We start from the raw sequence: 121,896 nt of genomic DNA, 5'->3' as shown, positions 1-121,896 counted from the left end.
TCACACGAGGTGGCCAAAGTACTGGAGTTTCAGCTTTAGCATCATTCCTTCCAAAGAAATCCCAGGGCTGATCTCCTTCAGAATGGACTGGTTGGATCTCCTTGCAGTCCAAGGGACTCTCAAGAGTCTTCTCCAACACCACAGTTCAAAAGCATCAATTCTTCGCTGCTCAGCCTTCTTCACAGTCCAACTCTCACATCCATACATGACCACAGGAAAAACCATAGCCTTGACTAGACGAACCTTTGTTGGCAAAGTAATGTCTCTGCTTTTGAACATGCTATCTAGGTTGGTCATAACTTTCCTTCCAAGGAGTAAGCGTCTTTTGATTTCATGGCTGCAGTCACCATCTGCAGCGATTTTGGAGCCCAGAAAGATAAAGTCTGACACTGTTTCCACTGTTTCCCCATCTATTTCCCACGAAGTGATGGGACCGGATGCCATGATCTTCATTTTCTGAATGTTGAGCTTTAAGCCAACTTTTTCACTCTCCACTTTCACCTTCATCAAGAGGCTTTTGAGTTCCTCTTCACTTTCTGCCATAAGGGTGGTGTCATCTGCATATCTGAGGTTATTGATATTTCTCCCGCCAATCTTGATTCCAGCTTGTGTTTCTTCCAGTCCAGCGTTTCTCATGATGTACTCTGTGTAAAAGTTAAATAAGCAGGTGACAATATACAGCCTTGATGAACTCCTTTTCCTATTTGGAACCAGTCTGTTGTTCCATGTCCAGTTCTAACTGTTGCTTCCTGACCTGCATACAAATTTCTCAAGAGGCAGATCAGGTGTTCTGGTATTCCAATCTCTTTCAGAATTTCCCACAGTTTATTGTGATCCACACAGTCAAAGGCTTTGGCATGGGCAATAAGGCAGAAATAGATGTTTTTCTGGAACTCTCTTGCTTTTTCCATGATCCAGCAGATGTTGGCAATTTGATCTCTGGTTCCTCTGCCTTTTCTAAAACCAGCTTGAACATCTGGAAGTTCACGGTTCACATATTGCTGTAGCCTGGCTTGGAGAATTTTGAGCATTCCTTTACTAGCGTGTGAGATGAGTGCAATTGTGCGGTAGTTTGAGCATTCTTTGGCATTGCCCTTCTTTGGGATTGGAATGCAAACTGACCTTTTCCAGTCCTGTGGCCACTGCTGAGTTTTCCAAATTTGCTGGCATATTGAACTAGAAGTTTGACTCCGAAAACAACTGGAAGCCTATCAATCCTTTTACCACTCCCCATACCTTCCCTGTTTATCTTAAAAGGCCTTTAAGTATTGAGAAAGGTCAATAGGGTCATCAGCATTAAGTGTAATACTTGTTGTTATTTTGTTGTTTTGTAGTTGCTAAGCTGTGTCTGACTCTTTGCAACCCTACAGACTGTAGCCCACCAGGCTCCTCTGTGGGATTCGTCAGGCAAGAATACTGGAGTGGGTTGCCGTGCCCTCCTCCTGGGGATCTTCCTGACCCAGGGATCAAACCTGTATCTCTTACATCTCCTGCAATGACAGGCAGGTTTTCTACCACTAGCATCAACTTTGGGTTTTGTCTGCAATATTACTGGTTTTAATCTGTGTTTTACAGGTATAAGGAAGCCTTTCTTCTCAAGCTAACTATGACTGACAGCAGTTTGGTAAATTATAACTTTGTAAGTAAAATCGAAACTCTTTTCTCTCTATTGGATCCCTCCAGAAATTGGAAACTCTTAGGTTTCCAGCAGTCTCATCAGGAAGATGAATAAGAAAGGCTGCCTCCTAACAGATGGAACTCAGTGAGACCTTAAGAAGAGAGGAATCCACCGAAATCTAAAAGATACTGCAAGCGACTCTGATGGCAAGTCCTTGTTGTGGCTTTCCTGGCTTGAGAGGCATTTTACAAGTTCAGTTTGAGATTCTTTATAAAAAGTTCTAGCACAGCCAACTTCAAAGAGCCTGTATGATCAATTACACTTATGTAAATGATCAGGCTAAGTTTATTGAAACCAGACTTATTTTGCAAATAAATTAGTCCTAACTTGGCTATAGTTGGTAGAAATTAGCTTTATTCTAGAGGGGGAAATTATATTCAGTGGGCATTAAGTAGCAGTGTTATTGTTTTTTGAGAGTTTTTTTTTTTTGGTATGTGTGTTTACTGCCGAAGATTCATTTCTCAGACTGCTCCTTGTCGCTCTGTTACCTTATGAAGTTTGTTTCTGAAGCTTAACACAATAATCGTATCTTTGGGGGACGATCAGATGCCCCGTGACCAGCAACCAGAAGATTATGCATGGTCACAGCTATGCCACTCTTCCTCCTTAACTGCAGGACACAGTTCACTTTTGAAGGGGTTAAGTTGACCGCCTCCAAAGGGTCTGAAGATACAGGGAAAGGGCTTGATGGCAAACACACGCATTTAATTTCCATTTAGAAAATATTCCTTGTGTGAAATTTTAAAGTGAGGAAGTAAGGCAAGGCTGAGGGGAGAAATGTAAAGGGAAGTTTTCTGGAACAGCAGCCCTCGCCTAGGAGAGATAACAACCGAGGATGTGTTTCTCACAGTTGGCCCTGACCAGTTGAAGTTGATCAAGGACCATGAACTCGGGGAGACCCTGGCCCACCAGACTCTCACTGGTCCTAACTGAAGAGTCTTCCTTAGCAGCAAGGAATGAGGTTTGTTTTAGCCAACTGAGTTTATTTTTGTTTCCTTTTTTATTGCAGTATAATTGATTTACAATGTTGTATTAATCACTTCTGTTCAGCAAAGTGATTCAGTTATACGTACATGTGGTGATTTAGCTCACTAAGTCGTGTCTGACTCTTTGCGACCCCACGGACTGTAGCCAGCCAGGCTGCTCAGTCCATGGGATTCTCCAGGCAGGAATACTGGAATGGGTTGCCATTTCCTTCCCAGGGGATCTTCCTGACCCAGGAATCAAACCCAGGTCTCTTGAATCGCAGGCAGATTCTTTACCAACTGAGCTCCCGGGGAAGCCCCTATACATACATATTACATTCTTCTTATAATGTATTCTTCTATATTATGATTTACCATAGGATATTGAATGTAGTCCTCTGTGTTTACAGTAGGACTTTATTGTTGATCCATTCTGTTTATAATGGTTTACATCTGCTAACCCCAACCTCCCCCTCCAGCCCTCCCCCACTTCCCTCCCCCTTGGCAACTACAGTCTGTTCTCTTTGTCTCATTCTGTTTGTTTCATAGATACATTTATGCCATGTTTTAGATTCCACAGATATGGGATATCATATGATATTTATCTTTCTCCGTCTGACTTACCTCACTTAGTATAATCTCTAGTTGCATCCATGTTGCTGCAAATGGCATTATTTCTTTTTTGTGGCTGAGCAGTATTCCATTCGGAGAAGGCAATGGCACCCCACTCCAGTACTCTTGCCTGGAAAATCCCATGGACGGAGGAGCCTGGTAGGCTGCAGTCCATGGGGTCTCGAAGAGTCGGACATGACTGAGCGACTTCGCTTTCACTTTTGACTTTTCACTTTCATGCATCAGAGAAGGAAATGGCAACCCGCTCCAGTGTTCTTGCCTGGAGAATCCCAGGGACAGTGGAGCCTGATGGGCTGCTGTCTATGGGGTCGCACAGAGTCGGACACGACTGAAGTGACTTAGCAACAGCAGCAGTATTCCATTGTATATATGCACCGTATCTTCTTTATGCATTCCTCTGTCGATGGGCATTGAGGCTGTTTCTGTGTCTTTAGCCAACTGTGTTTAGGCCTGTGGATTCATTCTGTCCTTTCCAGAGAGACCCAGAGTACTGGGTCTCTATCCTTAGTTACCAGTAACCGCAAGAAATCTGCTCCTGGCCAGCACTTTTTCCCTCTCAGTGAATTTCTACTTCCTCACCAGCTTGTGTTCCTTTGTTTGAGAAGTCAGTAGACTTAGCTTTTTATTTCGTCTATTCATCTATCCACTCCTTCATCCATTTGCCATCCATCTCTTTGCTTAATATTTCTTTTTTAGCTCTGGTGGTCTTCATTTTATTTGTTGACAGGCATAAATAAATTAGCATATGTAAAGCACTGATAAGCGATAGCTATTATTGCCTTTTTCACTCACTAGTATCTGGTGTATATAAGAACAGCATGTCACTGAAACATTTTAGTTCTGTGTCTTTGGAAGAATACATGAATGAGAATCCTTGACTTCAGCTGACAGGAGGTTTCTAACCCAAGTTTGTAAGTGACCATGTGGTGTTCAGGAGTGCCTCATCTGGTGTCTAGAAAGAAGCCTGGGAGTATTCTGAGGCTTGTCAGTGGGAGAGAGGCTGATAGATTCAGATCTAAGTTCCAGGTCAAACACTGATGTTTGAAAGACTACTCATTGTGATGCTAACTTAATGGACTTTTGAAAATCATTACTCTGAACTCTTTAAGAAAACAGGTTAAAAAGTAGCTTGTTGGTGTACGCTTATGTGGAAGGCCTGTTTCTACAGCTCAGCCTGTGTCCGCACCTGCCCGTGTGCACACAGCCTTGATCTCACACTGTAGGCTCCAGCACAGCATGCAAGGGTGGGCCCTTGGTACGAAGGGAGTGACTCCGTCTCAGAGCAAAGAGAGACTGAGGACACGTCTCAGTAAGTTGCACAGAATAAGGCCTGTTTTTTCTTGGACCTGCCGTTCTGTGTCCCCAGAAGCTCTTTGTCCTGCCTCTGACGGCCTGGTCAGTCACTGCTGCAGCGGTAGTGGGCAGTCCAGGCCCTCCTGGTGAAGGCCAGCCCATGCCCCATCTTCCATCCTGCTGGCCCGGGCTGTCGTGGCCCACGTTTGAACCAGCCAGTGAAGGAAGGTCACGGGCAATTTTGAACCAGCTGCCAAGCGCTACAGAAACTTTAACCACAGAAAAAAGGCGGGGCGGGGGGACTCTGAGCTCAGGACCCTAGATGCCACTTCCCTGCTTCTGCAGGTGGGGGCCGGGGGAAAGACCACTGGGGACTGCCTGACAAAGATGATGGCAGGAGCACGTGGACAGAGGCCGCAGCCAAGCATCACAAGCTGGGAGCCAGCTCCACTTCACGTGCGGGCTCTTCCTCTTCTGGCCGTCCTTTTAGCTGGAATGAATTATTCACTTGCAATCTCTGCTTGCGCCAGTTGTCCAGCTGGCGTGGCCGTAGCTCCTTTCCCCAGACCAACACTGAAGAGCCTACAGAAGCAGGAAAGAAGCGTGGGTTCCAGACCACTCCCCCGATGTGCTGCTTCCTGAGACCAGTGCCTTGAGCTCTCATGTTACTGTCAAGAGGATGCTCGAGTGTCCTTTCCTTCCCGCCTATGATGCGTCCAAGGGACCCAAAGGCCACCTGGTCCAGTTGCTTTCCGGTGAGCCCCATCCGTGCTGCTCTGGGGCCTTGTGGGTCATGCCAGGAGGTGCACGCAGGCCCTGCCCTGTGTTGTGGTGGTGGAGGCATGGGGTGCAAACTCTCCTGAGAGTGGCTCGTGACTGGTCCACCAGTAGCTGCTAGTGTTATATGAGTGGGAGAAAGGGCCCTTCACCCCAGCCTCTTCCTGGTGTCACAGCTTTTTGTTAACATCTCTTTGGTGCATACACACACACACACATACACACACACAGCCATTGCCCCCAAGACATCCCCCTAGTTCAGGAGAGACTGGCTCTTCCTGGTTCCAGGTTGTAACAAACTTCTCTAATACTCTCAGATGTCGGAAGTCATTTATGGCCTAGTTTGCCAAGAATTAGGAACTCAGCTAAAGAGTTTTCCTGGCATAACTGTCTCCAATTCTCAAACCAACTCTACTGCTACAACCTCTGCACGGTGGAGTCAGTGCTTCTTACTTAATTACACAGCATCCTGGGATCTTGCTTTATATCATCACCCATCCCTCTCTGCTCATTGAAGGTATTTAATAGATGCTTCTCAAGATACCCACACAGGCTACTTAAGAGATTTTCAGTTTACAGTCACCCACCCAGTTATTCCTTGAAGGCTTGGATTCCTTTCTCTCATAGTTATTGTTTTAATCTACCGCCTTCCACTGAACCATGAGACAGCAGATTTTCAGCCAACAAGGCTTCTGAAAGCATTAAAAGCATTATCTAAAGGTGCAAAATGGATTAAGTTCCTACTGGGAAGAGAGAGCTACACAACAGACTGTTTTGTGCAAATACAGTTTCTGCCTCAGAGAACAGTCACTCAGGCAAGATTTTTAAACTGTACCTTTGTTTCACCTGATGGATAAAATGACACATAAATTCAGACAAAATGAGAATGTGGGGAATTTGAAAAGTAAGAACACAAAAGCAGTTAGACACAATCTCATCACCCAAAGATAGTACTGCTGCTTAGTCACCTCAGTCGTGTCCGACTCTGTGTGACCCCATAGACGGCAGCCCACCAGGCTGCCCCGTCCCTGGGATTCTCCAGGCAAGAGCACTGGAGTGGGTTGCCATTTCCTTCTCCAGTGCATGAAAGTGAAAGTGAAGTCGCTCAGTCGTGTCCGAGTCTTAGCGGCCATGGACTGTAGCCTACCAGGCTCCTCCGTCCATGGGATTTTCCAGGCCAGAGTACTGGAGTGGGGTGCCATTGCCTTCTCCAAGATAGTACTAGTAACATTTTATTTTCTTCTGAGTATTTATTTTCACTTAACAAAAGCAACAGGTTTCATTTCTTAAAGGATAGTTTTAGGTTTACAGCAAAATCCAGCAGGGACTTCCCTGCTGGTCCAGTGGTGAAGACATCACCTTCCAATGCAGGGGGTGCAGGTTCGATCCCTGGTGGGGAATCCAAGATCCCACATGCCTCTTGCCCAACCGCCCCCCCAAAAAAACCACACCCAAAACATTAAAAAAAAAAAAAGGAATATTGTAACAAATTCAATAAAGACTTTAAAAATGGGCCACATCCAAAAAAATCTTAAAAAATAAATTGAGCTGATAGTAAAAATATTTCCCATGTGTCCTCCTTTCCTGCCCTCAACTTCCCCTGTTACGAACGTCTGCATTAGTTGGCAGAGTTGTTGCCACTGATGAAACAATATTATTATTAAGTACAGTCCAGCAGGTTCACTGAGTTTCACTCTCAGTGTGGTGCGGTTCCTGGTTTTGACACGTGCCTGGATCATGCATCTGCCCAGACAGCCTACACCCATCAGGTCCCCCACTTCCTTTCTATCTTGTCAGATCCAAGCAAGCAGCTACTGCTCTCTGCTTTTAATGTCAGAGCCTAACAAGACTCTTTTACCTCATTTGCCCTCTGCCTCTCCTTGTCGATAAACTCAGACACCACAGGACGCATCAGCCTATACTTAGCCAGTCCCCTGAGTTCATATTGTGGATGGTTTTCCCCCTTATATGGATTATTTAAAAATCAGTTCATGGAAACAGCTTTCCGTGATCTCGATAACATTCAGGAACAGTTGAGGAAGACGCAGTGCCGTGTGGTGTCCCCCAGCATGTCCCAGAAAAAGGTGGGTTTTTTTTTTTTTTGGTCTGAGGGCTTGAGGCCTGTGCTGAGTGCCAGTTTTCACCTGGCTACCTGCGCCGCGGCGGGGGATGGGCCTCCCTGGAGTCCGGGGGGAGGTGGGGGGATCGCCCCCGCCCCTCCCGAGTCCCAGCTTCCTTGCTCCTGCAGGGAGGACTGCGCTTCAGCATCCTGCCCTCTCATTCCCATCCATCCGCGCCCTTCGGAGCCTTTAGATGGAAACCCGGCACAGTTTTCTTTTGCTTTTGGGACTGGTTGGCCTCCTGGGGCAGTGAGCACTGGCTGTGGTAGAAGTGGACTAGGGCCGTGTGGGTGGCTTTAAGGCACGTGTCACCTGGCCAGGACAGACTGCCTTCTGGAAATGGCAAACTACGGAATGCTTTTGAACTGTGGTATTGGAGAAGACTCTTGAGAGTCCCTTGGACTGCAAGGAGATCCAACCAGTCCATCCTCAAGGAAATCAGTCCTGAATATTCATTGGAAGGACTGATGCTGAAGCTGAAACTCCAATACTTTGGCCACCTGATGTGAAGAGCTGACTCATTGGAAAAGACCCTGATGCTGGGAAAGATTGAAGGTGGAGGAGAAGGGGACGACAGAGGGTGAGATGGTTGGGTGGCATCACCGACTCAATGGACATGAGTGTGAGTAAACTCTGGGAGTTGGTGATGGACAAGGAGGCCTGGCGTGCTGCAGTCCATGGGGTTGCAAAGAGTCGGATGCAACTGAGCAGCTGAACTAAACTGAACTGATGGAACGCTGTCCAGAAAGTTTTCACCCGAGGGTGAAAGACTGGCAACATCTCTTTGCCAGTTTGCATGTACATGCACGTTAGAATTAATGGAAAGAAGAGCACTTTGTTGTGGTGGTGGTGGTGGAGCTGTTAGAACCATAAAACTCTGTATCTGCAGAGCCTGGCCTCCTGCATGGGTCGTGTTAGCCTGGAGCTCAGCGCGGCTAGGATGCTGTGGCCACAACGCAGGGCCAAGGGGGAATCTCTGAAGTCTTCAGAACTGGTGCTGCCAGAGGTGGTTCCTTGCTTCTGTTCCAGGTGCCACAGCTGGTTTGTGGCAGAAGTGGACGCTGTGTCCAGGACAGCAGTGTCCACATCCCCCATGCAGGCATGCTAAAGCCTCTTTAAGAACAGGCCAGGCAGCCCTTCAGCCCGGGTAGACCCCTTTCAGAGATGCCTCTACAAGCCTGACCCCCTGTGTGGGGGTCACCTCATGGGACCAAGAGCCCAACTGAGAGGCCTTGTTTGATTTTCTGTCCAGAGTCCAGTCTGTCCCCTGACCTCTGGCCCAGAACTATTTATTCCAACCATTCCTAGCCTGTTGCCCTGGCTCAAAGCAAAGTAAACGAAAGGTTACCTCCAGCCCTCGAGCCCTGCTCAGAGGGGTCAGAGAAAATGAGTGCTGTGGTCATGTGGTTGGTGAGTCATTTTTGCCCCTGAAACAAACACTAAAATAGACTCCAGGGCAGGGCCTAGGAGGCCTTTGAGAGCTGAGAGGCAGCAAACGTTAGAAATGTAGTCTTTGGGCCGGAGACACCTAGGTTTGAATCTGGTTTTGACTCCTCTGAGCTGTCACCTTAGGCAGACCTCTTAACCTCTTCGGGCCTTAGTTTGCTGTTGTTTAGTCACTGAGTCGTGTCTGACTCTTTTGTGACCCCATGGACTGTAGCCTGCCAGGCTCCTCTGTCCATGGGATTTTTCAGGCAAGGATACTGGAGTGGGTTGCCATTTCCTCCTCCAGAGGATCTTCCTGACCCAAGGATCAAACCCACGTCTCCTGCACTGCAGGCGGGTTCTTTACCACGGAGCCACCTGGGAAGTCCCAAACAGGGCTGATGATAGTGCATATCTTATATGGCAGTTGTGAGGATTACATGAAGATAAACAAACAACAACAAACCCCACAAAGGTAAAGTACTTAGCCTGCTGCCTGGCCTAAGTAAGCTCTTGCATGCATGCTAAGTCATCTCAGACATAGCCAGTTCTTTGCAACCCTATGGACTATACTGCCGGCCAGGATCCTCTGTCCATGGGATTCTCCAGGCAAGAATACTGGAGTGGATTGCTTTGCCCTGCTCCAGGGCATCTTCCCAACGCAGGGATTGAACCCGCATCTCTTTGCATCTTCTGCATTGGCAGGCAGGTTCTTTACCACTAGCACCACCTGGGAAGCCCAAGTAAGCTCTTCAATTCAGTTCAGTTCAGTCGCTCAGTCGTGTCTGACTCTTTGCGACCACATGGACTGCAGCACACCAGGCCTCACCTCACTGTCCATCACCAACTCCCGGAATTTACTCAAACTCATGCCCATTGAGTCGGTGATGCCATCCAACTATCTCATCCTCTGTCGTCCCCTTCTCCTCTTGTCCTCAATCTTCCCCAGAATCAGGGTCTTTTCAAATGAGTCAGCTCTCTGCATCAGGTGGCCAAAGAATTGGCATTTCAGCTTCAACATCAGTTCTTCCAATAAACACCCAGGACTGATCTCCTTTAGGATGGACTGGCTGGATCTCTTTGCAGTCCAAGGGACTCTCAAGAGTCTTTTCCAACCCCACAGTTCAAAAGCATCTATTCTTCGGTGCTCAGCTTTCTTTATAGTCCAATTTTCACATCCATACATGACTACTGGAAAAACCATAGCCTTGACTAGATGGATCTTTGTTGGCAAAATAATGTCTCTGCTTTTGAATATGCTCTCTAGGTTGGTCATAACTTTTCTTCCAAGGAGTAAACGTCTTTTCATTTCATGGCTGCAGTCACCATCTGCAGTGACTTTGGAGCCCCCAAAAATAAAGTCTGTCACTGTTTCCACTGTTTCCCCATCTATTTGCCATGAAGTGATGGGACTGGATGCCATAATCTTAGTTTTCTGAACGTTGAGCTTTAAGCCAACTTTTTCCACTCTCCTCTTTCACTTTCATCAAGAGGCTCTTTAGTTCTTCTTCACTTTCTGCCATAAGGGTGGTGTCATCTGCATATCTGAGGTTATTGATGTTTCTCCCAGCAATCTTGATTCCAGCTTGTGCTTCATCCAGCCCAGCATTTCTCATGATGTACTCTGCATATAAGTTAAATAAGCAGGGTGACAATATACAGTCTTGACGTACTCCTTTCCCTATTTGGAACCAGTCTGTTGTTCCATGTCCAGTTTAACTGTTGCTTCCTGACTTGTATATAGGTTTCTCAAGACGTAGGTCAGGTGGTCTGCTATTCCCATCTCTTTCAAGAATTTTCCACAGTTTATTGTGATCCACACAGTCAAAGGCTTTGGCATAGGCAATAAAGCAGAAATAGACATTTTTCTGGAAGTTTCTTGCTTTTTTGATGATCCAGCAGATGTTGGCAATTTGATCTCTGGTTCCTCTGCCTTTTCTAAAACCAGCTTGAACATCTGGAAGTTCACGGTTCACGTATTTTTGAAGCCTGGCTTGGAGAATTTTGAGTATTACTTTACTAGTGTGCGAGATGAGTGCAATTGTGCAGTAGTGTGGGCATTCTTTGGCATTGCTTCTCTTGGGGATTGGAATGAAAACTGACCTTTTCCAGTCCCATGGCCACTGCTGAGTTTTCCAAATTTGCTGGCATATTGAGTGCAGCACTTTCACAGCATCATCTTATAGAATTTGAAATAGCGCAGCTGGAATTCCATCACCTCTACTAGCTTTGTTATATTGATGCTTCCTAAGGCCCTCTTGACTTCAGACTCCAGGATATCTGGCTCTAGGTGAGTGATCACACCATCGTGATTATCTGGATCATGAAGATTTTTTTTGTACAGTTTTCTGTGTATTCTTGCCACCTCTTCTTAATGTCTTATGCTTCTGTTAGGTCCGTACCATTTCTGTCCTTTATTGAGCCCATCTTTGCATGGAATGTTCTCTTGGTATCTCTAATTTTCTTGAAGAGATCTCGTCTTTCCCATTCTATTGTTCTAAAGTAAGCTCGTAAGATACTGTAATTTTTATTATTCAATCATGAGGAATATCCCGAAGCATCAGTATGTTGGGTCACGGGTGTCCCTCACACAGTCTGTGAACACTGTTGCCAAAGCAGCAGCACCCTTCATCTGACATCTTTGCCTTGTTTTTCAGGCTTCCTGCTTTCACAAACCCTCCTGGATTTAGGTCCGTAACCTCTTAGGCAAGAAAAGTTTCCTATGAGTGTGACATATATGAGCACAACCCTCAAGAGCCAGGGAGGTTCTGGCAAAACCGCTCACAGTCTGTAAGTTTCCTGTGAGTTTTCCAGTACCCGCCACCTAGAAGCCGCTGAGCTGTGCCTGCAGACTGCTCCCTCCGGCAGCCAGCGGCGGTTGACTTCATCTCACAGTCAGCCCTTGATCTGCTCCATGCTGATAGCCCGTCCTGACCGGCTAGGGGATTGTGACAAGCTTTTGTTTCCATGTGGGCGAAATCTTTGGAAAAGGGGAAAGCTCCTCAGGGAGCCATCATCCTCAGACGTGGTTAGGTTATGATCCTCAGACGTGGTTAGGTTATGAGTAATTCTACTAGCAGAGCCAGGGAGCTGGCAGTCCTTAGGTTGAGACAGTGTTACCAACTGTACAGAGCAGTGGGAGAGGAACGGGGATACTTGATGCAAAAGCCTCTCTCAGCTGGGGAGCTGCTTACCAACCCAGAAAGGCATATGATGATGTCCACTCTGGGAGGTCAGTGCAGACACTCCTGAATATGCAGCCTCGCTGTGTTCCTGCACACACGTGCGCGCGCGCGCACACACACACCAGCCGCATGCTATGGTGAGGAAAGGAGGGTGTGTGGCCTCGAGGATTGGTTTGGATAAAGGGTGCATATTCCTGCTAGTGTTTTTGTTCTCTTTCCAGAATGGACTGTAGCCCGTCAGGCTCTTCTGTCCCTGGAACTCTCCAGGCAAGAATAACGGGTTGGTGAGGAAAGGGGGTCGTGTGGCCTTGAGGATTGGTTTGGATAAAGGGCGCATATTACTGCTAGTGTTTTTTTTTTTTTTTTTTCTTTTCTCTTTGCAGAATAGACCGTAGCCCGCCAGCCTCCTCCGTCCCTGGGACTCTCCAGGCAAGAACACTGGAGCCGGCTGCTGGGCCACCTCGGCGGTCCCCGGCAGGAGGCTCTGGGGTCCTCGATCAACTCGAGCCCGCCGCGCCGTCGCCGGTGTCCAGCAGGGGGCGCTGCACCCCGGCTCGCCGGCCCTCTTTCCCCCGCCGAGGCCGCCGAGACGCCGGCCAGTCGGGGAGCGGGTCCGCGCGCGCACGTCCTCGGGCGGCCGCCGTGGCCAACGCGCACGGTGACACGCTGGCTGGACGAGGGCCTTTGTCAGAAGCCACGGGGACCTGGCGTTTCCGCACGACGGGAAAAACAAAGGCCTTCTGCCTGCCTGGCCGGGGTTGACATTGGCTCACCGCTGATCCCCGGGCTTTTGCAGGCAGAATGAGTTCGTGCGAGATCGCAGGACCTTGCCATGAGTCACACTCACTTTCTGTAAATCCGAGTCAACAGCACACTTCCCCTTACTTTAGGCCATTGCTTGAAGTTTTAGGTCACCCGGTGCTGTTTGCGTTAACAAGAGACTCGAATATTTCACAAGTCCTTTTTTTTTTTTTTTAAAGGCAAAACCAACTTGGGGGGCAGATTTGCAGTTGGAGAGTTTTGGTTGCTCCTAGCTCCCAAAATAGGTTGGCCTTATATATTATTTACATGTTTCAGAAGTATGCCATGTAAAAATTCAAGGGAAACTTGAGAAATATTTTCTGGCAGGAGGCCCAGGAGGGGTTATTCAGGGAGATAACGATGACTGGACCAGGCGTGGGAGCAAGACACGTAGGTGAGGAAACTAGCCCAGAGCTTCTTTTTTTTTTTTTACACCTAGAAAAAAAAAGTAGACACCTGCAGTTGATCTGTACTGAGGATTATGGGCAAATTTTGATATTCTGGGAAACAGACAAGATGGGATTAAAAGTAAAGAGGCAAACAAGAGACCTGGGAGGGTTTGGAAGGGTTTGAGCCAGTGAACAAGGAGCCTGAATAATACCTTGGAGCCTGAATAATACCATCAGGTGGAGCACCTGAAGAGAAGTAACTTGGAAGGCGTTGGAGGCTCGGGGAAAGCTTTTCATTGGCCACTGGCCTGGAATCTACTGTACATCGGGTAGCGTCCCTGGGCCTTGCAAAAGTGTTTCCCTTGCCAGCCTTTCCAGCAGGCTTCTCTGGATCCTTCTTCACCACATTTAGAGGGAAATACATCCCCCAAAGAGTATGAGGTGGCACTAGCTAAGAATCCTCTTGTCAGTGCAGGAGACGCAGGTTCGATCCTTGGGTCCGGAAGATCCCCTGGAGGAGAAAATGGCAACCCACTCTGGTATTCTTGCCTGGTGAATTCCACGGACAAGGAGCCTGGCGGGCTACAGTCCATAGGGCTGCAGAGAGCTGGACGTGACTAAGTACACACACATCCCCCTAAAGTTCCCTGCACCCTCATTCCTAACTTTTAGCTAATTGTCCCCTGCCAGGACTTTTTTCTATTGATATCCAATCCCCTTTCTCATCTCGTGAAATCTCAAATCTGATTGTCTCCTGAAAGTTCTCCTACAGAAATTTCTAGGCCTGGTGAAATTTTTGTGCTTTTTTTTTTTTTTTGTATGTACTGTTATTATTATATTTTTAAATCCTTTTATGGTTTTATTGTGGAGAAGGCAATGGCTCCCCACTCCAGTACTCTTGCTTGGAAAATCCCATGGATGGAGGAACCTGGTAGGCTGCAGTCCATGGGGTCACTAAGAGTCGGACACGACTTTGCGACTTCACTTTCACTTCTCACTTTCATGCACTGGAGAAGGAAATGGCAACCCACTCCAGTGTTCTTGCCTGGAGAATCCCAGGTACGGGGGAGCCTGGTGGCTGCCGTCTATGGGGTCACACAGAGTCGGACACGACTGAAGTGACTTAGCGTAGCATAGCATAGCATGGTTTTATTGAGAAAAAGGATCTTTGGGGACCAGAGAAGGTAGGAAACAGTTTGTGGTCTCTCTTAAGCTCCCTTTTCCTTCCAGGTCTCACGAGGGTGGGGTCTCCAGCTGCCCTGCTGACCTCTTGCTTTGGTGGGATTAGGGTCGGGGGATGATAGGAGGGACGTAAGGACACACACGGAGCACCTTTAGACACAAAGATCTGGACGTGTCAGGTAAGTGAGCAAACAAATAACCCCAGATAGTTAGAAAACCAAGTCCAGCAGAGTTTAGCCTCACCCAACTAAACTCACCCCCAAACCTATGCCTCAATGCACACGGGAAGCATGATGCTCCTGTGTGTAATAACTTCTCATGAATGTATGCAACCTTATGAGCAATTCTTGGCTTGTAATATGAATTCTACCCTTTCCTTCTTCGCTCAGAAGAACATACTGGGGTTGAAGAAAATGAAAGGATTCACATTCTTTCTAAGTGTGTGTGTGTGAATTTTATATATGTATTTTATGTGGGGGGGGGGGAAATGCCCACTGACACTTGGCTAAGTAATAGGTTATAATTGATCCCAGTACATCAGGGCAGTAGACAGCAGTAAGGCCACACACACAGACATACATGCACACACAGGTTGTCTATTCTGTGTAATTTTGGAAACGGGGAAACGGAAATTCCTAGAGAACTTAAGTGAATCTCTCGAGACTGTAGTATGTCAGAGTTGCAACCGAGTCTTCCAGTTCATGCCTTTAAACTTGTGTCTTTTGTCCTTTGTGAGGTGCTTGGGGATGACCAGGTGCCTGTCTGATACGTGCCACATTCCGTTTTCAGAGGAGCTGAGATCAGGTACCCCCTACCAGTCCATCCTAAAGGAAATCAGTCATGAATATTCATTGAAAGGACTGATGCTGAAGCTGAAGCTCCAATACTTTGTCCACCTGATGCGAAGAACTGACTCATTTGAAAAGACCCTGATTGGGAATGATTGGAGATGGGAGGAGAAGGGGACAACAGGAGCTGAGATGGTTGGATGGCATCACCGACTCAGTGGACATGAATTTGGGTAAACTCCAGGAGTTGGTGAAGGACAGGGAGGCCTGGCGTGCTGCAGTCCACGGGGTCGCAAAGAGTCGGACACGACTGAGCAACTGAACTGAACTTAACTGACAATTCGAGAAGGCTTGCGAGGACCCCCATTCCCTAGCACGCTAGTGAGTATCCTTCTCAGGAAAATGGGGCCTGAGGAGGAGCCTGGTGTTCGTGAAGTGTGTGGGCTGGTGTATTGCTCAGTCTTCTCCGGTTGACAGCATTGGTTTTCTGTAATTTGAGAGGAGTGTGGGATGTCAGCTTAGCTTTTATCATGCACCCCTCTTCTCTTCCTGAGGGCTGTTGGCCTTGTGGAGAGTTCCTGGCGGTGTTTTTAGTGTCTGAGCCTCTGTGTTTGCTCAGGTATCTGAGGCCATGGTTCAGCGACTTGCACAGATGCCCCTGATAGAACTGGTGACTGGTGGCTGGAAAGCCCAGGAATTGTCCGACAGCTTTCAGCTGAGTTACCACAAGTTTCCTGACAACTGACCTTCCAGAATTACAGGGTTTCATTAGCTACCCATCTTCATGCTAAATCAGGAAAAAAAAAAAAAGGATATATTTTGGGGTAAAGCAAAGGAGATGGATTCAGTGAACGTTCACGTACCACTTTTTGCCGTGGTCCCCTCTCCCTGTCTCTTTTTTTTTTTCATGCCGGCTGGCCTTCCCCAAGCCTTGTGTCTGTGGGCAAGGCTGCCTGGGGAAACAGCTGAGTCACAGCTTTGCTGCTTCTCTATAATTACAAATTTTATCACCTCATCTGACATAGAAAGGGTGTTGGTTGGAAATGAAATACACATTAGGAATAAGCTCTTTAGAAACAGCAAAAAAAAAAAAAAAAGCCTTTCATAACATGAAAGGCTATTTTTTTAAGAGTCTGGAGCTAAGGTTATGACGAGACAGAGGAGTCATCTCCCCTTCCTACCCCTACAATCATGGAGCCCAGAACATTCAAATCAACAACACTGTACTTTTTCCATTCTATCAACTCATCTCCTGGTTATTTTGCTTCATGTCCATAGCACACAGGTCCAGCTAACACACCATACCAGCCACCGCCCCACCCCCCATCTCTTCTCCCATCTTCTTTGCTGTTGAAGACTCTTCAAGATCACCTTCATTTTGAAATCTTCTTGTCCCCCGCAGTAGATACTCCTTCCCGCTGTATTATTTTGCTCTAGGAACTTAAAAAGCAATGTTCTTGGGTCATTCTCGGTGTCTGTCACATCTCCAAAAGGGTTGTTGTTGTTGTTCAGTTGCTCAGTCATGTCTGACTCTTTGTGACCCCATGGACTGTAGCCCCCAGGCCCCTCTGTCCATGGGGATTGTCTAGGCAAGAATACTGGAGTGGGTTGCTATGCCCTCCTCCAGGGACCTTCCCAATCCAGGGATTGAACCTGTGTCTCTTGTATCTCCTGCACTGGCAGGCAGATTCTTTACCACTAGCGGCACCAGCGAAGTACCTTTTTATTCTCCTTGTGGTTCTTCCTTCCACGGGGCAGTCTTCAGTATGATCTGATCTCAGATCTCCCTTGTTTCCAACTTAGATCAACCAGGTGCCCTCCCAGCCAAGCTAAGAACAAGGCCCCCCTTCCCACATGTACATGTGAACCATCCCCCAGTATAGCCAGGGACTGCCAACGAGTGACGTTCCCTCTTCCTCCTCTGCCCAAATGTGACCTTGGCGATACCATCTCCTGTTAGATGACCGACCCGGATGTTTCTGTTGACTGGTTGCTATTTTGCCACATGCTTCCTGGACAGGTTTCCAGGTAACCTTAATGGCTGTGCTTCTGGGGAAGGAGGAGTAGAAAATAACTCACCTCTCCAGCAAGTGGCTTTCAAAATATAATAGCATTTAAAAGCTTTTAAAGAGCAGCTGTCTCCTTCCGGCCACCCGGGCCCTGTTTGCTTTGTGATAGGAGCCCCCATAAGGCTCTGTGCTTGGCAACCTCCGACTCGGACAGAAGGCAGGTTTAAAGGCCAGGGGATTGATTTTTCTCTGGAGGGCTTTTCCATGATGGGTGTGGGAGGGCAGTCTTTAGGGAAGCGGTGATCAGTGAGATTTGCCTCTCCCATCTGCTGTGTGAGGCTCAACACACTCTTTGTCTCCACAAGCCAACCCCAAACCACAGAGCGGGGCAGTTTGTCCTGGAGAGGCTGAGACGATCAAGACCCAGAGGGTAAGAGGTTGGGGCCGTCACAGCCTCTCCTCCCACTTGCATTTCCATCCGAAACTTGCAGGGGAGACGTCCCTGAAATTGCTTGGTGTTTTGCTTTGATGTGGCCACAGTGTGGCCATCCAGGCTTACTGTGGTGCGGCTGGGTCCCGGGGCTCAAACATGGCCTGACTGTCCACTTTTGGAAACTGGGAGGCGTTTTGGCCTCTGCCAGGGCTTGAGTTTCCCGTCCCTAGAGCCTTGAGCAAGACTCTCATGTTTACCAAATCCTAGCCTCATGGTTTCTCCTGTCAGGGCCAGAGGAGGAGAAGCAGGCACATCATATCAACTCGACTTGCACCTTCCGTCCCTTCATCTTTGCCCAGCATGGAGTAGCCAGGGGGAGACTAGCTACAGGTGGGGTGTCGGGGATGAGGGGAGGGATTGGTCGTGTGAGCTCTGAAAATACCATCTGGAAATTCTCACTGCGAATCACATCATTAGATCTTCTGTATATAGTTTTTATATTTTTTTCAAAAGTGAAAGAAAGGGAGAAGTGAAAGTGAAGTTGCTCAGTCGTGTCCGACTCTTTGCGACTCCATGGACTGTAGCCCACCAGGCTCCTCCGTCCATGGAATTTTCCAGGCAAGAGTACTGGAGTGGGTTGCCATTTCCTTCTCCAGGGGATCTTCCTGACCCAGGGATGGAACCCGGGTCTCCCGCATTGCGAGGCAGATGCTTTACTGTCCGAGCCACAGGGAAGCCCAAACTATTTTTTAATTCAAATTAAAAACCTACACTAGCTTTTAAATGCTCTGGACAATGTAGTGGATTTTTTGTTGTTGTTTAAGAAATGCTGTTTTGAGTCTTCTGAAAGAGGTGCAGTCTCCACCTGGTTTTTATTTTCTGTGCAAATTTATGTATCGACATACCATATCCAAGCGTTCTAAAATCAAATGCTCACAAGTATTTGACAATATCTAATAGCTACTAAATCAAGCCCAAATCTCCAGATTTATTTCATCCTTTGGTGTTGCCTTGAGCAGAGAACTACTTAAGAACAGCAGCTGCTGCCCATCCAAGTTCACACTCATGGACACAGAGATGGTGGGCTTTTCCACCATCTCTGTGCAAACTGCTTTTCAAGGTTTAGGGAGAGCTGGGTTACATAGCACCTCCTAGGTCTTAACCTTAAAAAAAAAATTAATGTCCATTTTATGTATTGGGTCTTGGGGGATCTAATTAAAATATGCACATAAGTCTTTCAGGAGACAGGAGAGAGGAGTCATGCACCATTTTACATGTGTGAAGAGATAACCTGGTTTCTTTTGATGTTCATCAACTCCTTGAAAATAGATTGTAGACTGCCATTGCTAAAAGTATCATTTGGCTTTAAAAACTGAATGTACTGCAGTTTTCTTGGGTTGTTAGCGTGGAATGGTGGAACCAGAGGAGCTAAATAGTTCATCTTAAGGCAAATTGAGGTTCAACAAGTCCCTGTTTCTGGCAGGATTAACTCCCTGAGTCACATCAGCTTTGGATGGAAGATTCACTGGGCGGGTAGAAAACCAGTCTGTCAGACATTAGAGAGCAGGGCATGATGATGACTGGAGTTCCCACAAATCAAAAATATTAAGATTCATTCTCCCTTAGCATATATAATTCAAAACAAAACCTGTGCAAAGCTACAACATAAATATAAAAGATTTTCTTATGGTAACTTCCCGATTGGTGAAAATACTTTGAATTCTTTCTTGCTCTTTGGAGCGCTGCTGTCCCAAGCACATGCTCAGTCTTCCTGTAAAGCTACCTTGGCATACCTGGCAAGGTGGGAAGGGGCAGCTATGGAGATGGTCATCTGAGAGAGCATAGGTGCGTGGAGAGAACAGGGTCCCAGTCCAGTCACAGGGCAAACAGAGGAAAGCGAAGACCCGGCGTGGGTCTGGAGTGGGTGGGTTTCAAAATGTATAGAACAGGTCCTTGTAGGTCCCGAGCCCCAGGGACTCAGTGTATGATCTGCACACATTCATTTTCTGGCTGGGAGGCTGGAGGCAAACAGATAGCTCATTAGGAAAATGACCGAAGAGCTAAATATAATGGAGGAAGTAGGCAACGGGCCCCAGGCAGATGAGCGTGGCTCACCGTCCTTCATGGGAGAGCAGAGACCAACGTGTCCGCCCTTCCAAGGTCAGTCGCCCAGGGCTTTGTCAGACCGGGAAGGGAGAGGAGTTTTTTCAAAGGGCCTTTTGTGGAACACACACAGCTCTGGCCCCTGAGAATCAAATCAAGATCTGGAAACCTGTGTAGCAACAGCTTGTATGCATGATGCTTAGAAACCAGCCTGGGGCCTGCCATCCTTTTTCATTTTTTTCCCACCTCTTCTTTTTCTGAGAGCTAAGATCTCCCTGTGGTTGGGAAAGAGAGCATGAAAAAAAAAAAAAAAAAAAAACAGATTAAAAATCACCCAAAGCTGAAGTTATTCCCTTAGTTCCGAATAAAATCAAAGACTGTCACAATATTTTTGTTAGAAGAGATTATTCAGAAAACTCTATAGGAAGTATATTTTACAAATTCGAGTATTATTATTTGTATCATAGAACAGACTGTTTAGTGGGTAATGCGATATAATGTTTCAGCCTATATATTGAAATAAACCAAACCTAGGAGAAGGCAATGGCACCCCACTCCAGTACTTTGCCTGGAAAATCCCATGGATGGAGGAGCCTGGTGGGCTGCAGTCCATGGGGTCGCTAAGAGTTGGACACGGCTAAGCGACTTCGCTTTCACTTTTTACTTTTATGCATTGGAGAAGGAAATGGCAACCCACTCCAGTGTTCTTGCCTGGAGAATCCCAGGGATAGGGCAGCCTGTTGGGCTGCCATCTATGGGGTCGCACAGAGTCGGACACGACTGAAGTGACTTAGCAGCAGCAGCAGGAATAGATCAGCAATAAACTCGTCAAAAAATTGAAATATGACTTAAAGTAGAGCCTCGACTGTTTTTGACCTCTAGTTTATTTTGTTAGATCCTATCTTCCATGTATATTACTGTTTCTTTCTTTTGCTTAGCTTGGTCAAGAATTCTTCTCTGTCCTTTTCTGTCTTCAAGGAGTGTTATAAACATGAGGAAGCGTCTCTCTCAAGAAAATGTGATATTTGTGCCTGTATTTACAGGTTTCCCCTCCTCCCCCACAGTATCGTTTAGTTTTCAACCAGCACACAGTTCTTGTTTTGTTTGCTTAGTTTTCCTAGATCTGCACCCTCGAGGGCTCTGGGCTCTTCAGATTTTGTGTTGCGAGAAGAAGCCCACGCCCCAAGGGCAGAAAGCTTAGGTCCCTGCACCAGCTGGGGTGCTGCTTTCTAGTCTAGGGCAGATGGCTGATCCTTCAGATTTTCTGAGATTCAGCTTTTGTAACTGTTTACAGAGTTGTTTTGGACATCGAACAAAATAATGACTACTCAGATGCAAATTATGCATTGCTATTAGTAAAGTTTCTATTTTATTCCGAGACAGAGGAGCGGTGGTAGTCATCCATTTGGTATTTCTTTTCTTCCTGCCCCTCGTTTTACACGTTTTCCTCCTCTATTCCTGTTCCTGGTTCTCTTCAAATTTCATGAGCTGAAAATGATGTCATCATTATTAAGTCATGACGCTGAGTCAGGCGTTGAGAATATGAATCAGCTGAAATTAAGGGAAGAGTCATCTCAAGGCCAGAAGGACCTAACACTACGGAGTCAACTTCTGTTGAAGACAGAGAACTGTCTTTCATTGTAAAGTTCTAAGTGAAACCATAAGTCAGAGTAATAAGCCAGAACTTCTAGGGCAAAGAACTGGGAACTCAATAGGCAATGAATCAAGAGTCAGAGGAATTGACAAATAGCTGCAGAGGGCAGTTTTGAACCTGTAGGCCTAGTAACCTATAATCATCCTTGAAGACAGGAATATCATAATCTCAGCAAGCTGAATAAAGGCGTCCAACCAGTGAATCAAGGCAGTAGTTATGCAATGGCTTGCCTTGCAGTTCCAAAGCTTGCTGACAAGAGATTCTCTTTCTCTCCACCCTTTCATTGAAGTTTCTTGACCCAAGAGGGCTGAACACCTGGTAGGAGCCCATGCCTAAATCAGATTCCTTAAGCACTGGTTATTATCATCCACCATGTTTCAGTTGTGATTGATGTATTTATAAGTCAGCAATTCAAACTTGTCTGCGAAACTCTAGTGCACAGAGTCTCAATCTTTGATTTTAAGCCACAGCCCCTTTGGAAGTCTGGTAGGGCCTCTGGATCACTTCTCAGAATGATTCTGAAAAGTATAAAACAGAATACATAGGATGCTAAGGAAACCAATTGTATTGAAGAAGTGATAAAGCAACATAGATGCTTCTTAGTACATTAAGTGAGATGTATTGGTGGGTTTAGTAAGTGTTGTACTTTCAAAGTAGTGATGAATGTTAATGATATTTCAAGATATTGACAACAATGGTTGGTGACTGTAACTCTTATGGTTTGTTCCCTATTTCATAATTGAAAGAAATACTAAATTTCAGTAACAGATTAGTGAAAATAAATCTTTCCCCGATCCAAATATATAGATCCCTGGAATACCATATAGACGCCCCATTGGATGTCTGTGGACCTAAGGTAAACACTCCTACTGGAGTGGCCTCTTTACCTCTGGCCCAGAGGACAGGCCCACGGACTGAGATGAATAGCATTACTTGTATCTTCTTAATGTATCTGCGTATAAACCCAACTTTCACAGCTCCTCTCCAAACGGCATTCATCTGTTTAATGGCAAGAAGGAAACGTAAAATGCATTTGGGAACTAGAGGCAACATGTGCCTGCTTTGTGCTTTTGCTCAGGTGAGCAGGTATTCTTACAACAGGTAGTCAGGGTTTTAGCGTACTTGTCGAAATAAACTTCTGGAATCATCTTGACTTTAGGTAAGGGTTTCCAGGGCCTTCAGGGAATCCAAGAAGGCTCGTACAAACGTGGGCTAACATCAGGATCAAGAAAAGCTAAGGCCCACACTAGCGTGATGTGAAGAGGCAAGGAGTGTTTGGGCTCGGACATTTGAATAAGCCCAGGCTGGGCAGAGTTTAGTACAGCTTCAGGCCTGGGAGCTGGGGTAGCTGCAGAGTGTGGACCAAACAAGCTGTTTTTTTTACCGGTTTCACAGTGAACACATTTTTCAGTCACTCCCCAATGTCAGTAGAAACAGAAACAATACCCACTATTTTAGTTTGGGGGAGCTAGTTTTGTTTTAGAGGCTTAAAGAAGCAAAGAATGTACTAATGTCCACAGTTAGGCAATCTTGATATAGAATGTGTGCTCCAGGAAGCAAGAGGATTAACAGAGCTTAGAAGTAATATGCTTTAACCTTTCAGTGACATAGATTTTTATTTTGGCATCTTTTTTTTTTTTTAAGGGGAGGATGTTGCTACAGTGTTTTTCTTTTAACATGTACAACTTTTGCCGTAAGTTGTATGGGCATGAGCCAGATTTTATACACTTACATGTGTTAGATGTCTATGTGTGTTTGTATGTAGAAACTCTAATACTTTGGCCACTTCATGTGAAGAGTTGACTCATTGGAAAAGACCCTGATGCTGGGAGGGATTGGGGACAGGAGGAGAAGGGGATGACAGACGATGAGGTGGCTGGATGGCATCACCGACTCAATGGACATGGGTTTGGGTAGACTCCGGGAGTTGGTGATGGACAGGGAGGCCTGGTGTGCTGTGATTCATGGGGTTGCAAAGAGTTGGACACGACTGAGCAACTGAACTGAACTGAAGTCTAGTTTTATTTTTGTACATATTGTTGTCTGTTACCTGGATAAAGAAGCATTTGGAAAATAGAGGGAGAGTAAATCAAAGGGCTGATACCTGCATGCTCATTTACGTACTTCTTTGTTCCTGAGTCACAAGGACAGTATTTCCAAACAAATGTCAGAGGGAGTGATGCCTGCCCTGATAAAGGTTGTGTCAAAACTGGATGAGGGAACTGCTATGAATAGAAAAATGGACTTCAGGTAGTGTGGTCGGTTAAGAAATGAAGACGTGAGGCCATACTCAGAGAACGACAGATTTACTTATGACAATACCTGTGTTTCTGAAGTGCGTGCCGTCTGACTGGTGGACGGTCCTCAGGCTGATGGAGGAACTGCCAATGTGTCTGGAAGATGGACCAGGTTGGCTGAAGATGGAGATCTGGGGGCAGCTGCTGCTCCTTGTAAGCAGTGGGAACGCCAAGGGGGCAAGGGGCAGCTCTCCAGCTTAGCCTTGCGGGTATCCGTGCCCTTTGCTCTGGGGCGCATCCTTCACAGCAGCCTGAAGCTGTCCCGGCGCATCTGCAGACTTCCTTTTGGTTTCTGTGTTTTCTGAGCAGCAGTGTTGTCTCCCGTCGGCCCCAGCTCAGAAACTCTCAGGCCACGCTACTGCCGTTCTCTGTGCTTGTGTGTGGTGACCCTGGCCCATGGAGTCCTCTCCATTTTCCATCCCCTTTCTCAGAACTATGATGGTGAAAGTCCCAGCCAAGGTTCTATCCAGGGATGTGGTCTCAGAATTTAACTATAGGAAAAATACCATCTTGAATTTTCCCCAGAACTCAGCTTTGCAGGGTTTTAAATGGAATTGTGAACCACTTGGGGGTCCTTTGCACTCAAGAGGAAAAAATGTGTTCCCTGGTTTTCTTTAAGGAAGCCATTTCCTTTCTGGAATATTAAAACAAAACAAAACATTGCACACTGCGTTCTGGGAGCTGCAGGAGGATTAAGAGTGACCTTTAGCTGAGGAGCCAGGCAGCACAACTACAGAAGATTCTGACCTATTTTCTTTTTATGTGTATAATATTGCGCCTCTGTGGAAAACAGTGGCAAGGTTCTAAGCCAGCCTCAAGCAGATGCTAAATATTCTCAGAGAGATGACCTTGAATCAGTAGAGAAATTGTCTAAGTATGTACCAGGGTAAACCCAGTTCAAATCTGTTACAGGCATCTCCCTCTCAAAGAAGGGGTTAGAATTTCTGTTTAAAAGACAAGATATAAGATAAAGTGTACATCATGGTAATACCATTTCCTTATACCAGCTTTATATTGGTTGACAGCTGGTGGCTCAGACCAGGTAAAGAATCTGCCTGAAATGCAGGAAATCTGGGTTGTATCCCTGGAGCGGGAAGATCCCCTGGAAAAGGGAATGGCTACCCACTCCAATATTCTTGCCTGGAGAATTCCATAGACAGAGGAGCCTGGTGGGCTATAGTCCATTGGGTTGCAAAGAGTCAGACTAATACTTTTAGAGATAAGGTTCGTAGAGCAGTGATATCGTTGAGTTATACAATTACATAACAGCTGTAATAAACAGGTTGATAAGAACATTCATCTTTAAAACAAAATCTTCCTTTGTATTAAATAGTTAATATGGCAGCATAAATATGGCAATCAAAGGATGAAGCATAATAAACAAGTGGAGTTAATTCAGAAAGAAAATAAACATTTATGAAATAGCTACTATGAGCTGGGCACTGTGTAGGGACTTTGGCCTGCATTATTCCACTTGATTCTGACAACAGACTGGAAATATTGAGTATTTGAACGAACAGAAAACAGACGGTCAGAGAAGAGTGATTTCATTGAGGGCATAAAGTAATTGTACCACCCGAGAGGTGAGCCCATATCTGTATTGAAAAGCCCGCTGTCTTGTCATCCTAACCCCCTACCTCAGGTTACTTAGGATAAATGTGGTTCATCATTTCTTCTCTTTCCTTTTAACTTTTATCATGCCTTCAAAGGGCATGGTCACACTCTCCATAGTGCCTTTAAAAAAAAAAACTCACTTATTTGGCTGTGCAGGGTCTTAATTGTAGCATGCAGGATCTTTTTAGTTGTGGGGTGTGACCTCTTAGTTGCGGCATGTGGGACCTGGTTCCGTGACCAGGGATCAAACCCAGGCCCCCTGCATTGGGAGTGTGGAGTCTTAACCACTGGACCATCGGGGAAGTCCCTCCATAGTGGCTTTCATCATCATTATCACCGTCATAATAATGGTGACCATCCACCGACCCCATTTAATGCCTTTAATTAATACTGTTGTTGCTTAGAGATATCTCATCTTACCCGTGTTTTATATTCTTTACCCTCTTCCATGAAACCTACAAAAGGGATGAAATGTAAAAGGATGAAATTTTGATAGAAAAAGTCCATTTGCAACGAAACTTGGAAATAGCCAAAATCTCAAACTCACATTATCTGCCAAGATTAGTGAATCAGGACTGAGTCAAGGGAGGCTGTAGAGAGCTGAGACGCACCTTCTGGGTTGCAGTTAGGATTCAGATTCCTCTCAAAGCTGGAAGTGGCCCAGGTGATGCTCCTTTCCTCAGACCAAGGACTGAAGGTGGGGTTGGGACACGAGACAAATGCACTTCGTGTGGGGGTTGTTCTTCATAGTAGAGAAGAGAGGATGGTGAGGCAGATGGAAGGACACTGTTGGGCAAGACATATTTATTTCCCCCTCAATAGAATTCCTATTGAGGAGGCGAAGCAGAGAGGATGACTCAGTGGTAATGGCAGCCAGTTTTACAGTGGCTGATGAGAGTCAAACAAGGAACTACAAATAGATGTAAACAACTAAACAAAAGCTTCAAGGGCCACAGTCTCTCACCATCCTTCCTGACGTCGGGCTTAGGGGACTCCCTTATGAGGGAGGTCACAGAATACGATGACTGTGGCTAAACTACTCTTGAGTCTGTTGAATCAGACCCAGTGTGAACCCTGCAGCTGCCCTAGCTTACCCACGGCTCCTCTCCATATTCACCCTCCTCTCCAGCCCTGACAGGACAGCATTCCCTTCAGAGCAAAGTCCGTGTTTCCATGCAGACTGAGGCATACTAGTAAGACCAAGAGCAAATTTAAAAAGAAGTGAAAAGGAGGAAAGAAACGCAATGATCAGAATGCAGATGAAGGCTGCTGTTCAAAAGAATTATCCCAGTGAACCACAGAATCTCAGATGCACATTTACCTCTTCTCCCAAAGAAATAAAAGAAAAATACGTCTTTCAAAAATGATTCGAGAATAAAAAAGAGATCAAAGAAGAATAAGGAAAAGTAAGTTCAGAAAACTAAGATCATGGCATCTGGTCCCATCACTTCATGGCAAATAGATGGGGAAACAGTGACGGACTTTATTTTTTTGGGCTGCAAAGTTACTGCAGATAGTGACTGCAACCATGAAATTGCTCCTGTTTTGGGCTCCAAAGTTACTGCAGATAGTGACTGCAACCATGAAATTGCTTGCTCCTTGGAAGAAAAGCTATGACCAACCCAGACAGCATATTAAAAAGCAGAGACATTACTTTGCCGACAAAGGTCTGTCTAGTCAAAGCTATGGTTTTTCCAGTGGTCATGTATGGATGTGAGAGTTGGACTGTAAAGAAAGCTGAGTGCCGAAGAATTGATGCTTTTGAGCTGTGGTGTTGGAGAAGACTCTTGAGAGTCCCTTGGACTGCAAGGAGATCCAACCAGTCCATCCTAAAGAAAATCAGTCCTGAATCTTCACTGGAAGGACTGATGTTGAAGCTGAAACTCCAATACTTTGGCCACCTGATGAGAAGAACTGACTCATTGGAAAAGACCCCAATGCTGGGAAAGATTGAAGGCGGGAGGAGAAGGGGCTGACAGAGGATGAGATGGTTGGATGGCATCACCGACTCAATGGACATGAGTTTGAGGAAACTCCGGGAGTTGGTGGTGGACAGGGAGGCCTGGCGTGCTGCAGTCCATGGGGTTGCAAAGAGTCGGACATGACTGAGCTACTGAACTGAATTTAAAGTGAGTTAAGAGTTATGAAAGAAATTTAAGATAATAAAAACATCCTAGAAATGAGAACCACATTAGAACAGATGTTGAAAACATATTCAGCAGTGCAGAGGTCAGATTAGAGAGAATAAAATAGCATTTACAGGATTAAAAAAAAAAACAAATAAATGAAATTAAATAGAAGGAAGATAGCAGTTATTAAAGACAGTCAACAGCCAGTCAGTATCTGGGGGTAGTGGTATCCCTGAAGTAGAGACCAGAACAAATGCAGCAGGAAATACAAATGTCAAAAATAAAACTCCACTGATACAAAGTATGATCTGATTTTGCCGATGAAGAGATTTCAGAGGAAAAAAGCTGACAACAGAGTAATCAACACAATGACAGAGTGAGTCAAGCTACTGAAATCTAAGGACAATGTAAGAATTCCTAGGCATCTAGGCAGAAAAATAAAATTTCCTATAAGGAGGGAAAGAGTAGGCTGACCTCAGATTTCTCAACAGAGATACTCAATTATAGAGAAAAGTGGACAACGCAATCTGGTTAGCCACAGGATGAATCAAAATTAAGTCTCAGGAAGGTGTAGTGTCAGAGGACTGAGAGGGAGTCTTAAATCCATTTAGTAGAGCTAAACCAGATGCATGCAAAATTATGGTTCAAGAACAGAATTTAATAACTATTTTAAATGCTAAACATATAAAATAAACATACAATGCAGCATATTATATGATGTAATAGCCCAGAATTGTCAGTAGGGAAATTTGCATTTTTCTTCTCTCCTTATTCACAGCATCCAAGGTTGCTGAAATCGAGAAACAAAATATCCTTGATCATTTTTAGAAATTGATGCACAATATTTAAAAGTTGTACATTTGTAAATTATTTCTGAACATCCTGTAAACAGTCTTTGTATTTTATGGCTTTCTCATGCTTTAAGAGGATTTAGCGAGTGGGGGCAAGGTCGAGTTTTGTCAGGAGGGATACTGACCAGTTGAAAAGAGAATTTATCTGGCTATTGTTGGTAATGATTTTAGTTTTTCACTACCAGGAATAATCTGAATCTCAACCAGGAGTGATTAAACTATAAAATTATGATAAAACAGTGGAATACCATGCAACTCTTAAAAAGAATGAAAGACTTCAACAGGGACTAAAATGGAATGATGTGCAAGTCATGTTGTTAAGTAAAAAAAATTAAGCTGCAGGCCTACAGTTCGATATCCTATTTGAACAGAAGGAAAAACTGTGTATGAATATGTACCCTTTGCAGCGCCTTTTGGGGCTTAGAGCAGGGGAGTGAGAACAGGGGTCTTCTACTTTGTACATTATTTACTAGGTGCTGTTTGAAATTTTTGTAAAGGTATAAATGACTCTTTTTTTTTTCCCTCAACAAAAGAAAAGATAAAGGACAAAGTGATTTTTTGTTGAATGACCAGTTATGGTCAGTGAGTTAGAAAGCTATCTGGTGAAACTGATTTGCTTGGAAGTGTCCCTTAAGATTCTGTTTCCACTTAGGTGGGCACTTGGTCTGACTGTGATGGAGCGCACCCCACCTCTGGGCAGAATACAGGTGGAGGGGATGGTTGAGATAGTGGAGGATGCCAGGGGGCACCATCAGTGATCTGTGGAATGGCCCGAACTCAAGGATGGGGTTAACAGAGCAGAAGGCTGGGTTTCAGAGAGCGGACTGAGGTGTTTGCCTGGTTGAAGGGGCCCAGGCAATGGAAAATAGCTGGCCCAGAGCTCAGCTAGGGAAATGGATATCTTACATCCTGTAAAAAGAGGTTTACTCCAGGACTCTTAGAGGAAAAACAGTTCCAAGGAGACCTGGGGCACCCATGTCACCAGGTAAATTTGGGGGATCAGCACCAAGTCTGGGAGGCAAGGAGCACTGGCAGGATGTGGGGGGCACTCAGGGTGTCAGCTGGGAAAGGCAAGAGTTCCGTTCTTGTCCTAGACATGATGCCACCTGACCCTCTGGCCTGTTCTTGCAGGGATGTCCCACTTCATGCTTTAAAGTGTTTAAGGGGAGGACTCATTGAGGACACCTGCGGAAAAGCCTGGACAAGGCACAAAGCGTTGTCCATTGTAAAGTGGGCTTTAAGCAAATAGCCCCCTCGCCTCCCTGCTTTACCTCATTTTATTGTCTGAAGCGCCTTTTTCAGCTTCCCCGACCTTTTGGGATCTCTCTCTCTCTCCACTCTTGTTTCGTATCCTGCTTGCCCACCAATTGCTTTGTTAGAGTCACACCACAGATGATTTCCCTGACTGCTGACAACAGAGAGAATGGGCTGGCAGTTTCAGTAGTACGGATGTTATTTCTTTTTTTCCACAGAGAAACTGCCTCTGGCTGATAGGGCTCTGTCATCATGGCCAAGACTTCTTGCCGTCACCCCAGATGCCTCCCCTCGGCGGCAGGTACCTCCTGGCCTTGGCTCCCTGTATGCTTGTTCTGCACCAGCCTCCAGCCTCAGGGGAGACTGTGGGCTCCCCAATTCCTGGGAAAGGCGGTCACTGTTTCTCCCCAGCCCACACCTATCCCTGTGAAAGCTAATGGACCGGTTGGGGAGCCACTGGCCACTTAATCGGTGTCTCTCAATTTTGGAAACTTTCCTCAGAACTTATTAGCAGCAGGAGGAGGCCCCAAGGAAGGAACGTCAAGTACTCAGATGCCTCTGAGAGGCAGTAACCTCCAGTGACTACACCTCAGGAGGGAACCATGTCTGGCCTTTCTGGGTGTTATCTCCCCAGAATCGCTTAGCATGGGCAAAGCTGCCATGGAGAGAACCAAGTTCAGCAACAGAAAGTTCAGTTCAGTTCAGTCACTCAGTCATGTCCAACTCTTTGCGACCCCATGGACTGCAGCACGCCAGGCCTCCCTGTCCATCACCAACTCCCAGAGCTTGCTCAAAGTCATGTCCATTGAGTCGGCGATGCCATCCAACCATCTTATCCTCTGTCATCCCCTTCTCCTCCCGCTTTCAATCTTTCCCAGCATCAGGGTCTTTTCCAATGAGTCAGCTCTTTGCATCTGGTGGCCGAAATATTGGAGTTCCAGCTTCAACATCAGTCCTTCCAATGAAGATTCAGGACTTATTTCCTTTAGGATGGACTGGTTGGATCTCCTTGCAGTCCAAGGGACTCTCAAGAGTCTTCTCCAACACCACAGTTCAAAAGCATCTGTTCTTTGGTGCTCAGTTTTCTTTATAGTCCAACTCTCACATCCATACATGACCACTGGAAAAACCATTGCTTTGACTAGACAGACCTTTGTTGGCAAAATAATGTCTCTGCTTTTTAATATGCTGTCTAGGTTGGTCATACCTTTCCTTCCAAGGAGCAAGCATCTTTTAATTTCATGGCTGCAGTCACCATCTGCAGTGACTTTGGAGCCCCCCAAAATAAAGTCTCTCACTGTTTCCATTATTTCCCCATCTATTTGCTATGAAGTGACGGGACCTGATGCGATGATCTTAGTTTTCTGAATGTTGAGCTTTAAGCCAACATTCAGAATATCATGGCTTAAAACAATAACTTTCAAAAGTTATTGAAATATCAATAACCTCAGATATGCAGATGACACCACCCTTACAGCAGAAAGTGAAGAATTAAAGAGCCTCTTGATGAAAGTGAAAGAGGAGAGTGAAAAAGTTGGCTTAAAGCTCAACATTCAGCAGCAGAAAAGCAAGACCCTAAATGGTGGCGCTTGTTAATGAGAAGCGATTTGCATGAATGTGCAATCAGTGAGTGATGCTGAAGGCCTTCCTCTCAGGGCCTTTCAAACGTGTTCTCTCTTCCTGGTACCTACCTTCTCTTCCTCATCCTTAATGCCAGTTCTCCAGAAGGCCTTGCCCCCTTCCCTCACTGCCCCATGTCCCCGTATTCCTCACTCTCAGAGATACCCTTTTATTTTGCAGCCTTTACCACATTGGAATGAAATAATTTGTGTAGTTCGCATTTGTCCTGTTCAGTGGTACCTTCCCACCACCTAGCCCAGTGCCCAGGTGCACATAACTTTGTTGGATGAAAGCGTGAGTTCTGTGGTGGAGGAGCTCCTATGTGTATATGACAGGGTTCTGACAGCGTGGGATGAAGTCACAAGATGATAGATGGCACCTACCCCTATGGCATAAAGCAAGATGCTGGGCTTGTAGAGGAGGTTATCAGAAAACCCAGTCTTATTCCCTATAGCTCCTGGCCCCTCACTGGCAGAAGGGGTTGATGCTGAGAAGTCAGCCGACATGGGAAATCAGAGGCCTTCTGTGAAGAGTTGTGTGCCTCCCCTCACCACGGACTGAGAGTGGCTTCGTGGAGATCACTTAGATGTTGGCAAAGATACAGAGAAAAGGGAACCTGGTACACTGTTGGTGGGAATGCAAATTAGTGTCGCCACTATGGAAAACAGTATGGAAGTTCCTTAAAAAATTATAAATAGAACTACCATATGACCCAGCAATCCCACTTCTGGATGTTTGCCCAAAGGGATGGAAATTATTAAAAAGTTCACAGAGATACCTGCACACCCATGTTCATTGCAACACATTTGTGATAGCTGAGATAGGGAAACGACCGGGATGCTCACAGATGAATGAATGGGCAAAGAAAATGCGGTGTGTACACGCAGGGGAGGATTCGTCAGCCTTGAACAAGAAGTCTTTCCATTTGTGAGAACATGAATGGACCTGGAGGACATTATGCAAAATGAAATCAGTCAGACAGAGCAAGACAGATTCTTTGTTTTCTCACTTGTATGTGGAATCTACGATAGTCAGACTCATAGAGGCAGAGTAGAGTGGCGGTTACCAGGGCCTGGGATGGGGGTGGAGGTGGAGAGGTGATGGCCAGAGGCAACATGGCTTCGGCAATGCAAGAGAAGTTCTGAGATCCACTACACAGCAGAGTGCCTACAGCTAACGGTACCGTATTACATAAAATTTGCTAAGAGGGCAGATACCATATTAGGTATTCTTATTCCATGCATGTACACACACAAATGACTATAATAAAGGGGGCAAGAGGAGACTTTGGGAGGTGATGGACGTGTTTGTGGCCTTGATGGCTTCAGCAGTGTACACACTTATCCTCAAACTCACTGAGTTGTACGCATTAAATATATACAGCTTTTTACATGTAATCGCACTCCAGGAAAGTTAAAAAGAAAACTTGATTTGTGACTCTGCAAGCCAAGGGGACACAGAGGGGGTTGGAAACTGATTTATGTCTGAAAACTCCCCCGGACCTACAGCAGAGGGGAGCTATGCGTTTGGAAGTCTCTGCGCTTGTGAAGGCTGCAGGGCCCAAAGTGCTGATCTGTGTGTGTGGCTGGGCTGTGAGGGTGATGAGAGACCAAACACAGCACCTCTAGCTGGCATGTCAGTGTGGGTCTTCCGAAAGGGCTCTAAGCTGCTGGCTTCCTGCCTGAAGGAGTGGGCAGGGGCTGTGCTCCTAGAGGGCCGGCGTAGGAGATGCTCTGAGAGCTCTGGAGGAGAGGCTGGAGGGCCCGGCGGGGCGCTGTCCCAGGCCCCTGGGCCTGGCTCTGACAGTGCCTAGAGCAAGCCAAGGACAAATAGGTTCCCCCTTACACCTCCTCCCTGCCCTCTGCTTCTTCAACCCTGGGGATGCGGTGGAGGGGGGGAACCGAGAGGTGGGAGGAGGGGGACAGGTGGCGAGAAGCATTTGGCTTCCCCCCTAAAGCAGGCATAAGCTAGCAGAGCAGAGAAGCGTTCATGTTAAACGCATTGTAGAATTTTGGCTGCGATAGCAGACTGGACCTCCTGGTTACCAACATGAAACCTATGCTGAAGGTGACCCCAGGGCTTCTCCTCTAAGATGCACTGTCCTAGAGGAATTAGACCTGCCAGAGCTTTCATCTCTGGGGACAAACAGCCATGAAAGTAGGTACGTGGGACCGGCCCACCAGTCCCTCTAGTTGGAGGCAACAATCTCTTATGTCATCCTGAATACACCATGGTACATAACCTTATATAACCATCCTTATGTAACCATTTCAGCCTTACATAACCGGGGTATCTAACCAAGTTAGATACTGTCCTAACTCACCGGGGATGATGGAAGGAAGATTCAGGACTGTAGGCGAGTTGCCCTGGGCGAGATGGGTAAATGTCAGAACCAGGGCTCGGCCCTGGCAGGTAGGGACTCCATGTGCTATGCTGCTGTCTATACTGCAAGGAACTTTAACTTCCAGAGTCTGCGTGTCTTGCTTGTCAGTTTGGAACTTCTATCGGTAAGCGGAGAGGTCTTTCATCAAAGAGATAGGACGCGCAAGTTAGCAGAAGGGAGGAGCCATGACAGATCACTGGGATGAGAACAGTGAGTTAAAGGAAGAGCAGGTGGGTGGTGATAATTGGCTATGGCGGCATAAAGCCTCGTCAACAGGGGCAGGAGGGGAAGGGAAAATGGGGAGAGACGGGAGGCGCTTTGCCAGCCGTCCCCAGTGCCCCCTTACAGCTGTTCTCAGCTGCAGAGTTTGTAGCTCAGGTGGCAGCGAGAGCCCTGGAGACCCTCTTGGCAACCCCTTTGACAAGGCTGCCTTAAATTGAACTCTGTTCCTTGAGAGGGGAAGGGCAAGTCTGCAGGCCTGAGAGAGTCATTTTCTCAAGAGCCTTTTCCCCAAAGCCTCGTAACCGAAATGAACCGTGTCAACCCCCTCTGGTAACTAGCTGATGAGAAGCATTTAGACTTGTATACGAGGCTCTTTTTAAAAACTCTCCCCGATGAAAACATGTGGAAAAGAAAATTAATAGAGAGGATGTTAAAAGCGAAGCTTTAGTTTGGAATACACGCATCCGCACCGCATCTGAGAGACTGGTAATCGGGATGTGAAGAGTCGCTAACGCGGTGCTTGAAAAGGTCCACCAAGAAACCCTGTTTGCAGGGCGCTCAGGAGCAGAGACTTTGAAATGCTCTAGGTTGTGGTTCTCTACCACAGGGGCTCAGTTACTGTTATGCAAAAATCTCAGAGGGTTTTCAGTTCTGGCTGGCTGCTGCTTTGTCAGGTACGTTGCCGTAAGACCCGCCCCCCACCCCCACCCCCGCCACAGGTCGAAATAAAAGATGGAAAGAAATAATTAGAAAATAAGAGTTAGTTGCTTCAGTCATGTCCGACTCTTTGAGACCGCGTGGACTGTAGCCCACCAGGCTCCTCTGCCCATGTCATTTTCCCAGCAAGAATACTGGAGTGGGTTGCCATTCCCTTCTCCAGGGGATCTTCCTGACCCAGGGCTCGAACCCGCATCTCTTGTGTCTCCTGCATTGCCAGACAGGTTCTTTACCGGCTGAGTCACTGGGGAGGCAATTAGAAAATAAACAGCAAAAAAAAAATAACAAAAAAAAACAACAGAAAACTTACTAGCTGCTGAGCACAGCTCTAGATATATATTATCACAACCCTCTGAGGCAGGTACTGTTCCACTCAGTGGGAAGCTGAGGCTGGATGGCTTTGCAGACTGGCCCGTGCTCTGCAGCTGGACTCCGTGCTCTGCACCGCTGGTTCTGTGGCTTCTTGTTCAGCACTTTCCTCTCCTCCTTGTCTTCCTGTCACTTCCCAGCAGTGGATGCTGGGCTGTTCTCGGCCTCCCCAGGAAGAATGTGAGCTCCCAGGGTCTCCTGCTCTGGTGGCTACCAGTTAATATTTTCATCATCTACAAAATGAAGATGGTTGTTCTAGGTGCCCTAGACAGGCCCGGCTAGCTCTGTCCTTACAGGAATCCCAAAGTCCTTTGATAATCCTCAAAATGTCTACTGCTTGGAAAGTTACGTTAGTGCCAGGCACTAAAAAGGCCAATAAAAAGCACATGTCAAATTTCAAGAAACATCAGTCTAGAGATGCTCAGACTGCCGCCCTCTCCCTGAGAATTGGGAGAAAAGCTATTGAAATTTGGAAGTGAAGCCAGAACCTGCCAGTTATGATACACAATTAAGGTTAACTTTCTAAACCATCTCATTTTATGTTCCAAGCCAATATAGGCCATTGAGATGTTCAAATTCCAGAGGTGACTAGAGGTATGAATGCCAGTGTTGGAAAGAGCTGTACCCGTTGAAGGTGTCCCGTTCGTTAATCATGGCAAAGGGATTCCCAAAGTAAAATCAGTCTGCTATCAGCAACTCATTCCTAAACGATGACTTTGGGATGATATAGTGGCAACGCACACAAACCTGAATGATACAGCAGGCTTTTGCAGTAACCCAAGTCCTCTGGCCACATGAATTTTAAGTGACATATCTGAATAGCCTGCCTCGTTCATTCTTTCAGGTAATTTCTATTGAGCACCTTCTATATGCCAGGCACCAGGCTGGGAGCTGGAGACCCAGCTGGAGACCCTTGTTCACACCCGTGAACAAGGTAGTCTCTACTCTCATGGAACTTGTTTAATTAATAACATAGTTCAGTTCAGTTGCTCAGTCTGACTCTTTGCAACTCCATGGACTGCAGCACACCAGTGTCCATCACCAACTCCTGGAGCTTACTCAAACTCATGTCCATCGGGTTGGTGATGCCATCCAACCATCTCATCCTCTGTCGTCCCCTTCTCCTCCTGCCTTCAATCTTTCCCAGCATCAGAGTCTTTTCCAGTGAGTCAGTTCTTCGCATCAGGTGGCCAAAGTATTGGAGTTTCAACTTTAGCATCAGTCCTTTCAATGAATATTCAGGACCGATCTCCTTTAGGATGGACTGGTTGGATCTCCTTGCAGTCCAAGGGACTCTCAAGAGTCTTCTCCAACACCACAGCTCAAAAGCATCAATTCTTTGGTGCTCAGCTTTCTTTATAGTCCAACTCTCACATCCATATATGACTACTGGAAAAATCATAGCTTTGACTAGACGGACCTTTGTTGGTAAAGTAATGTCTCTGCTTTTTAATATACTGTCTAGGTTGATCATAGCTTTTCTTCCAAGGAGCAAGCATCTTTTAATTACTGCAGTCACCATCTGCAGTGATTTTGGAGCCCCCCAAAATCAAGTCTCTCACTGTTTCATAATTGTGATAAATGCCACAAAGAATAAGATGAAAGAGAACATACACCAGGATGACGCAAGTTAGTCTGAGAAGTCAGAGAATGCATCCTGGAGGAAGTGATGTTTAAGGGGAGACCCATGGACAGAGAAGCCTGGCGGGCTGCAGTCCATGGGGTCTCGAAGAGTCGGACACGATGCAGTAACTGCGCACATGCACACATATGCACTTTAAAGGTGAGGAGGATGTAGCTAAGTGAGGGAGCGGGGGTGGAGGTGGGAGTACAGAATGGACTCCAAGTACTAAGTAAAGGCTTGGATGGGAGGGGCAGGGGCTCCTGGAGAACTGAAGGCAGGCCAGTGTGCCTAGCATGGAGCAGATGAGACTGCTAGATCACGTGGCCTATTTACACCACAGTGGATTCTGTCAGCCCCCTGGAGTCCATGAAGTATAGTAAAGTGGTCAGCCTTTTTTTTTAGAAGCCCCAACTTTCGAGTTCAAACCTGGTGACCAATTATATGGGCTCAATCTTTAGCAAGAACTCTCTTTCACAGAACAGATAAGGAATTCCTACCACTCATCTCCAGATGCCCAAATCATCCCAAGTATCTAATTACAGTAAGGCAAACCAGCCCGGCCCCCACAGAATAAACCAGGCATCAATAATAACATCTCCCCCATCGCACGGCAGATTCATCTGACCCCAACTTGAGGATTTGGCAATCACAAAATATCAGAACCACCTACTGCCACGGCCCGCCTCCTGCCCCAGTCTCAGGAAGGTAAAACCAGTGGGGCAGGTCCATGTAGGTCGTCATTTAATAAAACCTCAAACGCTCCACCTTGAAACCTTAAGCTTCTCTCAACTTTTGTCCCCTTTGCAATCAGAACAGACTCACCCTGGTCTAGGAAAATACTCAAACTCTCCCCTGTTGCATTCAGCAGATTGCTGGTTTTCAGAATTCCCAAGTGCTTTGCAAACAACTGAGCCTCTTCCATACCCTGGTAAGAAGGCATATTTTCACTCTGCTGCTGAGTCACTTCAGTCTATAGCTGAGGAAAAAAGTTGAACTCAAAAGACAAGTACAATGTCCAGTGTCCAGTGGGGGAGGGAGGGCTGTTGAAATAATTATACCATTGGGAGCCTCATTCCTCCCCGAGGCGCCTCGTAAACCAACCAGAATCATGGCTGGCAGGGACCATTCTGGGTGTTTAATACTAGTGCTCAATGGACGCTTGCTTCCCTTCCTCCTCAGAAAACCTGGAGAAACTGCATGTTAAGGCTCCAACTAGAAGGGTCTTATGTCTGATTCACACTGGATTCCCCTTAGAGCTGGAGCCTGTTATGTCTCTGAGACAGCCTTTTAATATGAAGAAAAGATGATGTGATTCTAAGACGGTAGCCCTGTTCTTCCTTCTGCCTGTCCCCAGTCTCTTTCCAATAGCCCACTGTGAAGATGGTACACATCCACAAATAAAGAAAACACGTTTCCTCAACAAGTATCTTGGCCTTCTTTCAAATTTATCATTTCTGACAGAATTGACTCCCTGAGAATCACCAGTGAGGTATCAACCCAACACACACATTCTAGTCTCCTTTGAATTAAGAGTCTAGCCTGCGGGGTGTTGCTGGAATTGTCACTTTGTGACAGTGACCCTACCCTAAACAGGTATTGACATACAGCGTGGGGGTGGGGCAGTATGGAAATATGGTTAAGAACACAGAGTCTGGAGTCAGGCGCCATCGTTTACTAGCTGCTTGTCTTACAGGCAAGTGTCTTACCTTCTCTAGGCCTCAGTTTGTTGTTGCTTAGTTGCTAAGTCCTGTCTGACTCTTTTGCCACCGCATGGACTGTAGCCCGCCAGGCTCCTCTGTCCATGGGATTTCCCAAACAAGAATACTGGAGCCAGCTGCCATTTCCTCCTCTAGGGGATCTTCCCCGCCCAGGATCGAAGCCGTTGTCTCCTGCCTTGCAGGCGGATTCTTTTACCGCTGAGCCACCTGGGAAACCCAAAGCCTCAGTTTCCTTGCCTATAAAATAGGGATAGCAGGGTTGTGGTGAGGAGAAATGGGACAGTACATACAAAGTGGGTAACCAATGGAAGATCCTCCATAAAAGGTACCTGTTAGTATCGTTCCCCTAGTAGATGCTGCCTTTGGAGGGCATGTCCTCCACTCGTAAAACAAGCAGCAGGGGCTCCTGAACCAAATACTCTGTGTTCCCACTTCCTAGAGTCATCAGCAAGTAACGTCTCTGTCCCAGGAAGATCAGTTACCTTAGGGCATCAGAGAGAACTGTTGTGGGATTTCTTTTTTTAAAAAAAAAAAAAAAAAACAAAACAGAATTAAGAGCTTTGAAATGAGACAACGGAAAAATGAGCATCAGAATTGCAAAGTTAACATTTTTATTGAACTGAAATTGGTGTAGAACAACAGGGGCCACCACAGCTGCTGAGCTCAGTTAACAACTGAAGAGTCCCTGCGACATCTTACCTTCCTAAAACGGTTTGGGTGGAACAACCGAAAACAGCGTAGATATATATGTATAGGTTTTTTAACACTTCAAAATATTTTGAAATGAGCCTCATAGCCTTGTTCAGTTTTCAGGTTACAGAGGACACTGATAACATCTTCTGTTGCCTTCATTTAGTTGTGTCAGTTAATAACTGTTCCCAAGAGGTTCCTCTCAAAGCTGGCTGTTGATTTTTCCCCATCGGGTACACAAGAGAAGGATTTAGAACACTTAGGCAAGTGATACACTGTAAGAACCTTAAAAGTATTAAAGGCAAAACCACACATACGTGACTCAGTACTCATGGGGCCAGCAAGACAAGGCAACTGGCTGGAGAGTTTCAGTCAAGTTCCAGAAGCAAAGAACACACTAGTGGAAGGGCAAGGCAACCAAGCGGAGGGTCGGAACTGATGCACCATTTGTGTCTAAACCTCATTTCAACACCTTACTTCAAACATGAAAATATGCATTTGTTTGACAGAATAAGGTGAAATATTTTAAGGGGAAAGAAAACTCCTATAAAGGTTAAAAGATCAGTCAGAGATGAAGGAAGGTTAATACTGGATTTTTATAATTAATGCACGCAGCAATGATATCAACTGACGACACCAATTACTTCTGTGAGAGCAAGTTCTGAACATTCATCTCTACGAGGGTATTAACCCCTCTCAAGTATTCCAAGGGAGATACATAAGCAACAAGGCAGGAAGTGAAACCTCACATAAAACAAAAAAACCACATCTACTTGATGCTATTTTTGGTTTGTATTAAATCAGCTGCTCATTCATTCTGGAGTTAATTTATGGGTGTTGGTAAAAATCTTCAAGAGTGCTTCAAATTATTTTAGGTGAAATGTGATGAACAAATAATAAGTCATTGTCTCATCTTGACAATGCTATTTTACACTTAACTATTTCTCTCAAAAAACAAAACAAAACTGAACTAAAACAAAACCTAAATAAATTCTACCAGAGTAGTAACTACGTGGCCACCCATTCCTGCAGCAATTATTTGAGAGAATCTAAAAATCTTGCAGTAGGAGATGAAAGATGATTATAAATATAAATATTTTAATAGGCCTATGCCTATCTTTAAAAGAGATGCAGTCTCAGGTAACAGCAGATTCAGAGATTTACACCTCTCAAATTTGCAAGACAGACAGATACACGTTTTGCAAGGATCTGCCCAATGTACACAACAAACATCTAAATTAAGGCTTTTATAGGTAGGTGGTCAAGTCTGTGGGCGTGCAATCCTGGATTTTCAGAAAGCATCTCCAGCTTCCATTGTTACCCAATTTGTAAACCAGAAGACATGCTGATGGAGGTGGGTAGGAGCTCCAAGGGCCAACAATCAACCAACTGGAAGGCTTGCCTTATTTGTAAACAAGTTTTAAAGTAAGAGCTGGCAGTGAAACAATTGAGGGTGCCTCAAATGATGTTGAGAGGAAAAGTGATTTGCGCCTGCTGAGAGATGGGCTTAAAAAAAAACAAAAACAACCAGCTGAATTTCAGTTCAAGACCTTGAGATTTAGAGACCTAAATGTTTAGAGTCACTTCCAAGCCAAAGGTTCTTACACTTTAGCTTGCAGAAGTCACTTGGAGGATACTTATGAAAATGTGGCTATGTGGGCCCCATCTCCAGAGATTCTAATTTGGGGGATGCAAGTGGCCCGAGCACCTTGCTTTTGAGAAACACCACTCACAGCAAGTAGCAGCACACGGTCTTTGATTAAAAGGCCACGATGTCTAAGAAATGACCTCTATGAGGTCATCACCTATGGAAGAATCCCTCAGGAGACTCCACCATAATGAAGTGAGGACCAACTTTATCCCCAGTTTCTTTTCCTATTTTTTTTTCCCAACTGAAAGTTTGATATCAATGAACACAATGATTGTACCAATTCTGAGGTAAAAGGAAGAGCACCAGGGATCTCAATGCTTAAAAAAAAAAAATCAAATTCCCTAAGAGGTCCATGCTATGTAGAAATCAAATTTCTGTGGTAATGTATTAGAGTTAGAGTGCACAGGGCCTTGTTGTAGTCTTTGTATAGTGTACTTTTACCATATTATTTACTCTTTCATGTTAATGTTTTGGAACTCCAAAGACAAAATTCCATCTACATGTTCTCTCAGGTTTTTTTTGGATACCAGCATTTTCTGGTTTACAACGATACACAACGAAGTTATATATTTTTTTGGATGCTGGAGACAAACATCTTTATTAAAGATACCACCAAAATTTTGGCAAACATTTCAAAACATATTTGTAAACATAATGCTTCCCTTTTAAACTGGCAGCACTTTGAAAAACAATACGATAAGACAACACAACTTGTATCAACATTAGTTCAAAACCCTTATATTTTTGACCACATAACTTATGTTCCCACACGATAAAACAAATGATAGTTTAAATCAACGTCAACAGATAAACTCCATGAAATGAAAGTTTGTGCTGTTTGATGAATCACAGTATGTTATGGTTAAATATATCCGCTCTGTTTTATATTCCTGGCACCCAGGATGAAAAAAAAAATTCTTTAAATATACATTTCATGTAGGTAATAGCTTCTTTGCATATCTCTCTTCAAAAAATACTTTATAGCAGTATATAAATAGGTTACCTACACATTTCATGTTATAATTTTGCCCCAAAACTATAGATCTGTTTCATTTTCATAACATCTCAATTTTGCCCAACATTAATAAAGCTGACAAACGGTTGAAATGGAAATGCTTTTTGTCTTCCATGATAGAAGTAGCAATTTGACAGGAAAAAAAAAAACACCTACAGTAACACTCGTCAGTTGTTTCACCTGAGCGTTTGGCCTACTGAGAGTAGCAGCTTTTCTCCTCCATGCACGCTCACATCCATACCACCTCTGCACACACACACAGGTCGAGCACACGCGTTCAGACGCTGGTAGGCCACAGTGTACTTCCCACTGCTCTAATCAAATGGGAAGCAGTGTAGCTAATGAGTAACCACACTAGGTACACAACTAGCAAACACCTTAAGGCAACCATTGCAATGGGGGGTTAACTTGCAGGGCGATTACTGTTCTAGATCAAGTCAGCCTATATATACACGTGTGTATACAGATCTATACACGTACTCACACACCTTTCTATTTCTTAACCCTCCAAAACAATGTTTTAACTTTTTTTTTTGTATTTTGTGCAAATTTCTAAATGTTCTACCATTTAAGGCAAAGAGTTCGCATTAAGAAAGGTCAGAAAATAGGCTTATGTTTATCCAAAAGCATTTCACCTTGCATGTTACTGCCTTTTTTTTTTTTTTTTTAAAACATACATAACTTTGAAGTGTGGACACTGGATCCCTAATATCTAAAAAAAAAAAAAAAAAAAAGAAAGAAAATCATTTCTAATGACAAACACAGTTTTTAAGGAAAAAAGTTGATTTGAAGTACAGACACTGGATCCCCAATATCTAAAAAAAAAATTATTTCTATTGAAAAACACAAGTCTTAAAGGTGAAGAAAGGACCAGAAAAAGCAGCTTCAAAAATGCAAGGAAGCAAAGTAAAATGGGAAAGCAAGGAAAAAAAGAAAAGGTAACTCAAGTTTACTAATACTGAAACTTTCAACAGGCAAAGTTTCATTTTTTAGAATTTTGAGAGCAATTCATTTGGAATTTTAAATAAATAAGCTTAAGTTTATTCACATCTTCTGGTCCAAGCAGAGCTCTAGTGCCATGACTCTGCTTGCTGTTGGTCAAATTCACCTATTAGTCTTTTGATGTGAGCTAGCTTGTTATGAAGATACTCGCATCGGTATTTTTCTTCGTGGTAATTGGGACTAGACTGTGGATGAAAAAAACAAAACAGGGGTAAGACTATGGAATTCGTAATACTTTCTCAATGAGGTCAGAAAACTAATAGTGATGATACCTACCTGCTTTATCTTCTGATATTCTTGTAAGACTTCTTCATGAACATTCTAGAAAAGTAATAATTAGAAATCAAAAGAGAACTTTTTTTCTTTGTGGTATAAACAGATAACTCACAACTGGCAAGCAAACATCCACTAATCCATACAAAGGAATCCTATGCTATGCTAAGTCACTTCAGTCGTGTCCGACTCTGTGTGACCCCATAGACGGCAGCCACCAGGCTCCCCCGTCCCTGGGATTCTCCAGGCAAGAACACCGGAGTGGGTTGCCATTTCCTTCTCCAATGCATGAAGTGAAAAGTGAAAGCGAAGTCGCTTAGCCGTGTCCAACTCTTAGCGACCCCATGGACTGCAGCCTACCAGGCTCCTCCATCCATGGGATTTTCCAGGCAAGAGCACTTGAGTGGGGTGCCACTGCCTTCTCCGAAGGAATCCTAAGAGGCCATTAAAGATGAGGGGAGTGCTGCATGTGCTTACGTAAAAAAGTTCTCTAAGATACATGTTGTTCAATGAAAAAAGCAAAGTACAAACAGTTTTATATAGTTTGGTATCATTTGTTTATAAGGGAGAAACAAAATATTATGTTCTGAGAATTTTTAATGAAATCAGATAATGTAATAAAGTATCTCAACTTACTGGAACATAAGACAACAGTGCATCTTATTGATGATGACATCTTAGGTTCAATTAAATATGGTATATTTGTGAATTTACTTGTGTATATCTTATAATCACACAGCCTTCTGAAAGAATACACTGGGAACTGGTAATACTGATTTCCTCTAGGGAGGAGAATTGAGTTGCAAGGGAAGAGCTAACCTTTATGTACCATATGACCTGATATACTATGCATCTAAGCAGTTTCCAAATGCTTACATTTGTTCTGCACAGCTATAATCATCTCACTCTATGGATGGGATTTTGAGTATTTTCAGGCAAGTAAGTAACCTTCCCAAGGTCACACAAGTAGAGCAGAGGTAGGAACCAAAGGCAAGCCTCCTGGCTTCAGAGCTTGCTCCTAACCACTAAGCAATTCTTAGAATTACATTTTAGTTTAAATATAATTGTGGTACCCTAGTAAATAACTATATAGAAGGAAAAAAAAAAAACCTCCTAACCACTGTATCACTAACTTCTTGCACTCCCAACCACCCACTCCTCTACAAAGTCTTCTATAACTTTAGGCAGCTTGTTTAAAAGATGGCCCACTAATAGAAGATATAGTGAATCTCTAGGGCTTCCTTGATGGCTCAGCTGGTAAAGAATCTGCCTGCAATGTGGGAAACCTGGGTTCGATTCCTGGGTTGGGAAGATCCCCTGGAGAAGGGAAAGGCTACCAACTCCAGTATTCTGGCCTGGAGAATTTCATGAACTGAAGAGTCCATGGGGTTGCAAAGAGTTGGACACAACTGAGTGACTTTCACTTTCAGGGCATAGGTGCTTTTTCTTGGGTAGGTTCCTGCTGGAACAACAGTGGACTATGATGGAGACACCATTTGTGGCTGTGAAGTGCGACAAACTTATCTGTCCTACACAAGGAGGGGAACTCCCATTTATACCAGTCCTTTGGCTGAGGGCTCTAAGAACACTGTGGAGGCGGGTGAGGCTTCTCCTGCTCGGTGTCAGCTGTAGTAATATTACCACTTAAGGTAGTTAAGTGAGAACGGATTAATACCTGCTAACAAATGTCAGTAGCTGGACTAGCTGGAAGCACCCAGCTTTTCATCACTTAAACCCCAAACCTGAGTGGTCTTAGGCTCCCTTTAATATTCTATGCCAGACTGAGGTTTAAAATAAATAAATTTACTCAAAATAGTAATTTTGGGGAATAGTATCAGATATAAGAACTATAGTCTGAGTTGAGTAGGTAACGCAATCAAATATTTTGATGAATCCCAAATCCAGCTTTTTTTCCCCCTATTTAGTCATCTGTGTTTTTCTTAGTACACTACATGTTATGTCACGGGAAGTATATTAGTATACATTATATATTTTATACATATTATATAAAAATAGTGATTTTTTTTTTTTTACATTGGAGGAAATAGAGGCTCATTGTGTTACTTATTTTTAAGAACTGTTTCAAATATTTATTTTCCTAGCTAATTCTAAGTCAAGGCCAAAAGCTGCAGAGAGGCTGGTCTGTGAAAGGACCTGCTCTGAAGGCTAGCAGGACGTCTGGGGATGGGCAGGGCAGAGAAAGGAAGAAGGCAAAATATGAAGTCAGTCCACTGAGGAACACATGTGTTTACCTGGTACTCTTTTGAGCCTGGAGAAAGGCGTTTTCGCTGTGCATCCAGTTTGATAAATCTTCTAGCCACAGTCTCCATCCTGGCATGCAAGGCCCTATATTCATCATACTCAGCGTTGAAGTCATCCTTGTAATTTTGGCGTTGCTCATAGGAGACGATGGCAATGTATTTTCTAATAAGACAAAAGGTAAATGGAGAGGAGCTGTAGAACAAACATGACGCACAATATTTAAGCCAAATATTTGGAAACCACATCTGTGCGTTGTTTCCCTAGGTTGAGTCCCACTCTACCACTGCTTGAAGCCTGCCACTCCTTCAAAGACCTTTCAAGTGAAACTATCCTACAGCAGAGTTTAAAAACCTCAGTGAAGGAGAGTAAATGTGGGAAAATAAAACAAAACCATGGTGGCAATGGAATTACAGTGCAACTAGAAGACAGCACTTACACAGGTAGCTTCCTAAGGCTTTCTGTGCTCGAAATAACTGACTACCACGTTAGCGGCAGCGGCCAGCCCGTCCATTAGAGTCACGTGGAGAGCAGAGGGCTGGTGGGGGACCGAGAGGCCAGAGAATGCCACACAGTCACCAAGGGCTGAAGGCAGAGCGCTCTCTAGACCCGCTGCTTTATGAGAGGCAGTCTCTGTCTTTGGCCTTGCACACCTGCTGCCAGCAAGGTGCCTCAGGCCGTTCCCTCTGCCTTTCCTCCCATTTCTGGCAAGGCAAACATAAAATACAAAAGGGGGATTGTTCTACCATTAAAAAAAAAAATAAGAGAGCAGGAAAAATAAAAAGGGGGATAAAAGGAATAATTCTCTAGTTCTTTTCAAACTTTTACTGCCATACTATGTGTAACAGAAAGCCAGTTTTATACTATCAGTTTATTTTCTTAATAGAAAGGCTACAAATATTTTACTTCAGGGTGTGAGTATCTCTAGGGACCTAGAGAATGAAGGTCATCTTCCCAGTGTCAGTCTGTTCAGTGGTGGTAAGTAAATCAATAATATTAAAGTTTATATCATTTGTGGATCTGGGTCTTTGCAGTCTGTGCTCCTGTCATGGGATGCAAAATTCCCTTGATTTTTTGAGATAAAAACTGAGATTTTGAAGCAATTTCAGGCAGGAGCTTCAGGGTGCCCTGGGGGTATACATCTATTCTTTACTAAAGAAGATTTTGGGAGTTCAGTCCTCTCAAGAATGGTTTTAGACAATCTTACCAGTTTTGTTTAAAATGCAAAATAGCACAGATGTCTATTTGCAAATGTGAGAAAAGTGATGCAGTGAGCAACCTTAATGTCCTCATTAATATTTTTATTCCTGCTGAGTTAGACCGTGTGGAGGTTTAATTTTCTAAGTGTAATTGAGACAGTGGTAGTATGCTGATTTAAAGCCGCCCTGCTAGTATACGTGCTATAAAAGGAACCTCACCAGCCAAGCAGGGAAGCTGTCCTCTCTAGAAAGGTTCCTGGGGATAAGCATTCATAAGCAAAATGGCTTAGCTGAAACTCAGGTTCCATTTGTTATATAAAACATTTATCCCACTTTCTTCAAAATCACACCTGAGGCCACACCTTCCTTATTTAATTTAATTACCCCCTTAGGGAAAAAAGTACCAAAGTGGCCAGCAGTTGTGTTGCTATTATAGAAGATTATTTGGTTATACTGACATTTTAATGAAAAGCATTTCATTATTTTTAATAAAAATTGTTATGGTTCTGCAGTTGGCTCTTAATGTAGTGATGGAATAAAATGTTAAATACTTTGGATAAGTCACAACCACAGTCTTATTAAGAAGTGTTCATATTATAAAAAAATTAGGACTGTTGTGGTTCAGTATGAATTATTCAGAGGCTGGTCATTAAGGGTTTTATAGGATGTCCTTTTGGTTTTCTTAAGAAACAGGTTTAAGTTCTATATTTTTAGTGATTTTTCTGAAATTTCATGCTTTATCACCATTTTAAGAAAATCTGCAGTATTTATAAAAGATAGCTTTGGTTAAAATAAACTGCTTAAGTAAATTAAGCAATCATGGAGGTTATATATTTTCATGATTTTTAAAAGAGCTAGAAATGATAAACATATAGAAATGCAGAGGCAGATATCTGCAGCAACCATCTGTAGATCAGTAAATTAGAAACAACTTATTAAGTATAGAATTAATTGCTTAAGTTGACAAAACACAGCGAACACTCTGAATACATGAGGGAATGGTTAGAATTAGTTTTGAGTCTCCCCACAAGATTTTGTTCTATGTAACAAATATACAGCAGTATTACTATTGTATAAGAGGAATTCAAAATCCGTCGAAAGAGAATGAGAGCACAGCACTGCAGCTGTTATTTGAGGGGGCCACCTTTCACAAGACTTGAAAGGGAACGCATTTGGAGAGGTGACCCCCCACATCAGTGGAGCCAGTCACTGTCCCCCATCCATCCCTGACCAGGCCAACTCAGTGGCAGTAGCTTTTCCAACTCACCGCTCTCCCACCACACCCCGGCCCCAAACACAGACTTTTAAGATGAGAGAGTATTCAGCATGGTTTCCTGGATTCCTTTTAGTTAAGAGATGATAACCGGCATTATCATTCCATGCTGTATCATTCCCAAATAAGTATAGCTTTCACCACTACTGTTAAGCAAAGTAACACATTTTTAGTGTAAAATGTTTTCTACTCTGGAAATGAACGTTTCATTAGACACGGAGCACTAAACCGCATAGTTTAACTTTGCACACCATGAGATGCTACTGATAAACAAAAAATGTTCATACAGCCCAGGTTCCATTTTCTAGTCTACATGTAAGCTATCTGTTAATTTTCTAAGCTACTGGTGAGTAAATCTGTGTGTTCTTTCACTCTCCATTTTTCTAGACTCTTGCAACTTAATTATTTTCTTCTTACAAAAGCCTTTGAGTCTGTAAAAAAAAAAAAGCTAGAATTATGTGTCCAAGTTATAATTTCTGTGATGACCAGTTATAAGAAAGTCCCCAGCTTAGCATTTAGCAACTTGTTGTCACAACAAGAAAAACATTATAACTAGTATTAGAGCGAAATGAGCAAATTTTACTGCTCTCTCCTCTTAATTTTATGGCACAGCTTTATTTAAATCAAAAGCCACCTATCTCTGCTGCTGCTGCTAAGTCACTTCAGTCGTGTCCAACTCTGTGCGACCCCATAGACGGCAGCCCATCAGGCTCCCCCGTCCCTGGGATTCTCCAGGCAAAAAGACTGGAGTTGGCTGCCATTTCCTTCTCCAATGCATGAAAGTGAAAAGTGAAAGTGAAGTCGCTCAGTTGTGTCTGACTCTTAGCGACCCCATGGACTGCAGCCCACCAGGCTCCTCCGTCCATGGGATTTTCCAGGCAAGAGTACTGGAGTGGGGCGCCATTGCCTTCTCCTTTGTATTAACTGCAGAGGCTGAAGCACTTTAACAGTAATAAACTGTCCCTTTGGGGGCCCAAATGAATGACTGTGCACTGACAGACTGTCAGCTTTGAAGCGTAAGATCCCTGAAATCTTCCATAATCAAATGCTTGGCCTGGCCTCAGAACAAAGGACAGGCTTCTCTATACTTAAAGGCCACTGAGCAGAGCTCAGGGCAGGGGCAGGCACAACCTGTTGAAGCCGACAAGAGTGGACTGGGGATGAGCAGGCTTAATGGCAGCCTTTCAATTGCAGGGGTGGCTCCAGGACTCTATTTATTTCTGAACTTCTTACTGTTCTGATTTGCAAATTATGGGAAAAGAGTTGGCAAAGTTTCTAAAATTGAACAGTTCTCCCCCACTGGCAGACATTTGAACTTACATCAAATAATCTGGGAGTTCAATTGTTGAAGAAGGCTCCGTGGAGGCAGTGCAATCCTCTTTAACTCCTGCAAAAAAGAAAAAAAATTTTTTTTCAAGCGTTCACCAAACAGTATGGTTACAAAATGCCTATAATTCTAAAATAGATCAGAAACATCTGGAACACTTTTCCTCAAATTCTATTCTTCCATCTCAATAAGCAACAGTGAGCAAGGAATACAATTGAGCACGAACAATAGAGGCCCTATCACCAGCGCCAGCAGAACCGACGCCAGGCATTGAAAGCACCCTGGCTACTGCAGTGTCTGCACAATAAAGGAATTCCATCTTAACCCAAGGTCAATCTTCTATTCTTTCCACAACAGTTGTGGCATCTGCCCAGCAATTCAAAGACTGTGGTGGCAGATGCAGCCAGACAATGGGAGATACAAACTTTATATCAACATCTACTTTTTGTAGGATTCAAATAAGGCAGATGAGATAATGAAGTCAGGTAGCAGACTGCTTCCATCACTGTATTTTTGCTGCTATTCTTTTTGTATGCAGACAGTGCAATTGGGCAGGAAGTCTTCCCATCAATTTAAAGTAATTTAAAATGTTATTAGTGAACAATTTACACTCCTCTAATCTCTAACCCTCATAGTACTACATGGTTTTTTTCTTACGAGGCCAAAATAAATAGATAAATCAAGTCAGTCACTCAGAATTACTCTCTGAATCCCTCAGTATTCCATTTGTTTGAATGTACCATTTCCAGAGGGTATGTTTAGATTTTTTATTAGGGTAATTTTTTTTATCATTCAAAGTAGAATTAAACTAGTAACTCAAACCCAAGCCCTGCCTGCTGGCAAAACATACATGTTCAATATAAAACAAGAGTGAGTATTTAATAATTTCTTGGTTTAATATTTTAAAGGACAAACCACACCAAACAAATTATGCAGACCTTGTGGACTTACTGTGTGTGCGTATCTGATTCAGGCTTAGGTAAAAGCTTGTTTTTACAACAGCCCGAGTCTTAAAGGAAAAGGCATTGAGTGCTTGTCACCTGGCTTTTCCTTTGCCGCAGACATCAGATAAATTTCAATGGGTGCACAGCATGTGGGTCTGCTGGTCCATCCTTAGTGAAGGATTTAGAGACTAGGTCTGCTTCTCTCGGCTTCCAAGTGGGAAAATAGTCAAACTCTGCTGTAGGACTCAACGTTCTGGGATCCAGTCCTCCCAGCAGATGCCTTTGACTCAGGATTACCTTCTGATGGTGGGAAGTGTGGAGTGGAGCATACCCAGGAATCTGGCTCACTGAGCACAAAGTTTCATTATTCTCTTTTCTTTTCTTGATCTGGCAACTTCAAGTATGATAGTGTTTGAGGGAAAAAGCTTACAACTGACTCTTGGGCTACTATATACTACCACGCTGATCTAAATATTTCAACAGCTATGCTTTGATGGGCAATATACTCAATCCACGTCAGTAAAGGCACTGAATCATACTATCCCCATAATCCAAACTTCTCTTCTATGGTTAAAACGGTCAGTTAAATCTAAGTACCACAGGCTTTCAGTATTATGGGTGAATCACATAAAGATAAAACTCCTTAAAGTCTAGTCACTGAAGTACATTTTCTAAAGTTGAATTTTTCTGGGGAATTTTACCTTAGTTATGCTGGGTTTAAAACTGGTAGCAGTCCTAAATGATGAGCATGGATCTTCTCTATGCTGGTGTGTAAGACATTACGTTTTAAATATATGGACTAAGAGAAATCTAATTATGTCATTAGGTTTTAAAGACTGCTACACCTTAGGTAAGCAGTGTTTCTACCGACTAACTGTTCTTCAGAAGTAAAGCATGATTTTAGGCTTCTTTGGGTCTCTAGATATTTGACTTTTAAAGCTTCCAGAAATTTGAAATGGTTAAATTTATTAATAACAACTGATGTTAGTTTACTCAAACAATGTTCTCAAAATTGGGTGGGGGGGTGGAGAAAAAACACTCAAATCAATCAAGCTAGTCACAAATAGCCTTGCACAAGACAAATTGCTTTCACTCTGAATGAAGATGATGCTACGGATCTCCACATGTAATTTTACCTCGCCTGTTTTATAAAGAATTTGACATTTCCCCTGTGCTATTATTAATTAAAGCAGGGTTGACCCTGTTTCTTTGGCAAAGAAGGAAATGAGTATTTTTATTGCTAATTGTGTGTCTGGTTAAATCAGTTCAAGAATGGCATATAATAGGTCACGCTGAGGTTGCGCAGTACTGTGGCAGCTCTGGAGAAGAGCAACAAAGTCCACCTTCTCAAAGGGGGTCCCTGGAGGACCAAAGGTCATTTTCAGATGTCACCATCTTATTAATAAATACAGAAAACCATGGTTAACAGTTGGCTAAGAAGAGACAGAAAATGACTACTGTAAAACGGAAGACAAAGAAACTTGCTCCAAAGGACAATACTAAAATTAATAACTAAACAGCAGGTCATTTGATAAAAAAGCATTACTAATTCTAAACAGCACACTCTCACACTCAGCACAGTCCCCTCTTCCTGTTCATTTAACCCACAGAGTTGGGTTTTTACAAATGCAAAATACCTTCATTGGAATCCGGATTGGAGTCGTTCAGCTTGGCAATTTCCTCTTCTCTTTTAAGGTCCTCTTCCTTTTCCTCAATCATCTCAACGTCTTGCTTTTTTATTTGGTCCTTTTCCTTGTGTTTTTTAGACTTCTTCTTGGACTTTTTGTGAGACGAATGGTTTTCTTCCATAGGCTCTGGACACTTTAGTAGAACTGAACCAGGGGGTAAGGTTTCCAGAGAAGTCCTAGAGGTATATTTGTCTTGCTGGTCCTCATAGATACTACCATCTTGACTAAAACTGTCAACAGGTAGGTCTTGAGTCCCCCGGCCTTCTGGAGTGCTAGGGGAATTGGAGTTAGAATTTACAGTCTGAGGCGGGTTGGAGACAGGCAGGTGGGTTGAAGGCAGCGGTGGAGGCGAGGGGATGGCAGCAGCTGCAGGGGGCGGGGGGAGGCCTGCAGCGGATTTTTCACTGGTGGGATTCAAATGGCCATTTAATGTTGGCGGCACTCTATTTGTCAGGTGAGATATTCGAGCCTTTTTATTCATTAAAGGATCAATGAAATCTGAGTCCAAAAGCCGTTTCTAGGGATGGTGGTGAGGGGGAAACAGAGAAGAAAAAAAAAATAAATGAGCCGGTTTGCACTAAAATGTAATACATGTGTCACTCGTTACCATATGAACTGAGTAATTTTATTCATACTTAAATTTATAACCAATTTAAATTCATCACCAGCATCGTGTTAACTATTCTCTGAGCTTAAGGCACAACCTACAATAAGTTTTCATGTCTAGTGCAAAAAAAAACAGAATCTGGAAAATATGGTTTGTTTCTTTTTTTTTTTTTTTTTAATTTATTTATTTTTTTGACTGCACTGGGTCTTACTTAGGGTATGTGGGATCTAGTTACCTGACCAGGGATCAAACCTGGACCCCCTGCATTGGGAGCATGGAGACTTAGCCACTGGAACACCAGGGAAGGCCCCCCTACCATGTTTCTTGAAGAGATATATCAGATTATACTTTCTGATCATGTAACCCCACCCTCAATTCCTTGAGAGACTGCTGCTGCTGCTGCTAAGTCGCTCCCATCGTGTCCGACTCTGTGTGACCCCATAGACGGCAGCCCACTAGGCTCCTCTGTCCCTGGGATTCTCCAGGCAAGAACACTGGAGTGGGTTGCCATTTCCTTCTCTAATGCATGAGAATGAAAAGTGAAAGTGAAGTCGCTCAGTTGTGTCTGACTCTTTTTGACCCCATGGATTGTAGCCTACCAGGCTCCTCCATCCATGGGATTTTCCAGGCAAAAGTACTGGAGTGGGTTGCCATTTCCTTCTCCACTTGAGAGACTAGGCCAATTTATGTGGATTATATCACTCAGGAAGTGTATTAAATAGAGGTGGCCTCCTCCTTCTGCTGGCCACAGCTGACCTACTTATATTCAGTGAGAACCTCCTCTGAATATAACCAACCATTATTGGTTGTCAGAATCAACAGGGGAAGGAACAGGGCAACAAGCCTACATTTATTTGATCTCTTTGAATGTGCTAAGATGCTGCAGTTAGAAGTATTTTGGCTGTTACTTATTATTTCCCCTGTCCTAAGATGGGAACAACCAGCACCTTCAAAATAGTTTCTCGATAAATCTCTATCATTGCTGAAATACTATCCACTTCCTCCCTGGCCCCCCTTAAATATATCTCTTCACTGGATTAAAAGATAAGTCTTAACAACTGGTACATAAAAATAATATGGAATTTCTGTTTCAAAAAAGTAAAGAAAAAAAATCATGCTAATATCATCCTAATCCAGCAACAACAATAACAGTATTTAAAATAAAAAGGCAAGTCAGAGAGTTGATCCCCACTTCTGTCCCGTCTCCCTAAGCCTCAGGAGGGGGGTTCAGGGACAGGAGCACTCTGTCTACAGCACTGGGGGAGACAGGTCGGTCTCACCACTAGTCCCAGAGACCTGAGAGCGTTCGAGGTGGTCTGAGAACCAGGTGGGCTTGAACTCTTACGCTGCTCACGATCTCCACACCTTCTTCCAACTGAAGGGGGAAACTCTAAGCTGGAATGGAGTCTAACTGGAATAGTCTGATTGGGATCTAGTCAAAAAATGCTTTGAGAAAACATATATGGAAATGGCAGAACTTTTTATTTGCTTATATATTCAATTTTCTCTATAATCTAAGACTTGATATGAGGCTGAATAAATATTGTCTTCTAGTTAGTGATTAAATGGAAAAGTAGATAATCTCAACAAAATGAAAACTTAAAGAACCGAATAGCAAGGTAGACATTAAGTACCTTAATGACAAATAGTGCTATGTAGTGGCAAAGAGTTCTGGGTTGGGAGCTGGGATCTGAATTCTAGAGTGAGAGCTCTGTCTGAGCTAGTCACAACTTGCTATGTGACTTTGGGTAGGGAGGCTATATAGCTTTTTCTGGGTCTAATTTCTCTTACGTGTAAATCAGAAAACCTGAAAAAAAATGGTACCTAAAGTCCATTTCAGGGCTATGATTATATAAGTTTATGCAATACCTGAGGAGAAGATGCAGTGTCTCTACTAGAACATACAGGAGATTCTGAACGGCTGGTGCTGGCAGCATTCTGAGATGGGTTTAATTTTCTGTAAAGCATACACATGTCCCAGTTAGGGAGACAGTTTTCAAATGTTCATGATAGAAAGCCTACCCTTACTTCTTTTTTTCCATCTCAACCCTAAACTAACAATGACTAAAATAATTACTTATTTGCATCATTTTTAAAGGCAGGGGGGAAAAAAAAAGAACTTACCTTGAGAGCACTGACTCTAATGACCGTCTGTCTATTTCATTGTATCCAGGCCAGTCTCTTTGAAGCTCTTTAAAAACATAATCCTTTAAGGTGTATGAGAGGTCTTTAGGATTCAGATTGGCTACCTGGAACATGGTGTGAAAACAGAACATTAGATCTTTTTGCGATTTCCTAGCCTAAAACAGGCAATCTTTTGGATTTATACTGAAAATAACTATACCAAATGGCTCCAAAGAGACTGCTAGCTTTGCATATGCCAGATCTCAATAAATACTATTTGACTTCACTTGGGGAATTAAATAAAACTTTATATGCATATTTATTTTTTTTTCCTGGATGGCTGCTGTATGTTAAATAGTAATTATACCATTATGCAAAAAGTGGACGAAGGTTTTTTTAAATAATTTTTTTTCCCTAGTCAAAGGAATCTAAGACAGTTTTCTTAACAACTTTGTTATTTATTTCTGGCTATAACTCCATTGGGGCTTTCCAGGTGGCTCAGTGGTAAAGAATCCACCTGCCAATGCAGGAGATGCTGTTCCATCCCTAGGTTGGAAAAATTCCCTGGAGAAGGAAATGGCAACCCACTCCAGAATTCTTGCCTGGAAATCCCCTAGTCAGAGGAGCCTGGCAGGCTAGTCTGTGGGGTTGCAAAAGATTTAGGACTTAGCAACTATACAACATTAACTCCATTACTTTTGAGTCACCATACAAGTCCCTGACCACTTGTGTTAAGTAGAAATCAAACAGTGCCTATATGCTGGTTTACAAAACTTTCCCTTCAGTAATCAACAGAAATTATCTTCATAAATAGTATCAGTTCTGATGATCTTTTTTTAAAATTTAAATTTATTTATTTTAATTGGAGGCTAATTACTTTACAATATTGTATTGGTTTTGCCATACATCAACATGAATCCTCCACGGGTGTACATGTGTTCCCCATCCTGAACCAGTTCTGATGATCTTGTGTGTCATCTTCTTGGCTTGCTAAGCTTGCTCCTTATAGCTGCCAGTTCTCCTGAAGAACCACTTTTTCAAAATCCTTGAAATTCCCCCAAACCAATAAATGGAAACAGAAACCAAAACAACCCCCAAATTACTGTTTTTAGTCAGCCAGTTTATTTGCAAGTGTAATCTTTTCCTACAATTCCTTGTGCGCCCAGGCCCAGGCTCCATTAACAACATAAATGTATGGATTCAGGGGCTGAACCAAGAGTCATTTCCAAGGCTGGCAGAGAGGTATTCTTTTATTTTCCTACTGGAATGGTCTTTTTAAATAACTTTACTTCTTTCCAAGTCTTTTAAAAGTACTATAAATTATAATAGATATTTTATGCTTTTCTCACAGCTCAGCTGAATACTAACAATGTTGATATACAGTAGAAAATAATAGGCTTCTCTTAAAATTTAAAAATAAATTAAAATGAGATACAACCAGATTTCTCAAAGTGAAATAAATACCATGATTTTACAGTCTACATTCTGCTAGCTCCTAATTTATAACTCCAGCTTCAGTTGCCCTCTGGCCCAGACCCTTACATGTAACTACCTACTGAATATCCGTCTCCATTTGGGTATGTCTAACAGACATCTTCCAAAGAGAGGGCGTGTAGACAGGACTCCTGACCCCCCTGCACACGGGCATTCCTTTTCCTTCACTCCCTATTTCAGTCAGTGGCTCAGGATCCATTCAGTTGCTCCATTTTGTTGTTCTGGGGCAAAGTCCAAGAACTGGCATTTTTAAAAAAGCTCCCTAAGGGATTCTAATCTGCAGCTAGGACTATGCTGCAGATCTAGACTATGCTCAAGCTTCTATCAGATAGTCAGCAGTAATGGCACTCATGCCTCACTTGCTCAGGAAGTAAGTACACCTACATTTAAAAATTATATACACATACACGATCACATGACCACTGACGCACATCAGTAGCAGCCTCTGTGTGAACTGCCTCTGCCATCATTTTGTTCTCTCATCCTCTAACCCAGGAGGTAATTTACAACCTTTCTGAAAGTTCAGCCACAAATTATTTGGTGACTTATAACCTGAACCTCCCTCCTTCTCTAAACAAAAAACTGAACACACATAACTATACCTTCATCCTCATTCATTCTTTCATCCTGTCTCTTGAGCTCTTAAAACTGCTATGTGACAGATGGATTTAAATTAAGTGTTTTCAAAAAGTACTCAAATGACTTAATAAGATCATTGAGATTGCTCAAGATATCTTGGGGACTGGTTAACCCGGAACTGAAGATTATGATTTTACTCTTTCATGACATTTAGTATCATGATATGAATATAAGAGAAAACAGATAAAAAACAGACTTAAAAAATGTTATTCCTTGAATAATAGATGGAAACCTGAAGGTGTATTTTATTTTTTAAAGATGAAATTTAAGAACTTTGAAAATGTTACTGCTTTAGAAAAAAAGAAAGCAGACTGTGATTTATAGTGGATTTGAATGCTAACCAACATTTATGACCCAAAGTCATTCTGAGAAATACAGGAAGTTACAGCCTGAAGAACTGTTGACTTTAACAAAAGTAATGACCTACATTTATATGTAAGCTTGTTATTTTATGGTAACTGATCAGAGCTAATACTTAACACATTCATATCCTTTAATGAAGACAGGTGACTGATTTCAGCATATCCAATGGTAGAAAAAGGCCGAGTATTACAGACAGAAAGAGCATGCAGGGTAAGACATTCACAATTATTTAGTAAGTAAAAATATTCTAGTTTATACCAACCAAAGACCAATAAAATACACTGTATAACTTCATCTACATAAACCAGTAAAAAGTATGGCAACAGTTTAGTACATTCAGTACTAAAAGCAGACAGCAAAAACTTATTTTTTTTTTTAATGGACTTTCAAGCAAAATTTGTTTAATCCAAATGAAGATAAGGACTTGAAACTTTTTTCCAATCGTTCAGAAGCCTCTAACTTATAAAACCTAGTGTAACTGTTCAGTTAGTTTTTCATTAAATGTTTAAACCAAGATGAATTTAAGCTAATGTTCACATACCATTGATCAAAACGATCCTGAAATTTCTCTAACTCGATAATAATAACAAGCCTTCTTAAATGAACTCCCCAACAAGATGGTGGGCAGACGGAACTCTCTCCAGCTCTCCTCACCTGCTGCAGAACTGCTCCAAGGGAGTTCTTGTCTTTCTGATTGACACCGTCTTTCTGCAGTCGGGCCAGCAGCTCAGGTTTCTTATAGGCCTTCAGTGCCAGCAAGTGAATCACCCTGTCCCGATACGGCCGCTGAGAGACACTGTTGCTGCCGTGTGTCTTGCGAATTGTATTTGCAGGGTTCATGGGGGTTGATCTTTTCCTTTCAGGCACTGCATCTGAAACAGCTTGAGGAGCTTTCCGAATTTGCACTCTTTTCCCTAAAGTCCAGCAGAAATGACACTGTTAACACACTTGCGGGCAGTAACATCATGAGCATCTCAACTTCCATGACTGATTTAGGCATCTTTTCATTTCTGGAAGGAATAAAGACCTCATAATTCAGCTTTTGTTTTATAGAAAGATATGCAAACTGAAAGCATTCTGAATAAATGGCCTAAAATACAGATTTGGAATTTTATGATAGAATCATTTATTGGAATAAATAAAACTTATAGAAGCATTTTGGCCACTTAGCTACACATGGATAATAACTAGTGACATACACCATAGCAACACACTGGACATTTTAAGGCTGTAGGCATTTGATGTTAGGTGGAAATAATTTCCATATTCACCTGTGCTACTTACAGAATTTAAACCTACACATTGTATGTCATTTCTTTCAGACATGAATACAACGAACATGCTAAATGTGGAAAATATCTGTTTGTCTCACTAACGACATACTCTCAGCTGAACTCAGTCATTAGCTTAATTTCAGATTCAGAAGCCACGAAGAGAAGAGGCAGTCATAATTTGGGGTCAACCTTCAGCAGGGTATTCACGAGCGTACTGCTTTTCAACAGAGCACAACAAACTCTGAGTCAAAAAACAAACAAAACCAACCAACCAACAACACAGTCTCAGCAGGCCAGACAATCAGATCCCTTCTCTGTGGTGCTGAGACTACCCAGGTGAGTTAGAGGAGTGGAGCAGTAAGAGGAGGCCCTCACCCCAGTTCTGCACAGGCCAGTGCCATGCACACAATCAACTCACTGTTTGCTTAAACTTGACAGTGACAAGTGTTTGGCAAGTGGCTGCTTCTAGAAAATACTGTGGGCTATGTGGATTCTACATGTGGGTGAAGCCATCAGGACATGGCTGGTCACTGACAACAACTGGTGACCATTCCTTGCAGAAGAAACAGAAATGAGAATGAAACTGGACTGACCCTAACTTTATGATTTCTGAGGTGAAATCTCAGAGTTCATTACAAAAGCCTCCAACTCTATGCCCTTGGGTTAAAGAGAAGGAAGAACCGGTAATGACAGCCAACGTGGAGCAACTGCACTAGGGATAATACTAGCAATTAGAAACAATGGAGAAGCAAGAGCAGTCTCTCCTGTGCTGTGACCTTGGGTGAAAGCCGCGTGGGGCAGGAACTTTACTGAAGAGCAGTCCTGTCCATGCTGGGTCCTCATGGCCTGGCCAGAGGGGCTGTTTATTTGCTGTAATCCTACCTAAAGGAAAAAGAATGATCTCACTGGCTCTTACATTTCTTTACAATCTGGACATCACCAATTGTAAATATCAGATCAAAATACTGACCAACAAAGGAACCAACATTAAAGGGTCACTGCCCAGGGATAAGAGAAGCTATTAAATTAAGGTACAATTAGAGTTTTGGAGGTGGATTTAGATCTGGTTTCTGTATTTTTCTTCAGAGATAGTTAGATCAGTGTCAGATGTGCAGGGAACTAATATTTATCTTGCACCAATTACGGGATGAGGGTGGGGCATTGTGCTAAGAACTTCACACATATAATATAGTCTCACAGTTAACCTGATGAGGTAGGCCTTGGTCCCATTTCACAGATGAGAAAAGTAGAGTTTCAATGGGATAAGCTCAAAGAGTAAAGTGCTCATTTAGTATTTGGAAGTTTCTGTGATTAATACCCAAGGTTTCCTACTTGTACTTCTTTTATTGGAAAGGTTTTACGAACGAATGCCCAATGTCTGTTCTTGATTCATGTTGGGCTGCCAGCTTCCTGTAGACGAAGCTCTGGCTGCTTTGTCAATCAGATTTTGATGGCTCACAAAGTCAAAGTATCAAAGTGAATGACAGCAAGAGAACAAGCAGATGGCAGAGGAGGCTGCCCGAGTTTGAAGGCACGTTGAAATTTCTAATATGGCAACTGCAAACCTTCCAACCCACCACTTCTCAGTTGCAACAGTGTTAGCAAATAGCACTATTCCTTGAAATTTTAATAGGAATTTGTGGAAAGAAAGAATAAAGGTCAGGAAAGTTTAGGAAATGATATAAATTCCACACTCCCCTCCCCCTTGAAACCTGCTTAACTTCCACTTCCCCAAACCAAGCTGACTGTGGATCCCTTTCCCACACTCTCTGGGGAGGGGGAGGGGTGGAGGATGGTTTTTAGCTAACTCACACTACCATGACTGGTGATTTAGAATGAATTCAGGCCAGCAAGGAAGGTAAATAGAAATGAAAACAAAAACAGGACTATCACTGTGTTGCAGGCTGCCCGACCTCTTCTGTAGGTCTGACCAACCTCTGGTCCCTGGTCTCAGGAGAGCCCCCAAGGTCTCCTGAGTTTACCCCACCCTCCCTGACATGGACAGAGGGCAGCCAAATAAGGCAGGCTCACTGTGACCTTAAGAGGGGTCTAAGTATGATGTCTGGCAAGAAATTAGGATCTGGTTAGGGATATGACTGCCTTGGAGTCTCAGCTGGGATAGAATGCTAGACTATCATCAGTCCATGAGTCTCCTACCTGCAGAACACTCACTTCACCTTTACCTCATTTTAAATAGCCAGTCACAGGGTAACCCATTTCTTTCAAATGATTAAAGAAGAATGGAGCCACACTGGGCCACAGGGTTTTACACAAAAGTCACTGGCTCCCCGCCTCCCCATCAGTTTGTGCCAATTTAACCAGGAAGGAGTCCTCTGATTTAAGGGAAGACAGGCTACAGACGAAGAAAACATCAGTATTGTCTGTAAGCAGTTAGAGAATTGAGATGCTAAAGTTAAAAAAGAAAAAAATAAATAAATAAAATAGAGCAGGAAAATGTCAGGTTCAAAGTGGGCAGAAGAAAGGCTTTATTTTTATTTTCTTACATTTGCCTCAGAAAAGTCCTTTTAATAAAGCCCGTGGGAGAACCTAATTCTCTTCCCAGACCCAACTGCTAATCAATTCCCTGGGCTCCTTATATAAACAGCAGCAGCAGGTCCGACAGAGTTGGGTAATCTGGGACTAAATCTGAACCGTTTTGTTTCCTAACAAGGAGTCCACTTCCAGCTTCTCCATTTAACACGCTGGTGATAGGACTTATCCCTTTAATGACTCTGAGTAAACAATCTGAAAGGAAGGTGTTAAAGCAGGCCATCCGAAGGAGAGCAGGGACAGCAGCTGTCTTCTGCAGTTGTTTTTCTTTTCTGTGGAACCTAACCAGAAACCCCGGCAACACCGACCTGAGGCTTTAATAAAAACACTGGCAGGACCTTGACAGTGGTGTGACACTGTCATGGTTAAATACATGATCTACTGCAGGGGAAACCATTTCCACTACTTAGCATTTGGGATCACTTCTTCAAAAGGTTTACTATTAAAACATATGTAAACCTCAGTCACAGAATGCTGGAACGACAAAGGACCTTAGATGCTAACCTAAGTTCAAAACCCTTTATTTAGTATTTGAGAAAATTAAGGTCTCCATGTTAAATAATTTTGTCCAAAGTCACTCAAATAGGTACTAACATCAAAAACAAGGAGGATGGGAGCAGAAGTTAGAAAGACTGGAAAAAGGATCTTAGAAATTACATTGTTTGGGTTATTTAATATACCTAAATAACTAGCATACTTACAAATTTATGATTCAATAAATTTCCAGAATTTAGATAGGAGTCAGTGAGCAGACATAAGATCCTGGTAAACTAGAGGTGGTAAGTGTTTTGTTTTAAACAAAGGGGAAGGATCATAACAATACAACAGTGCTCATCACTGATATAAATGGCATGACTACAACTGGACATAGTACTGACAAAAGGATAACCATATTTTCTAGGTTAACGCTTCTCCTGTTCCTTTCCAGGCATACAGGCTTTGCTTTTTTCTCTGCAGCCCACTGGAGGGTCATAGAAGCTCACGTTCCTGGTTGCCTAGGCCAGCTGAGCCCTAGGAGCTCCGCCTTCCTTCCCTGAAGCTGGGCTTGTGCCCTAATTCAACTGTCAGAGGCCTGGCACAATGCCATCACAACCCACAGTGACGCCAGCGTTATTTCTATTTGTCTTCTACCCAGCTGACACTATTAAAAGAAACCTTGTTCTACAGGGGCTTCTAAGCTGGCAGAGGTCAATTTCTGTTATCATCTCATAAGATAAATTCAATTATGAACTAAAGAGGTACCTCCTATTGTCTTATGAAAAAAGCCGCAACTTGTTAATGAGGCCAAACTCCTGTTTTTTTCTATTTGCTGATACCAACAGCTTCATATGTGAAATGGAGAGGCAATGATTACCCACCTCATGGGGTGATTGTGAGCTTTAGATGACTGACTACGTGTACAGTGCTAACCAGTCGCTTGTGCATTAGAAGCACTCGTTAAGTGCTGAGTAATGTTAGTACTGAAGGGTGACGGACAAGCATTTTAAAGAGTGGAGTGAGTCAGTTTTGAGATACTGGAAAAAGCAGGAGGATACAAACTGAGCTGCCTGGAAGGAAAGACACATGGTAAGGGCCTGGTCCTGACAGAATTAAAAGAAAAAGACGAAAACATGCCACAATAAAGAAGAGTAAAAAAATAAAAAGCAAATACAGTAGAACCAAGCTGGAGTATTTTGCTCTACTGTACACAGAACTGATCAGTCCTTTTTTTTTTTTTAATCAGTCTTTTCTTAAGGGTAGCGTATGCAGTTTTGAGTTCTGAGGTGAAGAACTGGAGGCAGTCCAGAGGAGAGCAATAAGAATAATTAAAGGGTTGGGATGTGGGCCATATTAAGAAAAGTTAAAAGGAGCTGGGGTTATTTGACTTAGAGAATAAAGGGCTGAGGAGGTTAATGACAAGACTGAAGACCAGAGAACACTGTGCTGTGACGGTGTAGCCCAGGGCGCTGAGGAGAAGGCTAACAGAGCGCTGGGCTGGCAGAGATCGCCGCCGGGGGGAACGTATATGTCCTCGTCTCCACAGGGCAGAGATGTAACCTGGTTTAGAAGTTTAGATAACCTCAAATTCTATGTGGTCACTCTAAAAAATGTATATAAATTATTGGAAGTGCCAATAAGAAACCCTGCAAGTTTCAAAAGTCCCACACCATTAGGGCAACTAGGTCTGTGTGACTCTGGGTGTTGAAAAGTCTGTTGTGTAAGCTGTGAATGAACTGTACCAACCCTACAAAACAAACAAAAACACATGGACACAGGGTACACCCAAGATCTTTCCCTGGAAAAGTACAGTGATCACTGCCAATTTTCAAAAGTAAATCAAGGTGGAGGTTTTCAACTGGTTATACTGGGAAGAAAAAATAACCATTTTGATGGCTTGAGTCTGCTATTCCTTTGTCAAACATACCAGTTTACCTCATGTTTTATAAATTGGTAGTGTTGGACAGAGTTAAAAAACACTCTCAAAGCAACAGGGACAGTAAATTCATACCTTGCACTTAAATTTAAGTGCAGATCTTGTACATTTTAGAAACAATTTGAGATTTAGCTTACTAAAGTTAATTAGGTTACTTGTAAGAAGAAAGAAAGGAGGTTGGAAGTTGTTACCTTATCAGGTAGGAAAGAGAGGATGAAAAATCTCATTGCTTGTAACTTACTGGGCAGGGAACTGGGCCCCGTGGGTACAGATACCTGGGGAAGCCATGAATTGTTGTTAAACCAAACTAAATGTATCTAAGCTAAGCACCAAGTCCCAGGAGCACTGGCTCTGTTCCAAAGAAATACTTATTAAGGATACTGGTGGAGCTTCTCAAAGCTGAATGCATTGTAACTGGGGCAGCAATGGGCAAATAGAGAAGTAGAATTATACAAAACTGTAGAAAGATGTTGATTAAGGGATTTGGTTATTCAAGAGACTTTTTGCGAGCATTTATGTTTTCAAACTAATATCCTTTCATCATTTACTATCCAGTGACTTGTGTTATTAAACTAGCCATGGCCTTGTAGAGCTTATCCTCACTCTGGGTAATTCTATTACTACTGTTAATAGGCTCGTAAAGGAGAGACTCATCTGGCTGGTCTGGTCTTCCCTTTGATTTGAGGGATACTTGAGTGAGCTGATGATAAAAATGAAGGGAGTGGGGCAGTCTCTTAATTAATGAAGAGATGAGGATTCATAATTGAGATGATATCACAATAGAAGCATTATACTAACTAATGCTTAGCTATAAACACATTTTATACTTTTGTAATAAAAATTCCTTGTGCAAAGATCCTTTGACTCTAATAGAAAACTCTTAAGTTCTACTAATAGAATTTACTATAAAAAAATAAACTCCACACAAGTGCAAAATAAGAACCATACTGTCCAGCACTGAAATTACATCAGCCAGTGACAAACACAGCAGCACCACCATCACAGTCTTACATAATAAGGTAACTTGACCAGGTCCCCAGCACTGTAAAGTAATAATAAATAGCCAATAGAAGATTTGGGATTTATAAAAGAAGTAAAATTTCCATCTACTCCATCAGCAGTATGAAGAGGACAAATGACTTTTGACCATGTTTTTAAAAATATTCTCAGTACTAATTTCTGTGTTTTCATTAAGTTAATATTACCAATATTTACCTATAGTGACCTTGAATTATTCCAATCAATCAGCAAGAAGGAGAAATATATCTGTACCAACCTACATATGGTCCACCGGGTTTGATAACTTTTGTGCTTCGGTTGCGGGATTCCTCCTCTGCCTGGGTCATTCTTTCTCGTGTCATCTGATATGAGTCATTTGTTGCACACACTGTAATTTTATCTTGTATAAATCCCAGGCAATTGAGCTGGGAGGCTCCAGAGCTGTCAGGTAAGATGGTGGCTTGTTAGAGATGTCCCACATTTTGCACAATAAAGGCAAGCAGGAATTGTATAAGGCAAGCAGGAATTGTATAATTCTACAATCAGCAGCTTTAATAATAACTTTAAAATTCAAAATAACTAATATTAATCATTTTAAAATGTAAAGCTTATTTTAAAACTTTTAAGTTTCTTTTCTTCATTTCATATCACATATTTTTTTTTCCCCCTCTGGATAGAATGGGTGAAATGAACTCTCAGAGACTAAATCTATGAAATTTTGGGGAAAAAAAATGAAACAAAACAGTATTTGGAGTGAAGACGAGGGTCCTGATGGGCACTGAAGTTCTACTTTCATTTTTAAAAGAATTATCTACTACTGATGTGAGAAATGTTAAAAGCTTACTTTTTTTTTTTAATTTAACTTTTAAACTTTACATAACTGTATTAGTTTTGCCAAATATCAAAATGAATCTGCCACAGGTATACATGTGTTCCCCATCCTGAACCCTCCTCCCTCCTCCCTCCCCATTCCATCCCTCTGGGTCGTCCCAGTGCACCAGCCCCAAGCATCCAGTATCGTGCATCGAACCTGGACTGGCAACTCGTTTCATACATGATATTTTACATGTTTCAATGCCATTCTCCCAAATCTTCCCACCCTCTCCCTCTCTCACAGAGTCCATAAGACTGTTCTATACATCAGTGTCTCTTTTGCTGTCTCGTGCACAGGGTTATTGTTACCATCTTTCTAAATTCCATATATATGCGTTAGTATACTGTATTGGTGTTTTTCTTTCTGGCTTACTTCACTCTGTATAATAGGCTCCAGTTTCATCCACCTCATTAGAACTGATTCAAATGTATTCTTTTTAATTGCTGAGTAATACTCCATTGTGTATATGTACCACTGCTTTCTTATCCATTCATCTGCTGATGGACATCTAGGTTGCTTCCATGTCCTGGCTATTATAAACAGTGCTGCGATAAACATTGGATTAAAAAAAGCTTACTTTTAATGGAACCATAATGTGTATGCTTTAGCACTGACTAGCTGAAACAGAGCCACCATAATAATTCCTTTTATTTTTCATAAGATTAGATTAATTTTGAGGCAAAAATACTGCCAAATATCATAGTTTGTTACTATTTATCAAAATACCCTAAACATTTGTAACTTTATATTTACATTTATTTTTTTACATTGTTAAATGTCTATAAGATAATCTGTTGATATAGCATATATGAAAAAAATACTAGACAAGAGATTTTTGCAGAAATATTTTAAAAAAAGAAACCTTTTGGTTAAACAATCACAAATACTAATGCTGGCCAGGAAGACAGTTCTGTATTTAAAGTATCATGCTGTATTAGGGGATCATGGTAACAGTTATGCTAGTATTTTACGAAGAAATTACTATTGTCTTAGACTAGAAATAGAAGTAATGAAAATGTCACTATAGCCCTGATATTCTATTTCTAAACTTAAGTGGAAGTAGCTTTGTTATGATGCTACAAAGTAAGGGTTGACAAAATTTTTGTAAATTGCTAACAACTGTATAAATTCTATTTTTAAAAAGGCAGTTCATTCATCTCATGAATATTTATTGGGCAGAGACTGCAGGCTAGGCAGTGTGAGGTGCACAGGCTGTGACAAAGACTGACAGAAGTGGTCCCTCCTTCGAGGAGCTCTCTAATGAGTGACAAAGATGAACACGCTGGAAATTGTGATGCAGAGTGACAGATGACAGGGGGCAGGGACCCGCAGGAAGGTACTTCACATGGACTAGTGCACAAGGCAAAGGCTTCTAGAGGAAGCGGTGCCCAAGGTGATCTAGAGGGGTGACTAGAGAGAGGTGGAGGACAGAAGCGTTCTAGCGGGATAACCAACGTGTGCCACCTCTCCTAGGGGGAGCTAGGAGCAGGTTTTCAGTTTGACCAGAGAGAGGTGGCAAGGATAATTAATGAGACGAGACTGAAAAAGGTGCAAGAAGTACATGACACAGGGCTTTGGAGGTCACAGTATGGATTTTGGACTTTATCCCAAGAATAACAGAGACTGAAAACAAGAGAGAGAAAACATCTCTTTTATACTGTTGATCAGGATGAAGAACAGATTGAAAGGAAGGGGGCACTCTTGTGAAAGCTGGAGACCAGTCAGGAGGCTATTGAAGGATTACAGACAAGAAGTGATGGCTTGAGCCAGGGTAAGGGCAGTGTGAATGCAGAACAGTAAATAGATTTCAGACACTGGGAGAAGGTAGCATTGACAGGATTTGGTCAGTGATTAGCCATGGGGGGTGGGGTGGAGTGGGGTGTTCAAGAGTGTGCCCGGGCTACTGGGGATTACTGGAATACTACGGCCGGTAGAGAGAAAATGAGTTCAGTGCTGGACATGGTGACTTTGAAGAAGGAGCAGTCTCAGGAGGGACTGGACTGTGAATAACGCTAATATTTAAAATAACCAATAGGAAGATGAAAATAAGACCACGAGAGACTGCAAAGGTACAGCCAGAGAGGTGGAGGGACATCAGAAGAACAATGTGTCAAGTCATGGGAATAAAATGCTTCAAGAATCAGGGTGGTCCACAGGGTGAATAAAATGCAGGCAACAAGTCCAGAATAGTCAGTAAGCAGCTACTGGGTTTACGGGCAAGGAGGTAAAGGCTCGCTTTGGGGAGCATAATCCAGTGGAATGGTGGGGACTGAACTAGACTTTGGGCCCAGAGGTGAGTGCAAGGAAGGTGGGTTTTTGTTTTTATTTTCTTTTTTAATGAGGCCGACTTGAGCTGAAAAATCAGTGAAAGGAAGGGAAGGAAGTGGGGAGAAGGGGAAGGAAGAAAAGACTGCAGTATGACGCGCTGGTGGCAGGAAGCTTGAATTTCAGCATCTCCCCTTATTAATTACTAAGTAATTTCCATAGTGAGAATAAGCTCAACCTATTGCCAGTCATGATGAAACAACAGTTTACACCATCCAAGGTCAAGAAACAGATGTTTACATGAAACCAGAATAGGCTGTCAACACTGTGGGCGAGAAGACATTCCCCACATTCTCTACTCATCCCTTTTGAACTCAGTTGCCTTAAAAGTTGAAATACTGTGTCACATGTGTATAAATGTTCCTATAGTCTTTCTCTAGCTGTTTTCTACACTTGAATATGCATTACTTATAGAGCTGTATTATATATTTTCACTAGGACTCTGAATGGGCAGAGTTAAGAAATTTTTAAAAGGTAATTTTTGACTGTGAGAGTTCTTGCATCTTACGTATAAGAAAAGTGAAGCCCAAGGAGATTTTAAACCAAAGATAAGAAAGAGACTAGTTAATATGTATTCTTGGAACATCTATTTGTGGAGTCAGCCAACCCTTTCAAGACTGGGAAATGGGTGTAAGAGAACCCTTGCCCTTGAAGAACTTGCACAGCTGTAGTAGAGACAAGATCCACGGAAAACCAAAATCAAATTGAATAGAAAGGATGCAGCCAGATTATACAAAGGTATTCTTGCCAGGTTGTGAACTGAGAGTTTGAGCGCTTCTGTTTTTATAAGGGCAAATTTCAATGTATATTCTTACCACACTTGGATCATACTAATGGAGTTGTGACAATTTTCTCACGGTAATGGTTTCTTTTCTGTTTGGCCCATCATGGATACTTTTGTAAAGTGACCTTAAATCCTTCTCCAAACAAGCAAGGTAGAAATAAACACACAGGGTATTTATGAGGTTAGGGAGAAACCATATTACCTATGATGACAGACCTGGTTTTGAAGAGGGAATTAAATTCCTTAGTAAAATTCTAATTTTGGAGAGAGTTCAATTTGATGTTGAAATGTTCTCTAGAAAAAAATAATTTGCTGAAGACAAGTATTATAGGTGATGGCACAATTAGAAATTGGTATGCCCTGTGGTCTGTAAAGAACGCCGGGGTGGGAGTTAGAACTCAGTTCTCATTCAGTCCAGCCACTAACTAACCAGCTATGTAACATGGATAAATCACCTGTGAAGTGGCAGGGTGCAAGTACACAGTCACCAAGGACTCTTTTACTTGGGGATGCTATAATCTAACACAGTGCTGTCCCGCAGACCTTTCTGCAATTTCAAATGTTCTGTATATGTGCTGTCCACAAGAGAGCCATTAGCCATGTGGTTATTTAGCCTGTAATATGTGGTTAGTATGAGTGAAGGACTAACTTTTATTTCACTTTTGTCATCTGAAATGTAAATAGCCACATGTAGCCGGTGGCTACCACAGTAAACAGTATAGAAAAGTCTATATAACCTGGAACACATGCAACTTATACCAAAAAGCGTAAGTTTGGGGGAAAGCAATTTTTAGAAAGCAAAATTAACACATACTCAGGGAAAACGGCAGGTTAAGATAGAGCAAAATTTATTTAGTCGCCTTAAATGGGAGGAGAAACTCAGAGTGCTTTCAGTGTGGTGTCTTTTGTATCTCTGCCTCCTGAGCTCACTGGGAATACAGCTCTCTCTCTCCCCCACATGGGAAGCGCTCATGGCTTCAAGTGCTACAGGGGAGATACAGGGATGGACAGCCCTGGGGAACTTTGGGCCAATGTTAGTGTTTCTCGGGGGGCTGGGGGCTCTAAGGCCTTGTCTTTATCCACTCAAGGGGCCCATTCTTTAATAAGAAACAACCACAGCAAAGAAGAGTGAAACAAGCAGCTTATTGTTTACAGAGGACCTAAGCGGATAAGAGTTCCACGGGCACCCTGGGCTATGGGTGTGTGTTCTTGTCTTCCTCCCTCCATTTTCCCCTTAAAATCAGAAGGGACTGCTCTCCTGGGGTTAATTTCTAGTTTCCATTCTGCTGCAGAATAAAGATTTCTAAAAATCTATCTTACAACATGCCTTGCACAGGGAAAGAGGAAGGGCATATATAAGACACATGTATTTTCCTCCTTTATCCATGAGTGTGAGTCTTGAGGTTACTACCACAGTGGTCTCTAACCTTTTTGGCACCAGGGACCAGTTCCGTGAAAGACAGTTTTCCCACAGATGGCAGTGGGGGTTGGGAGTAGGGGTGGGGATGGCTCTGTGACGATTCAAGCACATTACATTTATTGTCATTTTATTTCTAATCTAATGCCGCTGGCTGATCTGACCAGAGGTACCCGGTCGTGGCCTGGAGGTTGGGGACCCCTGTAACTTACTTATATTCAGTGATTAAGAACTTAAAAACCCCTGAAACTTGTCTTTAATTAAAATAAAATAAACCATGTTCTATAGGTAAAAAATCTATACTTTAAAAATTCCTCGAGGGCAAGAATCTTAAATTTTTTGTGATTGCATTCCACAGTGACAAATATAATTTCTGGCACATAGTATGTGCTTACGATTTCTCAATTAAATAAGTGAGGTCTGCAATTCAAGTCAATAAATATTTAAGGAATGACTACTATGTGTTTTATTCTTTAATTTAAGCAAAAAAACCCTCAAAGAAAAATTACTTTCCCTTCAGCATACCTTGAAACACACTTACCTGGAGAAAGTTTGCTGGATGCAGTCAAAGCTGCCCTGAGGGTTGTCTTTACCCACATTTGACAAATAGAAGTTGAAGGTATGCACTTCGTTGAGGGGATCATTTTTAGGGATTTTGACAAGCTAAAAGGGGGACAAAGAGAGAAACACCTCAAATTATAAATATGCTATAGAATGATCTGATGACTGACTTTACTGTTTTTCAAATGACATTCATTTTTTACCCAAACCCTCTTGAGCACTTACATTTATACCGTTTAAATTACTGAATCATTCAAGGAATCTGACAAGCATGCCTATAACTTACCACACTCTGATTTCAATTTTCTGCTCTAAAGTGTCAGTAATTATGTCAGCTCAGTAATTAGTCTATAAGAGGAACTCTCTTCTTTTCAAAGTAGAAATTGCTTACATCTCACATGGAAGAGTTATCAGTGAACTTGCTGAAAAGCTCTTCCTCTTCTGAGACACACAGGTTCTGCCTGTGGCTTCATGACCCCCTGCTAAATAGCTTCTAGATATTTAGATGGTCTCTGAGACAGTCTATATCCCAATCCTTTCCTGTCTTATTACATACACATTTCATTTTAATTCTTACTTCTTGGAGTACTACTTTTGAAGAGTAAGTAACTAGCAGCATAAGGTGAATACCGTAAGTACATTCACAGCACAACACAGGTAGGTGTTTCTCCCTCCTCCTCCTCCTCCTGTTTTACAGAACAAGATCAGCAGCCCACAGAGGTGATTCTGCAGGCCCCCAAGGCCGAGCCCTAGGCAAAACTATGGAACAGGCGGATGTCTTCTATGCTCTTGGCTCAAGGCCTGGCTCCTTTCCTAGATGAGTGGCCCCAGAAGCAAAGGGACAGGATTGCTCTCAATTACTGAGGCCCTGTACCAGGCATGTTTTCCTGGCACATAGTGGGGGATTAATAAATACCTGTGAATACATGGACTGGAGATTTCTGTCTTTCAACTGTACCACTCTTCCCAGCTCCCAAGACCTTTCTTCCCTTGGGTATATAGGGGCCACCATGGTGTTAGGTGGTGATAATGAATGGGTTTTATTGGAAAGAATGTAAAATCCTGCTCTCCAGCCTCCAAATATGTACTCTAGGCAATTTAGTAGACAAGCGAGGAGGGAGAAAGTGTTTTCTAATTCTCTTTCTTCTCCCCCAAATCTTCCCTTTCCATCAAGGGAAGAGTAAGGCTCAGAGCTAAGTGGCTGCTAGGTGTATGTCCTCCTTAAGGTCTAGGACAGCAGCAGGTGGACAGGGAATGAAGGTATGAATGCTTGAATGACTTCCCTTCCTCAGCCATGACTCACTTAACCTCCACTCACCTTCCCCCTCAACCCTCCCTGCAGATCTGGAGAACCTGCTTGGGGAGATTTTCCACAGCAGTGGTAAACTGATTTCCAGGCCAGGTTCTGGCTTCCGTTTAGGCCTGAGGTCTTCTTTCTTACAGGGTTCAGGTCTGGGACTGCGTAAGTACTTTACCCATCAGAGTATGGAAGACTGTTCCTTTTGGGAGGTTCTAAACTACATTTTTAAAAAGTAGAATCATACAGTTTTTTTCTATTTTTCAGGAGTGATTAGAGTTTGTACTCAAATTCTATAAATGTTCAGTATTCTTTCACTGAAAACTTTTAATTACTGGAGTCCTTAAGTTCAGACATCTACTAAACACAACATGGCTTTTCCTTTCTTATCATCTTAACTGTGATTCTTCTTAAGTAACATTTATACTTCTAAAGGTGAAAAATTCTCTTCCTATACATTTTTTTTTTCATTTTTAAGCACATACATACACAGAAAGTCTTTGTGTAAACTTGTAGGGTTTAATAACAGAAATATAGCTTGCATGAATTAATTGCTGTGCACACCACTCAAAGCATTAAGGTCTGGCCTGATGGTGGGCATAGAAAGCTTTCTTATTCTTTAAAAGAATATCAGATAGAAAAAAAAATGCTATAGTCATTTAAGAAATATGACAATGAACAGAATAGGAAAGAATCAGGTTAAAAAGAAACAAAGTTAAAAAAATATACAACCTACGCTATGAACCCATTAAAGTGTTTGGAAGCTTGTCCGCCACAGGGATCAGGAGAGCAGTTTTCGCCAAGGGGCAGTTTCGCGCCCCACCCCCCCCCAGGGGACACTGGGTGTGACAGGTTGCTCCTGTCATCTCTTGGATGCCAGGGATGTCGCCCAACACATTACAGTGTGCAGGACAGCCCCCCAACAATGAATCACGCAGTCTCTAACACGTTAGTAAGGCTGACACTGAGAAGTTATGGATCAGAGACAGAGGTAGGTTAGTCTCTTAGAAAAGAAGAGAATTCTGACTTCATTGACTTTTGATAATTAATGAAGAATTAGAGGGGAAAATGGTATCTTTAAAGAAATCAAAGTACCCATTAAAGAAAAAAAAAGGAGGTATGGAGAATGGAGAATGACAGCAGGGCTTCTCAAAGCTCCCTCCGGCCTGCTGCCCCACCCTCTGGCGTGTACGGGAGCAGTGTGCACACAGGAGCAGGGGCAGGTGTCAGGGCAGATCATATTTCTGAGGGGCATCCTGGGGGCATATCATGGTATTTTTCTCCAGCTGAGGAGCTGGGGTGGAGTTGGAGGTTAAGGAATGATGAGTTGTCACAGAGTTTCCACAACTGAGTTTCTACATCACTTTTCCTAGGTGGTTTTCAGAGCAGGAGCAATGCAGATGGTACGTGCGTGTTAAGTTGTTCAGTTGTGTCCCGCTCTGTGTGACCCCACGAACTGTTGTCCACCAGGCTCCTCTGTCCATGGGATTCTCCAGGCAATCTGGAGAACCCACTGGAGTGGGTTGCTATGCTCTTCCCAGGCTTTTCTTATAAAATATCTAAGAGCAAGATGTCAACCATGCAATTTTCTTATCTTTAAAATTTCAGAAGTCTACACTGTACAGTCTGTAGATTTAGTATATCTTATTTCCTGAAGGAGATGGTACAAATCAGATATAAATTTTATGTGCATCAATATCTGAATATATTAGGAGTGAAATGTATGTACAAAGAGTAATTATTTTTATACTGGTAAATGTACTTATTTATTTAATGATAAGAGTACTTATTTTATAATGGTAAATGTGCCTAACAGTTTGGCTTCTTGGGCAAAGGCTTAATGGAAAGAGCAGGTTGTGTATGGCAACTAGAGCAGGCAGGAGGGGCGACGGAGTGGGGCGCGTCAGAACTAAACTATGGGGGCCTCAGAGTGGACCAGAACCCGTGGGACTGCTGAGGGCCACAGCTAAAGTGGGATCGGAGTCCTTGTCTGATCCAGGGCCATTTCAGAGACTAGACTTCAGAGGAACTTGGGGATACTCATTACTTCTCTCTCTAATATACAGGAACCTACTCCATAGCTTATTTAGATAGTGAAGTACGAGTCAGTCTTTTCTTCCAGAATGATTATGAAGCATTTTCTTATAAACTGGGCTTTGGGTTATGGACTATGACTAGGGGGAGATGAAAATGACTGTTATTGTTGGGCCTAGGATCGGCTTTTGAAGACAGGGCTAATCACCATGGGAAAAGAAATTCCAAGGTCTGATTTAGAAACAATTTTGGAAGAGCATCCCTATGTATGATAGGAACTTCTCAATTTTAATTATATTATTTTGAGCTTTTCCTATAAGTCAGTGGGAATACTGACTTAGAACTTTTAGAACTTTAGGGACCCATGGTCTACTTGAAATTTTTAGCTAATGCCTTAAGAGTGAAATGTTATTTTAAAAGTATCAAAGACTCTGATTCCAAACAGTTTCTTATTCACAATGAAGAATATAAAAATATACTACCGTGATCTGGGTAAGTTGAAAAGTAGATTTTAATTTTCATTCCAAATATGAGAGGCTGAAAATCAAAGGCTTAGGACCACAATCCACAACCCTCCTCCCAAACGCCAGGCTGTCTTTGATAAAAAGCTATGAAGACAAAGTTTCAGGAAACTTTCAGACATTTATAATTAACATAAACACTGTATGCCAAGATGTGTAAGTCAAAGCTTCTAATTACTCTGAGACACAAGTTCAGGCATGTGGCACTCGAATACTGTCTGAAAGGTCATTTCAACATCGAGTCACAGACCTCTGTTTTACAAAAGGATATAAGGGCAGAAGCGCAGTACGTGTACTGCTGCAAATTTCTCATACGGGCATGCTAGTATCTGCTTAAAAGCCATTGGTAATTTTACTGCAGAGGTTTCTTCACTGGACTGGACTGAGGTACATACTAGATTAAAAATAGAACCAACAAGGTGTTTTTTTCCCATTTATTTAATACAAATGCTTTGTTCTGTTGTGGGTATTACAAATTATTTAGGTTTACATAAGCTTTTATTTGGCAGCAATTCTATAACTTTTATCAGGCTTTTCTACTAAGGTAACTGCAAATGCTCAGTGAGATGTTCATGACCCAGCAATACCACAGCTTGATTATGACAACTCTTGGTCCTTAAAGCAGACCTGCTGGCAGGGCCTTGGAGATGATTTAGTTAAGTGGCTTCATCCTACAGATTTGGAGCAGAAAGAAGCTAAGTGACTTGCTCAAGGTTACATTTCTATTTAAAATTGTAACCCTTGTACTCCTGACTGGCCCCACGTTTGTCTAAAGTACTTAGTACCTATACTACTTAATTTTGCTTATTGTCTTTGTCCCCTGGCTAGGCCTTCTAATCCTTAGATGGCCACGGGCTTTTGTCTGGTTTGTTCCAGGTATTGTCAGCATCTTGAATAGTATGTAGCAAAAAGCAGTCACTCCATATGTATTTGCTAGATAAATAAAAATGGTGAATAAAGCCTCAGCCACAGCGAGAACTGAAGTGTCTGCTTTCTTTCCACCAATGTTGAAATTTCCTTATATGAAAAAGGTTCTATCCTCAAATAAATTTGGGAAATGCCAGCTTAAACAAAATCATTTACTTTAAACTAGGTCCTTTCACTCTGAATAGCAATTTCCCAGGTTTTATGGCCTCAGAACCCACTTCCCTCCATTCCTATAGTATCTTAGGAGGTCAGCTTGTCTCTTAATATTATTGGACTAAAATAGCTATTATTTTACTATATATAAACTATATATCTTAGTTTGGATACAAAAATTGCTACGAACATTTAAACATTAGAATTCTCTGTTGTTCTCAAATCCTTTCCTGACTCTTAATGATTCTGTAATTGCCTAATAATCTGGAAAATTCAGTTTAGCTAGAGAAATGTATTTGCATGGTACTGGTAAGGTTCCAGAGTTTAGGGGCAGAATAAACCTAGAATCAGAACAGAAAATAGAAACCTCAACCTGAAAGCCACAAAGTCCTATTTTTCAAACTAGAGCTGCAGTTATAACTTTAGGCCTAACATTATGGGTTTAGGGAAGAAAAAAAGCTTCTCAGATCAGTCCAGATGTAGAAACCAATGCTGAGGTGGGGGTGGGGGAGTAGGGAGGGGATCTTTCACTGGCAGTAGAAAAAGTTTAGGTATTAGAGCAATCAGTAAGAGATGAATGTTCCCACTGACAAGGAATGACAGGGAGTGGAGTGGATCCCATACATATTACAAACATCTGAAACTTCCACATGATAGAGGCTTTACTGAGAGTAGTGCAAAATGCTAAATTTATCTGCACAATCGGAAATGTTGGCAGTTATTTAAAAAAAAATTCAGGCCATATACCAATTAATATGAATAATTCAGGACCAAGTAAGTCCATTTATTTCCTTGCATTCTTCCTCTGTAGCAAGATGTACAGTATTAAAGTAAACGTAGACTAGCCTTTTCTATTCTTCTTCATATAGTTCCTTAAATCCCATATTAGGACTTAAACACATCGCGTTGGAAGGGTACAGTAGTCAGTACTACTGTAGTTTCCTTTGAAACTACATTCTCACCCCTAATATATTCTTTTAAACTTATGGCTGTTTTTGGGGAAAACATTATTGATGACAACATATCAAAAATTAATTTCAATTGGTTACAAGTAAGCAATACCATCTACAGAAGTAAAGTGTTAATTTTTGACAGTCAAATACACCCAAGTTGCTGTATCACTAAAACTGAATAAAAACTTCCTTGAGTAATTTTTGGCTCTTTTAATAAGGTTTCTCTTTAATATAAAACCAGCCTTCTAAATGTTGGTCTATCCAGTAAGATGGCACTGACTGATTTGTTCATTTATTTCATGTATTTCACAAATATTAACTGCCAGCCTACTGTGTTAGGCACTACTCTAGGTTTCTCTGACACATTAATGAATAAAACCACAATGATCCCTGCCATTGGGCACTTATGTACAGAAATTCAGAAGAGATAATGATTACTTCGACCAGGAGATGGAGAGAAGTAGAGGGATTCAAGATATAATTTGTAGGTAGAGATGGCAGGATTCCTAGACATACTGTGAGGAATGAAAGAAATATCAAGGTTGTTGCCAAGGCATTTTCCCCTGGAAGAATGGAGTTGTTAGAGAGAGTGTGTGTGTGTACACACATATACATATATGTGTATATATATACTCATATGTATATATTTATGTTTGTATATTTATTCTTGGATATGATGATGAGTACCTTAATGTAAATCTGCTAAGCACATGAAAATACAGTTGACCAATGCTGGTTTCACCAGCTAAAAAGGGGCTTCAAAATGGGTTTTGTTATGACTCATTTTGTAGCCTCATGGCCAAAAATTATTGAGAAGGGCCCAGGTGGTTGGGGGTAGTTGGTTGGTAGCTGGGTATTTCCAGGAAAAGGGGGGAAGGTCAGTGGCAAGGGCAAGATGCAAATAGCAGATACTAGAGAACCAGGGAAAAGTATACAGACTATGGAGTATGAGGGAACAGAAAATCTGTATTTAAAAAGGACTGCAAAATTGACCTAAATGCCAGAATAGCTTTTAGAAGAAAAGTGACAGAGCCACCAAGAGAATCTGAGAAGTTTGTTCAAATTTCATAGCTGGGCTAATCCATATTGCCTCTGTGGTGGCAAAAACTAAAACTTCGTGTTCAGTTTCATAATCCTTATCCTAAAATTGCTTTTCATTTTATTAACCATTCCCTTCTGAAATTTAAATATATTCCACAGCATCAATGCTTCTATAGGAAAGAATTCTTATCCTACTCCTAAGTCTGCCCACACTGTCACATAATCTATCTCCTAGTTAATAAACTACTAGTCATCTATTTTACTGAGGTTACTGGCATCCTGGGGAGTCAACTTTGGCTCTTCATTCCCCCCACACCACCGCACACCCTTCGGCATCCAGACGCAAGGCCTACTGCCTTTACTCCCCAAATTCTCTCTCAATGTATGTTCTCGTGCCCTTCCTCTGTTTGGGCTCAATATCACCTGCTTGGACATCTTGTGATCTGGCCTCCACTTTTTGTCTTTTCTTGATCCCATCCTCTAATCATTCAGCTGCCAAAATCAGTTTCATAAAATGCCAGTGTGACCATGTCAATCCCAAGCGTCATAATTTCTGTATGGTTCCTTCTACTGATCTGTTGTGGAAGTAAGCTCCTGAACTGGAAGGACACTTGCAGCTCCTTCCCAACAGACCTGGGCCTCACTCTCCACCTTGTACTTGACGTCCCCATTTCTGTCTTGACCTGTGCTAACTTACCCTTTATCTACCCTCAGTTCAGGAGCCTTTCCTTCCCCAGGGAAACAGGTTCCCTTTTCTGGCCCCACAGCCCCCTGGGCTCGCCTCTCCTGCTGCCCTCACTGTACTGCGTGCTGAGCACTTCATATGTCTTCCTTCCTATTAGACCAAGAGTTTTTTGGGGGGGCAAGGACCATGGTCTTACTTTCACACATATCAGAACATAATAGATACCTAATAAATATTTGTTGGATCCATCTGAAGAAACTTAGAACTAGATTAAATGCACTCTGAAGAAGACTTTTGCCAGGAATACTAAAAAATTAGATCTATATCTGAAATAGATCACTTAAAAGAGTCAATGGAAAACCAGAGCAGGCAAAAATAAATAGCAAAATGAAGAAACAAACAAACGAACAGCAAACAGCAGGCACTGTGTGGTACAAACGTCAAGATGAAAAAGTTTCTTACCTCCTTGTGCTATGTTTAGCCCCAAGCCTAGGTCAAGTGGTTACCTGAGTTTGTAGAACTTAAATTTATAATATACATTTTTCTTTTTTAAAAAAATTATCTTCTTTATTAAAATATTCACATGATACTCTGGCCTTATGAAATTCCATTTGAAAATATGATCTAGCATCTTTAAGACCTCTTTGCATTTTAAAGGACTTAGGGAAACCACACTAAATAATTTTAAACTTAGCAATTCTCCTGGTCAAGTAGGAAGCAGAATTTTGTTTTTTTAAAAAATGGCTTGTTTCTCAGAAACAAAGCCCAAACCTGATTTCTACAAGGAAAAACAATCTTTGATATGAATGTCAGTTTCCAAATTCATTGCTAATCTTCTCTCCTTGTTCTCCTGAAGTCTTGAAGAAAGCTTTCTGAAATATGCCAGGAGGCACTGCTGGTAAAACATGGGTGGAACAGAAGTCATGTATGGCAGTCAGCAATGGTTGTGTAAACGTAGGGGGAGACGGCGACTTGGCAGATGTGAACACTCAAGATTAAAACAAGTTGCTAAAAGTGGCCCAGGCTCTAGATTTTGCAAAACACATGGTTTTTCCAGCTTATTCAATGTTGCCGTGAAAACTTATCAGTTCAATAACATAAATGGTATTTAAGTCTAAAAAATATTTCCATAGATTTAAAAAGAAATTCAATTCTTAATTTTCTATTTTTCAACATCAACATATTTAAAAACAAATTAAAGCTACAGAATGCTTTCTTCAAAATAAATCTTGTGGGGAACCCACCATGTACTACAAATAGTGCCACTCTGGTTGAGGAAAGGGTGCTGAGGGACTGGGACTGCTGAGGCAGCCAAGTTGGTAACATCACAGAACCCAGGCAGGCTCTGGGGATCAAGGACACAAATCCAGGCTCTGTGCTAAGGGAAGAGAAACAGCAAGATGTGCAATAGTCAGGGGATATTTTATTAATTATACTTTAGCCACATCTTAAATGACAGTTACAAAAGACTGTGTACAAGTATGATCTCTTATGTGTCATTTCTTGATGAGAATTAGAGGCAAATATTTGAAGGATACCAAAGGCAGAAATAGTGTCCTTCTGCCTTATTCACTTTCCTTTTAAAAATGCTTTCTTTACTATTGGGTCTCTTTGCATTTCCAGTTCTAAGGTGGATAAAATTCAATGGTTTGAGAAGAGGCAACCTGAGCACTTCTCCTTTACACACAGATGACAAGGGTACAGGGCAAGCAGACCACATCTAGTATGTCAGATTACATATGCTAGAATCTGGAGCAACCATGCCCAGTTTCCAATGTGGCTCTGGAATCTACCATCTGCGTTACCTTGGGCAAGCAACTTAACCTCACTAATTCTGTTTCCCTTTGGGTAATGATACTATTCACCTCGTAAGATTGTTGGAGTTTAAAGAGATAGCTCATCTAAAGGGCTTGGTACAATGTCCAACATACAGCATATGCCCCAGAGTGTTTGCTCTGATGACATAAAGACAGTATTGGAGAGCTCCCACTCTGATTTCGGCCTGTTAGATTCATGTGCACACACGTTTCCCTCAGCAACAGTGATGTGTTTGATTTTTAAAGTAATTATAAAATGGTAATGGACTGATAACAGGCACCCTGGGGATAATCAAAAGTTGATAATACTTATTCTGAATTCTTGGTATTTGCAAAAGTAAGGGGCTAGAAACCTTCAAGGTCAAAATTTAAGTGTTAGCTTAAATAAAAGCCAAAGAAGCTATCTGGGAAAACAAACAACCCAAAAGACTATCAATATTTCTAGTTGTTCCAAACTCAACATACACAGAGATAAGGTACAAGAATGAATCAGCCACAACAGGTGTCCATGAAAGGCTGAAAAATTACAAACACCTGCAATTACTCTAGAAGGTATTACTCTAGAACGGTAGCAAACACTGCTTCCCAAGTGCCCTATCCATTAAAAAATAAAATAAAATGCTGCCTTCAGGACCCCAGATACTAGCTACAGTGCACTGAAAAAACAAAACAGAATTAAGAGTTCTCATGAGAATCACAATTTCATGATTTTAAAGCATTCAGTCTTCATAAATGTGACCAGTATTTTAAAGTTTGTGGGTTTTTTTTTTTTTTTTTGGTATGTCAAAACTATATAGGTAGTCTTGAAAAATGAATAAAATTTATTTTAATTTTTAAAGGTCTCTTGCTAAAATCTACCTTGAAAATATATTCCTAAGGTAGAGTCCATTTCATAAAATTTATTTCTATTGTTTTCATAAATCAAATTCACTTGCTAAAATTTCCTTCAAGCCTTCAAGAAGTAAAACTATTTCTGATTTTACATGTATAAAGCTACTGATATGCACAGTGCATCAAGAACTAAATTAGAAACTGCAATTCTGATTTCTAAGAGACTTGGCAGGTCATGCAAATAAGAGGGCCTGTCAAGGCTCTTAGATCAATTGATTTATTATTATAAGAAACACAGGACTAAAATGATTCATTTCTATGGATGGTATGCCTGGGCCATTGGTAAAGCCATCAAAACTGTCCCTTCAAATAGAGAAAGATATGTTGGCAAAGAAAGAGCTAAGATATTTTACATATGGACACCTAAGGTAATTACTGTATTTTAGTAATTCATATCATAAAACTGTTGATTATATTTTAGATAGTTATTTGATTCTGTTAGGAGGCAGATAACACAGGTCCCTCTAGAATAAAGAAATTATATGAGGTAGTAAAACATTTTATCCTCTTGACAATGATTCCAAGCATTGCCCCTTAAAAAAGATAACCATTATCAGTAGGCTTCAGGAGACATTTGGCTTATGACTCAATTGCCTTATACATTTTTTGAAAAAAAAAAAAAAAAAAAATATATATATATATATATATATAATTTTTTACAGAATCTGAAATTGTAAAGTTTAAGACTTTATCCAAAATTAATCATGGATTCACAATTATCTTTTTTATTTTTCAAATTCTCAAAGGAAGGAACAGAACACTATCTTCCTGAAAAAGTAAAACAAAACACCAAGCATCTCTGGTTGGAACTTTTCTTTACAGCCAAATATAAAACATTTAAATAGCTGTGGAAATATGTCAGCATCGTCCTATTGTTTGGTGGAAATGGAACGCCTCAAGTTCTGTTCCTCCTTCCAAATCTGTGAAAACTGATTTTAATGAATTACCAATACAAACAGATTAAGAGAAAACTAAAAAAGCATTCTGGTTATTATTAAGGAAGAATTTTTTAGTGTCGATTAGTAGAGTACTACTACATTCATAAATATGGCTATACCTTATATTCTCACTCTTAAAATAAGATAACTTACTGAGTGATTATTAGACACTGTAAACTTTTTAAGTTCTATAAAAGATTGCCCTTTTCCTATGGCTGCTTAATTAAGTACTAACCTTTCAATACTGTGGGCCCAATTTAGTTATCTTTAATAGGTTCTCTATTACATTCTGAGTTTTAGTGCCTGAAGTTCCCTAAGAATCTTATCTTTTGAAATTCAGCTGACTACTGCTTTTCATCCCCATAATCTATTCTTTCTAGACTGGAGCCACTGCCAGGACTCCACAACACCACTGTTCCAAAATGCTTGCTGTTAATTCAGTAAGAAGAGTGGCCTCTGTCCCATGCTCTTGATAATACTAGCCACTCCGCCTTTACCTTCCTTTCCCTGGTGAGAAAGATCACAGACGGGAGAAAACTTTCTTTCTCAACTGATAGATGACAAAGCAACTCATTAAGTAGTTGACTAGAAAGATATTCAGGTGGTGTCTAGGTACAGATAACTTTGAAACATGCTGTCTCTTTTCCTTGTCAACTTTTTTTTAAACCTTGACTATTCAGGCTTTCTCCTAGATTCCTGACACATTTAAGCTCAGCATCTCTAAATATTTATTTTATGCTTATATAAAAATTAGGAAATATAGATAAACACATCTATCTCATTAGAAGAGCAATTAGTAAAGCAATGACATTTTGGTGTACAGCATTTCAAATTTTTTGTAGGTTTATATTTGCATTTGTGTACTTATTTTTAAACCTTCCCAGGTGGCTGAGCAGTAAAGAATCTGCCTGCCAATGGAGGAGAGGCAGGAGATGCGGGTTCGATCCTTGGGTCAGGAAGACCCCCTGGAGAAGGGAATGGCAACCCACTCCAGTATTCTTGCCTGGAGAATCCCATGGACAGAGGAGCCTGGTGGGCTATAGTCCAGGGGGGTTACAAAGAGTTGGATACAACTGAGCACACACATAGCACATTTGTTTTTAAAATTAGTATCATGATATATATGACATCTTATTATTAATTAGGAAGAAGAAACGACAACTTCAAAAGCTTCTAACCTAAATTTATGGACAGACAGTCTTGCCATTTATCAGTTATATATTCTCTTATACCCATCAGGAACGTATTACAGCTCTTTAGATAGAATAACATGACTACATTTAACCTTTAACCTTTGCTACTTTATAATTTTTTCTTGCTACCATTAACAAGATCATTTTTATACTGAAATTCCTAATTGTTAGTGCTTAGAGAAGCTAGTGATTTTTAAAAATTGAATTTATCACTTAGTAGGCATTTTCCATGTGCCAAAAACTTTGCTAAGTGTGAAGATTATAAGACTTTGATCTATGTGTTTTGACTTTAGTTTGGAGACATGACTAAAGAAATGGTTTAACAAACAATAAGAATTTCAAAATCTGCACTCATATACATACCTTCCCACTAGCTATCATACAAGAGCTTTCTTTGCTCCTATCTAAAACCAATCTCTCCTCTGAGCAACTAGACACTATCTCTCCAACTACTTATGGGCATTGCTCCAGCAAGTCTTCCTTTTTTGTGTATCAACTTATGCTTTCTATTGGGTGAGGGCCATCAGTTTACAAATGTTCCACTGTTTCTCCCATTTTAAAAGAAACTTCTCTTCATTCCACTCTACTATGTTTAAGCCAGTGGCTTTTAAACAGTTATTTCTGAACTGACCATGTTACTAAAGGAAATCCTGTATAAGTTTTTATAGTTATTTACTTGGTTTATCTGCAGATGCAAATTTGTTCCCTCTTATCTATTATCCATAGCTTTTAATTAAAAACGGTTAATTTTCTTTTCCATTATATTAATGAGCATTCTCCAAAATATATTAAATTCTAGAAATGAGAGTGGCCATGTGTATTTTACTGTTGTTGTTCAGTAACTGGCTATTAGCTTGATAGTTTTCATCATGTTAAGAAAGAATTCTTCTATTCCCACTGAAAGTTTTAATCTATATTTAATATTGAATTCTTATCAAATGCCACCTTGGCATCTACTGAAACATGTTCTGGTTTTTCTCTTTTAATCCATGCAGATGACAGATTATAAACATACAAAGATATGTATTTACATTACTATATTTAAAGTTAATGATAATGAGAGCTTTATGTAACATTTGCTTGATAGTTATGAAGCCTGACAACACGGTAAACCCTGTGGATTCCCTGCCCAACATAAGAGAACATTAGCAATAACATATCTACCCATGTGCTCCCCTCCTATCCCTTCTGCCTGCCTTTCTGTAACAGAGGTAACAACTATTCTAACTTTTGTGATTACCATTCCTTTATTGTTTTTAATAATTTAATCACATGTGTACCTACACAATACAGTTTGATTTTGCCTGTTATTAAACTTATACACATGGTGTCATACCATATGTAGACTTCTGCCCACTTAAGAGTTTTCACTGCCGTACTGCACAGAGCTCTAAGTCACTGCTTTTTACTTGTGTACTCTTCGATAATCAATATGCCACGGTTTATCTCTATTAGCCTGTCATTGTTCTTAATGAGTGTGAACAAAATTTGGCAAAAGGAGCTTCAAATTTCATAAATGTTAAGAATTAAAAGTATCAACACTCGTGTGTTCATAACTAAACCAGTTTGCCTAACAATTGAAAAAAAGTAACTTTTAATAGACCTTAATAACAGAATTCCACCTATTAATACATCTTTTTTTCTTCTCACTACTGGACTGTCAAGTATACTTAAGCCCTATAAAACGTCTTTTCGAACTGTTTCTCGAAAAACCCGTTTCTTCCAAATCCCCCCGTTACCAATGTCTCCTGGACAGATCCATCTTGACAGAACGAGGTACAGAGTTACTATCTGAACACCTCGAGGACAGCACGTCCTGAACCAAACACTCCATGACTCCTGCCTCAGTGTGTTCTTTCATCTATTTTAGATCTTGAATAATAGCCTCACCATTCAAAGAAATGCTCATCATAAATATGATGCCATCCTTGACGCCTCCCTTTCCTTCCTTGCCATATATAAGCAATATAAGTTAAGGCAGCTACTGGATAAACAAACTAAAATGCATATCTGGTCACATGACTCCCTGGCTAAAATTTCTAAAATTAAAAAAAAAAAAAAAAGGAAATGATAATTTCATGCACTGTTTTTTAAACTATAGACTGTGACCCATTGAAAAGTTATGACATAATTTTAGTAAGCTGCGACCAGGATTATTTTAAATTGAAATAGAATAGAACATGTCAGAATATGCAGAGGGCATGTAGCTCAGAGGGTAAAGCGTCTGCCTACAATGTGGGAGACCCGGGTTCGATCCCTGGGTCAGGAAGATCCCTTGGAGAAGGAATGGCAACCCACTCCAGTACTCTTGCCTGGAAAATCCTATGGACGGAGAATTCTGGTAGGCTACAGTCCATGGGGTCGCAAACAGTCGGACACGACTGAGTGACATCACGATAATTTCTTGTAGTGTTTTTTAAACTATAGACTGTGACCCATTGGCAAGTTATGACATAATTTTAGTAAGCTGCGACCAGGATCTTTTAAACTGAAATAGAATAGAACATGTCAGAATATATTGGTAAAGGATAAATAACGTGCTGTGAAACTTTTTTTAGCTGTTTGAATGTGTACACCTGTATCTGTAAAGGGTCACAAAGCAAAATGTTTTTCCTTCCTGTGACTGGTTACTAAATGTGCTGAAAGCATCTATTATAGTAGTTTTGTATTGGGGAGATTGGTGGTCCCCTTCAGAAAATGATGAAAGTTATGAACCTTGTCCAAAAAAGAGAATGTATGCATACCTGCGTCTGTGCATATTCTTTTCATGTTCTTAATCACAGTGAACCTAGCTATTACAAGGAAATCTAGGGGGGGAATTTTTAAAAGCCAAATTTCCAGACCTCATCATTGACCCTTGCTGCTAAGTCACTTCAGTCGTGTCCGACTCTGTGTGACCCCATAGACGGCAGCCCACCAGGCTCCCCCATCCCTGGGATTCTCCAGGCAAGAACGCTGGAGTGGGTTGCCATTTCCTTCTCCAATGCATGAAAGTGAAAAGTGAAAGTGAAGTTGCTCAGTCGTGTCGGACTCTTTGCAACCCCACGGATTGCAGCCCACCAGGCTCCTCCACCCATGGGATTTTCCAGGCAAGAGTACTGGAGTGGGGTGCCATTGCCTTCTCCACATTGACCCTTAGAGAGATTTTATAGATAAGAAGCACTGATCTCCAAGGTGAAATTCAAGTTCCTTAAGATGGTGGGAATATTTGCCACACCTCCCTACCTCTCTGAGCCCTCCCTGACTCTCTCTTCCTGGCTGGGGAGATACTCAACAAATGTTTCTCTGAATGTGAGAATAAAATGCTCACTGAACATTTATTATAGGCAGGCAAGGCAGTGCAGTGATGAAAACAGGCTCTGGAATCAGATGCTTAGACTGTGTGCAGGTTCATTCACTCACTAATGGTGTGAGCTTTACCAAGTGGTTTAAATTTAAAGCCAGAGTTAATACACCTGCAGGATACGAGTATGTGCTTCACGGCATCCTAGCGAGGACTAAATGAAAATAACACGTGTAAATGTGCTTAGAATAGGGGTCTTAAAACATAATAAATATTCAATAAATTTTAGTTATAAAAATACTGAAAAAAAACTGGAGTCTATAAACAAAATAATTGATGACTATGCACTTATGCTAAATATACTACAAATTATAATACTAGTTAAGACAGATTTTGAAAATTCCTAGCCTGGTAAGGGCAAATTCATTAGCCTCAAAGCATTTATATGGGCTTTTTAAGTCTTTAAGTCAGTAAAATTCTTTTCTTCTAAACTTGTTTTCAAAGCAAATTACTTTTATAAGTTAAAAATTTTAGCCTAAAAATAAGTTTGAGAACATTTTAATTTCATACTCTTGTTCCTTCCAGTTTAAATCACAATTCAAGAATGGTTATAAATATTTACCTTCCCTATAAATTCTCCACATTATCTAACATATGGAGCTAATAAGCAAACTTGTCAAGGGTGAGGTCAGGAAAGAAAACTTTGGAAAAGATTCTAGTTAGATAAAATCTTACTGCAGAATACACCAACTCTCTAAATATTTCTACTGCATTGCTACCGTTAATTGAATCTAAGATGCCAGCCCAACTGTATGGCTGTCCATGATTTTATGTACCACTGCATAATATAAAATGCTGACAAACTATGACACACCACTAAGATGCTGCTGCTGAGATACGTTTCTAATTCCAAAGATGTTAAAGGTTAAGAAATGTCTTGCAATCAGTGATATATAGTAATTTTGTTGCTGTGTTAAATATTGTTTGAAATAAAATCTAAGGCTTCCACATATTCTGCTAAACTGTTTTTCCTGCTTTAAATTTTGGCTTTTCTTTTTAATAGAGCATGTTCTTATAAGGATAAGGCCTTGCACATAGTAAGAGGTCAAAAGAGATTTAAATACTGCTTGTGGTTCAAATTTAGGGATGGATTAGCTATAAGAACTGTAGATATTATAGGATGGTTAAAGATGATTACTTTTCAAGTTTAAATAAGTGAGTGCTGTTAAAGTGACTATGTAACACAGGCAACTGAACTTCACAAGTTTCAGTTTTTGGTGGGAAATGAAACAAAAAGGCAAAGCCATCAGTGGCAGGTTTTATTGACAAACAGGTGGTGTCAGGAACAAGAGCTGGCATTTCAAGGTCCACACCCTGTTTACCGTGGTGCCTGGTACACAGCAAATATTCACAAAAGCTTGCTGAATGAAGATTGGAAGCTTAACTAACTGCTAAGAATGCCATTTATGGTATTGGTTGCAAGTTCAGATTTCAATCATAGTTCCAATAGCTGCTTTCCAAAGTGACTTCAATTTGATGAAGGACAGAGCTGGATGACTTAGTCTTCAGCTCCTTTGTGATCGCTGATATATACCAAAGTGAAATATTTCTTTCAAATTGGGTAATTTATTATTGTATTAACACCTTAGTAAATTAACATATGGTTGCAGTGCGTGTGCTCAGTCATGTCTGACTCTGCAACCCCAGGCTCCTCTGTCCATGGAATTTTTCAGGCAAGAATACTGGAGTGGGTTGCCATTTCCTACTCCAGTGGATCTTCCAGATCCAGAGATAGAACCCACATCTCCTGCCTCTCCTGCATTAGGATTCTTTACCACTGAGCCACCTGGAAAGCCCAATGTGTGATTAATGAGGTATAATTCAATACAGACATCAAAATGTTATCTACACATGTTAACCATTGTAATATTAAAAAAAAAATTAAACCAGAACTGCCATTACAAAAGAATTTAATTTTAATGTTAAAATTCAATCTTTGTAGTATTAATTACATTCAGAGCTGAATGTGTAAGGGTAAGCTGTTAGTCAGCAACCTTTGAGCAGACTGACTAAACACAACTGTTGGCAAAACCAGTTGACTAGCCAAACCAAAAACAGCAAGGGAAAGCAGACTGCAGGCGTATCATCGAAGAGGGAATGGCAGTGCTGGGGATTTATTTTTATCTTTGCTGCTGTTTCAAGCAGATAGTTATCTTTGCTTCCCGGGTATCAAGTAGATTAGAGAAGGGTAGTCTGCGGGAAGTATTTGCAGGTAGGTTGAAACTGCCTACTAATTTCAAATACTGTATAATTTAGTTTTTCAAAACCAATCTTCTCTCCAGCCCCCCAAAAGGAAAACAAGTAATTAACAAAATATTTCTGAATCCTTTCCTAAGTTTGGAAGAAAAAAAATCCAACTCTGTTCTTTAGAGTTAATGTCTCTACTGCAAAAATTCTAACACCATTCAAGCCTTCAAACTTAGCAGTTCAATGCTGATTTCATCCACAGAAGGTCACTGTGCCTTTTTGGAAGGCATACATTTAAAACCTGTTTGGCTGGCTCTTAATTGCTCCTTCTTGGTAAAGTGTGTGTGACTCAGTATTTTATAGGAAACATGACATGGTGGTACATACAGAGAATATTTTTTTAATTTTCAGTCATCTTAAGGTTAATTTCTGAATTACACATGCAGCTTCTACTTTCTAAAGCCTCTGGGATTGCTGAGTCTGAAGCAAGCAATTAAATTAGAGAGAATTTTGGAACAACATTCTCATAACAAATACTGAGTTAATACTGAAGTCTGGAATCCTATTTACTGTGACAAAGTTAACATTTTTCTCACCGCCCCGGGACAATCATACCCTGCACAGGAGTCCCTGGTGCCACAGACAGGCAAGTCCACTCTGCAAGGCTGCCTCAGGCCAGCAGACGTGGCCATTATTTGCTGTGGAAAACCTTACCATTTCAGATTCTATCTGAATTATAAACATACCTTTTTGTGTATGAGGGTGTACACAGATTTTAATAGACCTTCTGGAATTTTATAAACCTATTTCCAGGATACAGTATTTTGTTTTTTCTGAAACCTTTGCTTTAAGATGCTGATTCATACCAATCAGAAATACATAAGCATTGTTCCTGAGAGTCCCTTGTTTCTACAGAGGAAGGTCTGGATTAAGTCCTACATTATTAATTCTTTCCTGAGTTTTAGTCTGTATGTGTTTGTCACAAGTTCCCTGAGGGCAAAGCCTATGTCTTACCCATGCCTGCATCTCTGCACACTAAGCACTTAAGCAAAGTACTTGGCATCACTAAGGACTAAAAGAATATGTGTGCGATAAGAGACAAATGGAACAATAAAGTTATTAGTGCACCCACTGATTAGGTACCTGTTTATAGTTTATTGAATAATTATGTTAGTAGATAATTGCATCAGCAACAACTGCCATTACTTGAAAATACCGAGTTAACTTGCTTCCAGCACTTCTCCTTTGAGAGCTGTGCAGTGTAGGGAGAATTCTCCTTGGCAGTGTAAAGACCTAGGCAGTACAGCTGTCTCCTTCAGCTGTGTGTCTTTAGATAAGAAATTTTCAACAAACATAAAAATACACAGTAATTAGTTTTTAAAATTTTACTGGAACACACATTTTTGGAAAATTTTCATCTACCACGTTTTCTAGTTAAAATATGATACAGAACTAACCTGATTTAGATAAAGCTTGCTCAACAATAAGGATGCAGCTTTTGGAAACTGTGTGCGTTATGCCAATATACCCCTGTGAATGTGGCAACTCGAACACTTCAGGACTGTAGTGAATCTTACCAGCTTTTTCTATCAATTAGAAAAGCGACCTTTTCTATCTTTTCTACAAAAAGGCATAATTCTATGCATTTACTAGGCAATAGTAAACCTTTAGTTATGAGTATCCTAGGTATGGATTAGAACCATGAGGATAATTGGTTGAGCCATACTCTTAAAAATCAACAAGGTATTTCAAGCTGATTTATTCAGCTCCTGATATTCATGAGTTTTAAAAACATAGTCAACTGCTCCTAACAGTTATTTCGTCTCTTCAGAATTCATAAAATGCCTTCAACGACCATTCAATTTCCTGAGTACTCTCTTCCACAGAGAGTAAAGGGTGAGATGAAGTGTGAAAGACACAATTTACATTTTTTATGCTGCCCAACTGTGATGATAAAAATCCAGGTAATCAATGATTCTCAGAATTTTCCTCTTTAAGACCATATTGCTATACTTTGTTTAATGGTCCAGTCTGCATTTTCTTTTCTTTTTTTTTTTTTTAGAAGAAAACTTTAAGAGAACATGTTCAGGCACAAAAGTAAATATGCTTAAAAGCTAACCTGCCAAGACCCAAATTCTGACTTTCTAACAGAAGGGGGAAAATCCTATAATTAGTAACAAGAAACAGTATAACCATGCAGTGCTTAGTATCAGGGAAAGAAGAAATAATCTCGACACTAAATGTTCACTTTTAAAATGATGCATTGACATTTCATTTCTATTTCAAATATATCTACACAGGACACTGTCATGATAGTTAATTTACATTTTCAATCACATTTGATGTAAAGACTATACATTTGTTAGATTTGTCACATTCTTTCTAGGAAAACTTTCAAAGCATCTGGAACCCTATATTAGAAGACAACTAAAATTTCTCATTAAGAAAAACCCTTTTGTGGGCAATCTAAGTTAAAACCTTCCAATTTTGAGTCCTAAACATTTTCCATATAGGAAAACTCTCTAAGGATACTTCTTTAGAGAGTTTTTAAAGCAATCAGTACCGGCAATGTTAAATTACCATGGCTCTCAAGAAAAACAGAGGAACACTGTACAGAAGACCCTCACATTTGTGGCTCTGTGTCCTCCCTGTGGGCTGTGCCAACCCACTCCCTCCCCTGCAATGACTCTTTGTTTTTACCCAGTCCCAGAGGGACGGGGAGGGCTCTGCAAAGAGAAGGGGGGAGGGGAGGCTGGAATGCAGCTGCAGGCTCTGAAACAATGCTGAGTCCATATATTTTGTTCCCAGTTAGAATAATAAAAAGGGGACTGCGGTGGGGGGTGGGGGGTCGGAGAAGACAGAGCCCAGAATGCGCAAGGTAGGACCCAGTGTCCTCCAGCTCTGAGTGCCTTCTGGGGCACTCCCTTCCCCCACACTCCCAGCCTTCCAACTCCAGCAACCACTCATTTGGTTAAAAGCTTATCTGTTAAAATTCAAATGCCCATTAAGATTTAAACCCATCAGTTATTTATATCTAAATTACTTTTATCAGTGAACTCTACTCAGACAATAGAGTAGGAAGAGAGAATGGAGCTAGCAGAGATAAACTGAGGAAGCCTGGAAAACTAGGAAAGTTTGGGGGAGGTGGGTAGCAGATTTCAGAAAAGGAGGGCTGAAGTTTCAAATAGAAACTCCCTGCTTGGTAATGGTGCCTAGGGCCTGGGGTTAACAGGTATGCCATACAAGCCATATTCCTTCTGAGACTGCTAAAACCTACATTTCTGAATCAAGAGCTTGGAAGCCTACACATATTGGCTCCTCGTTATTCAGTCTAACCTAGTCCCTCCTAAGAAAATATTCTTCACTTGCATTTCCCTGGCCTCCACTTCCCAACTGGAAGAATTATGGGAAGAGGGAAGAAGCAGACACCAAACAAGCTGTCAGCTGCTAGGGAGGGAAAAGGAGTTCAAACCCTCCTCTCCTCCCCTGAGTATTGTCCTCTCTTCCCAGGTAACCCTTCACTGAAATGGGCAGCCTGGCTGAGCTCAGGAATTCCTGCCTTCAGATGTTACTGATGCCACGGAAATTTGTAAGAAAGTTCAAGAAGCCTTAAGTGAACAACCAAAACTAGTATCTCAAGATAGAATCAGCAGTAAAGACCATCTAAAAAGCCATAAAACAAAATTCAGAAGAACAATTGTTCCCATTAGGATCCCATTCATAAACACTCAGTTACTGGGGGAGAAAAAAAGAGGACTTCATTATAAAGCTACCATGTAGAAGCAAACCTCTGACATCCACACACAAACATCTCCTTCACCTTAGCATTTCACAAGATTTAGAAGTACTCTTAGTTGGTGCTGAATGATACAATTAATCTCTAGACTCCTGAAATGTTTCCAAGTTATTAAATTTAAAAAGATTGTATTTATTCACATTGAATTTTTGCATTTTGTGACATAAAAATTCTCAAGTATATAGATTTATAATAAGCAGGAACAGGATCTTTCCCCCTCAGGTTGCCTTTTCACTACAGCTCTAAAGTCCATTTACAGATAGTCCAAATCTCCATACTATAGATAGTATTAGAGACAAATTTAGAAATGCATATTAATTTAAGTGATGGAATGATTGAGTCTACCATTTTATTAATATTAAACAGTAATAATAATAATTATGAAATAATACTGACACTACTCCTATGAAGTTTATCATCTATTACAAATACAAAATTCATCAGTCCATTTTATTGGGCGTTATCACTTATTATACTTTTAAGTGCAGCAATAAAACAGACAATACTTTGTTTATTCCGTGTACTGGAAAAACCCAATTTTCTATATATACATTTTATTTCTTAGTATGTACAATCAAAGGAAGAAAGGCCATAGACAACAAAAGTTTGTTCATATTAACAACAATCACATAGTCATAGCTTGCCTAAAATTAATGATTCTTTTCAGTTGCTTAATTGTGGTAAATAAAATATAATCTCTTAATACTATGATGTATGTTACATTTCAAAAAAAAAGTTAAAAGATCAACTAGCTATGACTTGGAAATAACTACTCTCAATATCTGTATCTGAATTACTTTTTAAATAAATCAAGAAGATAACTCAAGCCTTAAAAGTATCATAAATTTACATTTAGTCACAAAGTTCACAAAATATGATTGACATTATTAATATATTAAGAGGCACAGGTGAAAACAAGTTTTAAGAGTTAAATGTAATACTGTGTAAGATTAGATTTTTTGCTAAATAAGAGTACTCACCCCTTGGAGCCCTTGGAATTGAATTGAAGGTCGAAAAGGAATTAAATTCTATTAAAAGAAACATAAGAAACAAACAGATCAAACTTGGTTACTGGACACAGAACTAAACGTTTAACCTTTAAATCTATGCATTTGATCAGTGCTGTAGTCTCTGAAAACCTTTCCATGACATACCTAGGTTTATATGTCATTATATTAAGCTGCCTTGATAAATGACACTGCACTATTGACAGTACAACCAGGTATCTTTTGGCAGTGTAGCTAATCAGGTTTTTGAAAATGACTAACATGATTTGGCAAAAAATGATTAGTGTACTAATTCAATTTTACATGAAAAAATAGTCTTGCTTAGTTTCTTAATATATTTTTCAAAGAGGTGGAGGAAAGCTAGAGATAATTAAAGGAATCTTGCAAAACCTTAACAGGATGCTAGTATAAAATTAAAATATTTGAGGATGAACTGTGGTTTCCATTTTCTCACATTTTTAAAAAATTAATTTAAAATTGAAGGATAATTGCTTTACAGTATTTTGTTGGTTTTTGCCAGACATCAACATGAATCAGCCATAGGAATATCTATGTCCCCTCCCTCTTGAACCTCCCTCCTACCTTCCTCCCCACCCCACCCCTCTAGGTTGTTACAGAGCTCTGGTTTGAGTTCTGAGTCATACAGCAAACTCCCATTGTCCATCTATTTTCCACATAGTATCTAGGTTTCCAGGTTACTCTGTCTGTATATCCCACCCTCTCCTTCCTTCATTTTCTCACATTTTACCAGAGATGAGTTTTTAGTTGAGGGTCAAACAAGTAACCAGTTCTATCACAAGCTTTTCATCAGGAGAATATAATTTCTAGAACAATGTTTTATTATGACTTTGTCCTCTTCCTAACTTTTAATATTTTCTCATAGAGCTATGTATTTAAAAGAAAAGCTGTAATTGTAAATATCTACCATAGTCTCAGGCATAATTTCCTGTACCCAAAATCATCAGTATGGGACTGGTTCACTACTATGGGAATGCTCCGCCAAATTGGTAACAGAACTTCACGGGGAAATCAGATTTGGATAACATTTTAATAGTAATACATCAGCTAGTCTTCATACCCTCATATCCAAATTCAATGGACAAAAACAGAAGCAGGGGTTTCTGGTCTCAACTCTATCTTAAAGTAAAATACAGAAGCACCCATGTGCCCCTCCCTAGCCCCTCCACATTAACTACTGCTATCAGTTACTTCCCAAAACTCTGCAGATTTAAAAGTTTACTAATCAGTATCACAATAAACTAGAGAGAAATAAGGAAAGGATAAGTACTTTAAAAGATAGATCATCTGAATATAAAATCAACTGGTAGCATTAACCGCCCTATTATTATTTATAAAAATAGATAAACATCTTTTTGGAGAAAACATAATAGATACTATTACTATTGTTCTACCACCGTAAAGATAATTTAACTTTAGACTTATCAGCAGAATCAAAGTACTACTGGTTGACAAAATTTCTTGGTGTGGGAGACAATTTTTTGCAGTGATTCATTCTAATTCATGGTCTTTTATGAAAATATAAAATACAGATTAATGCTAATTTGAATTTCCTTAAAGGGAGAAAGCCTCACCCAAACGTACATTCCACAGCTAACCCTCTACCAGAAGTCAGTTTGCCTGCAGAAGCCCTGGGGAGGCTCCCTTCATGTGGGGAAGTAGGCGGTCCTCCAGTTTAGGTAACAGAGGTCCTAGCTTCCAGAATACTTAGATCAGCCCCGCCTCCTGCTCTCTCTTCAAATCACAAACCCTAAACATCTCCTCTGACACTTTCCTTCCTGACTCCTTGAAGGGAGGTTATCTTCAGCTCATCACTGGAATTTGAACTTCTCTATCAAGTTCATCAATTCTTCTTGGTCAAACAAATGCAAACTTTCCTCAGCTTTCAAACTGCTCACTTCTCCACTGGACATCACAGCTTCTTCACACTTGCAGACACCTGTCCTCCTAGTCCTTTAATCACGCCTTTCATTTCAAAAGCTAGTGCCCTCACTTTCCTCTGCTGTATCCACTCTCTCCTGGAGGCTCAACCTGCCTGTTTGGTGATGACTCTGAATCTCTTCAGGATTCCTCAACCTGGCATCTCTCCAAAAATTGCAACTTATCACTGCCTAGGATATTTGTATTAGAAACTCTCAGAGACAGTAAAATTGGCAAACACTAAACTACCCCTGGAGAAGGCAATGGCACCCCACTCCAGTACTCTTGCCTGGAAAATCCCAGGATGGAGGAGCCTGGTGGGCTACAGTCCATGGGGTCGCTAAGAGTTGGACACGACTGAGCAACTTCACTTTCACTTTTCAGTTTCATGCATTGGAGAAGGAAATGGCAAACCACTCCAGTGTTCTTGCCTTGAAAATCCCAGGGATGGGGGAGCCTGGTGGGCTGCCATCCATGGGGTCGCACAGAGTCGGACACAACTGAAGCGACTTAGCAGCAGTAGCAGCAAACTACCCCTAGGGCTTCCCTGGTGGCTCAGTGGTAAAGAATCTGCCTGCCAAACTCTCCAGGAGATGCTGATTGGGTCCCTGGGTCGGGAAAATCCCCTGGAGGAGAAAATGGCAACCCACTCCAGTATTCTTGACTGGGAAATTCCATGGACATAAGAGCCTGGTGGGCTACAGTCTGCAGGGTCGCAAAAGAGTTGGACAGGACTGAGTGACTCAACTACAACAAACTACCGCTGCCCCTCACCAAACTGGCACCTCTTTCCTACTGTCTGGTCAGGTTGCTTCTTTTTGGTTCTCCAGACTTACAACCGTAAATTTAACTTAAGAGTCTCTTCTCCTTCTCCTCTCACCATATTCAGTTAGGCAGTCACACACTACTAGAATCCCAGAATTCCGAATCCGGAGATAATCCAGTTGCTGCCCATCTGAAAGTGAAAGTGAAGTCGCTCAGTCATGTCCAACTCTTTGCGACCCCATGGACTGTAGCCCACCAGGCTCCTCTGTCCATGGGATTCTCCAGGCAAGAATACTGGAGTGGGTTGCCATTTCCTTCTCCAGGGGATCGTCCCAACCCAGGGATCAAACCCAGGTCTCCCACATTGCAGGCAGACACTTTAACCTCTGAGCCACCAGGGCTGCCCACCTACCTCCGCTACATAACCACAATGGGCCATGTGTCCCATTAATAACTGAGCTGGGACCGTAATCTAGGACTTAATCTTCCTGTTTTGCCATACTATTTTTTCCTACTATCTTGGGCTCCACACATATCTGCTATGGCAGATCCAAAAGTTTGGGGGCTTGCTCCTTTGTGCACAGTTCACTTTTTAGTTGGAGAACATTTGAAAATAATTAAATACTAGGTTAAGTACTGCTGGGAGGTGCAGTAAGTATTCTCAAAAAGGAGAAAAGTACAGGTTAGAAGAGATACTAGAAAAGGGAAAAGGCTCATGGAAAAGATGGATTTTTTTTTTTTTTTTTTTAGCAATTCTGAAAAGACAAACTCCAAGGAAAAGGAGTGCCCTAAGCAAAAAGCAAGGAGACAGGAATGGGTGATGTGTGGATGGAGGGCAGATCTCTGGATGTGTGCAGCTTCCTTTCACATGTGAAACAGGACATAAAGGATGAGAATTGGACCTGGTGATCCCTGGCTAATCTCTTCTTGACCTCCAAATGTGTCTTCGGTTTTAACTTCTATCCACTACTTCATAAATAGGACAGTAATTTAAGTTTCCCATCTCAGAATTTCATAGGTTTATCACCCTGTGAACTAGTCCTGCCTTAACCCCCTCCATTACTCCTTTAGGGGTGGCCTTTAAGTCTTGCCTTTGACAGGATAAACGATTGGAGGCTCTTCTGATTTTTGGAATAAGAAAGTGAGTTCCTAAAAGAAATTGCTTCAGGGAAAGCAGCTCTTTCAGTCACATGTAAGAAAGAAAGACAGAGATGAATCTGGGCTAGGGAAAAGGATTAGATATAGGCTCCAGGGAATGTTTCATTTAGGAACACTCTGGTGATAAAGGCTTAAATTAGTATGACTTCATTTGGAGCAAACAGGAGATGGTGGAATGAGCAGACATTCCCAAGAAAAAATAAAATGTGCTGAAGGTCTGAATATCACACACACACACACACACACACACACGAAGCAAAGGTGGCTCAGGGCTCTCAATCATCATTTGGGGCCAACACGCCCCAGACTCTAGAGGAGGAAATGACAATCCACTCCAGTATTCTTGCCTGAAGAATCCCACAGAGGAGCCTGGAAGGCAGCAGTCCATGGGGTGGCAAAGAGTCAGACATGACTGAATGACTGAGCATGCATACACACACATGTCCCAGACACCCTCAAATCAAGCTCAGTTTCTACTTTGAAAGTTCCTAGCCTGCTTCCAGGCCCCTAATCAGTTCAGTTCAGTTCAGTCGCTCAGTTGTGTCCGACTTTTCACGACCCCATGAATCGCAGCACACCAGGCCTCTCTGTCCATCACCAACTCCCGGAGTTCACTCAGATTCATGTCCATCGAGTCAGTGATGCCATCTCATCCTCTGTCGTCCCCTTCTCCTCTTGCTCCCAATCCCTCCCACCATCAGAGTCTTTTCCAATGAGTCAACTCTTCGCATGACGTGGCCAAAGTACTGGAGTTTCAGCTTTAGCATCATTCCTTCCAAAGAAATCCCAGGGCTGATCTCCTTCAGAATGGACTGGTTGGATCTCCTTGCAGTCCAAGGGACTCTCAAGAGTCTTCTCCAACACCACAGTTCAAAAGCATCAATTCTTCGGTGCTCAGCTTTCTTCACAGTCCAACTCTCACATCCATACATGACCACTGGAAAAACCATAGCCTTGACCAGACAGACTTTTGTTGGCAAAGTAATGTCTCTGCTTTTCAATATGCTATCTAGGTTGGTCATAACTTTTCTTCCAAGGAGTAAGCGTCTTTTAATTTCTTGGCTGCAGTCACCATCTGCAGTGATTTTGGAGCCCCCCAAAATAAAGTCTGACACTGTTTCCACTGTTACCAAGCACCTAAACAAAGGCCTTTCTCCCTTCCCTCAGTCAGTTCAGTTGCTCAGTTGTGTCTGACTCTTTGCGACCCCATGGACAGCAGCATGCCAGGCCTTCCTGTCCTTCACTAACTCCTGGAGTTTACTCAAACTCATGTCCATTGAGTCGGTGATGCCATCCAACCATCTCATCCTCTGTCATCCCCTTCTCCTACTGCCTTCAATCTTTCCCAGCATCAGGGTCTTTTCCAAGTAATCAGTTCTTCTCATCTGGTGGCCAAAGTATTGGAGTTTCAGCTTCAGCATCAGTCCTTCCAATGAACATTCAGGATTGATTTCCTTTAGGATGGACTGGTTGGATCTCCTTGCAGTCCAAGGGACTCTCAAGAGTCTTCTCCAACACCACAGTTCAAAAGCATCAATTCTTCCCTTCCTTCAATTCCTTCCAAATGCTCCTCATTCAAACAGCTAGCAGAAGCTCTCTCAGATACCACTTTGAAGGGGCTCTATCAAAGCAAAACAACTCCTCACACAGAAAGCAGAAGCTCCAACTATAGGACCAACCAGTCTCATCTTTTACTTCCCAACTGTGGCTCAGCACTGTTAACCTTTTTCAGTCTGTTTTGTAAACGCTTTCCTCTATATTTCTACTTCCTACCTGTTCCTTCAACCTGGCATAACTTCCCTAACACTATTTTGCCAATCCACACTAATCACTTAACATTCAAGTTTAAGATTAATTTCCTCAGCTTTGCCTTCCTTTGGATGAATCAGGAATCAAAGACTGAGGTAAGAGACTGGGTATAAAGCAACAAGGAGTGGCGAGTACTTGGGGGATGAATGCCCAACTGAGAAAGGACTCACAGTTTAAAACATTACACATTTCCTCACCAAACAAGATATGAATGCCACCATTTTGCTCACGCTGAACTGTGCCCACTTTAACTACCATTAGCTATTGTTTTTCCAGATGCTTGTGTCTATGGTACCATGACATTAGGGTGTATTTTTGCATAAGTTGTCTTACTCCTGGTTGTTATGTTACAGAAGAGTCTAATACAAGTTTAACTTACAAGTACTTATATACATTATGCTAAAAAATGTATTATAAAATCATGTTGGCTATGGTCTCTTTATATATGCGGTATCCAACTATACATATTATATACTTTACTATTTGGAGTTGTATAGAAAAAACAGTACCACTATGCTGTACATCAACTTTGGAACATTCAAGACTAATTTTGACATTATCCAAACTTTTGCCTCATGACTTGCATTTAGAAGCTTACCTCCAGAGTTCTAGCTGTATTACTTGATTCCTCAACAAAAATGATAACTTGTTCTTGTTTAGACAGTTTTGTAATGTACAGAGCATTTTTATATCCATAGCCTCACGGGAGGCCTTCTAAAACCAGCTGTGGGTGGGAGGAAGACATCATCATCTATTTCAGAGGGAGATAAATGAGTCTCCAACAGGCAGAGTTCATTGGTTGAGATCACCCAGCTAGTGGTTAGCAGAGCTGGACCTCAAATCCTGCTTTCTGAATCTCAAATACAGAACCCTTTCCTTCTCTTGCCTCTGTAATAGGTTATCTCCCTGTGCTGAACATGTAAAAGTACTTAAATGCTCATTCGGTTCTTCTGGTGCTTTGTTTCCAAGGAAAATGAATTTCATAAAACCATTGTAATTTTCAAGGTTCAGTTTCTGACTAAATAAAAACTTAAAAAAAAAGTTTTGTTTCTTTTTTTTTCCCCCTATAAGGACCATGTATAGTAAAGGAACATATATAAATATTGTGTTAACATTTTTTTTTTTAAAAATAAAACCCTCATCCATGGAGTAGTTGTGGGTGTTTATCTAAACACAATAAACTGGGATTACTGTTACTGATAAACTCCTTTAAGATATCTAACAAGCTAGAAGAGAAAAATATATGAGACCCTTAAATCCATTATCAATTTTAATCCCAATTTTAGACAAGATGTTAGGTACTATAGTTCTTAAATTTTTTATTTTTTTTTAAAGCAACAAGAGAGACACCTAGAATGCTGTACCACTTTTTATGCACCTGACTACTGTGTTAATAGGAAAGGGACCAGGAATAAGTTCTAAAAGTCAATGCCATTATATGTCTCAAGTTCTTTTTTCATCTAAATCTTTTTAGCCTAATTTTAACTGCACAAACATAACCTCAACTCATTGTATATTTAAAAATGCAATGCAGTTTTAAAAGATAAAGTAATTACAGGTGGCCAAATATGATATGGCATGTTTTACAGTAATGTTTAACTTACTAAGTACATTTCCATTACAAATGGAATTTCAGCAGGACTTCAACTTTTGATTTTTAGCTTTAATTAAATATTTGCAGCAGGTAGCTCTTTTGAAAATCAAGTAACTCTAGTGTTTAACTGAATAGTAGTTGAGTTATAAATAAGATAGTGATCTGGTCTCTTCGTCCAGCCAAGAAACACAATGCAGACTGGTACCGACTGGGTACCAGTCTGCCCAGGTAACTCCTGGGGTAACAAAAGCGTAACCCCTTTTGATAAATGCTTCAACAACCCGATAAAGGTGATGCTTTACAGTCAAAGGGCTTCCCTTGTGGCTCAGCTGGTAAAGAATCTACCTGCAATGCAGGAGTCCTGGGTTTGATCCCTGGGTTGGGAAGATCCCCTGGAGAAGAAAAGGTTACCCACTCCAGTATTCTGGCCTGGAGAATTCCATGGACTATACAGTCCATTGGGTTGCAAGGAGTCGGACACCACTGAGCGTCTTTCACTTTCACCTTACAGTCAAAAGATTCTGTTCAACTCTTATTTGGTTCACTGCTTTGAGAGTTCCTTGAATTAACCCTCTTATTTATTTCTCAGGGAATGTAGGGCATTCTTAAGCTTAGAATAAAAGTGTAGACAATACAAAAATGCTCAAAAGTTTAGTTATATTCTTGAAAACCGCCATTATAATAAGCCAACTACTGCAACAAAAACTGCTCTATGACCAAAGAAATCTATGTCCACTTATTCCCAGGGACTATTCCTCGCAATATATCAGGACTGTAAAAGTAATACGTAATTTACTAAGTAATTTTACTATGCAATCTTAATTGTGATTGCAGGCATGAAATTAAAAGACGCTTACTCCTTGGAAGGAAAGTTATGACCAACCTAGATAGCATATTCAAAAGCAGAGATATTACTTGCCAACAAAGGTCCGTCTAGTCAAGGCTATGGTTTTTCCTGTGGTCATGTATGGATGTGAGAGTTGGACTGTTAAGAAAGTTGAGCGCTGAAGAATTGATGCTTTAGAGCTGTGGTGTTGGAGAAGACTCTTGAGAGTCCCTTGGACTGCAAGGAGATCCAACCAGTCCATCCTAAGGGAGACCAGTCCTGGGTGTTCATTGGAAGGACTGATGCTAAGGCTGAAACTCCAATACTTTGGCCACCTCATGTGAAGAGTGGACTCATTGGAAAAGACCCTGATGCTGGGAGGTATTGGGGGAAGGAGGAGAGGGGACGACAGAGGATGAGATGGCTGGATGGCATCAGTGACTCAATGGACGTGAGTCTGAGTGAACCCCGGGAGTTGGTGATGGACAGGGAGGCCTGGTGTCCTGAGATTCTCGGGGTCGCAAAGAGTCGGACACGACTGAGTGACTGAACTGAACTGAACTGAATTTTAATTTCTTCTTTAAAATTTTAATTTATTTTTGGCTGTGCTGGATCTTCGTTGTCACATGCAGGTTGTGGTGAGTGGGGGCTCTTCTCTAGTTGCAGTGTGAGGCCCTAGTTCCTCTGGGCCTGTAGGATCTTCCCAGACCAGGGATTGAACCCATGTCCCCTGTATTGACAGATGGATCTAAATCACTGGACCACCAGGCCAGTCCCAGTAATTTAAGTTTCTGATAAGATTCTTTTAGGAGAGGAGAGAAGGGGCAAGGCTCTGGTTTCTTTGGGGATTAAATAAAAAGAGAGTAGGGAATCCCTGGTGGCTCAGCGGTAAAGAATCCACCTGAGATGCAGGAGACATGGGTTTGATCCCTGGGTCTGGAAGATCCCCTGGAGAAGAAAATGGCAACCTATTCCAGTATTTTTGCCTGAGAAATCCCAGGGACAGAGGAGCCTGGTGGGCTATAGTCCATGGGGTCACAAGAGTCAAGACCAACTTAGTGACTAAACCACCACCACAAGAAGAAAGTTATCCTATAAAAATTGTTATAAACATCTCTTGATTATTTACATATTGCTCATCCCTCAGGAAAAATTAAATCTATGGTTACTTTTACTTTATCAACCACTATTGGTTTTGTCAACATACAACCATAAGAAATAGACTTCTGGCCTAGAAAAGAGTGATTTCTCTAAGAAACACATTACAGAGGTCTAACTCTAAGGTTAGAGATATACTTGAAATACCTTCAGTTTCCCTTTTGCATCCATCATAGAGCTTTGACTCAAGTTACTTCTTGAATTATTTAAAATTAACCAATAGGTATTTATTAAATACTTCACTTTTTATCTGAGTACCTAAGCCGCATTATAAGTCATGATAGAGACAGTGCAAAAAGAAAAAATTCCCAAGTCAAATATAATTTTGGAACTTTGTCAAAACCAGAAAACTTTCTATAAATGGTCATGTACCAGGTGACTGCTTTAAGTGAGATTGTTTTAGGAAATGATTATAGCTACCTAGTTACTATTTATTGAGTGCTTAAAATGTGTCAGGCCAGTGTAATCATTTTTACTATCACCTCTGGGAGTTCTCAGAATACCCTTATTGGGTAGATACTATTATTTGCACTTCTCAAGAAAATCCTGTGAAATCACATAAGGTTGCACAGCTTTAAAAAGTGACTTGGAGCTCAAACTCTGGCCTGGGTCACTTTAAGAACTGTGCTCTTGCCCACCACTCTAGATAAGTTAGGTCCTCCTTAACAACAGTTGTATAAAATGTGAAATATCTGAAAGTTAGAGAATTAAGAACTGATAGGAATAAATAGCTTTTGGGGGGATCACTGTTTTGGTTTTGCACTACAGCTTAAGGAAAATATCACGTGGCAGCTGAATTTGTTTTCACTTACGCAAGTAAATAGTAAAAAGTATTTATGACTTATCCTGGGATATGACTTAAGATACATCTTTCTTTCTTTCCTAAAGAGGTACTATACTATTTTAAGAACTTATGGTTATAACCCTTTAAGAAGTCATTTAATTCTGCTCTTCAAAACGTCACCTGATAGAATAACCAAAGACTATCCAATAATTATATCTTTAACCACGGTAATGTAAGAGAAAACAATCTATGCAGGGAAAGAAGAGGAAGGGGAAAAAAAAAGATGGAGCTAAAGCAGAAAATCCCTGGAGAGGAAAATGGCAACCTACTCCAGTCTTCTTGCCTGGAAAAGTTCTACGGACAGAGGAGGCTGGTAGGCTGCAGTACATGGGGTTGCAAAGAGTCAGAAACGACTGAGTGACTAAACAAAAGCAGAATATAGCACAGGAAATCAGACAGTTAATCCTGAAATCAAATATACTCAGCTCTTGTCAAAGGTGGTAATATGTTTAGAATGATTGTATGAATGTGAAATTTTGGGGTAAATCAAAGCTATCTTTTACTAAATGCCCCCCCACCCCCGCCCCCCGCACCCAAAGAAAAAGAGAGAATCAAAGTTTCACAAAATCTGGTATTTTGCTTTGTCAGTCAATCCAACTTTACACACAGGAGATACTCGTTCTCTGCAGTTTTAGAAGAACCATATTAAAGCGCGTATGGAATAAAGAATAATGTTTTTCTAGCCATTACAGCATAGAGAAGAATGAGATATAAAGGAGCGAATCAAAAGGGCAGTGAGAAGTAAAAAAATCTGATCTATTTAACACAATCCTTGTTTTTAGAGAGTTTCTGGAAAACTGTAGCTATCTGATGTAGGCCAAAGTGAAAAAAAAATAGTCTGAAACGTTAGTATTTCATACAATTATTTAAAGGAACATGGAAGGCAAAAATCCAAACTGAACAACGGCCTGAAAAGCTAGTTACTGTGAACCAGACCTTATAACAATATTCGAAGCATAATATCCCATCTTTTTTTCAAAGAGAGAACTTAATGTAGACTTTATAACTGTGTAAATAAACTTACACATCGCATCTGACTATAAATACAAATGAAGATTTGTTCCTTGTGATCCTGATCTCTAGTAAGGTATAAGGAGAAGCAGTAAAATAAGTTTGCATTGGAAGATGGGTATTATTTTTAAAATACTAGAAATTTATAAAATGAAGCATCTAAAACAAAGGAAGCTCTTAGAAACCTTGAAACTTGGAGATGACATGATCACACTTAAGTGTTTTAAAAAGGTCACTCTGGCTGCTGCATGGTGAATGGACTCCTGGAGGAAGAGTGGAAGCTTGGAGGCCAGCTGGAAGTCCATGGCACTGGTCCTCAAGAGAGATGAGGTTGGCTGGGTGTGGAGTGGTGGCGATGGATGAAGTTAGACTTCAGACATTCGAAGAATGACAGAACTTACTCTAAGGATCAATTAAGTCAAGAAAAGAGGAGATAAATCAAGGTAAACCAGTCAATTACTAGGCAACTGGGAACAAGTGCTGCCATGTACTGAAATGGGGAACACTCACGAAGAGGTAGGTCTGAGGCGTGAAATCAAGAACAGTGTTTGGGACTGTTCCGTTTGAGATAACCTCTTACACTTTGATAAAGAGATGAGATGTTGAAAATTGGCGCCTGGAAACAGAGGAAGGTTGGAGCTGGAGATAAACATTTGGAGGTCATTAACATACAGATGACATTTAAATCCTCAGGACTAGATGAGCTCCCCTAGGGAAGTGAATAGAGAGGAAGCAACTGGGATCTCCAACTTTCACAGGCCAGTCAAGCAGAGGATAATCAGCAGAGGAGACTGAGAATGGGCAGGGCAGTGGGAGGAAAACCAGGAGCGTTTCTAACAGGAAAGAGTAATCAACTGGATGGCGCGATACTGAGGTAAGACAGGAACGGAGAGATTTGACACTGGATTTGACAGCACAGGACCTAGTCAGGTGCAATCTCAGGGATGTGATGGACACAACACAATTGGAGTGGGCTGGGCAGGGGACAGGAGATTAAAAAGCCCACACTACTTCTCAGATGCATTCACAGCTAATCCTTCTCTCTTTAAGCGTCCCCTTGCACACAGACTTTATTGCACTTATTTATTTCATTTTAATGTCTGCTTGTGACTACTAAGACATGAGTACTTTCTTAAGGCAGGGACCATCACTGACTTATCCAGTGCCTAGTTCTATGCCTGCACATGTCAGAGATAAACATTGGCTAAATGAATATTTGATAGTTCTAGAAATAATTCCTACTCCTACCTTAGTCTTTTATTAAAAACATGTTTCATCTGAGTTTTAACCACATGGATGTGTTTTCTGGTTATCTAAGGCATCACAGTTTCAACAATGAAAACCAAAAGCCATGATACTAAGTAAATGTCTTTTTAAAAAATATGCTAACACTTAAGTTTACAGGTAAGCATATTTAGATCCTAAAGTATCTCAGAGAATCTTATTAGAAAGTTCAAGCTTAGTTCCTTCCTTGTACCAGCTCACTGTTCATGAGAAAAGTCTTCTAGCCAAGGTTATCTCGATGGACCACAAACCAAGTGATCATAACTAGTCTATAGAGACAATGTATATGTATAACAAAAGCTTCATGTACTCATGATTATTTTTTGGTTTGTTTTTCACAAACTGTCAAACAAACAAAGAGAATCAAAACACTGAAACAGAAATGAAAGTAATCTGGAAGTGAAAACACTGACCCTTTCAAGGCCTTTAGGAATCATTTAAAAATGATGTTTGAAATGTAAATCCAGGAACATTATAGAGAGTAACTTAATGTTTCAGTAATTACTTGCAACAGAAACCATGGAAGGTCTGATCTTCATGTAAAAATCAAATTCAATTTTCATATTATCTGTACTCTATGACAGTCTTAAGTGAAATTTATGGAGAAAGTTATTGAATAAAGGGAGCCTACAAAAATACAAACAAAATTTTAAAATACCTGTTCAAAACCAAAATTTCTTCTACCTAGTAATTTCAACTTCCCCCAAAACATCACCAATCCCCAAAATTTCCACCCAAATGGAAAAGTTTGAAACATGTAAATAGTATGGCATTGTTCTAATCTAGACTTAGACCCAAATATACCTCTCAGATATAGAACAGCTAATCAAACCTAAGTCTCCTCATCACCAAACAAAGGACTGAGTGAAGAATATGGTACTTTCTCTTCCCCACCCTATCCTATCCTCCCAACTGCTTCCAATTTCTCTCCCTACTAAGGGTATCCTCCTAGTGCTGATGGCTAGAAATTTCAATTCAACCCTGTTCTTATAAAACCTGGTGTTACATTCCATAGATTCTATTCATCTATAGTATCTTGTCTCCCACTGTATTCCTAGTTCACATTCTACATTCTCTGATCCTGACCATGTACTTCTTCCTAACTTGTCTACTTCCTTCTGGATGCATCTTACATTCATCATGTGCACAGAGTCCAGAATAATCCTAAAGCATTAGCTCAATCACCTCAACTTTCTAATCAGTGTCTCCCCAGTTTTGACAGAATAAACTCTAATCTGCTCGTCTCCCTTTCCTCTCTTTAAACCAATTATATTTTCTCCCCCACTCGAAGATAAGAGGAACAGGGTCTTCTTGCAATTCTCAAAGCCTGATTTAGCTTTTCTACTTTTGCCTTTCCTTGCCTGTGCCACTCCTTCTCCTGAAGATGTGATTCCCCCATCTAGTCTCTGCCTGTTAAAACCCTTTAAGATCCAAAGCTGTTGTTTAGACCAATAACATATAGAACCCCAACAAGAAAGAAACTTATGTTATCTAACAACCTAGTTATTAAACTAGTAGCCAAATGCTCTGACTACTGAGTTCCAATCAAGGTGCTAATTTAATTCATGAATCTTTAAGGAGCATACGCGTTTGTGCTAAGTTGCTTCAGTCGTATCCAACTCTGTGCGACTCTATGGACTGTAGCCCACCAGGCTCCTCTGTCCATGGGATTCTCCAGGCAACAATACTGGAGTGGATTGCCATGCCCTCCTCCAGGGGATCTTCCTGACCCAGGGAGGGAACTCGCATCTATTATGTCTTCTGCATTGGCAGTTGGGTTCTTTACCACTAGCACCACCGGGGAAGCCCTTAAGGGGCATACAGTCTAATTAATAAGATTCCCTCTTCTTATATCCTATATTAAACTGCTAGCTGTGAAATTCCAGGTTTGGCCTTTGCAGGCCAAGTATTAGTGGAGGCCCTTAAACCAGTTCTTCCTAAAGATTTAACATGGCTATCAAGAGCCATAATGCCACAACCAAAATTGTAGATAGGTAGATAAAATGAAAGGAGGGGAAAGGAGAGAGGTAAAGAAAAGAAAGCAATTTTCATGGTAAATCTGACCTGATTCATGCCATGTTTTTCCAGCTTAAATGTGGCTGTAGAGACAGTCATTAATGTACTGTATCCTGCTCCAGGCCTGCTTTTCTAGATTTCTGTATTAAGTCATGGGAAATGTCCTATGGACCTGAGGTATGCAGGCAAGTCAAATGTGCTGCGGTCAAACACATGCTGTCTTCTCTAAAACTCTACTCATCTTACACAAAGAAATGCCCATTTCATCACATTTTAGGGACATCTTTTTAAATATTCCAAATACATTTGACCCAAACTGGCAAACACTTGGGTTGAACACTGATGCTAGGCTCCTGATGCTCTCTGTAGTCACTGCAAATTGTTAAAAATGACCCAGCACAGCTTCCATAGTTTTTTGTTTTAAAAAAACAAAACAAGTGCAAATAGAAAGGTTCGATCTGGTGTTGTCCTTGATAAGCTTTCCTGTAAATCATTCCAAGGATTTTACACCTTTCCTTTTAAATTCTCTTCCTGAACATGGTCCAATCCTTCACATATGTTCTTTCTTTCTCCTCTCAATTCTGGTGCCAAGGTTCCCTGTCTATCCCTTCAGGCAATCTGGCCACTGCTTTTCACTAGGAGGAGCACCCTTTTGCACTGAACACCTGATCATTTGAATACACTTTTCACTTATTGCAAAATGGGGCACAGATTTGACTTTACTTGATACAAAGCTTTTTCAGATCAAGTTCAGCCTCAAGATGGGTTTAAGTTAAAGTCAGTAAATTAACCTATTTAAATTAAAACTGGCTATATGAAAAAACTGCAACAGAAGGAATCTGCTAAGGCAAACCTCATTGTTTCACTTAGTAAGCACGTCAGCAGCAGTGGCAGCTGTGCTGGCAGGTCTGGATGCTTGAGTGGTGCCCTGAAGAACAGGTCCTTCTGTATTTATAACAGCAGATTATTGAACACACACGTACACATTCAAAATTGTTTGAGGGCAGGCACAAAAAAGGAACAGACAGGAAAAAGTAAGGCATGTGTCTTTTTGTGCCTTAAACCACGATGACTCAAACACTGATACCTTTACTTGGTAAAAAGAAAGGAGAGGAGAGGATATCTCCTACCCCATGACCTGTGGGATGAGTGATTTCATAAGATCATGGAACACATTAAAGGGAGCTATGATGAAGGACAGTAACTTCAGAGGTTTAAAGAAGACTTTATGCTTTGACTAGAAATAACAGAATCTGGTAATATTGAGCAAGACTGAATTCCTCATACAAAATTAAATGTAAGTGTATTTGCACACATTTTCAAAACACTGTCATTTTCCTAGAAGACACTCATACAAGGAGGAAAATTTATTTAAAGCCAATAACTGGAGTCAACAAAAGAATGCGTTAACAGAACCCTTGAAGCATCTTCTTTCTCATGCTCAGGCATAGAGAATGAATGTCTCCTGCCTTGAGATGCATCTATGCAAGACTTTTACGTAATAGTTGGACAAACATGATAGTATTATTTGAGCCACCACCTTTGAAACTTTAAGTAAACATTAAAAAAAAAATCAACAGGCTCAGCAATGGCAGATTCTGAAAACAATATTTTGATAAGGTTTTTGTTACTGCAAAATGACTTACTCAAATGTCAAAATAAAGCCAGCTACACATTACTGAAGGAATTGGCTAAGGTAAGTTTTAGAATTTTGAGATTTGATTTAAAACACTTTTAGGATATATCTGGGAGAAATATGTAATTATAGCAACATATAAAATGTATTTAAATGTATAGGGATTTAAAGTAAAATTAAATCATTTAAAATGTATAGGGATTATATAGACCATAAATTCAGACATGAATTTAGAATGACTATAAAGTTGTAATATGTGATTTTATTTAGTAACTTTATCGTCATTCAAAATAAACTATGGGGGAAAAAAGTAGCTTTGCAATATATACTAAATATCTATATCAGTATTCTGAATTCATTCTGCAAACCATGAAAATAACTTTCTAATTAATATATTTTTGTATATAATCAACTGGAAACTGTTTCTGTATTCAAACTGAGTGAAAAACAACTTTTAGGAGATATTTACACCAGCTATAACTCCCATTCTTGAACTCACAATGTCTCTATCCCCCCACCTTAATCTCTGTTTAAAAGGTTCCCAAATAGCATTCTTCATTTCTTCTCTAAAAATAGAAAACTTGAGTAATGAAGGTCAATTAGGTTTGTTTGTCTTGAAACAGTGAGGAATTGTTTCCAATTAAAGATTCTGTTTCCATGGACTCTAATAATTTCGGATACTTGCCCAATTACATCTAGAGAACTTCTGTATTTAGCCTAAGTCATAGTTTCCTAAAATTCCTAAATGTACCTCCCTGAAGTCTTGGGTCAAGTACGTTAATTTAGGAAAATCCAATACAAAATAATCTGGATAAAAATAACTCTGATGCTTAATTTAGGAAATTAACCTCTTGAAGTTTCTGGGTCTTAGAAAGTCATCACAAGTGGAGGAATAACAGTCATAACCTTGCACAGGCCAACACTTGGGAGGCCACTTGTCAAGCATCAAGCACCTTCCTATCAAGTACAGGAATGGTAAAGTTTCACATGAGAGGTTAAAGCTATCCTGCCCCTCCTCCCCAGGAGAAAACAGAATTCCAAATGCAGCTACAATTTAAAGTTAGGAGCCCTACTTTGATAAGGGTGGAAAGTGTAACAGACCAAGTATGTATCGTTCTCCTGGAGGATAAAAGCTGGGCCGTCTGCCCACTGCTGGCAACTTTATTGTGATGGGGGAGCCCCCGTCCTGCTTGAGTCAAGAGGAGAGGCCCTGAGGATACCTCTGTGGGAAGTTTGGCTGAACACACCATTTTTCAGCTGTCAGAAGCTCCCAGTCTCACCCCGATTCCTGCTTTTCCAAGTCCCTTAAAGTGTTTCTGTGGCTAAAGTGACAGTCAAGCCTGGGGACGGAACTGGTTAAGTCAGAAACAAGGCTGGGACCAATTGCAACCATCAAATCATGTATTTCTTCCTCTTCTCCCTGCATACTACCACTTTTACTACCAGCCTTCCAGAAGAAAAGGCACCCAAGGACTACACTCAGAAAGGGAGAGGGGCTTGGAAAAGTCTTCTGCGGTTCCCTTCTCTGCCTCTGTAGACTGACCAGGCCTCTTAATTTGCATACACAGAGATGGAAACAGACAGTAATGACACTAATAGGCAATAGTAGTCAGGAGTAAGGAAAGCCATTGACTTTGGTACCTTTGCCTATAAAGTGAAAATAAATAATCAAGAACTAAGCAGTGGGATGGAAGAATTTTTGATCTATTTCTTAAGACAATGGCATATAAATGTGGGGGCTTTTAGACTCAAAGCATTCTAAACTTTAATCCCAAGCACGAAGCGCTAAGGTGTAGGAGGCAGAAACCAGGGGAGAAAAACAAATAGCACTCTCTTCTTGGGCCCCAGCAGCCATGCAGGTCAGGGAGCACTGGGGGCTCCTCTGTCACCTCACTCTCCCTGGGGAGCACCCCTTCCCTGTGTGGCCTCCTCACCCACCTCTTTCTTCTCTCTGATCCGGCGTCTGTCAATCTTACTGTAATCAGCTGTACAGTTTGCCAGTTGTCCCCCAAGATGGCTGGCTGAACTACTGCCCCCAGAGATGCCTCTCCCCACCCCTGTGTGTCAGTCTTTATCTGCTCCCTGGCTCTGTTTCTGACTGCAGGTTGGCCTCCTCCCACTGACTCCTTGCTCTCTGGTTTCTGAGCGGTTTTTCCTCTTTACATACCCTGACCTACCTTCTTCCCTCTGTCATTGCTTCCATGCCCTCCCCTAGGAACAGAGACCGGCTTATCTCTCCATCTTGCAGGGCTGAGTTTCTCTCCACTGTCTGCCCCTGTCCCTCTGCCTACCTATCTGGCTTCCAGAACACAGGGCCTCGCACTCCATGCTAGTGCTGCTCTCTCCCCTGCAGATGCACCTGTCTGGGAGTACCTACTGACAGAAGCAGTTTTTCTGTCTTTATTTCCTCGCCTTCCTACTGCTGAGTGTACACTGACTTCCCAGTCATACTTGAGACCTTTTTCCCCCCTGAGATTTCACAGGTGTGTGCAAGGCTTCTCCTTGTGCATGCCTTCCTCCCTCCACTCCTGGATCTGCGGGGTTTTCACCTGTATAGTCTCTGGTGGGTAACACATATGCCCTGGAATGTACATCCATGCGTCCACTCTGTGAGTGCCATCTGCGGGCATGTCCCTGAGTCTCTGCTGCTGTTTACAGGGAAGGTGAGTTCAGGCACTTCTCAAGCTATGCACAGCCGCGTGCCTCCCCCTGTGTGCATCCTTAGGTATGGGGGTGTCTCTGAAGGTTAAGTTGAAGCTCCTAGGTTCACACTTCTGCCGTTTTTGCCTACTGCTCTGGGCCTTCCTTCGAAGCATTTAAAGTGCCTGGCACTAGTGGGAGCTCAACAGATGTTAATTCCTTTCTCCACTTTTATCTGAACAACTGTGTGTGTCCGGGTGTCCTCCTGGCCTCTGCGCCTGCTTTATGAGATCAGTTAATCGGTGCGTGTCTCCTTGGCATGGGCTCGGCTCTTTGTCGGGATGCCCTGCGGGTTCTCTCCTCCACGGATGTCTCTCTTCTCGGAGCGACTGTTAACCGGTCTCTCAGATGATCTATGCCTTCCCTTTCGCGATGCGTCCACTCTGCCTCCCTCACCCACACACGGTACTGCATGGCCATAAACGGCGTCCCCAGACACTCCGCTTGCTGCGTCCCTTAGCAGTGCCTTCCACCCTCTCTCTCACTTTTTTTTTTTTTCCCTAAAACCTGCAAACGCGTTCCTTGGTGTGTCCTCTCCAATCGCTGAGTCTTTGAGCCTTCGCTATGCTCGAGTTGTGTGTGTCTGTGTCCACGCTCTCTCCGGAAGGCGGAGCGGGGTGCGACACCCGAGTCTGCCTAGAATGCAGTGTAACCACCTCCCCTCCAAGCCCTGCACCCCGACACCCCGATCCCGGTCTCTCTCTAGGTCAGTGAGTCCGCCCCAGCCGCGAGCGACGCGTCTTTGGGGGATGAGGAGCCACAGAGAATCCTTCTCTCTAGGGGACCGAGGTCCTCGCTCCCGGGTGAGCGCTGGATGTGTGTGTGTGTGTGTGTGTGTGTGTGTGTGTGTGACTCCCCGGTTCTCTGGGAACGCGAAGCGCCCGTGTGCCCGAGTCCCTCCAAGTGTAAGGTGTGCCCCCCTCCGCCCGCGTACGCGGAGCGCCCCTGTCAGCCTCTGCGAGTACACGGGGGGCACCCACCCCACCCGCCCCTCCACGCGCCGTATGCGACCGCCCGTGTGTCCCCAGGTCCCTGCGGGTAACTGTGTGTCTCACCTTCACACGCGGAGCGCCAGGGCCCCGGTCTCTCCGCGGCTCTACGGTTGGGACCCCCCGCCCCCCAAAAGCGGAAGGCTAGTGCCAGCCGTCCTCTCGGTTCGGTATCTGGACGCTGCCCTCCCTACATCCACCCCCAAACGTCGTGGAGGCAGAGGAGCTATTTCACTCGTCTCTTCCCTGGTTGCCTCTCTCCCTCAGCGGGACCGAAAAGGCTAGAAAAGCCCCGCGGGCGCCGTCGGAAAGTCCCCGCAGCGCAGGGGCTGCAGCGGCCGCGGCCTCGGCCCCGCCGCCAGGGGCCGCCCGCCCGCCCGCTCGCCCGCTCGCCTGCCCCGGCCACACGCCCCGGCGCCCGGCCGGCCCCGGACGGCGGCGGCCGTCAGCCACCCTCGCCCGGCCCTGCCCTGCCCGGCTCCGCGGCGCGCGCGGACGGCAGCCGAAGCTAGTCACCGCTCCGCCGGCCCCGAGCCAGGTGCAGCCGGGTCGGACAGGGGGCGGCGCGGCGGGGAGGCCGGGGACGCCCTCTCCCCCCTGCCCGAGCCCCGGGCCGGCTCAGCCGCCCGGCCTCACCTTGTGGCTCTGATAGGTCTCGAGCGCGCGGATCGCCGTCTCGGTGAGCTTCACATGCAGTACGGTGATGTGGTCCTGTCCCAGCCGCCCGCACGACAGCCCGTAGCGCTGCTCCTCCCGCAGACCCGCCGCCGCCGCCCCCCCCGCCGCCATCTTAAACTCCCCGGGGTGCCGCCGCCGACGCCGCTCGGGCTCCAGCCTCCACTGCGGCCGCGGCTGCTCGGGCGTCTGCAGCCGCCGCCACAGCTACGGCCATCCCGCTGCTGACGTACTGTCATATACTGCGCGCAGGCCAGACCTCTGGCAGCCACCGCCGCCGCCCGCCCCGCCCTCCGGCCTCGCGCCCCGCCCCGGGCTCGTCTCATTGGCCCCCGGGGCTCCTCAGGACCGCCCTTATTGGCCACCTCCCACTCTCACGGGGGCGGAGCCCAAAGTCGCTGGAGTTTTGCTCCCGGGACGGGACGTCCGAGAGGTGAGAGGCTTACGTCGAGGTGACGCGCCAACTTAATCACACCTGACGTCACGCCTGGTCGGCTTGCCGCACTGGCGGCTGTTGGCCAGGCTGGTTTGGGGGTGTGTGGGGAGGAATCTCCTGCTAATTTAGGTTGTCCAGGTTGCCTGGTCTGATTCCCTGGAGGCCAAGCCCCGCCCCTTGGGGGCTACTTGGAGCTGGGAGTGTAGGGCGGGAGACTCTCTTCCTGCGCTGGTGGTCTTTGGAGAGAGAGATTCCCTACCCCAAATTGGTGGTCAAGTAAGGACTTCGTTCCCGACGGCTGCTTTAGCCTTGGAGTAGGGTGTGCCTGTGAGGGAAGATCGCAGTCACTTGTGGAGAGTCGCTCCTCAGAACTCATCGCTTTGATGAGCGGCTGGAACTGGGGAAGAGGACGCTCTTCTTCGCCATCATTTCGCCCGAAATTTGAAATTAGCGAGTTGGCCCCCGGCTTTGAAGAATTCTGCTCGATTGTGTGAAGCCTCTTAACGAACGTGAACCGGTGCCTGACGCTTTGGTGCGGTGGGCACAGCAGAAAACGGAAATTGAAGGGTTTTCCCACGCCGTGCCCAGTTGCCATCCCGGAAAAATGTATTCCGTTCCTTTGGAGTTCTCCAAAGTAGGAGCCGGGTTATGTATAAATTATGCATGCACGCATGGGACTTGGGGCGGCACTTAGGGTTTTTCTTTTGAAGGGCAGTAGGAGAGTTTAAGTGGCCTTCACTTATATTAAGAGACACAGCGACGTCATGCCCCGGTTTCGTCTGGGTTCTGTCCGTTTCATCTGACAGGGAGGTGTTTGAGCTGTTGCTGTTAAGTGGAGGAGACGGGCGTGTGAGCGGGTGAGGAGGCTGGGCGCACTTTCCGTTCCTCGCGACGCTCCGTGTGTGGGCGTGGCTGAAAGAAGACGCCTAATCCCGAGCGCTCTTCAGCGCGGCGTGTGGATCGACTGGACAGGCTTCCGGTCAGACGATGAGTTAACCGGGGATCAGCGACACCAGATATTAAAAAAGCAAACTATTCAAAGGCATGAAACTACTGCAAGGTCTTTTTTTTTTTTTTATCACAAAATTTTTTTTGAGACGCTTTTTTGTTTCCCTCAGATTATAAAACTCCGTTGCGTTTGACAGGGATTTCCCCAGAAAAAATGTATAGGCATTTAATCAGTGTTTCCCATATTTTTAAATTGTATAGTGCCATTATTTTTTTCCGGACAGGTCCAAGTGGGAGTTTTCCATGATTCACCTCCCGCTTTTAATCAATCCTCTACCATTCATGTACACTACCTCTTGATTCAGACCCTTCAGCCTTACAGATGACAGAACAGATTACAGATTCGTTCTGTAAACAAATTACTGAACGAATCCTCCTTGCATAGAATATGGGTTAAGTGGAAACGCCTGTATTAAGTGTTGTTACACCACAGGAAAGCATTTTTGAAATGGACTTAATTTCAATCCACTAGATTCTGCTACCTGTTAAAACATGATTAACACTTGTTAATCTAGTTTACTAGAGTGTTTAATTATCTTAAATTCATTAAATAAGTCAGGCAATCACAAAATAATTTAAAAAGTAATTTTATTCTTGAATTATTCTTTTCTTCTGTTGGCTTTACTTTAATAGGGAAGGACTGACCACATATCCAAAGCTTTAATTATTTGGGGGTGGGGGGTGGGGGAGACTGACCAGAACAAGTAAAACCTGTATACCATTCCTTTTTTGGTGAAGGTGGGTAAATCCCCGCCCACATGGCATCTTAACTTGGCCTCCTCTTACTCAGAACTTCTGATGACATCCACAGGGTGGGGAAGGAGCTAGGGTGGTTTTCACTATAGTTTTTAAATGTCTGACCTGCAGGCACTTAAAAGAAATTGATTTTTTTTTTTTCTTAGTTGTGATAAGAAAAAGTTTTTCATGTTGTATTTTAGTGAGTAACCTAATCTTTCAGCCAGTACTACAGTATATTATTGTAGTGAGTTAATGTTTGTATTTTCTCCCTTTGGAGCATTTCAACTAGGGAAGGAAGCAATGACCATGTGTTAATACAAAGTAATAGGGTAATCTAGTTGTGTGTTTTCTTCACTGCAAAGTACACATTATGCCTGCCTGAATCAATTGGGCAAGTTGTGATGCTAATAAGTGTAACTCATTCTCAGGGGGCTGATGAAAGTTGCTCTTTGGGAAGTTTGCCATTTTATAATTATTTTCAGTTTTTAGTTATTATTCAGTTTCATTAACAATTATTGAATGCTAAATAAATGTAAAATGCTGTGGAAGATTTAAAAATTAAACACCATAGTCTCTTATTTAAAGGGATTTTCTGTTTGAATATGGGGAAGGAACCAACAAACTCAAAGCAAGGGATTAGAGAATTAGTAAGTGCTAAATTTGGGTGGTAGAGTTTATGAGCTTAAAGCTTCAAAGAAAGAGTCTGGAGAAGTTTTGTGGAGGTGTAGACCTTGAACATTTTTTGAGGTTTTAGTAGATTCTAGATAAGTAGAGCTGGTAAAGATGGGGAGGGGCCAGCTAAAAGTGATTTTAATGATGCTTCTAGCTAAACTCAATCATTTTATGAATGAGGAGGCTGAGACCATTAATTTAAAAGCAAGCTGCCTAATCTATTACAACTAGGAGAGGCAGAGTCTGTATCAACTCTAGTCACTATTTACACTGAGGTAGCTATTGTTTAGACTTAATAACTGAGAAGAAATCTCTTATATGATAATTCAGTGCAGAAAAAAGGCTAAAAGGAAGTAACCTGGTTCAGGACCTGCTCAATCTCTCATGTCTAGTGTGCAGTGCAGACAGGTTGTATGAACATCAAGGCCATCACTGACCTTCAAGTGCTGGGTCACCACTCTTTCTGAGTTGCCATGTATTTAATGACAGTTTCTCACTTCTCCTTTGAAACTGAGGTCACCAATTCAGGTGCCTTCAGGGACCATTAGGTACCCAAATAAGCCAGACAGTATGCCATAGGTACTGAAGGTGCTGGACTGTGGTGAGTTATGGGTGATTAAAAGGTTCAGTGACTGTCTGGTCCAGCTGTTTGCTGCTGGGGGCCTGCAGGGGCCCAATGTTGTCTGATGTTGTAATTTTTCAAGAAAAGCTGTAAATCAAACATTTTTACATGAGCTTTCTAAGTTTATTTATTGGCACCTAACTGAAAGTCTCAATAAACATTTTGTGGACATTAAAGAAGTCTCTTGGCCTGAGTTAGCTCACAACTTTCTAGTTTTCAATCTCTGCTGTAATGCTTTTCAGTGTGGAAGGCTTTTCTGTCTTATATTGATACATGTCTTAGTACTTTTGTGAGTTATTTCTTAAAGCCACTTATAGAATAGTTCCTACTAATGTGTTAATCCAATTTTAAGACATTAGTAGGAACAATTCTATAAGTGGCTTTAAGAAATGGAAACAGTGACAGACTATTTTCTTGGGCTCCTAAATCACTGCAGATGATGACTGCAGCCATGAAATTAAAAGATGCTTGCTCCTTGGAAGAAAAGCTGTGACTAGCCTAAATAGCATATTAAAAAGCAGAGACATTGCTGACAAAGGTCGTCTAATCAAAGCTATGGTTTTTCCAGTAGTCCAGTATGGTTTTGAGAGTTGGACCATAAAGAAGGCTGAGGGCTGAAGAATTGATGCTTTTGAGCTGTGATGTTGGAGAAGACTCTTGAGAGTCCCTTGGATGCAAGGAGATCAAACCAGTCAATCCTAAAGGAAATCAATCCTGAATATTCATTGGAAGGACTGATGCTGAAACTGAAGCTTCAATACTTTGGTCACCTGATGCGAAGAGCCAGCTCATTAGAAACCCTGATGATGGGAAAAATTGAAAGCAGGAGGAGAAGGGGATGGCAGAGGATTAGATGGTTGGATGACATCACCAACTCAATGGACACGAGTTTGAGCAAGCTCCAGGAGTTGGTGAAGGACAGGGAAGCCTGGCGTGCTGCAGTTCATGGGGTTGAAAAGAGTTGGACACGACTGAGTGACTGAACAACAACAACATCTTAATACAAGGCAGTAATTTCTGTTACGAAAAGAGAACACAGAACTTTAGAGTTATAGCTAAGCTCTCTGAAAGAACTCAGGTGGGAATTCTTTCCCCTTGGAATTCTCTGTTCCTTATGCCTCTTTCCCTCACATTGTGTTTGATCCCACAACATTGCATTGCTCTTCCTTCAAGACTTTACCCAGTCCTGTGCAAAAATCTCCTGCTTTCCTTGGACACAACTGAAGTAGTAGTTTTATGGTTTTACAGGAACTTCACCAAATGTTCGTAGAGAACAAGGCTGCAGGACCTACAGGAGGCACATAAATATTTGTTGCCTAAACACAGATTTTAAGCTGAACAGATGTTTGGTCATGTGTGATTGTTTTTTACTCCATCCCATTCAAGTGTACCTGGAGAAGGAAATGGCAACCCACTCCAGTACTGTTGCCTGGAGAATTCCATGGACAGACACTACAGCACAGGGGGTCGCAAAGAGTCAGACATGACTGAGCGACTAACACTATTCAAGTATAAGAAATATCACAAGGCATTATTTATCATCATCATCATTATTATAAGCTAAATCTGGCTCTGAGCAAACTGCTCCCCTACCCCCTATCTCACCGTGTGATAGAACAATAAATCTACAGGTCTTTCAATGGTCCCAGAGTATATGGAGAGGGCTCTTTGGTCTCTGTCCATTGATGCTGGTATAATCCATTAGAAGCTCAAGAATTTCCCTTTAGGATGAATTTGAGTTCGGGTACAATTGGGATGGGAGAAGCCAGGGGACACAAATTAAAACTGGGTTTACATGGCAAGCGTACTGGTTTTACTTTAGATTGTGTGTTTATATGGCTGTTTGTATTGAGGGTAGCATTGATGGGAAGCTGTCCCAGATCTGGGGCTTCCCTGGTGGCTAAGCAGTAAAGAATCCACCTGCTAATGCAGGAGACGTGGGATCCATCCCTGGGTCAGAAAGAACCCTGGAGAAGGAAATGGCAATTCACTCCAGTATTCTTGTGTGGAAAATTCCACGGACAGAGGAGCCTGGCAGGCTACCGTCCATGGGGTCGCAAAAGACTCGCCAGGAGTTAGGGTCTAAACAACAAAACAAATCCCAGCTCTCGACTACTCTCAGTACAGTCTCTTAGTCTCCAAGGTTCTTTCCTCCCCTCGGGTTCTTTTCAAAAATTGTAATCTGGGAGTAAGAAAAGTATACCCCTCTCCCCAACCCCTTCCAACCTTCTTCCCTTCACTTAAGATACTTTCTTCCTCTCAGTGGTGCTGCATAGAAGGTGAGGTGGGTGGGTGCTCTCTTTCATTCTCTCAGGTACAAGGGAAACAGTACTCTAGCTTCCTAAGATAGGGATACCAGTCCTCATGGACACCTTTCTGGGCTTCTCTCCCTCTTTGTCCCTTGCCATTCTTCACTTGAAGAGCAGTCTCTAGGAAGTTGTATGTACTTTGAAAGCAAAATGGTTTAATTCTCCTGCACACAAATAAGACCTTTTCCTTCTGTACTGACTGAAAGAAATGTCCTGTCCACAGAATTGCATAATATAGTGACCAAAATTTCCCTTTCTCCCACATGATAGTTGGTTCTGTGGCTTTTCAGCATAGTGCAAAGTGCCCTGAAAGGTGTCAGAGGAGCTTGAGAATGAGAAAGGTGGTAAAGATTGACCTCACAACTCTGTTTCCTTGTTATTTTGTACTGAAAAGGAACACATGTATTTCTGAAGAAACAGGAAGACTAGAGAGGGCAAAATGCCAGTTCAGCTTTTCATTTTAAAACATGGTAATAGTGGACCAAATGCTATCAACATCAAGAACAGTATTGATGGTTAATAATAGCTGAATTCCTGATGTGACTTTGCATTTTAAAAACAGTTAAGTTCTGTTATCTCTTTGAATTTTCTCTCTGTACTCTTTGAGGTAGTCATTGTTTTACATTCTTTTTACCTTTAAGTGATACACAGAGAGGCTGTGTGTCACCCAACTGGTAAGTGATAGAGCTTGGCCAACCTAAGATTTCCTTTTACAAATCTAGCACTTCTTTGATCATGGCTCTAAAGTCTGTGGAATTATACTGAATGTGTCAGGTTATCACAGTAAATTCATAAAAATGAAATGGTTCTACTTTGGGGGGCAACTTGGGAGTTGGTTTGGTTGTTGGTCTTGAAAGAAAGAGTTAAGTCATTTGAGTCACCTCTTGAGTCACCTCACAAATAGTCTATTGAATAGTTAGAAGATAAAATAGAAGATAAAAATAAATGATAAATAAAATGTCACCTCTTCCACACAAATACCAAATAGTCTATTGAACAGTTAAAAGATAAATAAAATGATCCACTCAGCTTTGGTTTATTATAGCTAGCATATTGACTTTAGTGAGATTTTTGAAAGCTAGTAATAATTGTATTTTTTATGTATGGCATAATTCATGATATATTAGAACTATTGGTATAACAAATATGTGCCCAGGTGCCCATATGAAGGTGCTCATCTTGGAAGTTCCTTGGTGGTCCAGTTGTTAGGACTCTGGGCTTTCACTGCAGAGGGTGTAGGTTCAGTCCCTGGTCAGGGAACTAATAAGATCCTGCAAGCTGTACAAGGTCAAAAAGAAAAAAAAGGAAAGAAGAAAATGCTCATCTCATACTTTTAATTTATAAGGATTTACAGTTGTTATATCTTTGCTTTTATTGAATGTTGTTCATATCCAACACATAATAAATGATTTATTTGATAATGAGTCTCTAGTCTAAAGCACGATCCCCAAAGGCAAAATACCACTCCCTTTATAATATGGTTTCCAGAACGTATTATGGCAAAAAGTAGAAAAAATATACATCACACATATAAACATAGAAGCTTTTCTGTTTCTATTTAGAGAATTAGAATTGTAATTGCCCTGATCCCATTTTGTTTTCAGTCATCAATTTATTCAAGTATCATGTTTATCATGTTTTGATCTGTTATGGCCTACTATTTGGGAGATTTTGATGTCGCTTTGGATTTTGGAAATTTAAGAACCAACATGATCCTTACAGGGTAGAATATTTATAGAATTAGAAACAGGGCAATATATTTAATAAGATTTAAGATATGAGAATAAGGGATCTTAGATGAGAAGCACCATTCAGGCACTAATTCAGTGGTGTAGGAGTTGTAGATTGTTGGAACATATTCAGCTCAGGGTGTTGGGAAAAGCTTCATGGAAAACTTAGTATTGAAACGTCAAAGGCTTGGAGCTGTGATAATGGGAATATTGACATATTCTAAATTTAGGGATCTTCTAAGCAGTGGTTTGTTATCACAGTGTGTTTGGGGGAAAAGACAGTAATCTGGTTTAACTGCTCTATGGGACACATGAAGGTGGTTGTGACAGAGCCAGAAAGATGAGCTGGGGACAGATTATTAAGAAAGCTTTCAATAATGGGTTAAGGAGTTTGGACTTTTATCTGTGAGCAATAGGGAACCTTTGGAGGCTTCTGATCAGGAAGTGGCATAATCAAATCATATGTTAGGACTCTTCAGGTGATAGCGGTATGAATAATGAATTGGAGTGGAGGGATACTGGAGAAAGGAAGTTGAATTAAGAGACAAAAATAATAAGCCTGGGGCAGTGGGGTGAATTGGGAGATTGAGATTGACGTATATACACTATTCTGTATAAAATAGATAACTAATGAGAACCTACCATACAGCTCAGAGAACCCTACTCGATGCTCTGTGGTGACCTAAATGGGAAGGAAGTCTAAGAAAGGGGGGATATATGAGTATGCATAACTGATTCACTTTTGCGGTACAGGGGAAACCAACACAACCTTGTAAAGCAACTGTACCCTAATAAACATTAATTAAAAATAAGTAAAAATTAAAGCCTGTGTTAGGGTATTGACAATGTGAATAGAGAAAAGGAGGTGGCTATGAAAGGCTCTGCAAGGTAGAGTTGACTGATTTAACAGTTTTATCTGGCTAAGAGGTGAGGGAGCATGCGGAGCCACAAACAACTACTAGCTTCAAGTTTGGCTTACTATATGATAGTATTGATATGAAAATAAATAAAATCAGAAGCTGGTTTAGGTTAGAAATAGTGGTAGGATGTGTGTGTGTGAATGTTTGGCAGTAATTTGCAGATGTGGGTCTTAGGCCTCAGAGTCAATTCCATTGAAATAATAGTAGTAGTCATGGGATTGGATAAGTTTTGTGAGAGAGGTTATGAGTAAAGAGGAGGAGAAAGGAAAGATCAGGAAATATTCCCAAACCACGCCC

The 121,896-nt window shown here is 42.0% G+C and overlaps 1 protein-coding gene and 1 long non-coding RNA gene across 4 annotated transcripts; both read right to left on the bottom strand.

Annotated features, from left to right (window-relative positions):
* Window positions 1-21,131: 21,131 nt before the first annotated feature.
* Window positions 21,132-26,852, bottom strand: LOC112586817. Its single transcript, XR_003111255.3, has 2 exons — window positions 23,758-26,852; window positions 21,132-22,434 (listed from the first exon to the last, which is right to left on the bottom strand). It is a non-coding gene; the product is annotated as an uncharacterized LOC112586817 (long non-coding RNA).
* An 11,975-nt stretch (window positions 26,853-38,827) lies between these two features.
* ELL2 (elongation factor for RNA polymerase II 2) lies at window positions 38,828-113,288 on the bottom strand. Of its 3 annotated transcripts, XM_025292208.3 has the most exons (12): window positions 113,126-113,288; window positions 92,735-92,782; window positions 69,959-70,080; window positions 64,295-64,458; window positions 57,436-57,695; window positions 54,286-54,410; window positions 54,031-54,118; window positions 51,504-52,071; window positions 48,916-48,982; window positions 45,117-45,288; window positions 42,868-42,912; window positions 38,828-42,776 (listed from the first exon to the last, which is right to left on the bottom strand). In XM_025292208.3, exons 1-12 carry the CDS (start codon window positions 113,276-113,278, stop codon window positions 42,660-42,662), a joined length of 1,929 nt encoding a protein of 642 aa, XP_025147993.2. In that variant the 5' UTR covers window positions 113,279-113,288; the 3' UTR covers window positions 38,828-42,659. The 3 variants fall into 3 exon arrangements, with proteins under 3 accessions (XP_025147993.2, XP_044804470.1, XP_044804471.1); XM_044948535.2 differs by lacking the exon at window positions 92,735-92,782; XM_044948536.2 differs by lacking the exons at window positions 64,295-64,458; window positions 92,735-92,782; window positions 113,126-113,288 and having other exon boundaries at window positions 69,959-70,076.
* Window positions 113,289-121,896: the final 8,608 nt, after the last annotated feature.

The sequence above is a fragment of the Bubalus bubalis genome, chromosome 9, assembly GCF_019923935.1.
Source record: "Bubalus bubalis isolate 160015118507 breed Murrah chromosome 9, NDDB_SH_1, whole genome shotgun sequence".
Taxonomy (NCBI): Eukaryota; Metazoa; Chordata; class Mammalia; order Artiodactyla; family Bovidae; genus Bubalus; species Bubalus bubalis.
This window is presented reverse-complemented; position numbering and strand designations above follow the sequence as displayed.

Coding starts and splice junctions, on each gene's coding strand:
- ELL2 (XM_025292208.3), bottom strand. CDS start 113,278: ATGGCGGCGGGGGGGGCGGCGGCGGCGGGTCTGCGGGAGGAGCAGCGC. Junction 64,459..69,958: donor ATCCAGCAAACTTTCTCCAG/GTAAGTGTGTTT, acceptor CTTACCTGACAG/CTCTGGAGCCTCCCAGCTCA. Junction 42,777..42,867: donor AATATCAGAAGATAAAGCAG/GTAGGTATCATC, acceptor TTTCATCCACAG/TCTAGTCCCAATTACCACGA.